The sequence below is a fragment of the Danio rerio genome, chromosome 20, assembly GCF_049306965.1.
Source record: "Danio rerio strain Tuebingen ecotype United States chromosome 20, GRCz12tu, whole genome shotgun sequence".
NCBI lineage: Eukaryota > Metazoa > Chordata > Actinopteri > Cypriniformes > Danionidae > Danio > Danio rerio.
The window spans coordinates 17,531,959-17,676,137 of NC_133195.1; the positions used below are offsets into that span (position 1 = coordinate 17,531,959).

A 144,179-nucleotide genomic window follows, 5' to 3' on the forward strand; every position below is an offset into this window, starting at 1 on the left:
TTCTTACATTTTTAGATAAAAACCTGTACTTTCTACTTACATTTTTAAATCGAGCTTTTTAATTTAGTTTTAGACCTATAATATTACTTGCCATTGCACAAACCATAGTATAACATTCTTCAAGTGAGGGGTAGTGATGGGAAGTTCGGATCATTTTACTGACTCGGATCTTTGAGTCTCGTTCATCAAGATGAATGAATCTTTTTTCGAGTCATTTCGTTCGTTTGGTTTATTTGCCAAAATATTATTAAAATGTTACGAATTGCTTACAAACACATCTACAACTAGCCCAAAAGGTTAACTGCACGACAAATATGTCATAACTAGAATAGTATAAGAAGGAGAAAATAATAATTCAATGTTTACCCGCTCTTTTGTTTATGAAGGCATGTTGTCTCTTTGCTCAGCTCACCTCTTCATGTCTTTAAATGTCAGGGGTTCATTCACGTTACACTGACAGTCACATATAATCTTAATCAATGCACAGTCTGAGCTGATAGGAGCTATGATCGTTCGTTGTTTACGTGACAGAGTGATTCAAACCGGAGGAGTCGAGAGGCGAGCGGTTCAATTCTTTTTCCTGCTCTAAACGTGTATGATTGGCCCGTGAGGAACGAGTGACTCAGACCCGATAGAGGACTCGAGAGGTGAGCGGATCAATTCTTTTTCCGGCTCTAAACGTGTATGATTGCCCCGTGATGAACGAGTAGTGACTCAGACCCGATAGAAGACTTGAGAGGTGAGCGAGCGATTCTTTTTCCAGCTCTAAACACATATGATTGGCTTCTGCCAATGTGATGAAGACTTGAAATTAATGATATTACCTGCACAAATGTGCGCACGCGTGGATGAACGAATCACTCCCTGAGAGGACTCGTAGTTCCCGAGTCATATTGAAGATTCGTTCAAAATGAACAAATCATTCATGAACGACCCATCACTAGTGAGGGGGTCTAAAACAACATTGGGAACCCATCTGCTGTGGGAATTCCTGACAAATGACACTACTTCTGTGGGTCAGAGATACCTTAACTTTCAAGTGTTTTCTTGGATTATGCATATTTCTGTGAGAATGAGACCATTGTACTAGTCACACTTTTCAGACATTTCAAATGATATCAAACAGGATGGAAAAAGTCACTTGCATTGATACAGAACATTCATAGTTTCATATGACCATTCTTTGTCTTTGTTCTTTAAGTTGAGTGAAGAAGAGTGAATGAAGGGAGTGAGGGAGAACAAGCTTTCCCTTATTCTCTCTATATAGGGTGTAGACAATTGTCTCTGTGTTTATACCAATTGTTTGTATTGTCCACATGTGAAAGCATTAAAGTATCAGATATGTCTTAAATCTTAGAAGACCAAATGAGACCCAAAGAGAGGTAAAGACAAGAGATGACACCAATACAAATACAAGAGAAAAAATAAGGAAAAAAGAAGACAAGTTGATTAGAGTATGACACAAGTAACAAGAGAAATGATGAGAAGAGAAATAGATATGAGAGACAAGTAACAATGCGAGAAGCAAGAGGAGCCAAAATGAGATGGAATAGGACAAATGATATGAACAGAAAAGACAATACCGGACTACAAGGAAGAGAGGAGACAAGATGAAAAAGAGGAGACAGAATAAGAGATGAGATGAGACACGACAATGAAGACAGAAGATGACACAGGAAGAGTAAAGAGAAAAGAATTGGAGATGGGAGGAGGCAAGGAAGAGACAAGATGGAACCAGATTATGACAAATTATGACAACCGGAGACAAAATGAGACAAGAGGGAGAAGAAATGAGAAAAGGTAGGGAAGACAATAGATGTGACAGAGAATGGGATAATAGAAATGATACAGTACTTCATAAAAATGATGAGAGGAGAAACAATGACAAAGACAAGAGGTGTAATGACACAAGAAAGAGAGGAGAGCAGAGTCTTAGTGACTCAGCTAGGGAAATTCTGCAGAGCTTTATGCATGATGGACAGAGCGTGACGGACACACCTCCGCAGGCAGAAAATCGATCCAGCAAATGTGAAATCTGACAGACTGTACAGTCCTGTGCTACTGCAAGTACAGCAAGACCTGCAGCACTGCCTCTAGTCCCAACGCTGCCATTCAAATCAAAAGTTTAAAATAAGTAAATAAAGGCAGGAAGTTAAATCAATATTACTTCCTAAACTATGTGCTACAAGCTGAGCCAAACAACCCTAAAATCAGCTACTTTCTGCAAACAAATCTTATTTTCTACTGATTCAATTCTACTGAGCCTTCAGCCACACTTTAATATTAGTTATTGTCACATTTTTACAGTAGATGAGAAACTTTGAAACTCGGTTTCAAAACCTAGTGAACTTTGAGTAGAATGCATCTATACTCTCAGAAAAAAATGTTTAAAAAAAGTGTACCTGCCCCAGTGACATCATTTTTTTGGTATCTTAAGATTCTAGTATGACTCACTCACTCTCTCTCCTTTGGGTTGTATCCCTTTTTTCAGGGGATGCCAAAGCTAAATAAACTACCAATTACTTTGAAACATTTTACTGGTGGATGCTCTTTCTTCTACATCCCAGGCAAGAGAGTGAACTAAAGCTTCTGCATGTTCACCGTACCCCATGGTGCATACCATGCATGTAGCCAATGCCATTTGGAGCATTTATACTTCTGCATACTGTCTGTGCTGCTCTGGCAGTAATACTCCCCAAACACTAGTAGGCAGTGGGGTTTCTATGTTTGATTGTGTCAAGTTATTGTGTCAAGTTATTCGCTGATCTTACTCTCTCTGCATCATTAACTACGTTTACATGAACATCAGTAATTGAATTATTTGCCTTAATCTAATTAAGAAAATAATAAGATTAAGAAGTTTACATGAGTTGCTTTTTGAATGTTTCTTTCATGATCGCGTATTACATGTTGTAGCACATACTTAGATTAACGTCATTGCGTCACCGCGCTATCCGCATTTCCTCCCAAGTTTTATTAATTGCGGGTGTTTCATTAATAATTTGTCAACTTTACTGCGGTTTGGCACTTTTACTTTCATTTGGGCATGCCTCCCCCCTGTGACAAACGAGACATTGGATGCAACTATAAACTGCTGGAAGACTTGTTTTAAAAGAAGTTCATACCTCATGCTGAATGGAAGAAACAAAAACCTCCGCATTTCACAAGGCAGGTGTCTGTGGTCTGCACTGACTCTGTAGGTGCAAAGAGTGTCAAACAGCCGTGTGTGTGTGGACTATCCTGTTGCAAAACGCGGCGAAAAGCCCTACATGACGGTAATAGTTCGATTAAGGTGTTTACCTGTCTGTAATGCACTTTAAAAATGCGACTAAAATCGGCATACTCCACACGTCTTAATTCGATTTCTCTTTAGTTCGATTATGACCTGAATCTGATTAAATTAATCAAAAATCGCTGTTTACATGGTCGGCTCTTAATCAGAGTATTGTCTTAATCGAATTAAAATCGAATTATTTGTGTCCATGTAAACGTAGTCACTGTGACGTGTAGTTACACCTTTTGAGAAGAGTGTATCATGGTACGGCGAAGGATATGCAAATAAGCAAAGGCAATGCTGGACCTACCATGTGCACTTAATACAGAAGTATAAACTGGCCTTAACTTGTGCAACCCCTAGTGCTGAGAAGCACCCGCATACTCCCCTGTTTACACACACACTCTCTTCCAACAGACAATTTTCTTTACCCAATTTACCTATACCACGTCTTATGAAGAAAGCCATGTCTTATGAAGAAAGAAATGGGAAGAAACCCACTTGAAGATGGGTAGAACATGCAAACTCCTCACAGAAAATGAGGCTAGGTGGTACTTGAACCAGCAACCTTCTATAGCAAGGATATCAAACTCAGTTCCCGGAGGGCCACAGCTCTGCACAGTTTAGTTCCGACCCTGCTCCAACAAACATACCTATAGGTTTCAAACAAGCCTGACTTAATTAGTTTGATCAGGTGTGTTTAATTAGGGTTGGAACTAAACTGTGCAGAGCTGCAGCCCTCAAGGAACTGAGTTTGACGCTCATTCTATAGTATGATTACTGTTGGGCTAAATAATGCACCAATTACCATTCTAAGTGTACTGCTACTGCGATAAGCTGTTGTACTCATATATGTAAAATTTTGGTACTGTTTTTCTTAGTATGATCTATATTTAAGCCAGGGGTGTCCAAACTTGGTCCTGGAAGGTGTCCTGCATATTTTAGTTTCAACACAAATCAAACACACCAGCTAACTAATACTAGAAACTTCCAGGCAGGTGTGTTGAAGGAAGTTGGAGCTGAACTCTGCAGGACACTGGCCCTCCAGGATAGTTTGCATACCCCTGGTCGAGGGAGTTCATCAAGTTATGAGAGTTGTCTTCCTACGTTGAATATCAGCCTTCCAACAGTAAGTGTTCTGCCAGCAAGACGACGAATAATCAAACAGAATAGGATTTGTTTGCAAGTGCACAAACTTCTCACGTTAAGTATAAAATTAGGAAATTCTGGTGTCATTAACAATTTGTTCAGCTTATTAAATCAAGTTTACCTAGGACCCACGGCAATTCTATTGGCTAAGAAAACTTTTAATGGGTACCTACTCTCACAAATGTATAAGAATAATGCAGAATCAATTTGTTTATGTAGTGTGATGTAGCATGGTGGCTCAGCGGTTAGCACTGTTGCCACACAGCAAGAAGGTCACTGGTTTGAGCCCTGGCTGGGTCAATTGGCAATTCTGTGTGGAGTTTGCCTGTTCTCTCTGTGTTTGCGTGGGTTTCCTCCGGGTGCTCCGGGTACCCCTACAGTCCAAAGACATGCAGTATAAGTTAACTGAATAAGCTAAATTGTCCATTGTATGTTGTGAATGTTAGAGTGTATGGCTGTTCTCAGTACTGGGCTGCAGCTGGAAGGGCATCAGCTGTGTAAAACATAAGTGGACTTCAGATTAAAAAAGGGACTTAAATGAATAGTGTGATGCACTGTTAAATTCAGTATAAGCAGTGCCCTAAACTGAAAATCTAAACAACATTTACAATATAGGGGACATAGTTGTATGCTATAACAATAAACCTTACTAATTAGCATTTTTAATTGGTGTAGATAAGGTATAAACTTGTCACTTTAAGAATATTGCCCAAGTGATTTGATGAGTAATTTTTGACAGAGATGGTGGATGAAGATTACTTATCATTTCTTTTTTTAATAAGCTTAAGATTTGTCTGCCACTCACCGAACCAGATTAGCATAGCCTGCTTAGCCCACGCAAATCCCCAACTCCCAGAGGACCTCAATGTACAGCGACACCTTTCAACTTTCCACAACACATTCATTTCAGCCGCTAATAAGCATGAGCAATAAAAGCCAATGACCATTGTGGGGCTTATGCTGCATCTGTTTGGAAAGGTTTGCTGCTTCCTGCATAGACTTCAGCCTCTGTTATTCATACTCCGTTTTACTGCCAACAGCTGCAGTTGCGTTTGTGGATTCACAAAGATATAGCCGGAGTTGAACTCAGCGCTGCTGGTTCATTAGCGTTCAGCTGGGTATATGTGTGCGAGTATTTCTACAGATCTTCCTGACACAGGCCACCCCTGCTGCATTGCTGATGGTGCTTGCGGTGTTGCAGCCAAGAAGACTGCAGTGTTGTGGCAGTGTTAATGCCTGGAGACTCAGATAAAGTCCTGCTCTGATGCTGAACTCGATCGGATAGCGCTAGCCCCCTGTTATATTACACATTAATATTCATAGAGGAATAAAATACCAATACAGCCCCTCCCCAATTTTTATCTTCTTCTAAAGGGCGATGACATAGCCACGCATGACCACTCTCAGAGTTCACAGCAGGTGAAAGCGCATGAACTGCATCATGTCTCTATGAAGTTTACCACCTCTTGTCCATCCTTACATTGCTAAGATGTTGACATCAGCATGATCCATTCGACCTCTACAGTATATTCACGTCGAAACATTTCCAGCTGTATTTCTCTTTCTTTTTTAAAGTGTCTCAAGGTATTTCTCGCCTCAGCTGTACACATAATCCTGTACCCTGTGGTATTATTAGTCTGTCTCAGGGGTTAACACTTTGGAAATAATGCTGACATAGTGACATCCCACTGTAATCTGAAACAGCCCACTGTCTATCAGGCGAGAGAGAGGTCAGAATGAGAGAGAGAGAGACACAATGAATGAGGGGTTGAGGAGGTGGTGGAATAGTTTAACCCCTACCCCACCACATGCACACAAGTCTGATTTGCTATCCTTATGGGGACTTCGCAATAAGCTATACTTTGTAAAAATACTGTAATGACTATATTCTGTCCTCTTCCCCCAGCCTTACCTCTCAACCCAGCCCCCATAGAAAACATTCTGCATTTTATTTTGTCAAAATACTTCTGTAATAATTCGGTGTGATTTATAAGCATGTTTATCTGGGACCTCAATTTAGTTCCCCAACGTAACACAAGTCCCTCATTCATGTTTAATTCCCCATTGGGATCCAAAAACAAGATCACACACAAACAAACAATCAATTGAGGGTCACGACTTGAAGTTGAGATTCTTTCCGGCTAAGTAGACCAGCTTGTTGGGTGTTGGATGTACAGTCTTCCTAACTTAAATCCAAATTTCAACAGGGTTTAGTGGGTATGTGCCATTTTACTGACACAGTGCACAAGTACATTCTGAACCATTAGCAACAGAATATGTTAGAGTTGAGATATGGTATGTCGTTTTTTGAACGTCTCATTTGAATGTTCATTTCTGTCACTTCTCTCCAATCACATATTCTTACTTCCAGCACCAAACTAGTTTGCAGTTTGGTTGTTTTAACAGTGGTCGATCATAGAAGTATTGACCAATTTTGGGATGGAACTGTCAGATGGGTATGAAAGGTCTAAAGCAGGGGTATCGAATTCCTGCTCCTAAAGGGCCACTTTGAAGTCGTCAATTTAAAGTGTGTATAAATGTTTCAAAATGATCCACCACAGAAACATTGGGTCAACCAATGATAACATTTTTGAACAGAACTAACTGTATAACTGAGCAATGGAGTATGGTATCGAGTAGGGCTGGGCGATATGGCAAAAATGCAATCTCGATAGTTCTTTCTATATTGAATAATAAAGGTATATAGTTTCATGTAGGTTGTTAATGCTTCCAGTTTTAAAAGAGTACCTCAACAACGACTGAAGCCACAAAAATTAGAGGGTCCATTAAATAGCATAACATTTTAAGCCAATACATTTTTAGTGACCAAATATTTGGTACATCTCTAACACATTCAGATTTCCACTATTGCATTTTCTGCTGTGTGATTTGCTCTTAGATCAATATAGAGTAAAAAGTCCGGAGCTTATCATTGTTATTGAATTTTATTGTGATGCGATATAATATCATTTATCGTCCTAGCCCTAGTATGGAATGCTACAGAATTTATGACACTGCAGAAAAGCTTCCCTCAGAAGTAGGATTGGAAACCACTGGCCCTTAAGGGAAATGGTGATGAAAAAAAAAAAAAAATATATATATATATACATATATATATATATATATATATATATATATATATATATATATATATATATATATATATATATATATATATATATATATATATATATATTTAAAATAAGTATTTCCAAAGTAAAATTGCACTCTCTCTATGTATGCCCAAGAAACTTTGTTGTTTATGGTCGCTTCTGAAAAAACTAAAATAGTTTTTTTTTCTCACTTCCTGTTAATCTCATCAGGAAAGATTATTGGGAAAATACAGAAGTTTTATGAAAGCATTGAAATATAACTTCATGAAACTTCACTTGGAAATTACATTTGTTGCCAGTAGTTGGGCAGAAATTACCTGCAACAGCTTTAATCAAAATGGAGACCTAGGAGTCAACATAATTTTAGTTAAGTTTCTTGGGGAAATATAGATGTCTAATCAAAAGCACTGAAATATGACATCTTCCTATGACTGTCTGGGAAACCTGTTTGGAAACAGGCAAATTTGTATTTGGTGTCAGTAGTTGGGCAAAAATTAGCCGCAGCAGCTTTAAACAAAATGAAGGTCTAGAAGTCAATATAATATTAGTTAAGCTTCTTGGAAAAAATGCAGAACTTTTATGAAAGCACTGAAATATAACTTCTTCCTATGACTGTCAAGGAAAGCTGTTTGGAAATAGACAATTTTACATTTAGTGTCAGTAGTTGGGCAAAAATTAGCCGCAGCAGCTTTAAACAAAATGGAGACCTAGAAGTAAAAATAATATTAGCCAAGCTTTTTGGGGAAACGCAGAAGTTTTATGAAAGAACTAAAATATAACATCTTCCTATGACTGTCTGTGAAACCTGTTTGGAAACAGGCTTACATACATTTTAGCTAGTAGTTGGGCAGAAATTAACTGCAGCAGCTTTAAACAAATGGAGATATAGAAGTCAACATATTTTTAGCTAAGCTTCTTGGGGAAATGCAAAAGTTTTATCATAAGCACTTAAATCTAACTTCTTCTTATGACTGTCTGGGAAACCGGTTTGAAAACAGACAAATTTGTATTTAGTGCCGGTAGTTGGGCAGAAATCACCCAGAGCAGCTTTAAAGGAAAGGGAGACCTAGAGGTCAACATAATATTAGCTATAGATTTATAAAAGCAGCAGCGGAGATATTTTTGAGAGCGATTCAGGCCATGAACATGATCCCCTAAAGCTCTTTACCCGTTACAGATGGATTTAGCAACCCTCAATCACATAACACCCAAAAACCAGCTTTCTCTCTCCACTAAAGACCAGAGAATGGATGTGATTCCTCCACATATATCTTTCAGAGGTCAACTGATTGGTTAACTTCTTAAAGAGTACCTCTTGTGGTAATTTAAGAGTAAAACATGAGTTTTATTTCTTGCTAACCAACAACTCTCTAGTTGCGGCAGGCGCTAATGTGTTGGTAAAGTGGCTAGAGTTAAAAATCTGCTATTTGGTGCCTGCGGAAACCAATTTTGTTCAAACAAGATGTTTATGTTCCTAGTGATCGTGGCAGCCTTAAATCAGCCAAGGATGGTCAAATAAGGAAGATCAGCAATAAATCCTGATGCGAACATTGTCAGCATTTTTAGGGCCAATTCAGGTGTTGCTTTAGAATGCTGTATAGTAAGGTATGTCAGATCATAGAAATCCTAACCTAGAGCTGGCCTGCAATTTTAAGGACCAGTTTTTGGATGGGTTTGTGCCATTATCATATAATATATATATATATATATATATATATATATATATATATATATATATATATATATATATATATATATATATATATATATATATATATATATATAAATATATATATATATATATATATATATATATATATTTATATATTTATATATTTATATATTTTTTTATTTTTTTAGGTGGAACAGTGTTAAACAACTCAAACGCACACTAAAATAACACTCTCAGTGGGTGCAATTCCCTCCTGTGTGCTGACGGTGCAAAGTAAGGAAAGGGGTCGCTCAGCTCTGCCCTTCAGTGGCATGCGGTAGCAACGGGAGGAATCGCATTTGATTTTACAAAATTAAAGCCTTGCCAGAAATTACAGAATGCTGACATACTTTATTCTTCCTCACCTAGAGCAGTTCTGCTGCGGCGAGCCACACACACACACACTCACACACACACACACACACACACACACACAAACACAATCACACATTTCCCTCTATTGCTCTCAGTATCACCTGGAGGTGTTATTGCTGGACTGGTTACATCTCGTGTGTAAGGCTTTTCGGTGCAGTGCATACAGGCTTACTGAGATCAATAATGTCCCATCTAATACAGGGCTCAACAATAAAGATGGTCCAATGGCTCAGGGCCAGGAAGAGAGAGTTTCAGGCCAGTTTGCTCGACGTATTGGGCCAACTCTGTGCTGCCGTAATGGCCTGCAATCATTAATCATGTACGTGTTTTTATGTCTTGCTAACTTGTTTATCGAACTAGCTAATGGTGTCTGCATTCAATTGAATTCACAATTTTAAAAACATAGGGTTGAGTTAATGCACTTTATACTACATTTAAAAAATAAGTAAGCATACAAAAGTTTATTACATTTTAAATAACTCAAAACTTTCTAGCTGACAATTGAGTAAAAACTATAAAAACGGATTACATTTGTTTAATACTTTAGGGCTGCACTGATCCTTAGGTTTAGGGCGTACTCACTATGCTATCTGAACCTTGCCCAGGCCTGTTTCCTGGATTGATTGAGAAGTATGAGTGCTCTGAATCGGGCTCAGGCATGGTTCAGCTGGCCAGCCCTGGCCCAGTTGGAAGAGGTGTGCCAGAGCGTGGTTAACTTGGGCTTAGTGAATTGCCTGGGCCCAAAACCGAAGACGAAATGTGACCTTTATGGGATTTATTATGTAAGGATTTCTTAATCATTCTTACTGTTTAATGAACGCAAACTGTCGTAGATTATTAAAGAAATAATCCCCTTACTGCACAACAGCTGCACCTTCAGCAAACCTCATAATTCCTGCAGCACGAAGACTTTATGATTGCTTATGAGCATCAAAAGTGGCTGATCTGTTCGGCGAAATATTTGACTGCGTGTCACCGCATCCCAAATGACTAAAACAATATAACTTAAGAAATCTACATTGTGTTGAGCGGAAGTGCTTACTGAACAGCCAATCATCGATGATCAAAGCATGCCCAGGCCTGAATGTAATGTGAGTGTGGGCCGTCGGGGGAGACAGGAAGCGGGGACAAGCGTGCTTCGGCCCTGTTCGAGGCAACTGTACATAGTGTGAGTATGCCCTTCTGCCCAATCCCAATTCTACCCCTTAGCCCTTACCCCTTTTTCTAGTTTTGTGCATTCATGTGAAGGGGTAGGGGTGTCTCAATTACTTTTAGCTTGATGGCGTAGGCCTAAAGGAAAGGGCTAGATACCCCTTGAAACAGAGATTTTTCAGGACCACGCTCAAAACCGAGGGGTATGAAAATCACCCAGAATACACTATCTACAATGGCAGCGTGACAGTACATGAGGTAAGGCGATGCAAAAATTAGTGTTTTTAGGCATTGTTATGAATTTTTATGACAAACAAGCATATATTTTATTAAATTCATAACCGGCTCATGTTTTTCTGTCATGCTTTAAAAAAACGCTAACATAAAAAACCCTAAATTTCGCGATCAAAAATCCATAATAATAACACCCTTAGAGTAGTCCCTCAACATTCTGACACTCGATGACTCTTAAATCCCCTGTCAGAGAAGTCTAGTGGCCAGGAATAGCTTTTTACAGCGGCTGGTATACTGTTAAATGTTGTTTTTGTGTGTTTACGTAGATAAATATGGCCGCGGTGTAAATGCACAATACAGTTATAATCTTTTTGCCACATTATATTGGTATGATAACAAGCTATCGTTGCCTTCAGTGATATCCTGAAAAAAAAAACCAAACAATAACACAACTGGAAGAACTACAGCAGTCGTGATCGTCAATCTCATATGAAGCAAGAGATCACGACGACATATGATGACGTGTGCAGGTGCTGTAAGTGCTGTCTCATTTCTCAGTGGTAAATTTTGAAGCTTTTCCCCTTTACACTCTGTTTCAAGGGCCAAGGGGTAGGGATATAAAAATAGAATTGGGATTGGGCCTTAGAGAAAATGAACTCTTGTTTTAGAAATATCTGTCAATACATGGTTGATATGTAAACCCCTATTTGTCTATGACCCATATATATACTGTTACTTTTGCTGACCTAACCAAAGCATAAAACCCTTACACAAACAATCATTGACCCCAATTTTTAACAGTAATATGTGTGTATGTGAGTATTTAATTAGCAATTACTAATTGTCGAGGGTTAAGAAATCGACTGGCGTTCTTGTTGAACAGTGAACAATCTCTATTGTTAAGCCCTGTAATATAATGTTTTCAATCCATCGTTTGGGCACTCAGTCTGTGACCCCTTAAAAAAAGCATTTCCAGCCTTCCATGGAGTTGTGCAGACAGTTCAGAAGAGCCTTTCATCTTCCGTTTGTTCATTTCACACTGCATGAGTCTGGAGAGACTGCCTTGTATATCTTCCATATATACTCCTCTCTTTGCAAATAAAAGCTGAGATAGGTTACCGGATTAGCCTCTCTACCTATCTATCTTTTTCTTGTCTCACGGCTCTCGATTAAGTGTGAAATACAGTGCTGTCACCCTGCCCCAATTACATTACTAACACTAGGGGAGAGCGTTGTGTGTGTGAGCATTACTTCTACGCATTTATCCAAGACTAACCTCTAGATCTGTCAGAAACACACACATCTCACTGAACTCGGTATCTTTCTCTGTCTGTGTCCAGCTATGACAACAGAAGTGAGCCTAATCTGCCTGTCCTGCCCGTCTCTTAATCTAAAACTAATGTTGACACATTCTATAAAAGTGCACTTAAAACCTCTTTTTAGAAAAGAAAACTCCTTTGCCGCTGTGTCCACAGCGCGCTGTCTGTTCCTCAGAGATTTCCCAGCATCCCTCTGTCCTCTGGTCACACCTGCATGCCTGGTTTGTTCAGATCCCCATTCCCGTGATTCCCTCCACCACCTCCAGGCCCTCGGGTGACTGTTTCCTCCTCATCGTCGCTGTCCAGCTCCTCGCTCTTCCTCTTGCTGTACCGCTCGTACAGGACCATGAGGACACCCATGACCCAGGCCGACACTGTCCCGGCACTGAAAATGACGAAGCCGATTGCAATGAAGAACAGGTAGTCCCAGTAGCCCAGGCCTTGGTGGCACTCAGACCGCAGCTGCATGCCCACCTCTGCTAGACGCTGTCCCAGCATGTCTGGAGGCCCCTGGCACACTGTCTGGCCCTCATCTAGGAAGGAAGAGAGAGATTGAGGAGAAGTGTGAGTAATAGGGATACACGATTCATTGATAATGAAGTTGAGATCACGATACAGGAAAAGCTGTGATTCTCAAGCACATCTTGTCAGGGAACACTGTGAAAAATGCAGGGTTTCACAAAATTCAAATTCCATAAAAATCGATTAATTTTATGTAAAAATGTAAGTGGATTGAACATAAAACAATTAAGTTGTACCAAAAAGAAATCAAAAGAATTGTGTTGTTTCAGCTCATGGTAGACAAGTAGATTGAACAAGTAGCAAAAATCTTTTTGAGTAAAATTGAAATCAATAGTTAATTATTTACAAAATAAAACAATTTAAATAAAATAAAACAAATGGTAACACTTTATTTTTTGGTCCATTTGAGTATTAGTAGACTGTCTGCTTAATATCTGTTGATACAGCTCCTTCAACATACTTAAGATTTAACTGACGATAAGAAACTTTGCAACTACATAGCAACTTACACTAACCCTGAAAAACAACCCCTAACTTCATGCACACCAGGATGCTTTTTTTTATTTGCGTTTATCGTCAGCGGTTTTCCGAGACGTTTTTCCGGATTCAAACCCAAATGTTTTTCACTGGCGTTGAGCAGAAGAGTATGCAAAATCACTCTTTGACGTTAGATGGCGCTACACAACTTCAAGCTTCTGATACCCGCTAGTAACACAGAAGATTCAGACAGACAGTTGACAAACTTGTTGTTATGGATGGTTCAAGTAACAGCTTCAGCTCTAGTGATAAAGAAACAATCATTGTTCACCAGTGCAATAAGCAGCTCCACGTTTATGTCGCCTCTGGGCATCTTCTTCAATGTGCGCTCGCATTAACAGTTTTGCGGTTGAGTGCCTCAAAGTGCTTTACAGCAGCTCCGTGCATGTGAACAAAAGTGGCAATCTGATTGGTGGAGAAGGTTTTGATGAGGCATGTGGCGTTTATTTAAATAAACGTGGCGTTTATTTAAAAATGACGCACTTGAATTTGCGTGTTCATTTGCATGATCACACTGTCGCCCTTTATTTAGTCACAAGGTGTTAAATGTCGACTGAAAACACGAGCAAAAAGCATCCCAGTTTGCACGGGCCTTAACAGTCTACTTATAATCTAATAAGAATTAGCTGCAATGTAACTTAAAATTAACAAACGGACCGTCAAAAAAAGTGTGGCCAAGTAAATTTCCTTTAAAAGACAGAGGGTGCTCTTAAACAGAAATTGCAAAAATGCAACAAGTAAGAGGCACAGGGATTCAAACAGAGCAAAGGATTTAACTGCTTTCCTTAATTCAACGTGACTAATAAAAACACGACTAGGAAATCGTCTCAGAAAAGTATCTATTTCAAACATTCGAGTGAACTTATGAGGCGAATAATTAATACATTTTTTATTAAATGTTATATTGTTACACGATTTCAGGTAAATAGGCTGTGTTTTACATATTTGTCAATGAATTATGGCTCTGTGTAGTAACAATCTTCATCTAAAAGCAGGTTCTGAAGATTTACTACTGATTACAGAATCGATGTCACTGCCAAATAGAGCATTATCTTTGATAAATCGCACAGTCCAATGAGCAATTTCACAATCTTAGTCATGTAATATGTAAAGAGAAATTGACGGACTGTTAAAATATCAGAAAATAATGCATTCGTGGAGCATAAGTTATGATGCAGCTACAAAGTGTGCATTATTTTCTAATAATACAACAGACCGGAATAAGTTATTCTGCTTCTAATATGGTTATCACACTTAAGGTTGTATTTCAATACATTTGTCAGGTTGTGTGCTTAAACTGTTCCTGTGTGTAGTACTAGTGTCTTACCATTCTCATCTAAATCTTTCAGTTTTTTATATTTGAAAGTGAAATAACTGAATTTATATGGAACAACAACAACAACAACAACAACAACAACAACAACAACAACAACAACAACAACAAACAACAAAAACTCTAGCACTCTAACTCTAAAATTAAATTCTCTGAGCAAACAAGTTCCTTTGTATAACTAACACTTCTTGTGTGTATTGCCTCTTCTTGTTGAATCGCTGAATTCCTCCTTAATTGTAAGTTTCTTTGGACAAAAGCATCAGCTGAATGACTAAATGTGCAACTTTAATGGGGTCTAGAACTACTTTAAAACACAAATCTTAATGCAAACCCACTTAACAAACTCAAGATCTTTCCATACATCCCATCTTTTACCCTGATACATTTTTAGTTGGTTTATAAGTACACTGTTAGAAATAAAAGTACAGGAGCTGTCACTGGGGCAGTACCTTTTCAAAAGATAGTAATTTGCAGCTAAAGAGACCACAGTTGTACTTTAAAGGTAAATATTAGTACCTAAATGCACCTTAAACGTACCAGTATGTTCCATCAAGGTACCAATATGGTCCACTGAGGTACCAATGTGGTCTCTTCAGGTACAAATATGTACCTTTTGAAAAGGTACTGTCCCAGTGACAACTCCTGTACTCTGAGAGTGTACTCTCCATGGGCTTAATGTATATATATATTGTAAGAACACTTATAATACAACCTTCCCAATCCTTGTGACAAATTTTGAAAGTCAAAAGACCCTGTTTAGTATGACTTTTAAATGTTTTTAATTACGAGAAAACAGCAAATGTCCTCATAAACCACCTTAACATTATAATACATAGGTCATAACCATGTCATGATACAAATGTTTGCCCTCATAAACCACCAAAACCAGTAAACACACCACACACACTTGTAGAACTATCTTTATGAAGTCTTCTCATAGATGTAATGATTTTCATACTGTATATTCTATCCCCCTACCACTAAACCCAACCTTTACAGGTAAACAATGTGCATTTTTACATTTTCAAAATACTTCATTCTGTGTTTTCATTATGGGGACCGACAAAAATAAAATGTTCCCATAAGATCAACATTTATTGGTATTGCTCTACTTGTGGTCCCCACAACATAAGGAATACTCTCCGACACACGCACACATACACAGTCTTGAAGCCTCTGGCAGTGGCCCTGAGAAAGAAACAGGTCAGTAACCATCATCCCCATCTCAAAGCCTGAGCATCAGCCTGTCAGCTCAACATATCAGACTGACAGAGTGATCCTCAGACACACTCGCACCGAGACTTCAGTCGCTTCTCATTACACACGGTGGAAACTACTCAAACCAATGGCATGAGCACTTTTTTCTTCATTTTACTGTCACCTTTTTGACATTCTATAAATGAATACCTTTTGTCCTCAAAGACATTATCGAACGCCAGGTAATTTGGGCGGAAGAAATTATATCACTTCACCTTTAATCAAAAAGCAATATCTCTTCCAAGACAAAGAATAGAAGAGAATACGGGCAGGAATAAGTTGCCTCTGGGTAAGACTGTCCTGGAAAGATTTCTGTGTTCCTTCATTCATTCAGAGGTTTAACGGCCACGGACAATTGTACCTCAAAACTCTGTGATCGGTCATTATACAACTTTGAACGGTCATTAGAAGATGACACCACACTTCATTATGTTTAATTAAAAATAGTGACAAAAAATAATAATAATTGGCACACACAAGTGGGAAATTGTCAGAAACTTTAATGTTTGCACTAGTTCTACTAGGAAAACATAATGTCATGTCACTCGTCACAATCAGTTCCAATCAATAGCCAGGAGACACAAGGAATACCTAATGTCACATCAATTATCACAATCAGTTCCAAGCAATAGCCACAAGACGCAAGAAATATATAAGCTGTCCATTCATTTTATTCGATTGCACATACTGATTTACACATTTACCCACATTGACATACACATTTACCCACCATCTTAAGCCTAGTTTATACTTCTACGCTAAGTGATCAGCGTGACCCACGGTGCATGCAACGCACATAGCTGTGCATTCATACTTCTGCACACTGTTTTTGTTGCTCTGCAATAACACTTCCAAAAGCGGGCAGATAGGTGTTTGTTTCTCTGTCGAGTTTCTTCGCTGGTGTTTATTTTTTTCTAAATGCTTCCTTAATGTACAAGTGGTTCAATTTCACTGATTTTGAGGCAGGAAACAGCAGACAATGCAACAACTTTAACCACGAGGTAAATACAAAAACAAATCTTTCCATCTGGAGCTCTTTCACAGGATTTCACACTTGTAAACAATCACTGTATCAGGCTCGTGTTGCTCTCGGCCCTGCCCACACTCATCAGTGACACCGAGTCGACCAATCATAGAGCTTGCGCTTTGCGTTGTTGTGACGTGTAGTTACATTTTTTGAGAGTGCGCGTCAGGGCTATGCATCCACGTGTAGGCCGTGCAAAAGCATGCGACCACATGTGCTTAGTTGTAAACTATATCTATAAAGTGTTTTTTTAAATAATTGTTGTATACACATTAAGCCATTAAACATTGTTCTTAAGACATTTTTTGACAGGAGGTTGACGCAAAAGTAGGAGTATAAATCAGCCTTTACCCACCACCACCACCACCACCACCACCAGGTTGGCCCTGTTTAGAGGGGTAAGCTCTGCCCCTGCCTTCATCCTTGGAAGCCATAGCTGGATCAACAAACTTTCGATTCAAGCTACGAACGGGGCCTCCACCAAAAAAAAATCCAATGTGTTAATTAATCATACTTTTTGTCAAACAATACTCATCAAATAAATGTAAGTCAATATCATATTTATCTCCCTGGTCTTTCTGGTAGAACCTAAATGATTTAGATATTGTGAATGCATTTACACCAAGCAGCAACCTCCCGCTCTCCCTCGTGAAGTCAATATGGAAGTAACTGAAACTGAAATTTATTGACTCGCCTTTGGGGGCTGGCTCCAGGAAGTCCAGATGTTTACAGCCTGCACAAAAGATGGCTTTGGTTTATATACATTTTTTATAACTCTGTTTTCATTTCGTTTTTATTAAGTTATAATAGGTCTGAAACGTTGTCATACAGTGTTATGCCTGGATTTCATAAATAGCCTTGCATTTACTAACACTATTTTAGAAGTCATTTGCGTTTTCCTCCTGTAGAAAAAAATGTCATAAGAACAATGTTTAGTGGCTCAATGTGTATACAACAGTGATTTAAAAAAAAAAACCCTTTATGGTTTACAACCAAGCATATGTGGTCAGAACACAAACAAGTCGCAGGTAATGAAGTATTAAGTGTTTCTCCCAAAGAAAAAGCAATGTGATGTGTTGCGCAAACAAAATGACGACGGTTAGCCACGCCTACTTGTAGCCTCATTTGCGCTCTTTAGAAAGAGTGGGTGATGTCATGGACAATTTTTTTTTCATAGATATCCAGTCCTTTGTAACGGTGGTCACACAAAAAATGTAAATAAAATATGTAAACCTACATAAGTGACCCAAACAGTATTATATGTTTTAACACTGTCACTAGTCACTAAAAATGAAAAAAAAAAAAAAAAAAAATTATATATACATATATATATATATATATATATATATATATATATATATATATATATATATATATATATATATATATATATATATATATATACTGTATATATATATATACTGTATATATATATATATATATATATATATATATATATATATATATATATATATATATATATATATATATATATATATATATATATATATATATATATAAATAATAATAATAATAATTACTCAGGTCGGGTTCAAACTCGGGTCGGCAGTGTTGTAACTCCATGTGCTGACCACTGGAGCACAATGGCGCTGTAATGCCAGTGCGTTTGGACAGTAAGTATTGCACTATTCTCTGCAAGATTCTTAACCACAGTATTACCTTCTCTTGATGGCTTAATCTTTTTCTCTCCTTTTTAGATTTCTGATCAAGTTATGTCAGATTTATTAATGTAGTAAAACATCTGATTTTCGTTGAGCAGGTGTAATATTTATTAATATTAATTATTCAAATTCTCATATTCACTAAGGTGCTACTGTTTGCGGTCGAATGATATTTACATCATCATTAACCAGCAGGCTGCATTTTGCTCACGGGGCTGCGAGAAAATAAAATAAAAAGACCAAAGCTGTGGCAAAATAATGAATAAAAAGAGTGAGGCTATGGTCAAATAAATAAATCAATGAAAAAAAGTGCAACAGCTGAGAGAGCTAGCAGGTAGGGACACCGACCTTCGCGGCCGAAAAATGGACCGGGCTTTTTAGTTTTTTTTTTTTTTTTTTAAGTTTTATTGAGATGGATTGTTGGTGATTGGATGGATGTTGGCCTGATTGGGTAGCTTTACTTAGAAAGAGAAAAATTGTTTCAAATTATTTAAGACCTACAAGACAATATTTTAGTGAATTTAGTAACTTTTTTTGGCCTAAAATTAAATTTTTAAAGTTTAAGTTATGTTAAGACTTTTAAAGACCCAGCGGGGACCCTAATAATGCTACTGATAAAACCCTAATGGACCAACTTGGAATTACTTTTTATAAAATAAAACTATTTCCCATCAATATTATAAAAAAAGCCTTCCCAACAGAATGAGCTTACAATTGATTGCAAATTACAAAAGCATTTGAATTCTGCATACATTCCATTAGGTTTGCTTAGGAATACCTTCACTCTAAATCTCAGCATTTTTAGAGTGTATGTACTTACTCAAATCCCAACATTTGACCTGCGTTTCATAGAGAAGCTTTGGAAAAGACCACCTGGTGCTAAATAAAGGGATTACCAGTAACTAATCTACTCTCAAACAGGTGAACTGTGCAGGCATTATGCAAGTCATTAAGATGATTAGTGTGCCCCATAGCCTGTGAACTGGACCAGAAACAACCACCTGCCCCAGCAGAGACAGTGTGACCTCTGGGCTTCATCTGCTGTCAGGTTGGTCTCCTACTGCACCAATATGAGCCATGAGGTCATTTTAGGACAAATCCGGACAACGTGGAGCTATCACAAGATCTCTGTACTTTTATATCAGCCACACAAAACCTCAAAGCTATGTAGATGTATTGACTGCATCGCTTTTGAAAGTTTTGAAAGGTATTACAAAAAACCTGGTCTAAATGACTGAACAATATTTACAACATCATTACGAGACTAGGAATTGGGTTGTAAACAAACTCAAGTAGTATATAATAGGATGACCATAGGTAATCTTTATCCCAGACATGTCCTCTTTCGATTTCCAAATCTCCAAAAATATCCAGGATTTACCTTTTGCTTTTTACAGTTCCTTTTTCCCACAGTTCCTTTCACCTTCCACTTTAGTCAATGCCTTAATGCATACTACCATTCATGTACCATGACATGTATGTACACAAACATTAGCAAGAGTGTCTCAATCCATCAGCTCTAACACAACAGCCAAGATAATAAGCAGCAGCTTTTACCTCTCATTGTGTGGCACATAACTCCTAAATAGCGTAAAAGTAAAATAGTGGATTTGTTTATTTATTTTACTTCAACATATTGAAAAGATACAGTGTTGTTTCAAATGTATGAAATGGTATTTTATAAAATGAGTTTATTATTCTATTGCTGAGGATCAAATGTTGGTTGGAAATTAATGCTATCACTTTTTAATTACAAGGCTATGGTGACATTCCAAGGTATGCTATCTCGAGATAACAACTGTTGAAACTAAAACCACCAGTTCATCCTGGTACTTCAAGTCTTCTTGACTGTCAGTGAATTCATATTTACATGCCTGTCAATCTGTTTTTGATTGTAGAAATAAAAATTTGCATATGCATTTGTTTATATGACAAAACATGTATTTTTCCCAAAAGAAGGCCCTTACTCACTCCAAAGGCAGATACTGATAAAATCAGGGCCTGGTGTGTGGACTTTGGGGGTTTTACGATGTGGTCACATGTTGATTGGTCAGTTTGTATGTCTCAGTATTTGGGCTTTGGTCAAAAGTCAAAGAAAAATACAAAATAGTTGATAAACTTTGCTCTGCCTCTTTTCCTGCCCTGCACTTTCCTGCTCTGCTCCTGATCTGGAGTCTATCTTCTCTGCCTCTTTGAGGCCTGCTTACTCTCTTTGTCTCTCCCTCCCCCTGTCTTTCCTTCTGCCTCTGGTTACTTTATTTTTACATTTAAGCTGAGTACAACTATTATCATGTTTTTTTTTTATAATCATATACAGTTATTTTTATTTAATTCAGTTATAGAGATTTATTGTCATTAAATCATTTCATTAACAAGTATTTGTGAATTACTTTTGATTTAACATCAACACTAAATTGCTCCATATTGCAATACAACACAGTCACATAATAGCAATGCTCTCCCACAATTTTAGCAATTAATTCTGCCCTTATTTAGTTTTTTGTATGAGATTGCAGAAGAATGGTTTGACTAAAATGTACAGTTTTTTACCATCATGCTGATAACTTTTTAGTCAATTGGCAGAACTACAGTTCGCCTCGCTGTGGTTAAAACCCATCCTTACATGATTGTTTGGCACCGTCTTTTGACCGAATAATATGGAGGTTAGTGTATGCTTTATTCAGCTGTTTTCATTTCTGAAAGTTTTACCTTTAATTAATGAGCCCCTATTATGGGATTTTGAAAATGAACTTCCATGCATGTGAGCAACACAGCTCTAAAATAATGAAAACAGCCAGCTGAGGTTTAAATCTGAAAGTGCACCTTATTTAAAAATATAGATTTTTTTAATAAAAGAGTCGATTTAGAGTCATTTAAATGATTCGTCGTTGATCCGAATCAACACGATTGGTTTAAGCTGGACATAGCTGGTTTTGGCTGGGCTCCCAGCCTGGTTAGGCTGGTCAAGCTGGTTTTAGCTGGTCATCTACCAGCCTGACCAGCTAGGACGAGGCTGGAAATGGCTGGAAACCTGCCAGGAAATGGCCAAAACCCCTTTAAAACCAGACTGGTCAACCAGCTAAAACCAGCCAACCAGTCTAGACTGGTTTAAGCTGTTTTTATTTCTTTTTTTTTTCACCAGGCTAATTAGCAAATTACTTAAATATCTACTACATATTATGATGCAATATGTTTTAGAAGAGGCAAAAATTTACACTCAGCACCTTTAAAGTACCGATAAGTAATAAAAAATTACAACTTAGTTGCTACGCCTGCATGTAGTTTCATAACAGAACTTTGTATAAATGCCTTCCATATTAAAATTATGAAATCCTTCAGGCCATAACATTTCCCAATTAGCTACATAACATAACTGTCTTGCTATTAGCACATGGCGAATGACGGGCTTGTACTGCATTTCTATTCTGTCACGCACATCCATGCGTTGATTCGAGCGTTCATAGGATTATACGAGTTCACACTGACAGGATATTAGGCTGCACAAGCGTACACACAAACGAGCTAGCCTATATTTGGCTGTGTTTCAGGCACATGTACTAGGGCTGATATGGTCTGGTCTGACAGGAATCACAGTGGCGACAAAAATTAATGTGTTTCTTAGTGCGCTGCATGGATTGGAGATTAAAAAGAAAGCATTTGCAGTAAACGAACCAAGAAGCAAAGGGAATGTGACAAGGAGCGGACCTTTGAGCCCTCAAATCATTCTTTCTCATACACAATGGTTTGTCAAACCTTGCCCAATGCATGACCTTACATTACATCCCAGACTAGAGGGGTTTGTGTGTGTGAGGACACATCTCATTACCGAAAGTCCCATAACCTTAACTCTGTCATTTATGTGTAATCTGTCCTCCTCCCTCTATGATTAGCCTTTCTTTCTTCTTATTTTTTTGCTCTGTCGATCTCTCCTTCTATCCTTGAGGGCATATTAGCCCAGCTTGCGTCAGTCGTCGTCATCATCTGTGACACACACAAGGTAAAAGAGGGCGATTACTCATTAAGTTGCTTAAAATGTGTCATTACAGAGATAGTCTCACTGTGCCCACTGTCAAATTACCCACAAGTCATTTCTATCTCTCACCTCAAAAGTATAGCATTTTTTCTTGTTGTTTTGAGACATTTACAGTTGTAAATATCAAACTTCTGTGTCATCCATGGCTCGTTATTATATGCATATAGTATTACGGCGTAATGTCTCGGCTGTGTATTTAAAACATGGCGGTTCCTTTGATTTCATTCTTGCTAGCTCTATGAGCTCGTGACTTATCGCTGTAACCAAACAGCTTTTAGCTGCGCATGTAGTTCCACCTTTTGGTACCCTTTCTCGTGTTTGGTACCCTTTCGAAAGGGTGCAGAAAAAGTGGTACGGTACGGCTTGGTTCGGCACGCTTTCATGGCCATTTCCACTGTTAAACGGCATACCGTACACTGTAAAAAATTGCTGTTAAAAAACGGTCAGATTCTACAGTAAAATAATGTTTTTTCACTAAAACAGTAATATTCTGTTAAAAAAAAAAATTTTGAGAAAATAACCAACAGCAGAAAACTGAGCTAACAGAGTTCAGATTCGACATTTTGAAGTCTGTGTTTAAAATCACACTTTGTGCCCTTGTTCACTATTCCATCAACTAGTTCACCAATATAGTTCACCTGACAGAGTTAATGAACACTAATGAGTGAATTCAGACACTGATGAACACCTGCTGTTAATAATCACAATTACTGAAGGAAAGAGAAACAAGAAACACAAACAACACTTGAGTTACAACATTAAATAAAATCAAGCAAAATAAAACACTTTTAGTCTCAGCAGAGGATCATTAAACAACTCCACAAACAACAGCAGACACACACTTATTACTGACTGATTTGACTTCCATACTATTCCCATTGAGATCCAACAGAAATTAAGGTGTTTTTTGTGTCACCGTAATGGAGTGAGGGGCTGGTTTAGTTGGGCTCTTCACCCTTGAACTCTTTTAAGAAGACTTTCCAATTACTATAATAAAGAGTTAACAAAATGCTTGTGTTATAGTAATCAAGTTAGAAAGTCAATAAATAGAGAAATCTATTTGTCTGAAATTAGTTCTGATAAATGTTTTGTTATAAATCTGGAAGGAGGGTCTCATGCAATAGATTATATGCTTAGTTGCAGGTATTAATTTAATTAATAAGAAGTGGAAAAAGAAAAGATACCTCCGTAATTACTTAACAGTTAAGAAATAACATACAAAAACAGTTCAGTTATGACAAATACACACTCAGACCTCATGAATCTGACCTTGTATCTCAACAATGGTAACATCTCAAATGTTTCATGCTGCAATGCATGCTGGGAGTGGCACGGTACAAATATCCCAGCATGCATTGCGGTATAAATGTTGTATAATGGTCTAACAGTTTTCTTTATTTGTGTTTGATTCTGCTTTTGTTTGTTTCGACTTTCAGTTGCCTGTTTGTGAGTTAAACTGTTAATTTTGTTAGTTGTCACCATTATTGAGGTTCATACGCTGATTATTGATGTCTCTTTGAGTGCGATTTACACCATAGAGCAGTGTTATTGTTCAAGATATACTTAAAAACGTCCAGAAATTATTGCCATATATATATATACATATAATGTAAAACAATAGATTTAACATTGAACAGGAGCAATAAATTATACTATACTAAATGAGAACAGACTCTGCCATTTAATAGCAACATGAACATCACCAGATCTTATTTAGGTTTTTGGCTGGCTTGCCACAACAAAGGAGCTTTTTAAACAAAGTTCTTAACAATTGCAGCAGCATAGATATATAAATGTTAAAAATGACAGGGCTAAGAGCCCAACTAAAGCAAACTCTGTTCTCCATGATGGTGACGTAAAACTTTAACTTTTTCTTAAGAAGAACTTTAGTAGATGTTATACAAAAATACATGTATTAAGTAATAAGTGTAGCTGGTGATGATGTTTGTAGAGTTGTTTAATCATCCGCTGATCATTTAAATGATTTAATCATTTGTTGTTCTTCAGGTTATTTCATTATAAAGCTGTGACTAAAGTTTTGTATGTTCTGTTCTTGTTTTTTCCCTTCAGTATTTCTTCATTTGTTTATTGTTAATCCTCAATTATCATTTAATTAGTCAGTTAATTAATTAATTTACTTCAGCTTTGCTCCATGTTTCTTGAACACTCAGTAGTGTGGACACTTCAATTAAAACTGAAGTATATGCTCTGGGGTTTAAAGGGTTAAAGGTGTGAGAGGTAAAAACACAGTGTAAAAATGTATTTTAACAGTAATATACTGTTAATTTACACAACGGAAGTAGACTGTAAAAAAACAGTATATTGCTGGCAACCACAGCTGCCAGTAGATTACTGTTAAATCAAGGAAAAAACAGTATTTTACTGTAAAACCTGAAGCTAATTTCTTCTGTGTGTCACCATTGTGGAGGAGAGTAGAGCCAGTGTATGAGTTAAAGATGAACAATGAGCTGCTGATGTTATTCTGCATGTTTCTCTATTTAAAAACATCAGCTGTTTAGTTGCTGATGCAGTAAGAATCTCTCTGGTGATTCCAGATTTACATGTATGTGTGCTGTTGTGAAAAATAAGACATTAGAGTTAAACCAAACTATTCTAATTAACTAAAATAAGTTATCATTATAATTATGCTTCTAAGCATATATAGCACATTACTTCATAAACTCATTCAGCAGTTGACCAAGTTGAGGCAGTTGCTTTCAGTGAGCAAAATGAGTTCACTTGAGTATTGTGTAAATCAATGTAGTCCATGTATTTTTACAGTAACATACTGTAAAATAACAGTACATTGCTGGCAACTGCAGCTGCCAGTATTTTACTGTTTTTTAACGGGACAATTTTTAACAGTGTACCGTCGGTGGAATTGAGCCATTAGATTCACAAAAATCCAAAAGTGAAGAATTGGTGTGTTTTATTACTTGATTGTTCAAGCTACGTCACAGAAGTGCTCTGTTTGTTGACAGAGTTGTTGAATGTTAAAATAAGGTGAATTAAATAAAAATTAAGGAACATCCTGGATCTGTTTCTTTGCTCTTACTTATTTTTTTATGTATTACAGAAGTTTCGGATTGAGTTTCAGTATTAGTAAATACTCAAAATCAGTGTAACCGCAGCTTTAAGCTAAAGTACATCAAATGAAAAGTAAATGAGAAGCGTCTTAAAGGGGGCAGGGCTTGTCAAATACTAAAGAGCATTTGATTGGTCAAGACGTTGATATATAGATGTGAAGAGCAACTGGAGTATGGTCTGATGTGAAAAAAAAATTGTTGATCTATTTAGGCGGAAGTGAAACTGCAAGCTTTTGATGTTTAAATCAGTTTTATTTACATTTTCTTAATGCAATTTTTTTGATGTACTTGAAAACTAACTGAAAATAACATCTAAAAATGTTTTATTTTTATTTCATGGGACCTTTAAAGGCGATGCGGTGATGCAGTAGGTAGCACGATCGTCTCACAGCAAGAAGGTTGCTGGTTTAAGCCTCGTCTGGGTCAGTTGGCTTTTATGTGTGGGGTTTGCATGTTCTCCCGCGGGTTTCCTCCGGGTGCTCCGGTTTCCCCCACAGTTCAAAAACATGTGGTACCGGTGAATTGGGTATGCTGAAATTGACCGTTGTGTATGACTGTGTGGATGTTTCCCAGTGATGGATTGCGGCTGGAAGGGCATCTGCTGCGTAAAAAAATATGCTGCATAAGTTGGCAGTTCATTCCGCTGTGGTAATAAATAGATAGACAAAGCTGAAAAGAATGAATGAATAAATAAATGTGACCTTTAAAAATGTTAACAACTTTGTTTAAATAAAATCCATATAACTTCAGTATCGTGACATTTTTTTTACAAAAATTACAAAACACAAAGATAACTGAGTATTTCTATCTTAAATGACCATCAAGGTCAAATTAACTACATGGATTTCAGTGTCTGCTGCCTTTACCAGTGATTTTAAGTATGTGTTTCCTATTTAAAAACCTTCTGCAAACAAAACATATATTTCTGATAGCAAAAAACAACTTTACTTTTTACATTACTTTGTTGTGTAAAAGGCTTAAATTTAAAGTGGGAGTGGCTTTGTTGCATATATATATATATATATATATATATATATATATATATATATATATATATATATATATATATATATATATATATATATATAGTGGGGCAATTGGTCATTATGTCACCATGTTTCCATGTGTTTTCTCAGAAAACATATTTTTAAAGGTGCTGTTGACTTGACATTTTCACCTGATGTTGATAACAACCAAAGAACTCCATATACAAAGAAATTAATTGAAGTAGGTTACAATTTATGTTATGTGAAATAATATGAAATGATGAAAGGGGAAAAGTATTGAACACATGAAAAAATGTAGGTGTAGAAAGGCAGTGAAAGATCAGACAGCAACAGAAATCTCTCAGTAGTTATTCAGCAACCCTCTGCCCTCCATTATTGTAAATGAATATTCACTGCTTCAATCTAACATCTACATTATCAGGATGATGAAGATGAAACCAGGGTGGACATTTCAGCGAGACAATGATCCAAAACACACCCCAGGAAACTGTCAAATGCTTTCAGAGAAAGAAAATCAAGCTGTAGAATGCCTAGCCAATCACCTGACTTGAATCCAATAGAGAATACAAAATAAAATTCAGTTTTGATAGACGAGATCCACAAAACCTTCAAGACTGTTACACTCTGTTAAAGTAAGTGAAAACATTTCACACCTGAGCAATGCATGTGAGTTCATTCTCCCAATGAGAGTTGTCCTTTAGCTACTATCACCAAAAAAAAGCACTTTACTCACAGCTGATTGGTCCAGTTTGGATTCACAATATCTAAACCATGAAAAAACTGCTCTTGAACAGGTTAGTTATGTAGCGTGGTGACAAAACTCAATCAAAACCAGCCCACCTCCTTGAGCTCAGAAACTCTCAAACTTACTTTGCTAAAACCCAGCTTTGAGCAACAGATCCAGTCCCTTTGCAGATGATACTCAAATGCCATCTGCATTTGTGGGGAAGGGATTACTGTCTAGCAACCACCACAAACACCCTAGCAACTTTAAAAAAAAAAAAAGAAAAAGTCATTAGTTGTGTCCTGAATGCACAATATGCACCTATACACATGCACTGAGCTGTCTAGTTTATGAACTTCATAAGGTTATTTTGTTGCATCAGCTAAGTGCATGAAGATTCAACACTTTGTTTTCAAAGTTAAAGAAGTACTTCATCAGGTTAATGATATAATTGGGATGCATCAATAGACTTTAACATTCCAGCATCATGGCAGATATACTTCCAGTGCCAAACACTCATATGTGATTTTAAAAGATGACTATTTATAAATCTATTTTGAAAATAACTTGCAATAAGTAGAATCAGCAGCATGCTGTGTTTACCTAGAAGCCTGTTCTTTAACGCCTCACCAGGTTCTTGGAGCAAAAAGCGAACAGGAAAGCGAAAAAGCACCGCTCTACTGAGTGAGAGTCAGTGTGACGCCCGAGCAGAAGGGGAACTATTTGAGTGGAACACCCTGCATGGGTCTAATAGCAGCCAGATAAGCTGAACAGAGACTGACATCCAGCCTCGCCGTGTACAGCTTCAGTCGGCTGCAGTAATTATGGGCTTGGAAAGGGGTCACTCCTGGCAATGCCATCGGGGACATCCTGTCAGATATGCCTCCTTCAGATGACCTGCACACTGCAAGGGTAAATAGAGCTGCAAATTGGAGTTTGAACATGGTGTCTGCCAATCATAGAGATACATACTCACATGTACAGTACATGCATATTTGATAGAATTTGCTCATAGACCTAGTTCTCAGTTGTTTATCAGATCAAAATAAACCGCATGTGATCTAAAATGTGAAATAATAATAATAATAATATTTTAAGGACTGGAAAAACAGCTGGCGTGCACGGCGCATGGTCAAAAATTGTCCTAATTTCTTTCAGTGTGAGAGAATTAGAGTCTCATCTCCCATTCTCTTTAAGAGTCAGTTGCGTGACATCCAGTGCCTAATTTGTGAATTGTGAAGTCACGGAACAGATCAGGCAAACGGATCCGGCATGTTATCCGAGGAAGGAGCGGACGAAAGTGAAGAGGGTTGGGGAGCTGTGGAAAGAAAGTGAAAGCGAACAGCGGATGGGGTAGGAAAGCGGTTGAGGAGGGGGATCGGTAAAATGAGGATCAGATTTCAGTGCACAAATTAAGCCCCGGTGACACCATATTTGCTTGTCTACAGGGCAGACTTTTTAAGAAGAAAACTGAATGCTTCAAAAGCTAGGAAACGGATCTGCCCATGTGCAAGGTTAAAGCAAGCAGACCTTCTACAGAATGAGCTGAAGTCCACCAAAGTCCCCTGAGGTGAAGAAGGCATAGGAGAAGGTAGTATTTTTTCGATTTACGTAGACAATGATAATCTTTTACATTATAATCCTTTACTTTTTCATATTTAAAGATATGTATGTGCTGCTGCACATCCCTGTGTGTAATAAGCAATCTGTACACACATTTTTGAACCTGCTAATATGCTCTTTAAATAACACAAAACAAAGGTGACTTTAGCCCATGCAGCTTTCAGTTGGTCAATGTGCCTTAACACAACTCCTTTCAGGCACTTCTTTATCAGCTGAATAAGTGCGTCATCCAAGTATTTAAACTGCATTTATTCTTTTTAGAATTTCAGTGTCAATGACCTTCTTACACTTTTCATACTACAAAATTGGTGTAAAAAAGTGCATATACAGTATGCACCACAAATCTATTATTTAAATAATCATATCTGTATACATACAAATAAATAAACTGAAGTTTATTTATAAACAAATTTTGAAAGGATCACATGCTTATGATTGTCCACAGCCTGTCCCACATTAGCTAACACATGATTTACCAATCAGACCATTCCTAACTCACTGTACATAACCAGAGATTGTTACCTCGGTGTCTTCATCTTGAAGCACAACCCAACTGAATCAAGATGTTTATTGAAGAAAATATTGACAATACATGATGCAAAACCTCTTTGGAAGCTAACATACATAATTCATGGAGGAACACAAAAACTTTTGCAAGCAAACTCAAACTCAAAAATATATTTTTGGCAAAAATATATGTTTTTATTAAAACTTTTTTAAAAGTTTTTTTTTCAAGAATGGTAAAACTTTTACATGTAAATGCAAATTTTTCCAAAGTTTGGAAAAACTTGAGTGATAGCAAGGTCTTTTGGGTAAGAGAAAAGCTCTATGACTTATGCTAAAGTTTCTACACTGTATGAAGAATGCAGAACTTTTGCAAGGAATTGCACTTTTTTGGAGAAAAAAAAAGTTTTGTTTTTTTTGTTTTTTTGGGAACACTAACTTAAAGGAATAAGCAAAGATTCTTCAATTACAAAGTTTGTCTTGGAAATTTTGGTCAGAGTTTATTTTAAGGTGCAATTTGCACAATTATTAAACCACAAACTATGACTTTTGCCTCAAGTCAGGAGGTACCAGGAGGTTAAGAAGTTGGTTGTCTGGTGCAGTCATAACAACTTAGAGCTGAACACGCTCAAAACAATGGAGATGATAGTGGACATCAGGACCCCCAGCCAAGCCCCTCACCATCACCCCACCCCCGCGCTACCCCCCAATGAACATCATGGACAGCATTGTGGCAGCAGTGGAGTCATTCAGGTTCCTGGGCACCACCATCTCTCAAGACCTGAAGTGGGACACTCACATTGACTCCATTATCTAAAAAGCTCAACAAAGACTGTACTTCTTTCATCACCTAAGGAAGTTCAACCTTCCAAAAGAACTGCTTAGTCGTCTGCAGTCATCTGCATGTCAATAACTGTCTGGTTTAACTCAGCAACTCCCCAAAGTTTCTATCATCTTTGTGTCGCCGTTGATGCTCCATATTGATGCAACAGATCATTAATTTGTATTTACAGCAGCCTTTACTTAACTTGACTTCCTACTTCACTAATTAGGCTTGTAGCATCTGAACAAATGTAGTACTTTTCATACCATCTCACTTTTTAAAACATGCACGCATACAAAAAAAAAAAAAGGAATAAGAAAATAATAAAAGTATCCTCTGGGTACTGGAACTGTTAATTGGCACGTCCATAAAGCGCACCCTCAGCCTAATTAGATCATTAGTACTTCATTATTACTACCAGAGGGATGTAGTGATGCTAATGTTCCAGTCAAAGCTGTCACACACCTACACACACACATACACACACACACACACACACACACACACACACACACACTGTATCAGAGCGAGATCTGCTGTATCTGTTTTGTACAGGAAACAGTTCACAGATGGCGTGCTGTCTAAAAGAAGCTTTCATCATCGCAATATTTTCAATATTCTTATTCTCCAGAAACTCCTGCTATGACAGAAGCAGCACAATCCAACAGCTGCAGCTATTTCCAAATTCCTGATTAAGTGTGTCAGGCAAACGCTTGTTTTATCATTAGCGGCCCTTTCAAAGACTTTAATTATTTGAGGCTCTGGAGGTATTTATTGGACACTGAGTACCAGAATGATGCAGATCTTGCTTTCAGTAGCATACAACGATCTACACTAACAATGGCACTCTTGGCAAAGAGGGGCAAAGATGTCTGTCAAAATTTCTTTTATTTGTTTAACCTTATGATTAAATTCAAAGCTAAAGACGCTTGACCTTTTAGATGAGAGAAGTGGCTTTAATTTCTTGAAACCCCTCAAAACAGGCTGATGTACTGTAGGATTACAGGTTAGACAGGGCTTACTGAAAGTTCATGCCTCAGCCTATATATTTGTGAAACGTAAAAAAAAAAGTTGAATTTGAATTTATTTAGTACAATGTAAAATACAACATAGGCTCATTCTGAAAACATCACCCTTTATACCTTCCTGGAGATCGCAAATTATGTAGCCAGATGTATGTATGGCTGCATTTCGACTTTAAAACGAACACTACCAGCAAACCGCTTCCGTATAGACATCATTCCTGCTGTTACCAATTGGTCCAGTTAGCTCACCATGTATGCAAGAATGGTTCCAGAAAGCAGGTAAGACAAAAACTAAAGCCAAAAAATCAGTCAGTCAGTCTGTTATTCAGTAAGTTAGTGAGTCAGTCGACAGCAGCCTCTGGTGCATTTAAACGAGAACAGCAGGTGTTAATGGCACTCGCGAGAGTAATTTGAGACCAAAAAAGCATACACAGCGGCCTCTAGTAGATTAATGAAAACAAAAACTGCAAAAAATGTTGCTCCTGGGACATATTTGGCGCTGTCCAGAAATGTACATAGGGGTTCATTTTCAGAATGAGCCTGGGTTGGTAAAAATGCAGGGTTCCACACAAATCATTTATGTTGTCTTAACATAAAATCAATTAAGTTAACTTAACAAACTGAAGTGGATTACATAAGACAATTAAGCGGTCCCAATAATAACCCCAAAAATTGTGTTATTTTAGCTAATTTTAAAAAAGTAGTTTGAACAAGCAGTGGAATATATATTTGTTGAATGTGGAATAAACCCCTTGAGATGCACCATCTCATTGACAAGAGTGTCCTATCTCATTTTCAAGAGGGTCCCAAAATGCATCACAATCTCATACAAATAACACAAGAAAATAAAACAAAACACAAATTATATAACATCCAATTTATAAAGCATCACAAGATTATCAAAGCAACATCCTCAAGAAAAACAAGTACAATCAAAAGTGAAATATGACAGCAAAGTTTGCTTAAAAGATGCAATGGATTGAATATTGGCGATAAAAAATTATTCCAATCTATTGGAGAATGATGGGTAGGCTTTCATGGGAATGCCTTCGACAGAGATTGTCATTTCGAATTTAATGTAACCACAGCCATATCACCCTGCAGCCCAAGACCAGTTACTCTCTGAAACTAAGCAGGGCTGAGCCTGGTCAGTACCTGGATGGGAGACCACTAGGGAACACTAGGTTGCTGTTGAAAGTGGTGTTAGTGAGGCCAGCAGGGGGGCGCTCAACCTGTGGTCTGTGTGAGTCCTAATGCCCCAGTAAAAGTGAAGGGGACACTACACTGTCAGTGGGCGCCGCCTTTCGGATGAGACGTTAAACCGAGGTCCTGACTCTCTATGATCATTAAAAATCCCATCTTTCTCGTGAAAGAGCAGGGGTGTAACCTCAGTGTCCTGGCCAAAGTCCCTCTATCGGCCGTTACGATCATGGCCTCCCTATCATCCCCTTCCACCGAATTGGCTCTATCACTGTCTCTCAACTCTAGTGGTGAGCGCACTGGCGCCATTGTCCTTTGGCTGCTGTCGCATCATCCAAGTGGATGCTGCACACTAGTGGTGGTGTGAAGCGCTTTGGGTGTATGACTATACACAATAAATGCGCTATATAAATAAACATTACATTACATTACAAACATTTGTTTGTATTGTTGAGATAAAATGAATAAAATGAATAAAATGTTGTAAAATGTTTTAAGAGTTTGTAATATCCAAATACTGTCACCTGGCAGATAAAAAACGATGCACAAAACATCGGTTAGCAAATCAAGGTTAAGGCAGGTGCTCGGTTGAATATGGTGTATTTAGGCTCAAACTCCATTAGATTTTTTTTTTTAATGTTTCATTATCATAAGTTTATCATATTTTTTCAATTATTATATTATATTATATTATATTATATTATATTATATTATATTATATTATATTATATTATATTATATTATATTATATTATATTATATAGGAAATTACCCATGGCAAAATTTATGTAATATAGTCTGGTATATAGACCACAGACCTCACTAAAGTTTGTTTTTTGTCTTTTTATAAGAAAAAGTTTGGACACCTCTGCACAAGAGCGCTGTCTACATTTTTCTGCGAACCTGAAATACATTACTTTCATTACTCTTACTTCTTATACACAATATTCAGTCTTCTCGCAAGGCTTGTCGCACAGATCAGATAAAATAATGTCTCCCAACATTGTTGGAGGCACACTACTGCATATTTGTAAACTCTTTAAAACCAAAATATCTGAACCATAACTTTAGAAAAGAATAAAAAAACTTAAATTAATGGGTCATATAAGGGAGACGTCCAAAATATGTACTGTTGGTGTACCTCCAGGAACAGGTCTGGGAAATACTGATCTAGATCAGCGAATCACCAATCTAAACCCAACCAATAGTGTTTTAAAAAGAAACGTAAGAGATAAGTGTTAATTAAATAATCTGTTTAAAAACTTACACCAACAGAATTTCACTGTGGATGCAAAAATTCATTAGGCATACAAACTCTTACAGTGCATTATAGGTATTCTCTAGCTGATGAGCGTACTTTGGTTGTACACTTGTATTTGTGGTGCAATCATTCATTCATTCATTTTTTGTCGGCTTATTAATCTGGGATTGCCACAGCAGAATGAACCGCCAACTTATCCAGAAAGTTTTACGCAGCGTATGCCCTTCCAGCCGCAACCCATCTCTGGGAAATAGCTGCTGATAGTTTTTTTTTTTTTTTTTTTGAGTATAGGGGATGACAGCCTAGGACTTTATTACATCTTTTTAATACCTAGTTACGTTTCATCCACCCTGTATATATATTGCTTTTAGTGAGATAGTATTTTGAGGAGAAGATCAAAAGGTTAAACAATAAAGACATTTCTTTCCACAGTCAATATTTATCAAGGGTGCCAATATTAGTAAAGGGAACTGTAAATGTTACAGCAAATTACATTTTGAAAGATATATGACAGACAGTTGACGAGCAGACAGAGAGAAATGATACCAATAACAATCCGTCTGACAGAAAATCCGTCAAGTGCTTCCCAATTTTTTATCAGGGGACTTGCAATAATAAAAGCTCAGAAAGGTCTCACGTATGTCCTTTTACACAACCAAAAAATCACATCAAAATGAAAAATCTGTCATTTACTGTCCTTCATGGTGTTTTTTTCCACTCTATGTGGAACATAATATAAGTGGACATACGCCCTAGAGTTAAATAGTAACTATTGGTCACACTTTACAATAAGGTTCATTAGTTAATGTTAATTAATGTATTTATAAACATGACAAACAATGAACAATACATTTACTACTCTATTTGTTCATGTTAGTTAGCGTTAGTTAATATAAATACAGTAGTTCATTGTTAGTTCATGTTAACTCATAGTGCATTAACTAATGTTAACAAGCTTGGACTTGGATGTTAATAATGCATTAGTAAATGTTCAATTATGATTAATAAATGCTGTACATGTGTTGTTCATGATTAGTTCATGTTGGTAAATGCATTAACTAATGAACCTTATTGTAAAGTGTTACCTAACCATTTTTAAATCCATTCAGCTGATCTCCGGGTCTGGCTTGAGCACTTTTAGCTTAGCACAAATCGTTGAATCAGATTAGACCATTAGCATCTCGTTAAAAAAGTTTTGATAAATTTTAATAAAGGAACAAAGGAAACTTTAAAAAAAAATAATCATAACAATATTTATCAATACATGGCCCTTCTTGGACTCTCGGAAGCTAAAGAAATTAAAAATGTAAAACAGGAAATAAGATGGGACCATGTTTTTGTTTACATCCCTCAAAATGGTCTTTACTCTCATTCTGGTGTAATAATCAAAGAACTTGTTGATATTATGCAGCGCCTGAAAATAGTCGCTAGCTAGGTAACTAAATACCTTATGGCCGAATGCATAAAAAGTTTCTAAACATATCGGCCTAAAAAATAACTATTCATTTTCCGTTGGTCCCATAACTTTGGTTATTTGTGAGTGAGATACTAACGGTCTAATCTAATTCAATGATTTAAGCTAAGCTAAGCTAAAAGTGCTCCTCCCACACCTGTAGACTGGCTAAATGGATTCAAAAATGGTAAAACCATATTCAGGTTATTTTTAGTCTCTCTTAATCTGCATTTGCTGATTGCAGTATGACATAAATACAAAACAATTTAGGTAATGTTAGGGAGCGATAGGGTTCTGACCTGGGATGCATTTCCCAAACAATGACATAACTCATGGCTAAACTATAATAGTACGATGCATCCATTGGGAAAAGAACAATGTAGTGATGAGTGTTTCCCAAAACCGTAGTTGCTTTTTTGGAAATCTATCATTTGAATCACATTAGATAGAATGTAAAAATCCCCATAATGACTTTCTAAACGGGGTGGAGTAACAACTTCTTTAAAAAAAAACAAAACATAATTCTATATTCAATTCTAAAACATAAAACACTTACATAAAGCTAACATGTATTGGATTAAAAAATAACATAACATTTATTATCTGTTGGCCAAGTAACTCATTTTTGAGTGAGAAGCTAATGGTCTAATCTATTTCAATGATTTAAGCTAAGCTGAGCTAAAAAGTGCTCCTTCCAGACCTGTAGATTGGCTGAATGGATTTAAACATGGTAAAACTCAATTGTTATCTCTAGGGAAGTTGTAAAATGAGCTAATTCCAAAAAAAGTGGAGTGCTTCCTTAACTGAAGAGCCACTGTGGTGTTCATTCCAATCCTTCTTCAGTTAACAATTGTGTTTGCTGTGCCATTTCAGCTCAAGGTTAGTGTCAATACAGCAGAATGTGCAGTGTAAACTATGTCCTGTTACTCTCAATGAAAAAAAACCAAGAGGCCTCACCATTATAGTCCCGCTTAAGGTGTTAGAATATTTACACAAAGCTTTCAAAACGCAGAGGTTTTTGCTATGGATTCTTGTTATTTTTAACTCATCTAAGAAAAGAAGTGGATTGTTTTTAAGTGTAGAAAAGTAAAACTCTTGACAACTGCCAAAAATACGACAATGAAAAAAATTTTCAGTCTCTCTTAAACTGCATTTGCTGATTGCAGTATGATATAAATGCAAAACAATTAAGGGAATGATAGGGAGATATAGGGATCTAACCTGGCAAGCGTTTCCCAAACAACAATGTAACTATCGTAGTACGATGCTTCGTTTGGGAAAAGAACAATGTAGTGACGAGTGTTTCCCAAAACCGTAGTTGCTTTGTCGCAGATCCATCATTTGAATGACGTTAGATAGAATGCTAAACCTCCATAATGACTCTCTAAATGGGGTGGAGCAACTACTTCTTCTAAAAACATAATTCCATATTCTATTCTAAATAAAACCCCTTACATAAAGCTAACACGTATTCCTATCTCATGTTTGGTGTCATTTTAAATGTCTCTATGTGATTGGTAGAGTGGTCTTAATTTCACTCTAATATTTTACAATCTCCCTTATAACAGTTAATTTGGGTTTTGACTTTGATAAGATCTTTGCCAGATGCTCCACTCCAGGTAAAATGGTCTTGCATCAACTCATGACCAGGCAAGGCTCTTGGTGAAGCTTTTATTGTCTTGAATTTATAGTGATTTAAGTATTTAGGCAAAAGGTGCAAAAGTGTATGTGGGATTCTGTAGCCAGGATACCCCGTTGCAGTGTATAAGTTTGAGCTCTGCATCAGGATTTATAAGGTACAACGTATTTCTACACGGTGAGGTATTATTCTCTAAAGGCTCCTACACACCGGGACGCTTTACGTTTGCATTTATCGTCAGCGTTTTACGAGACGTTTTTCCGTATTCAAAGCCATGCAATTTTCACTGTCGTCGAGCAGAAGAGCATGCAAAATCACTCCTTGACGTTAGATGGCGCTACACAACTTTAAGCTTCTGACCGCTTATAACACAGAAGAAAAGGAAGAGAGGACGTTCACATGCTTGTTGTTAAAGTTACTGGTGACTCGAACAAGCATTAATAGTTCAAGCAGCAGCTCCAGCTCTAGTGATGAAGAAATGATTATTGTTCACAACAGCAATAAGCAGCTTAACGTTCATATCGCCTCTGGGCATCTTCTTTAATGTGCGCTCGCATTGACAGTTTTGCGCTTGAGCGCCTCCAAGTGCTGTTTACTGTAACTTCAGCAACTCCGTGCATGTGAACAAAAGTGCCGATCTAATTGGTGGAGAAGCATGCAGCGTTTTTTTTTTAAATGACGCTTTTGCGCTTGGCGTGTTGCGCGATGGTGTGCATGATCACATTGACGCCCGTTATTTAGTCGAGAGGCGTTAAACGTCGACGGAAATGCGAGTAAAAAACGTCTCGGTGTGCACTGGCCTTAACTCTTAAATGTATCTTTGAATAATGGATGTTGTACAATCTGAATTGGCTTGTTTTGTTTAATTATGTAAATTGGAATTGAATATCTTTGCCTGACAAATAAACGTAAAAATCTTGTTTAACTCTAATATCTCCTGCAATCTTTTAAATCTAGTAAATTGTTTAGGCTGATGTTTCCGCAGGATTAATCATACATTCAGGCTCAATGAATGGAGCATAGGCACAGCGTTAGAGACCTGTTGATTTCTGACAATCACGAACTTAGTATGATATAATCTTAGTATGATATGATCCATTTCTCAGTAAATGTATTTTGGTACATTTAAACAAAACAGATTTATTAAACAGATACATTTACTAAAATAATATTTTAGTCACAAAACATATTGAGAAATTGAAAGATAATACAATCACATTCAAGATAAATATCGAAGAAATAAATTACAACCTACAAAATTTCGCAACTAAATTATTTAATCTTTTTGCTTTTCTTGATTTTTGCTCTTTTATAAATTTGTATTTAATATTTTTCTATAACATATACATTTGGGTGTACTAGTTTTTGGACTGTTATCATAAGTTATTTTGGTAGATAAGCTCTAGATTTGGTTTCAGTACTGACTAATCTAATGTATATGCACAAATATAATATTGTATAGCTTCCTATTGAAAATATGAATTTAAATGATGGGCTTGTAAGAGGTGTACTTCTATATGCTGATCACTGTATATATTTGGATAATAGATTTTTTACCTAAAATAACTTCATTACATAAGACAGTTGTAAGCCCTTGCACTGCAAAAAATGCTTTTATTACTTACATTTTTTTTGTCTTGTTTCTAGTCCAAATATCTACAAATTCTTAAATCAAGAAGCATTTTCTACACAAGCAAAACATCTTGCAAAATAATCTTGTTTTTTGATTTGTGATAAGATTATTTTGCTTACCCCATTGGCAGATTATTTAGCTTGATTTGAGGAAAAACTCACTTCATTTTATCATATAATTTCTTAAAACAAGACAATATATTTTGCTTGTCTTGAAAATACTTCTTGATTTAAGAACTTTTAGATATTTGGACTAGAAACAAGACAATAAAATCTAAATAAGAGAAGCATTTTTTGCAGTGTGATGTTTATTTAAAAATCTAAATAAAATAGTTAAAAATACAAAACATTGCAAACAAAATCATTTTAATAAGTCATGAAATTAATCAATAGATTGAAAATAACATTGCTCCATTTCTCAGATATATGCTCAACATCAATTAGCAAGAGAAGAGCTTTGGAACAAGCGTTTTCTAACGGGCGTGTTCGTCGGGGATGTCAGAATCAGTGGAAAACACACACAGTTCAATGCTAATTACAATTAGCCTTAGGACAAGTGACATCATCAAAAACATGAATCACGCATTTCTTGCTATTTCCGTGGCTTTCACAACCAAATCCTTGTAAACAGAAAATCCACATCCTATCCTTCCCCAGACTTTTTGCTCGTTTGGTGCTGCTTTTCCCCTTTTTTTCATGCAGCTCATCAACAAAAACAACAACAAAAGAGGGCATTTATAGTTCAAAAGCACGGTCGAGACGCCAGCAGCAACACAACATGTGCTCTTCTCCCCAACAAGACCTTATGGCTGTCAAATATCACATGAATGAGTCATTTCCTGGCAAGCACTCCATGGCACACAGACAGATGTTATAACTCTTCATGCTGCAGCACCTGTACTCATACTGTAAACCCTCACATATTTTTAGCCGTTCAAAAGAATATCTCCAGCTTTTTTTATTTTTTAGACTTGTTTCAGTCAATATAATATATAGACTAAGGGTGCTTTCACACCTACACTTTTGTTTCGGAACGTTTCTCGTTTGCCCAGTTAGCGCGGTTCGATTGGCATATGTGAACAGGGCAATCGCACTCTGTTCCGCGCCAAAGTAATCGCTCCGAGATCGCTTGAATGAGGTGGTCTCAGCTCGATTGAAACGAACCCTGGAGCGGTTCGATTGCAGTGAGAAAGCGATCCGATTCGAGCGCGGTTATATCACAGTGTTTTATGCATATGTAATAGGCTTACTGCTATATGAAGAGAGAGTTATGAGTAGGGCGGGAAGTTTCGCGAGTCTCCGGATGCCCGCAAACGAGTGATGATCTCCCGGTAATCTTGCGTCTCCCTCCCTCAAATAGGCATCGTCGCGCACCCTTCTCACCCCTCCCCACCGCGTCTCTCCTCCTCAGACATGTCGCGCGCGCGAACCCTGTCAATCACCATCAAACCACCACCTCTCCTGACAGCTTGGCGGGACGCTGCAAAATAAACCCTGACAGTCTGACCAATGTAAGGAGAGTTTACTTGCACGTGACTTGTTTTAGCTCTTTTGGTCCGTTTAGAAACTTTGCAGTGTGAAAGCGAACCGCTCCAAGAGCAAATAGCAACAATGTAACAATTGTAATCTCTGTTTCGAAACAACTGAATCGATTCACAGGTGTGAAAGCACCCTAAGAATTCAAGCAGGTTGTTAGCACACTGAAAATATGAGGGAATAACACACACCAGTCAATAGAACAGCTTAGAACATACCTGCCAACACTCCCGTTTTTCCTGTGAGTTTCCCGTATTTCAGACCCATCTGCCGTTTTGTTCTGTCTCCCAGAAAACTCCCGGAATTTAACCCCCCTCCTCCCCCAACACCCATTCTCCTGGATTTTCAGATACAAATGTTGGCAGGTATGGCTAAGAAGTCAATTGTCCCATTACTTTTGGTCCTTTCACAAGTGGGAGGCACATATGCGAACTGTCGTAATTCCGACAGCATTCACCTAATGTGGAAGTAAATACCCTCAAATTAAAGCTGACGGTCTCGATTCATGTTAAATCAATTGTATTGATGTATAGAGCCAAAAATGTGTTAATGTCCTAATATTTATGAACCTGACTGTATGACATTTTAAATGTAATTATGAACTAGTTTGACGTGTCTTTGTGACAACTTGACATTACCAAGACAACATAATTTGTCATAAATCCGTCATAAACATGATTATCATAAGGCCATTATTATTGTGTCATGAACAGTGTTATACATTTTCTTGACCCCAACTATAGGTGCAAATTATATTTGTTATTAAATTGTCATCAATTATTAAGGATGCGCAAATGAAGATATCAGCTAGTGTTAGTGTAAAGTTTTACTGCTACTGTAAACTTTATTGTCCTCTTTAGGGGTGATTTGTTCTGTGGTGTCATAGATTTACAACACATATATCACACCAAACACTTAGGACAAACATTAAACAACATTAATAGTACTAGAAAACAGCAACTACCTCTTCCCAATACAATTCAGCAAATTGGAACAAATGAAAATTTAAATCTGTTGTACTTCTGAAAAGTTCTTCTGTTTTACTTTTTGATTTTATATGGATCGTAAAAATGCCACCATCAGAGACCTTTCAATATTAAACTTTGCTAATTTTTGCATATTTAAGATGAAAAACAAGAGCTCCCACATTCTGCGTAGAACAGAGACATTTAAACAAACAAAATATAAATTGTTGAAAAGTTGAAAGGGTGTGTAACTAATAACAGAATAAAAATTTTTGTTTGTGTGTAAATTAACCTTTTAATATGAACCCTTCATGCAGAAAAGAATTATATATTAAAAGTACTTATTTGTTTTCACTTCCGAGAGTTTGAGAAACACCTAAATATTGAAAAATGACCTTTAAATTACCTTTTTTAAATTCCCATATCCTAAATGTCAGCACACAAACATTTTTTAAACATGAAGATGTTGAGCAGGAGTGCAGTTATTAGCCTTACATGGCCGAGTTCAGATGTATTCAGGAAAAACTGCCTGCTATTTTTACAGCCCACTAATGATGTAATTGCATATGTTAATCTTTAAGAGGATGAAGTGCCGGGTGGTGGGAGTCTCTTTTCCCACTCTCTTGCTCTGAATCTCAATGAGGACGGACGTCCCGATAAGCACACTGAGGGGATGAAAATTACTTTATTTGCTCAGGCAGCAGGGCTTTATAATGTATATCTTTTTGTGGTGTCTTTTACAGTTATTTATGTGTATCCATCCATAAGGGTGCCATTTACACTATTGCGTTCTTGCTTTAAAATATGTGTGTAAAATATGTTAAAACGAAAATGATTCTTATCCAGAGTGCTGTTTTTATTGCGTTTCAGAAAAGCTATCCACACTTTAGGGTTAGCCCAAACCCTAAACCTAAAATGCACATTTTTTATGTTTATTTACCCAGCATCTTTACTTGCTGTATATTCTAAAGTATACTGCATATGTCATGGTAATATGTGAGAAGCTTGACGAATTAGGGAACAACATGCAATAATCCAGATGACCAGTCAGAAAGTGATTGTAGATAGCCCCAACAGTTAATGAGAGATGAGCAAATTTAACTAAATTGCACGAATTAGCCACTAAATCAAAAAGTTATGAATTGCCATCAGAGAGTGATTGTGGATAGCCAGTCTGATCTCACGAGAAAACGGAACTATTTTACGTATTTTTTAGTTTAGTGGCTAATTCACACAAAAAACATTTAAAAAGGAGTCGTGGCACCAAACCCTACCCATAAACTCAACTTTCAATGAGGGATGAGCAAATAGTACTAAGTTGTACGAATGAGATTGTACAAATTCAAACAAATTAGCCACTAAATCAACAAGTTACCAATTGCTGTCAGAGATTGATTGTGAATATAGCCAGTCTGATCTCATAAGGAAATGTAACTATTTTACTGTACATATTGTCAGTTTAGTGGCTAATTTGTCAAAAAATATACAATTTTAAAAAGGAGGCGTGGCACCTAACCCCACCCCTAAACCCAGCTGTCATTGAGGGATAAGCAAACTGCACTAAATTGCACGAATTAGCCACTAAACCAAAAAGTTATGAATTGCCGTCAGAGAGTGACATCTGTAAGATCCCAGCAGGCACAGGATGTTAACATGAGGTCAGATTGACGTTGTATCCCAATGTCGTAAGACATTGCATTATGTTTAAAAATGAAAATAGGGTTGACGTCAAAACCCAACTTCAGGCTGACATCAATGTTCAACATTGGACAGACATTGCATTTTAGTGACTTTTCAACGCAACCTAAAAAAAAAAAAAAAAAAAAAAATATATATATATATATATATATATATATATATATATATATATATATATATATATATATATATATATATATATATATATATATCAACGTCTAATGATGTTACAGCTTAATGTTGTGTGAAAGTTAGTAATATGACTATCTATCAAATTTTAATTGTCTTACCTGATGAATAAATATCAGTATTTGACATCAATATGACGCTGGTTTAAAATGTTGGCTCGATGTTAGATTGTGGTCACACAACCTAAAATGAACCAAATATCACTTTCATTTCTCGTCATTATTGGATGTCAAAATAACATTGTTTGTTAGATGCTGCTGACCTAAATCCAAAATATTATTAAAGTTTTATGATGACATTGTGTGTCAGCTGGGATTAGTTGCTAACATTAGTGTCTTTACTTTTGACTAGTTTGAATGAGTTTAAATTTGAATGAGTTTTTGGCAAATAAAAAAAGCAGTGTATATTGTATAATTAAATATATAATAGACTAATCAAAAACATAACCACATTCAAAGATATCAAGTCACAATCCAAAAGTGCTGCAAAATTATGTGTAATATCAACCTTTCAGTCTTAATTCCACTGTAAACAATGCAGGGTTCCACACATTGCAACACAAATAAAGGTAACTTAAATTTATGTGGATGGAACATAAAACTATTAAGTTGTTCCCAAAAAATCCCAAGAATTGTGTATAATACTCGTAGAATTAAGAATTTTGAGTGTAATAAACATAACACAAACACACTGAATCTGAGATGCAAATGTTTATGCAGTGGCACCATTGTTCAATTTTTTTAGCATCATCTAATGATTTGGAAAAAAGATTTGGGATTTTCTGCTCAGCAACAGCAGCATAAAACCAAAACGTCAACCACAGGTATCAATAAATAAAAGAGCAGAGAAAGCCCTTGAGAACGTGTGTAATATTATTCTCCTAGTGAAGGAGGATTATATTGAGCGTCTGTCCGATGACCTTCCTCTGAGTCTGTAGAGCTCGAGCGGCGTACACTGAGATTATCATTAAACACGACACACACAACGTCACGTCTGAAAACTACATCAGCACCATGACGGCGAGTCACGTCTCAGTCACTGCGCACTAATGATGACCGCAACTGTTGTGGCTGGAAAACGGAGACGCTTTAACCCTAAGGTTGACTTACAGGTCAAAAATGACATGTGACCGTTTTAGCAGCAGAAAATAAACCTAAATGTGACCCAGGACCACAAAAACGGTCATAAGTGTAAATGTTTTAAAATTGAGATGTATATTCTGCATGAAAAGGGCATAATAAATAAATAAGCTTTCAATTTACACTACCTGACAAATGTATCTGAGTTTTAGCAACAGCAAATAATAACTTGACTTGTAGTTGATCATTTGGTATCAGAAGTGGCTTATATGAAAGGAAAAGGCCTCTGGGTTACGTTTATTTTTCCAAAATAGAATATGATCATGCCTTGATTTTTAATTAATTAGTTAGGACAGTAAAGTCTGGCTTTGTTAAGACAAAAGTCTTGTCACTGAACAGAAATAATGTCTAGAACAGGGATATTCAATTAGTTTGTCATGGGGGCCAGTTCATGAAAAGCATCCTAAACGAAGGGCCGGAGAGATATGACTTGCTATATGAGTTAATATATTGTATTTTGAAACTACATAATTCTGCATTGTACAATAGACTTTTTTTTTTTTTTTTTTACAAACATTCAAATGTTGTATTTCAGAGCACAACAAAAGCAGTGCATTGCTGAAGTAGGCTTTATCGACATTCAGACATTGTTTATCGCATAACAATTAGGGAAGCAAAAATTATAGATTTGGTTGTACGATTATATAGTCTGAAGAATAATCCTGGTTTCACTGTTATTACGTCTAATATAAATTTAAGCTTTATATGAGGTAAGTAGCTATTTAGATTAACTGTTGTCATCTGCATTCATGCATACATAATCATTTTAATGTTAATCTTTTAACATATCTTTTGTTTACATTTTACTGAAAGGCACGCACAACTCTCACCGTGAGATGTTTTCTACTGCGTGTGCCCAGAAAGACGCAAGCAAGTCGCTTCACTGGCGCCCACATATTGTCAGTTATTCTTACATTAGAAATAACAAACTTGCAAGCGGAAAAGACGTGATATGGGAACGGCCGCTGCTATGGTTAATCCTGTGTGCGTGCGTATTAGTCTCGGTGTACTTCAAACTTAAAACTAGCGCACAGGCAACTTGACATTTTGCAGCGGTTTCGTTTCGTTCCGTGCAACAGAAATGCGGCTTAGAGAAGACTATACGATTAATAAACTGTGACGAATTAAAGCGCAGTTAATAGTGAAATCGGCTAATCGTTGCATCCCTATTAACGATATCAGTGCATTGTACAAATAGCCTTTTCTACAAACATGTTTTCGGTTGCCCGCACCACTCGCTCATGATGACTCACGCTCTGTGCAGCCTTTAACTGCAGCTCGTGCTGTTATTAAACAGACGCACATAACTTTAAAACCATAGCGCCCGTTTGTCTACTGAACTAAACTTATTTTTGATGTATTGATCACACTGTTTGAAGGGCCGGAACAAAGTGCCTCGGGGGCCGGATTCAGCCCGCGGGTCGCCAATTGAATAGCCCTGGTATAGAATATAAAGTCATAGTGCAGTGGAAAATAAATAAATATTGTGTATGACTCCTTCGTGTCACGATCACCAGCGATCATAACTTCATAGATTGCTAAATCTCACACACAAGAACTTATGGACTATAAATCTGCCATTAATGGACTACATTTTCATACATGCACTCCGCTCACACACACACATGCTTCCTTATTCTGTCTGATTACACTCGCACCACCGGAGGATTGTCAAAGACTGATTACACACTATTTTAGCAGCACACATACTCACTCCAATCGCCAAGTCTTGTTTACGTAAGTGACATCACAACACATTTTTCCTGTCTTGTTTTCTCGTGTGTTTATTCTAGCCTTGTTATCTAGTTATCCCTGTCTGCCGCCTTCCAATCTCTTGCCTGTTATTATACTACGATTCTGGACTGCCTTTATACATCTGTTTGCACCCTTGTTGACCACTGCTCGCCTGAAATTCTTATTAAACCTGCATGTGGATCCGAACCCAGTTGTCTGTGTCACTCCCTTAGTTACACCATGAGCTTGGAGGACTGCATCCATACATCTCTGCAATGATATAAATAACTTAATAATAAAGTCATCTGGAATGGCAAAGAAAGCGTTCTTGCAGGACTCCCAGGGTTTATCAAGACTCTTTCTTACTCCAGAAATGCTATATAATGTTCATGTCTGGTGACTGAGCTGGCTAATTCTTGAACATCTTTAACTTTATTGTAGAGGCTGAAGTATGAGTAGGAGTGCTATCCTGCTAAAGAATTTGCCCTCTCCTGTGGTATGTAATGTCACAAATGTCTTGATACTTCAGGCTGTTGATGTTGCCATCCCCTCTGCAGTTCTCTCGCACGCCACTAAACTGAATGTAACCCCAAACCATGATTTTTCCTTCTCCAAACTTGACTGATTTTTGTGAGAATCTTGGGTCCAATAGGTCTTCTGCAGTATTTGTGATGCTTGGGATGCAGTTCAACAGATGATTCATCTGAAAAATCAACCTTCTGCCACTTTTCCAAATGATTATCTAAAAGTAAAGTTATTATTTGTTGGTCTTTCAACTGGAATCGATGTCAAGACATTTGTCAGGTAGTGTATGTTTGTTTGTTAGAATAGGACAATAATTGATTGGCATAAAACTATTAGAACATATGAAATCTGAAGGTTTAAAATGCACTACTAAACAAAATGAAGTTTTGATATATTTACAGTAGAATATTTACAAAATATCTTCACAGAATTTGATCTTTACCTAGCATTTTAACAATTTTAGCGCAAAAGAAATCTGCAGGAGGGGGGCAGATCAGTTCTGCAACTAGAACTCAAAGATTAGAGTTAACGGAACAATTTTGTATGAAGTAAAATAAACTTTTTATATTTGATTGAATTTTTTTTTTCATTTAGTCATTGTCACTGTTAATTTTCACTTTAGTAGTCTCTACATTATGATTTTTTTTAAATAAATCACAGAGCACAAAGATTATTAAGGTCAAAACAGGTTTCCACTGTAGAACTTCACAAGAATTGCTAATTTTATCACACATATTAAGAGAAAAACTGTTGCATTTTAGAAAAAAAAAACAGACAATATTCTATAGTATTCTACTTGTAAAAGATTACATTTGTGATGTTTTAAGTGCACCTCAGGGAACATTATGAGTGTAAAAGAATTCGGTTTATGACCCCTTTAAGCATCTGGCCTCCTGTAGGCGTCGATTTCAAATGTCGTGACCCTTTTATGAATCATTTGAATGTGATTTTGGCTCACTTGTTCAGAATCAAACCCTGAGGTGTTTACAGTTTCCCACATGTAGGCTACCAAACAATTACAATATTTGCAATACACTGTTCAATGGCAGAAGGCATCGCTTAATGAACACTCCGAAAACATTCAAGAATACAGCTCACAATTTACATATGTAAGCAAATTTACAGTGTAAATGGGCAGCATGGTGGCTTGGTGGTTAGCACTGTCGGCTCACTGCAAGAAGGTCGCTGTTTTGAGTCCCTGCTAGGTCAGTTGGCATATCTGTTTGGAGTTTGCATGTTCTCGTCGTATCCAAAGATATGTATCATAGGTGAATTGAATAACTAAATTGTGTGTGTGAATGAGAGTGTATATTGGAGTTCCCCTTCGGTTGGGGAACTTCAGTGCCATGAATGGGAGGATTCGGATCAGAAGCCGCTTATCTGGAGAGTATTGAACGGGCCAATGAATGAAATTAATTGGCAGCGTAAGCTTGCGCAGGTGTGCGACATCTGCAATTATCTCAGCATATAAGCACACCTGAAGCCAGCAGACGCCATCCTTTTCGCTTCAGATCCTTTCTGAGTGAGTCGATGAGGGTTCCTCTTGCTGATCAGCACTTCAGAGCGAACGAGTGTGTCTCCCGGTCCAGAGTGGGTCTTCGCGGTGGCAGACGGTCGAGCTGGGTTACTCCCTTGCCTGCGGTTCTTTGGGTCCGGTCCTCCAGAGCGGTGCGTATAGTTGCAACTTTCCTAAAAGAGCAACACAGTCGTGCAGCACGTCCTTTTCAGGATGGCGCTCCGACTGTGCGTTTCTGGATGCGGGGGTTTCCTGTCTCCGGATGATGGACACGATCACTGCATTGCATGTTTGGGGGTCCAGCATGTTAATGCGGTGCTCGCGGGCGGTTCATGTCGTCATTGCGATGCCATGACCGTTGCACAGCTAAGATCGCGGCTAACTTTCGCAAGAGAGCGAGCCACCCCAGTTGCCTCCTGTTCTAAAAAAGCAGCGGGCGCTCGGGCAGATCTGAGGGTTTCAGCGGGAGCTAATCCGCCGCCCACGGGCTCGCGGACCTCTCGCTCCTCACGGCGCTCCATCCAAGCTTCGGGTGGTGAGAGTGATCCGTCTAACCAGATGGTAGCTCTCACACTCGCTGACACCGGAGATCAGATGTCCTCCGCGGCATCGGAGGGTGGGCTTTCACTGTCCGACGAAGATCCGGACCCGCTCGCCCCCTCCGGGCAGGTGAGCGCTGTCAAATCGGATCCTGAAGCGGACATGTTAGCCGTGCTTTCCCGGGCTGCTTCGGCCGTGGGGTTGGAGATGGTTTATCCCCCAGCTCCGCGGCCGGACCGACTAGATGGGTGCTACGTAGAGGACCAGAAGGCGAAGCCTTCGAAGCCTCTCGTCCCCTTCTTCCCGGAAGTGCACAGTAGGCTCACGCAGTCCTGGAGGGCACCTTTCTCTGCCCGTGCTGCGAGTGCCTCCGCCCTCACCGCCCTTGACGGCGGAGCTGCCAGGGGGTATGAGGCGATCCCGTCAGTGGAGCGCGCTATCGCGGTCAATCTTTGTCCGCGCGGCGCCTCTACGTGGCGGGGTTTGCCCCGCCTCCCGTCCAAAGCCTGTAGGTTGTCTGCCTCCCTCGGAGCCAGAGCTTATAAGGCTGCGGGCCAGGCTGCTTCTGCTTTGCACGCGATGGCCACCTACCAGCGCTACCAAGCGCAGGCGCTGGCCGAGCTGCACGAGGGCGGGTCCAACCCAAGCTTATTACATGAGCTGCGCACCGCGACCGACTATGCTCTTCGGACTACTAAGTCCGCCGCGTGTGCGCTGGGGAGGACGATGTCCACACTTGTGGTTCAGGAACGCCACCTCTGGCTAAACCTGGCCGATATGCGCGACGTTGACAAAGTTCGCTTTCTTGACTCGCCCATATCCCAGGCTGGCCTGTTCGGCGACACCGTCGGTGAATTCACCCAGGAATTCAAGGCGGTGAAAGAGCAGTCGGATGCGATGGGCAATGTCATCTATCGGCGTGGCCGTAAGCCCGCTCCGCCCGCCGAGCCATCCACCTCCGCTGTTCCTCGCCGAGGGCGCCCGCCAACGAGTGCTGCCCCGCCCCCGCCTGCGCCTCCGGCCAAGCGGGCGCGGCGTTCACCTCGAAAGCAGGCAGCCCCTCCTGCCCAGGGCGCCGTTAAGTCCGGTAAACGGACCGCGAAGCGTCCCTGAGACAGGCCATCCGGAGAAGAGGAAACTTGCTCTTTCCCCGCTGGAGGGCGGGGCCCCGATAACAACGGTACTTTTCAGTGCCACCAAAACATCAGTAAAAGAGCACTTTTTCCCTTCCCCGGATGTGACTGCACGAGTTCTGCCAGTCCGGGACGCGCTGCCTTCCGGCTCGCAGACTCTACGTGCTTCGCCAGTGGCTCACGAGCGCTGGGGGGACGGTCTCCCTTCCCTCAGCCCTCCAGCCCCCTCTCCGGAGTCAGGGTGCGGAGCCAGAGCGAATCGCTCTCCTCCAGCTTTTCCGCGGGACCCTCGTGCTTCCCGGATCAGCACACCCACTCCGCGCTGCCCCACCGCTGGTACGTCAGCGATTGTAGCGATGACTCCATTAGCGAGGGCTCTGCCTGCCTGGTTAGCGCGGGCCAGCCCCTCGCGGTGGCTCATACGCACAATCAGACTCGGTTACGCGATTCAGTTCACGAAACGGCCCCCCAAGTTTACGGGCGTGTATTTCTCCAGGGTCAACCCCCTGTCCGCCCCTGTCTTGCGAGAGGAGATTGCTGCCCTCCTGGCGAAGGGTGCAATCGAGCCGGTTCCTCCAGCCGAGATGGAGAGTGGGTTTTACAGCCCATACTTCATCGTACCCAAAAAGAGCGGTGGGTCACGGCCAATCCTAGATCTGCGCGTTTTGAACCGCTGTCTGCACAAGCTGCCGTTCAGAATGCTCACGCAGAGGCGCATTCTCCAATGCGTTCGTCCTCGGGATTGGTTTGCAGCCATAGACCTGAAGGACGCGTATTTCCATGTCTCCATTCTTCCACGCCACCGCCAATTTCTGCGGTTTGCGTTCGAGGGTCGAGCGTGGCAGTACAAGGTCCTCCCCTTCGGGCTCTCTCTGTCTCCGCGGGTCTTCACCAAACTCGCGGAGGGTGCCCTAGCGCCCCTTCGGCTCGCGGGCATTCGCATACTCGGTTATCTCGACGACTGGCTGATTTTAGCCCACTCGCGGGAGCAATTGATTATGCACAGGGACGAGGTGCTTCGGCATCTCCGCCTACTGGGGCTTCAGGTCAACCGAGAAAAGAGCAAACTCGCCCCCGTGCAGAGGATTTCTTTTCTCGGGATGGAGCTGGACTCGATCACCATGGTAGCGCACCTCTCCGAGGAACGCGCTCGCCTGTTGCTGAACTGTCTGAGGGAGCTCGACAGCAAACTAGTGGTCCCACTGAAGTTCTTTCAGAGGCTCCTGGGGCATATGGCATCCGCAGCCGCCGTCACGCCGCTCGGGTTGCTCCATATGAGACCACTTCAGCACTGGCTTCACGATCGGGTCCCCAGACGCGCATGGCACGCGGGCACACACCGGGTCTCGGTTACTGCGCTGTGTCGCCGCGCCCTCAGCCCTTGGAACGACCCCTCGTTCCTACAGGCCGGTGTGCCTCTAGGACAGGCGTCCAGCCATGTTGTTGTTTCAACAGACGCTTCCAACACAGGTTGGGGGGCCGTGTGTCGCGGGCATGCGGCTGCGGGCCTCTGGAAGGGTGCCCAGCTGCATTGGCATATCAATCGCCTAGAGCTGTTGGCAGTGTTCCTCGCTCTCCACCGCTTTTTACCGGTGCTGGAGCGGCAACAGGTGCTGGTCAGGACGGACAGTATGGCGGCGGCGGCGTATATCAACCGCATGGGGGGTATGCGCTCTCGCCGCATGTCTCAGCTCGCCCGCCGTCTGCTCCTCTGGAGTCACCCGCGGCTGAAATCGCTGCGCGCCATTCACGTCCCAGGCACGCTCAATCGTGCAGCCGATGCGCTCTCACGACAGCTGTTACGCCCTGGAGAATGGAGACTCCACCCCGAGTCTGTTCAGCTGATATGGGCGCGATTCGGGGAGGCCCAGATCGATCTGTTTGCTTCCCCCGAGAACGCTCACTGCCAGTTGTTTTTTTCCCTGACCGAGGGCTCTCTCGGCACGGATGCACTGGCCCACAGCTGGCCTCGGGGCATGCGCAAGTATGCGTTTCCCCCAGTGAGCCTGCTCGCGCAGTTTCTGTGCAAGGTCAGGGAGGACGAGGAACAGGTTCTGCTAGTTGCGCCCCTTTGGCCCAACCGGACCTGGATATCAGAGCTCTCACTCCTCGCGACGGCCCTCCCCTGGCGGATCCCTTTGAGAGAGGACCTACTCTCTCAGGGACAGGGCACCATCTGGCACCCTCGCCCCGATCTTTGGAACCTCCACGTGTGGTCCCTAGACGCGAGGAAGACTTAGGTAACCTACCGACTGCGGTGGTTAATACCATCACTCAGGCTAGAGCCCCCTCCACGAGGCGCGCCTACGCCCTGAAGTGGAGTCTATTCACTGAATGGTGCGTCTCTCGCAGAGAAGACCCCCGAAATTGCCAGATTAGTGTTGTGCTCTCTTTCCTTCAAGAGAAGTTGGACAGCAGGCTGTCGCCCTCCACTCTCAAGGTTTACGTGGCCGCCATCTCCGCTTATCATAGCGCGGTAGCTGGCGGCACCGTGGGAAAGCATAACCTGGTCATCCAGTTCCTTAGGGGTGCTAGGCGAATTAATCCATCTCGCCCCCCTCTCATGCCCTCTTGGGATCTCGCCCTCGTTCTCACGAGTCTGCGATCCGATCCCTTTGAGCCACTCGAATCAGTATCTCTAAGATTTCTGTCCCTGAAGACAGCTCTGCTGGTTGCGTTGGCCTCCATCAAGAGGGTCGGGGACCTGGAGGCATTTTCGGTCAGTGACTCGTGCCTGGAATTCGGGCCGGATTACTCTCACGTTATCCTGAGACCCCGCCCCGGTTATGTGCCCAAGGTTCCTACCACCCCCTTTAGAGATCAGGTAGTGAACCTGCAAGCGCTGCCCCCGGAGGAGGCAGACCCAGCCCTTTCTTTACTTTGTCCAGTTCGCGCTCTGCGCATTTATGTGGACCGTACTCAGAATTTTAGATCATCTGAGCAGCTCTTTGTCTGTTATGGCGGTCGGCAGCAGGGAAGTGCCGTATCGAAACAAAGATTATCCCACTGGATTGTGGATGCCATTTCACTCGCTTATTCGAGTCGAGGTCAGCCGTGTCCCCCGGGAGTACGTGCACACTCCACTCGGAGCGTTGCATCCTCTTGGGCGCGTGCACGCGGCGCCTCTCTAACAGACATCTGTAGAGCTGCGGGCTGGGCGACACCCAACACATTTGCAAGGTTTTACAATCTGCGAGTGGAGCCGGTTTCCTCAAGGGTATTAGGTAACCCTTTGGTGATTGAGGAGACAACTCGGTAGGGTGTTGAAACACGCTTGCTGCGCCATTCTCCCTAACACGGAGGTACGTGCGCCTTTTTTATCTGTCAGTAAAGTTCCCCGTCAGGTGAGCCCTGCAGATTCCTCCGTGGCCCCCAGCACTGACTCAGCGGAGGAGTCACTTGCTGGCCCACTACGTTGTAGGTCTGCCCGCTGGTCAGCCCGCGTTTTGGGTATAGGTGCCTGCTATGCGTGATCCCCACTAGGCGATCCCATATGCTTATTCCGCCACGGTTAAGTCCCCCCCCTGGGCGGACCCGTGTCTTCCCTCTCCGCTAACCACTCTTTGCTATGCGTACTCCCCCTTTTTAGGGCTAGTCCATAGGTAAATTCTGCCATCTATCCCCCCCTTGGGTAACGGATGGCCTCCGCAGCGTCCTCCCTATCGGGATTGCACGCTTCCCAACGTACTGTCGTATTTCCTAGAATTATCTAGATGCTCACGACTTCCCAAAAAAATATATCTAAATCCGTAAAACTTCTGTTGAAGTAGGATAAATTAGGGCCAGGGACACGTTGGAGGACCGCGCCCCCCATGATGTAGGTGCGTCACGCTTGCTTGACTATCTCCTCATCGGGGGTGTTGGTAAGGTGCAGTCATTATGGCGCTTTCCATATTCTCCCATTCATGGCACTGAAGTTCCCCAACCGAAGGGGAACGTTCGAGGTTACAGAAGTAACCCTTCGTTCCCCGAGGAGGGGAACGGAAGTGCCATATTCCGTCGCCATAATGACTGTCCCTTAGCTGTTTGAAAGTCTCTTCAGCTTAAAAGGATGGCGTCTGCTGGCTTCAGGTGTGCTTATATGCTGAGATAATTGCAGATGTCGCACACCTGCGCAAGCTTACGCTGCCAATTAATTTCATTCATTGGCCCGTTCAATACTCTCCAGATAAGCGGCTTCTGATCCGAATCCTCCCATTCATGGCACTTCCGTTCCCCTCCTCGGGGAACGAAGGGTTACTTCTGTAACCTCGAACGTTTCCCACCACTGGGTTGCAGCTAGAAGGGCAGTTTATTCTGCTGTGGTGACCCATGATAAATAAGGGACTAATTCGAAGCAAAATTAATGAATGAATAATGCTGTTGTCTGTTGTTACTGTTGTTTTTTTATTGGCTCCAGAACTAACAACTGTTACCACTCTAATGATTTACATAATTAATTGACCTAATTACCCTTTAAGGCAATTTCATATATATATATATATATATATATAATTTTCACGATTCCTCTTCCCGATAAACAGTTGCTTACATTCATGTATTTCAGAAGAAAATTATGAATAAATATGATGTAAATCCAGCAACTCAGATCTCTCCTGCGTTTGTTGCTTGAAGGGATACAGCTGTGATCAGAAGTTAACAAGAAGTATTTATATTATTTATTGAATTATACATTAATTGTATTTTATTAGCATCTAACTCTACCTTAATAACCCTTAACCCTTAAGACAGTCAGACAGTTGCAGCTCATCCAGAACGCTGCAGCCAGAATTCTAACCAGAAGCAGGAAATCAGAGCACATCACACCTGTCCTCAGGTCTTTACACTGGCTCCCAGTTACATTTAGAATAGATTTTAAAGTATTATTACTGGTCTATAAATCACTAAATGGCCTAGTACCTAAATACATCACAGATATGCTCACTGAATACAAACCTAACAAATCACTCAGATCATTAGGATCATATAAACTAGAAGTTCCAAGAGTTCAGTCAAAGCAGGGTGAATCGGCTTTTAGCCACTATGCCCCTCGCTGCTGGAATCAGCTTCCAGAAATGATCAGATGTGCTCCGACATTAGGCTCATTCAAATCAAGACTGAAAACACATCTGTTTAGCTGTGCCTTTACTGAATGAGCACTGTGCTGCGTCCGACAGATTGCACTATCATGTTTTTCTCTTCTTCTTCATTCTTTTATATCACATTTTACCTGTTTTTATGTTTTGTTTTGTTTTTACGCATTTTTATTATTTGTTTTTATTTTTATTTTACTTGTTTCTTTTATTCTTGTTTATGTAAAGCACTTTGAATTGCCATTGTGTATGAAATGTGCTATATAAATAAACTTGCCTTGCCTTGCCTTGCCTTAACCCAACCCTTAAGGTAAGGTAAAAATATTTGTTGCACAAAGTCACAGATATTATGGTATATTAATGTGAGTATCGGCGAGGCAGTGGCGCAGTAGGTAGTGCTGTCGCCTCACAGTAAGAAGGTTGCTGGTTCGAACCTTGGCTCAATTAGCGTTTCTGAGTGGAGTTTGCATGTTCTGCTCCGGTTTCCCCCAGAGTCCAAAGACATGTGGTACAGGATGAATTGTGTATTTTGTGTGTGTGTGTGTGTGTGTGTGTGTGTGTGTGTGTGTGTGTGTGTGTGTCCCAGAGATGGGTTGTGGCTTGAAGGTCATCCGATACGTAAAAACTTGCTGGATAAGTTGGCGGTTCATTCCGCTATGGCGACCCCGGATTAAAAAAAAGAACTAAGCCGACAAGAAAATGAATGAATGCGAGTATACTCAGCTAACTCAAATAGACCTCACCAAGCAAATTTCTTAAATATCATATTATTTATCATATTTAGAAATACAGATATTTGAGAAACATGCTAAAATATCATTAAAAAAATATGAAACAACATTTTTAAACCCAACAACTGGGTTAAAATAATCCAAAAATTACTTCAAAACAACTCATCATTAAAAAATCTACCAGCAAACAGCCCTATAATGTTCCACTTGAGCGCGTCTGTTTTTCTCTCACTCGGTTATTCTCCTTGTGCCGTGATCCCTCTCTTCATGAATATTTAACGCTCATCCTGAACCCGCCCACTCCATTGGCTCTGTGCCATCCTGTACCCTTCAGCCAACCAGTGCACTTCATCGGGGCGAGACGGAGCGGACAACAGGGCAGAAATCAAGGGATCGGGACACAGTCAAAGCAGTACTGCGCTGCAGAGAGAAGCATTCAGTTGTCTTTAAACAGCTCTTGCTGGAGGGCACAATGCAGCTCACTGCTGCAGATATGAATCTCATGCTCTCTCCAGATCAGCCCCCTCAAAAAAACTCACACGTACACAAGCGTACAAACAATTACTTCAGATATCAGAGGACACGTGAGGCTGAGGGCATTCAGTCACTTTCACAGTACGAGTAGAGGTCATGGGACTATAATCTATTGTCCAAGTGGATCGATGTGTGGTGAAAATAACAGTTTTTTCGCCCCTCTGAGGTTAGGAACATGTTGATATTTCGGCTATATGATGTAGACCTGGGATGTCAAACTCAATTCCTTTCATTCCAATCCTAATTAAACACACCTGATCAAACTAATTGAGTCCTTCAGGCTTGTTTGAAACCTACAGGTAAGTGTGTTGGACAGCCTGATTTCACGAGAAAACGCAAGTATATTACGTTTTGCCAGTTAAGTGGCTAATTCGTACGAATTCATACGATTTCAGTCGTACGAAATGATACGATTTTAAAAAGGAGGCGTGGCACCTAACCCCACCCCTAACCCCTAACTAAATTGTACTAATTAGATCGTACAAATTCATACGAATTAGCCACTAAATGAAAAAGTTACGAATTGCCGTGAGATTGTGTTGGTGTTGGAGCAGGGTTGGAACTAAACTCTGCAGGGCTGTGGCCCTCCAGGAATTGAGTTTGACATCCCTGATGTAGACGGTGTTATTTTAAGACATTATAAATAAATACTGTAATAAAGGTCAAAAAAGCAGATTTGTACGATATTACCTTCTTCTCAGGCAACTCATCATTGGAAAATAAAGTGTTTTAGATGAGTTTAGATGCTAAAAAAAAAAGAGCTGTCTGAAATGAGCATTTCCTCTAAAGCTCCTGTGTGTAGGTTCAGTAATTTCTCTTTTTATGGCAAACAATAGGTTCTTTATAATGTATTTAATTATACATGAACATATGAGGCTGAGAAAAAGCTTATTTTGGAATAAAATTTCAGATGACACATCATCTGAATTATCTGCTGATAAAGTTCTTCAATTTCCACCAGAAGAAAACAATACATGATTTACTTTCATGAATACTTTTACATAAATTTTTCAACTAAATAACCTTTTTAAAGAGGCGACGTGGTGGCGCAGCTGTGGTGCTGTCGCCTCACAGCAAAAAGATCGCTGATTCGAGCCTCGGCTGGGTCAGTTGGCGTTTCTTTGTGGAGTTTGCATGTTCTCCCCGCATATGCATGGCTTTCCTCCACAAAATGAGACACAAACCGTGAGGAGACGCATAACTTTATAGTTTACAAAGTTAAAATGCAAAGAAATAAACTGTAATTTAATGCCCTGCTACATTTGTCATTTGTAATTTTATACACAGATAACCACAATATATATAATTTTAAAGATAATCGTGTTCATATAAACACTATAAATGAAGACTTTTCCCTCAATCCCCGGGTCTGAATGCAGACTCAGTGCAGCAGGTCTCTTGCCCTGTGTATTTTAACCCTTTGCCCTTTTGGTAATCTGGAGGATTTAGGCGAACACAGCAGCACGAAGATGTGTCTAAATGTGAACGAACTCCTGATAAAAGACAACGTCCGCCTTTCTCCATTTCTCGTACAGCTCTCACAACAAAAATACTTGCAGCACACACACAGCTTTGCTGTATCGGCCCTGACAGGATTGCGGGGAAAAACATGCAACAAACCCCCGTGGATAATGGAAATAAACACATACAACCCTTCATGAACGACTAAATACTGTGTGCCATGGGTCCGTGGATGCTTCTCACCCAGTCATCAACGTAGGATCTCACAGCTTGGCACTGGCAGCCAGCTCTACTTTGCCTTCGGAAAGCATGTGCTCTAGAATCCAATTTAAAAAGAAAACTCCGCTGTGAATAATAATGAGAAACCGAAGCGTCATCTTTGCACTTGCAGTTCTGCGTGACGTCAGCGATTTTGATTCTGCCCAAAAAATCATTTTAAAACCAGAAGATGAAAGTAGCTGACAAAAGCTCAAAATTATCCAGTTTTCCCAACAATTAACAATGACAAGTGCTGACATTGTCTTAACTGATATTCAACATACACAAATCTGTTAACATCTCAAAAAAAGTACTCAAGGGTTTCGTGAAGCTTTAAATATTATGTGACTTAGATGACATGAGGTTGAAATTAAGCTTTAAATATTATGTGACTTAGATGACATGAGGTTGAAATTAAGCTTTAAATATTATGTGACTTAGATGACATGAGGTTGAAATTAAGTTTGTGTATGTGTGTCAGTCAGAATAACACTGCTCTCGCTTGCTCGATCTCTCTTTCTCTCTCTTAGTTGGTCAGCGCAGTAAAAGTGCTGACAGTGAGAAGAACCGTCACATCTTCAGCAGCTCATACAGAAACTATTTAGCCTCTGAGAAACATCGCCATGCCTTCTGACACTCTACTGTACATCGCAATTAAATTGGATTCAATTACCTGAACTACTTTATTATGAGCTGCAGTAAATGATGAGCCAGCAGTAATCTTTCTCATCCTGATGAGACCCTTGGTAACAAGTTAAGCTCTTGGTAGACTGAGTCTCTAAGAGGAATACAATGAGTTTAATTGTCAAAAAATCCATAGCAAAATTTGATAATGTACATAGAATAGTCTTGCTCACTTTGACTAAAAGCACGAGAACTGTTCCACATTGCAGCTGTTCTGACCACTTATGCCACTTATTTTTTTCAGACAGATTGGCAGAATGAACTGCTAATTATTTCTGCATATGTTTTGCATAGCAAATGCCTATATAGCTGCAACCCATTACTGGGAAACACCAATACACTCTCTCATTCACAGATGCACTCATACACTCCAGCTAATTTAGTTAATCCAATTCACCAACACGCATGTAACCGTAGCACCTGGAGGAAACCCATATCAACATGGGGAGAACATGCAAACTCCACACAGAAATGCCAACTGGCCCAACCGGGACATGGACTAGCAACTTTCTTGCTGTGAGGCAACAGTGCTAACCACTGAGCACTGAAAAACTTCATATTTATAGAAAACCTTGTGCAATTATGAGTTGGCTTTACACAGATGAGAGGGCTGGACAAACCACCTGCAGTTGACACATTATTTGCCTCTCCATTTGCACCAACAACTTTGCTACTCAATAAGGACTCAATAATAATAATAATAAAACTGCTAAACTAACTTATGTTCATTTCCCTGCCACTGTTTTTTTAAGTGCTTTGGTTAAGTCACATGACATGCAGTGTTTTTCTGTAGCGCAATTTCTGACAGACTGGCGTTTATTGTGAGTGGTTGCTAAATGCAAACGTAAACGTCAATAAAAACAAAGGAATAAATTATGTCAGATCCACAAAAAAATCTGAAACATCACCTCCAGTAAGTTCATTCATTCATTCATTTTCTTGTCGGCTTAGTCCCTTTATTAATCCGGGGTCGCCACAGCAGAATGAACCACCAACTTATCCAGCAAGTTTTTACACAGCGGATGCCCTTCCAGCCGCAACCCATCTCTGGGAAACATTCTCACACACATTCATACAATATGGGCAATTTAGCATACCCAATTCACCTGTACCGCATGTCTTTGGACTGTGGGGGAAACCGGAGCACCCGGAGGAAACCCACGCGAAGGCAGGGAGAACATGCAAACTCCACACAGAAACGCCAATTGAGCCGAGGTTCGAACCAGCGACCCAGCGACCTTCTTGCTGTGAGGCAACAGCCCTACCTACTGCCCCACTGCCTTGCCATCTCCGGTAAGTTATGATGACATATTCACAACTCAAAGTTTTTAGCAAACTCGTTTTTTGTAAATCAATAAAATGGCAACACTGTGCAATGTGGAATGTTCAATATTGCATTAGGTTAGCTAGCTAGCAAGGTCAGCTGAGAACTTTTAAGTTGTAATAATAAAAACATGAAAGCTAGAAATATAATGTTGATTAGTCATATAATGGCATTTGTATTGTATTATAAAAATGTATAATAATATAATATAATGGCATTTGTATTGTATTATAAAAAAAAATACAATTTTAATGGCAATACTTCTGAATAGATATGAATACAGGGAACAGTGTATTAGCGAGTGCCAACACAGTCTGTGAAAGAAGAACAGAACTGGCTTTTCCTGCAGACGAAAATGAGGATGAGATGGGTTTTAGTGACCATGAGAATGATGCAGACTGGACATTTGATAAGAGCAGTGATGGAAACAGTTCAGGTAAGTTAAGCTGCCTTTCCACTGCACATGACATTTGGACACAACTGTTGGAATACGACCTCTTGTGGCAGTTGAACAGTATTTTCAGTTTTGACGTGCACCATGGGAGAGAAGCTGTTCTCGCAGTGTCCGAAATAAAGGAGTGCAAAAACAAGAGCCTTTATTCTCCGTGCGTTCACCATGGTTGAATGAATGAATAAATACTAGAAACTCATAGGCCGCTAAAAATACTGGAGGGAATGTGGAGACAACAATAATCATTATATTTGTATTACTTTATTACTTAAATTATAGAAATGTTTTTTTTAACAGACTTTTTTCTGATTCAAAAAATAGTCAAACAAACTCTTATTTCTCATCTTGCGCACACAGACCTGCTTGTACAACCTCTTTAATCCCATCGGCCAGTCGCATACGGTCTAATCGCAAGAGTTCAAATATTTCAACATATCCGCAGCTCAATTAGGATCCGAATTTTTCGCATACGGAGATGATCGGAACTCCACGCAGCTCCAGGACTACTCTTCATTGGAAATGAATGACTTCCGGTCTGTCGCTTGTCATTTGTCATGTGCAGTGGAAAGGAGGCTTTAGCAAAGAGGCAGATAAGACAGGCATAGTAGCACAGTGGTTCTCAAACTGTGGTATGTGTACCACTAGTGGCATGCAGACTTCCTTCTAGTGGTACACGGAGGAATAGTTAAAGTAAAAAAAGAACACACTTTTAACCTTTTGCCGCGCACAATAACACTGTTGTGAACAGTAAATTGATTTTAATAAGCTAAACCTTTAATTTTATTTAAATTTTCTAATGTTTGTTATGTATTCTATTATTTAAAGCTAAGTTCCTCATCATGTTTGTAACGGTTGTTAGGGGCGTATCTCGTATTTTTATATCCCAATGTTGACAGGTATAATCACTTGCTTTTCTAACACAAATAGCCTACTCTAACGTGCAGTAGGCAGATCTAATTTCTAATTTAAATATGTAAATCCAATTCATATATCTAAAAACATGTTAATGTTTAGATTTCAAAGAAATACAAATATGTTATATATACATGCAACATATTTCAAAATTTATCAAAATGAGTTTATATATGAATATGATGACATATAGCTTATATTTATGAGCTCCAAGGAACATTTCCAAGGTTTTGATGAATAGGCTACTTTATGATAATACTTTACATTTAAGTACAGCAGTTTTCTTTTTACTTTTTAAGAACATTTTACAATAACTTTAAAAAGCACATTTTAATTTAAACGTTGACGTTTTATAAATTTTTCACCTCTACGCAAAGTGCAGTGTTAATGTTCAAACTATTTATAATGTTTAAAGTGGCTGACAATAATAAATATACATAATAATAAGAATTAACTTGTCTCGTTTTTGAACGGTGCAGAGCTGTAGCTGCTTAATTAGGCCAGCTATGCTACTGTATTTTATTACTGGTCATTATAGTGGTTATTGGAGAGACGATTTTTTCTGAGGTGGTACTTGATGAAAAAAGTTTGAGAACCACTGGTATAATATATAAACATTGTTAGCTAGTAGCTACATTATTCTGATCTATTTGAATATATCAGACTTGTTATTTATTTGTTTTTGTAATATTTATATTTACTGTATGTTGTATACATGATAATACAATATTATGTTTCTTATCAATAATATTCAGCAAAAAAGAATGTAATGAATGAAAGCTGGTGAAATATGAGTTGTTGGAAAGTATGTATAAAGTGACATTTTTAAGTTCAGTGCTAAAGCTTATAATACTGCAACACCAATTAAATCATTTCAAACAACAAAATTATGAATTATAAGGAAAGATTTAAATTTGAAGTTTCTAAGTAAGATCCACTATTGGACATTGTTGTCACATGGCAACATTTAAAAACCTTTTAAAAAAAAGCCCTCTAGTTAAGCCATTCTAAGAAAAAAAAAAATAAAAAAACAGTCAAATATTTGTACCATAATGCGTGCAGTAGAGGGTTAAGAATTGAATTGGCATACATATAGACCTGCTCTCTGTTGATTTAAAGTGGTTCTTTTACCCTCATTTATCAATCACTTTGGATAAAAGTATCTGCTATGGAAAACTGTAGACAAAAGGTGAACCAGCCTGGACTTCTTTACATACTCATAAGGTCAGGTTAAACTTGCAGAACCTTGTCTTATTTGAAGACCTTTTCATCTGATTGCTCGATGATCAAATAAAACGGCAACAAAATGTTATTAATATATACTGAAGAAAATCTGTTAATGGATGTTTTCCATTTATTTATGCTTCCAAATTTAATTATGGGACCTTGATCTCTGCTACACCAAATTGTCATGCTGAAAAGTTTAAAAAAGGGACTTTTATTAAGATTTTTTGTTGTTCAAAAAGATATGTCGTTACTCAGGTAATGAGCAGCCAGAATGTTTTCTATACAGATATATATGTTACTTCCTAATCAATACAGCTTTTCAAACTACTAATAAAGTCAAGGTAATGATGGAATATTTTTACACTGTACACTCTCTAAGGAATGGCTGCTGTTTCATAAACAGTATTTGCAATCGTCACATACAGTACTTAACAGAGTAGGCACAGTGTGAATAAATGTACTACACAGAATTGTCGCATTCATTTTTCATGTGCTTTGTGCCCACAGAATGAGGCGGCACTTAGCAAACTTACTGTGCGCCTGAGGCTTGCCTTTAAATCAGACCCTATTAGCAGAAGCATCTGGCGTCGCCACATGCCTCTGCATCCACTCAGTATGCAACACCCACACTCCCATACGCTGCATTTACTATGCGAGGACTCACAGTTACCTCTAACATCTGATCATCCAAACACACGCGTCCATGTATCAACACTTAAGCACGTTACCCAACAGAAACGCCACTGTGGAGAGTAGCAGGAAACTTTATCTGCTCAACGTGAACAATGTGGCTGTGCAATTGAAGTACAACTTGCTGAAGTAAAAGTGGGTGAAACAAGATGTCTCATTGAAAGACACTTCACACTAGCACTCACTAAACGAGAGTGGAGGTCTCCTCAAAGGAAAATGTTTTCAATGAGCAAGGTAATGAAACTGCTGGCTTTCGAGGCCCAGGACTACGGTGGCCCAGTAGTGCAAAGCACAGCAAAATTTAAAAGTCTGCAAAAAGGGACTAAGCCGAAAAGAAAATGAATGAATATAAGTTTACAACACAATAGAATGAAGCCACAACAATGAAATTGCCAAAACACAACAGAATAATGTAAAAACATTACAGAGTTGTGTCAAAAGACAACAGAATGCAAAAAGCAAGTGTACGAAACTCAAAGAAATTAAGTAAAAACACAACAGAATAATAGCCAAAACACAATAGAATCAAATACACAAGAGAAACTGTCCAATCACGCTGGAAAGTAAAAAGCCTGCAACAGAATTCCCAAAACACAACAGAATTAAGTTAAAACAACAAAGTAATGTCAAAACAACAGAATTTGAAAGCAAAGATAAGCTTGCAACACAACTAAATACCTAAAACACAACAGAATTACCAAAACACAATGAAATCAAGTCAACACACAATAGAACGGTGTCAATAACACTGGAGTTTAAAAAGGAAAAATAGGAGTGCAACACGATAGAATTGCCAGAACACAATAGAATCAATTCAAAGCACAAAAGAATGATGTCAAAACACAATTTTATTTATAAAGCAAACATAAGTTCACAACAGGGTCACAATAACACAATGGAATCATGTGAAAACACAACAAAATTAAGTCAAACCAACCATTTAAAAAGTAAGTAATCAAGCTCGCAACACAATGAGTTGTGAAAACAATTATAAACTTGCAACACAACAAAATCACCAAAATGACAGAATCAAGTCAAAAAAACAGAACTATGTCAAAACACAAGAGAATTTAAAAGCAAAGATAAGCTTGCATGTTAAGCAAAGATAAGCTTGTAACACAACATAATCACCAAAACACAACAGAAACACCAAAACACAATGGTGTCTGGTCTAAACACAACACAACAGAATGGTGTAAAAAAAAGACGAATTTTAAAAGAAAAAATAAGTTTGCAACACAACGGAATCACCAAAACACAGCAAAATCAAGCCAAAACAGCGAAGCTAAACTGCGGTGATTGGACCGATGATCCAGTCTTTTGTGATTGGTCGACTGCGTTCAGTGCGAGACAAAGTGAAATGCCCACCATGGCTATGAAGTAGCAGAGAGCATGTGAGAGCCCAATGCAGGAATGCAATAGAGCAATGCAGTTAAACGGTCGCGAAAAACAGATTTTTTGAGCTGTTGACAGTCAAATATGTGTCCCACACTGCTATAAACACTATTAGGACACATATATTTCACTTAAAAGTAAAAATTGGTTGTTTTTGCGTTATTTCAAGCAAATTCGTTCTTCCGGTTTGAAACTAATTTTTGAAGCTTTGTTTATTCAGATGGCAGTTCGTATCGTCAGCAGTAACTTTTTTCAGTTTTTAAAGACAGACCTTAGTCAAAAAAATCATTTCTAAGTTGCTAAAGTTTACAGTACGTTAATATCACTAAAACATTATAGACTGAAAAATCCACTGTGAATGCTGTTCTCTGAGTGTAAACATGTAAACACCGCAATCAACCTATTACGGTCATTTAGAATTTTCGCCGCATTTTGTGACAGGAATAACACACACGGCTTTCTGACGCTACCTACCAAGTGCATCTAAGTTACCGAGAAATGCGGTGGGTTATTTTCTCTCATTCGCTGTGCGGTAACAAACATTGTATTAAAAATACACACTTCCTTCAGTTCCTCAAATCAAATATCTCGTTTGTCACAAGGGGCATGAATGAAATTCCTGAATGAAAGTGCCAAAGTGAAGTTAAAGTCCACCATTTAATATTTTGGCAAATAATTTGAGTACTGATGTCCATGTAAACACAGTCACTGTCTAGACACACCCTCTGTACTGACTTTTTCCAAGCTAGAGGTGTGAAAACCATAACTATTTTGAAAATTGACCGCGTCGCGTGTGTGAGGAACAGCTGATGGTGGCCATAGCAAATGCAAACGGCAGAGGATCAGAAATGCATTTAAATCAGTAAAGGAAGAAGCAGGCATCACATTTTCAACATGGTTTTGGACTCTAGTTCTGCTCTTCCTTTCTTTAATAGCAAACGGAAAGCAAATCTTGCGTTGCAGGATTGGTTATTGTATCAAAATCAGTAAAAAAACTAGAAAGCAACAAACACATCACTAGGTTTCTATACTGTGGTGTTGTTGTGAAAATGAACTTTAACCCTTTATTGCCCACAGCTAAATCTCCGTCTGTCAGTCATCGTCATCTTCATGTCATGATCAGTCCTGTGGTCCCCTGCGCCTCCGCTAGTGTATGAAGTGAAAGCGCGTTCACATTTTACCAGAACTGGAAGTACATATTTGGTGAAGAACCGTATCGATGTTGATACGTTCAAGCAAAAGATCTAAACCCAACTTGATTCATTTATTTGAATCAACTATTTCGTTAAAGAATCAATAGTTTTAAACGGTGCACTTTCAGATTTAAAACTCAGCTGGACGTTTTCATTCACTAAGAGCTGTGTTACACACTGCATGGAAGCTCATTTTCAAAAACCCATAATAGGGGCTCTTTAAGTCAAGACCAACAATATAGAGAACATATAAGTTCTCAAAAATGTAATCGCCAAAACACAACAAAATTTACAAAAGCCAACGTAAGTTGACAACACAACAGAATCACCAAAACAGAATGTAAACTGCCAAGACAGCAGAATAATATGAAACCCTAAAGATGCCATAGAATAAAAATGTGGATACACCAACCTGAATTATTAGATGGAAAAACATACCATGAGCCTTAAAGACATGTTCTCATGTAAATCTTGTGTCTACAATTCCTTTGCACTTGTGAGTGAAAGGAGAGAGCAGAGCTGCATCATAGCAAAGCTCATTAATATTCATGACTGTTCCAAATATGGTCAAAACTTTACAAAAGAGCATATAAAACCATTTCTGGAGAATTGATGAACTTATCTAAACCACATACCTACTATCTAGATATCAGAGAACAATTTAACACATTCAATCAATTCACTTTATGGCACCTTTAAAAAGAATTTAAAAAGCAAACATAAGCTCACAACACACTAGAAATTGAAACACACTTTACATAAGCACGCACTAAAAAAATGAGAGCACAGGTATCCTCAAAGGAGGAAGTTTTCGATGTGCGAGTTAATAAAACCAATGGCTCTCGAGACCTAGCACAAGTAGAGAACTGAGAAGTGAACACACACACACACACACACCTACAAAACACGAAATGAAAGTAATCAAGCCAGAAAACATAAAACATCGAGCGGCGCTATAGGCCTGTGTTTGTTGTCAGTGTTGAAATAATGTAATGAGACTGAGCCCAGATGGAATTTTCAGACTTTATATAGCCAGAAAAATTATGTCCCCCACCATACCAAACCCTTGAGACAATTCAGACAGTATCTTACAATGTGATGTAGAGGCCCTTTTCTGTCTCATAATAAAGAAAAAACAAATAAAAGTAGAAAATGAGTGACACATTTTAAAATTGCATTTGTGTATAGACGTAATTATGCTAAATAAAGTTCTGCTTTGTTAAAAGCCTATTGAAGAAAGTAAAGCTCCTGTAATCTGGATATATAATATGACACAGAGAGATAGAAATCTTATTCTAAAGTTTGTAAGTCACATCGTGGGACACTGAGACAAATAAGGTCACATTATAATATATAAATCTTTCACATATGCTCAATTAAGAGATACATTGACACTGACAAAAAAATCTAAAGTCATGTCAAGGGACATAAAAAGTCACACAGAGGAAAATGAAAGCCCATTCCATTTTTTAACCCTTGTGCATGTTCAAATTTACCCTTTTGTTATGTTCGAGATGAAAACATCTACTGAATTAAACTGCTGTAAAAATGCATCAGATTATTATTTATATATTTTTTTGCACATTTTCTTTGCATGGATCTGTTAATCAACCTCAGTTCTGGTCAAAACAACTAAATTGCTTACAATATTACAGGAGTTTAACTTTTTAATTGCCAAATTTATAAATGATGTCACTGATTTGGTGAAAAAGCACACAAATTGAAGTATTTTTTATATAAAAAGTAATTGTGGATTGGATTTTTGTTCCTTTTATCACAGTCTTGGACATGTGAACGATTAGTAATAATATTGGCTTCGATGCATGGTTAGATTTTCATTTTTTTCTCCCTGATTTACTGTTGGTTTTGCCCCATTGACTTCCATTATAAGCACATTTGATGGTGCATAAAGAGTCTTTGTTTTTGTTTACTCCATGTAGTTCTGAGAGCTGAGATGCATATTTAGATTTTCTCAGACACATCAAGGTAAGTACGTAAAGACACACTCATAGACACACATGCACACACTTTTATTTGCTGCTATACTCCACATAAAATCCAAAAACTAAGCTTTTGCACAGGCCTCAATAGGGTTAATGGTGCCAACTGATGATCAACAGTAAAAATGACAAATTTTATCTCTTCCTAACAGGGCAAACCCACAACAATCAGAAATGCATGTATATGGTGTCATTAAATGTGGTTATAATGGAAGTCAATTGGGCAAAAACAGCCACCAACAGTAAATTGTAACACTCATCCCTTTTATTTACACTCTTAAATCCATATCTAAAAAGAAACAAAATACAAAAACACATAATAAAATGAATGAATGTACATACTAAAACACAATTACCCTTATGTACTGTTGGGGATGTTTTCATGCACGCTGGGGTGAGTTTGAGTCTCAACTTTACACATTTTTTGAGAAAATGCTTTGAATTAAAAAAAAAAAAAAAAAAATCTATACAATCTAGGCAAATTTACTTATCTTTCGTTATGTTCAGGCTGAAAACATTTACTGAATTAAACTGCTGTAAAAATGCATCAGATTCATTTTATTTAATTTTTTTGTTTTTTGTTTTTGTTGTTGTCCTGATCAAAACTACTAAATTGTTTAGAAATCTCAGTATCTGAATTGCCAAATTTATAAATGATGTCACTGATTTGGTGAAAAACACAAAATTTGGAATTTTCTGAGCAGCTGCTGCGGTGGTCATGGAGGAGTGGAGAGGAGGAGTGGAGAGCATGAGACTGATTCCAGTGACGCTCCAGGGACAGACGAGTGTTCGCTAAGGCCAGCTTCCAGCCTCCGCTGCTGAGACTGCAGCTCTGCACAAGACGTTTGGCCAGCGGAGAAATTGAAATGGTCGTGCCCAACTGAGTCTGGCTTCTCTCAAGGTTTTTTTTCTTCACTTTCGCCAATTGGTGAAGTTTTTTTTCCCTCTCCGCTGTCGCCTATAGCTTGCATGGTTTGGGATCGGTAAAGCTACGCACCAATGAATTTGCTCTTCACTGTTTGGACTCAGTAGTGATTTTTAAATCACACTGAACTGAGCTAAAGCTAGAACTTAAACGCTAAAAAACTCAACTACACTGTTCCAATTTACTATGACCATTTATGTGAAGATGCTTTGACACAATCTACATTGTAAAAGCGCTATACAAATAAAGGTGAATTGAACTGAATAAAGAGTAACTGGGGACTGGATTTTTTTAACCGTTTATCAAAGTCTTGATAAATTTTGGACATGTGAAACAACATTGCCTTTGATGTTTTTGATTCATTTAAACCACCCCCTGCCTCCTAATTTACTGCTGATGGCTGTTTTTGCCCCATTGACTTCCATTATAACCACAATTCTTTGAATACAAAACCGTGACAGCATATAATCATGCATTTTTGATTGTTGGTGGTTTTCAATTGGAAAGAGCTAAAATTTGTCAGTTTTACTGTTGATCATCAGTTGACATCAATAACCCTTTAGATGCAAAACAAGTTTAGTTTCTGGATTTCATTTGGAGTATAACAGCAAATTAAAGTGTGTGTGTTTGTGTGTCTGTGAGTGTGAGAGTTATCTTTGTGCACTTACTTTGATGTGTCTGAGAAAATCAAAATATGCATCTCAGAACTACATGGAGTAAACAAAAACAAAGACTGCGTTTATGCGCCATCAAATGTGCTTTAATGGAAGTTACTGGGGCAAAAACAGCCACCAACAGTGAATTAGGGAGAAAAAATGAAAATCTAACAATGCATCAAAGCCAATATTGTTACTAATCGTTCAAGTGTCCGAGACTGTGATAAAAGGAACAAAATACTGAAAAACCTTATATTGAAAATACGTCAATTTGTGTGTTTTTTTTCACCAAATAAGAGACATCATTAATGAATTCTGCAATTAAAGAGTTAAAATCCTATAATTTTCTAAACAATTTAGTAGTTTTGATCAGAACTGAGGTTGATTAACAAATTCATGCGAAAAAATATGCAAAAAAAAATTTAATCTGATGTATTTTTACAGCAATTTTATTCAGTGGATGTTTTCATCCTGAACATAACAAAACAGGAGTAAATTTGAGCAGTGCACAAGGGTTAATAAAACATACAAGCATTTATTTCAATCATCTATTTAATTAAAATAAAATCATTGTAGTTTTCATCAGATCTTCCTCATTTTTGATTGATTTTTTTTTTGTTTTTTTGTGGCTCCTGATTATATAGTTATATTGGGCTGTGGTAAACATCAAACTAACAAGTTTCCTGAGCTCTGACGTAGGCTTAAAGCTTAGTAAAAAGGATAAACCCTTCAACACATCCCTGTGATTCAGTGGTACACTCTGAAAAGCAATAGTTCAATATAGAACCAGACATAATCAACTGCTTCATAAATGGAACGCCAAAAAAGTTCTATACAGACCCAATAGAATTTATACTAATTTGAACTTTTTTTAAGAGTGTATGTCAACAAAGTAAGGAAATTACATTCATATATTAATTTAATTTATTTTAGTACAGCACAAGTCAAGAGTAAAAATTAGTGTGAGTCTGAAACCAAAGATACGGCTTTACATAATGTCTCTGTCTGCATATGAACTGCAGGACATCTTTAAAGATCAATAATATCCAAAGCAGACGGTGATGGATCAGAATTTCATCCTGCATTTATAAATTAGGCTGACGTCAATTCTACAGTATTGGTTTTTTTCTTAAGACCCAAGAATCACAATTATCATACTGCACCAGAGTAAGCATTGATTTATATAGAAGCATTTTAAAGACCTGTTTGCGAATATTTCTGACTGAGAAAGAGAGAAAGAGGGAGAGAGAAAGAGAAAGAAAAAGAGGCAGAGATCAAAGAAATGACTCATGGTGGTGTGATAAAGTGGTGTGAATCACACAGAGTGCTCACTCAATCTGCACCAAATACACACTCTACACACTCTCACACACATACACAAAAGTGTATTATTACAATCTTCAGCTTTTTTTTAGAAACAAGTAGACATATGAAAATGCACTAAAAGTGTAAATCCACAGGAAAAAAACTAATGCTGGTTTAGAATGAGAGGACAGTAAGGCCCAATCCCAATACTATTTTTACCCCTTCCCCTTGGCCTTACAACCGAGGGTTAAGGGGAAGAGCTTCAAAATTAACCCCTAAGAATTGGGACTGCGCTACAGCATCTCCACACATCATCAAATGTCATCGGGATCTCTTGCTTCATATGAGATCAGACAATCGTGACTGCTATAGTTATTTCAGTTGTGTTATCTTTTGGTATTTATTCTCAGGAAATCCCTGAAAGCATATATTATGTTATCATTAGGATCTAATGTGGCAATAAGATCTTAACTGTTCTGTTCACTTACACAGTGTCCTTGTTTATCAATGTAAACACACCAAAAAAAAACATTAACTTTATAGCAAACACTGTAAAAAGCTAATTCCCAGCCACTAGACTTCTCTGACAGGGGATTCAAGTGTCGATGAGTGTCAGAATGTTGTGGGACTGCTGTACAGGAGTTTTAGCATTTTTGTTTTAAAGCATGATTGTAAAACTGAATATATTAAAACGTGTTTGTTTGTCATAAACATCGTACATGATGAATAAATGTCCGTATTTAATGTTGGATTTTGGTCTGTTTCTAATACAAGCTAAAATCAACCAAATGTCAACATCATTTGACATCGTTATTGGAAATCAAAACAAAGATGTCCTTGGACGCCGGCAAGACATTGAATTTTGGTCATCTGACATCACAACTTAAATCTAACCTAATATTAGCATCTTACGATTTTGTGTGCCTGCTGGACAATAACTAAATGCACTACAAAATGTTGCCTTTACACACACATGCACAAATGACATTTAAATGAATCAGCTTTCTACAGTGTAATACTGACTACTCATTACTCATGAGTACTTTTGAAAGGTCTACTTTTTACTCATACTTTGAGTAATATTTACAACAGACACTTTTACTCGCACTACATTTTTAGGCAAGCAATGGTATTTTTACTTGATTATGGTTTTCAGTACCCTTTCCATCAGTGATTATTGATTGAAATTACATGCATAGTGTCTAGCGTTGATAGTATGTGTAGCAAGGACGTAAACAAGGAAGTAAACAACGGGAAATGCTGTTTGGCACCGCTAAAATTTAGCTACAAATTCATATTTATCCGTCAAATCCCTGTAAACACCCACAATCTTTACCAGTGCTATGCGGCTGCTTTCCCTGCATTTTATATCTCAAATTACAAACTCACAAAAGAAATGTGCACGTTTTATTTAACTTACACATGCTTATAACCTAAAATATATGTAAAAGACACTTGTCAGATTCTATTTTAGGCAAACTATTCTATTCATGCAAACTGATACGACTAACAGCTACTCTGATTATTTACACAGGGCAAAAACGTTTGCTTTTCGTGGTGACGTAGAGGCGAACCGTGAATTACAGCACATAATGCTAGCTGACCAATCAGATCCTCTTGAGGGTGGGCCTTTCAGAGGAGGAAACAAGTCGTTTTTATGACCACCTCTTTAAATGAGAGAGATTTCTAAAATATGCAGAACAGTGGGTCACGAGGACCAGATTGAGAAGCGTTGGTATAGAAAGACTGAATTGCAAACTTTTGAAAACGGAGGTGTGGCTATCCAAAGTCACTCTCTGATTGGTGTTCTGGACTATTGTGTATCGCTCTCTGATTCACTTTTATATATGACCATTAAACAAGCAAACTGCAAGTGCAGATGCCAGCAAAATATTTGGATCTCCAGTGAGTGTGAATAGGCAGATGTCATGCAGTTTAGGCTGTATAGTGTAACCATAGATTGGTTTTAAAATTGGCAGTCTAAAATGCTGATTTAAAAACAAAAATGCACTAGCGTAAACATTACCTAAATGTCTTCGACATAATTCCTGTGCCTTCCAAGTGTTCAAAAATCACATCTCTTTCAGTAAGAAACAAAATAAAAACTATAAAGAACAACGTTATCCATTTTCAACTAGAAAACACACAGCCCATACTGCAATATTTCATCCTCCAGTTTTGGCGTCATTGAACGCTGTGCTAAAATGAAGTTGCTGTCGGCCCGCTTAAATTATCTTAGAGCTCCTGCTGGCAGTGTGACTGCAATAATTGGTTCTCGGTGGACATCCTAGTGGCTAGTTCCTTTAACTAAGTTCCTTTAACTAACAAAACGCCCTAAAGTAAACGGGCTCCCTTCACCAATTTATCTTACAGCTAAGTTGGCAAGCAACAAGGGCCTTTCAAAACTGTGCTGCATTCCTAAATGGGTTAATCCACCATCAAAGTAAAAGAAAAAACCCATGGCTACTTCAAAGAGCCCTTCAAACTTCGAAGAGTACAAGTAATGGACAAAATGGTGCAAAATGATAAAGATTGTGTTCCAAGCAAACCCCACACCCTGCGTCCCTTTGTAGATCTCAATCTAGAGGGTAAACCCTTCAAAGGGATTAGGACATTAAGTTGAATCTCTCAGTATGCTCTACTTGACTTTTTTAGACACGCACTCACAAACTTGCCTAATATTTCCCCCCAGCATTTTAAATTTTAATTTTTCAGATTTAATGCCTCGTTACCACTGACTGGTACAGTACGGCAGGGATTCCCAAACTTTTTTAGCCTGCGACTCCCAAAATGACCATGACAGTGACTCGCGACCCCCAATATAATACAGAAACCTTGCATGCAATGGCGAACACACAAACCAATAGACCCAAGTCTGTTCTTCGCTTATTTTTTTTATGTATGTGAGTGCTGTAAACGGGCCAAAAAAGCTTAACCTGGTGTTATAAAATCAATCTGCTGCATCTGACGCTATTGCTCTTTATTCTAGTCTGTAATATAATATAATTCATCACAATCCAATAGAACTATAAGCTACTATAGTGACTATTTAGTATATGGTAGCTATAAACGACAATTTTTTTTTCTTTACAGTAGGTTATGGGTAAAATATGGTATTTCTTATGGTTTAATAAAAATAAATCGATTTTTGGAAATCACCAGGCGACCCCCCCTTCTTTGTCCCGCGACCCCTCTGGGGGTCCCGACCCCCACTTTGAGAACCATTGCAGTACGGTACGGTTCGGGTCGGTACGGGTCACCTTTATCAGGATTGCGTTTCCACCACAAAGGGTACCCTTTTGGTGGGCGTGGTGTTTGACAAAGTTTAAGTCGACGTCATGCTCCCTCTAATAAATGTCTACAGTAAAGCTGTACAGGTCGTTTACATATCATAATGAGCAGCACTTTTCACAAAAGAGATGCTTCATACACATAAATACTTTTCTATGGACATGATTTGATTATAACTGCAGATCAATGACAGTGGGAAATAGGCTACTGTACCATCTGTTATTATATAAAATAAATGCATAAATGCTACATATATGAACACATACCGCCCCTTACAGTATCGATATATTATTAATTACAGAAAAATTACACACATCATACATTTAATGCTTATTTGAGTTCAAAAACACACGCAATATAGCCCACCTCTCATCTGTGTCTGTAATCTTCAGCAGCACATGTAAGCTCTGTTAGAGAGTAAATTTGTCATTCCCAGTTCATAATAGTTCAAAAGGCGAAGATAAACATGGCAGTTTGTTCATGATTCAGGTTGCTAAAACAATTTTGCTCCTGAGTTTTGACGGCTTCTCCTTTTTTTTCCCGCGTTTCACTCCCGCTTCACTCTCGCGCTTGTCCTTTTTTCCTGAATGGATCAGATGATGGAGACACTTCAATAATCACACACACGTTTTTATCATGAGCTCAAGAAGTTCGTAATATCAAATATAGACGCGTTTGCGAGCTTCTGGAAGAAAGCGAATACCGCTCACACTTTTAGACGGGCTCATAAAGCAACAACAGGACACGGCAGATTTTTCTTCTTGGCATTGTGTCTGTTCATCGAGACGACGTCAAGGTTTGTTTGAGCCCTGGTCATCCATGGCTCGTTATTAAATGCATGTAGTATTTCCATGTAATCTCTCGGCTTTGTATATAAAAAGCATGGCGGATCCTTTGTTTATGTTCTGTGTCCACAAGCTCGTGACGTATCTCTGTAACCAATCAGCGTTCAGCTGCACGTGTAGCTCCACCTTTTGTTACCCTTTACTGTTTGGTACCCTTTCGAAAGGGTGCCGAAAAGTGGTACGGTACGGTTTGGTTCCGTACACTTTTTGACAGTGGAAACGGCCATAAAAGTGTACCAAACCGAACCGTACCGTACCGTACCACTGAGTGAAAATGGGCCATATTAAGTCTTTTGCGTCTCTAGAATGTGTATGTAAAGTTTCACCGCAAAACACCCATCAGATTTTTCATGATCCCTTTTATCGTTAAGATCCTGTTTTATACATTTTTTCACCAGGGGGTGGTTTTGTCGTACTGCGCCTTTAAGGCGAGTCCTCCCCGCCTACTGTTTCTACGTGCCTTCCCACGTGCCTTAATCTCCTCCCTTGGCTGTGTCACACAACAGACAGACTTAAGGTCTCACGTAGCGTTTGTGAGAAATACTACAGTTAGAACTTTACCAATCAGTATTCGTTGTGCAGTTGCATTGATGAGTCACACGCAAACAAATCGCTGTAATTAATTACACACGTGCACTGTTTTAAAACATTTTAAACATGTGAAACTTACTCTTGATCACATTTGATGATGATTGCTGATCTTAGGGAACTGAACAGACTTTTTATTCCCGATTCCTTTTGCGCACGTCTGGTCTTGTTGACATATACACGTAACTACCGGGACATGTTAATGCGCGCAGCTGTCAATCAATTCGGTGGGCGGGGGGAACCACACTCCTACGTCAAGTTGCGGTCGGTCTGAAAACCGCTCCAATTGGTCCACCGTTATTTTGTTGTTAAATTTAAAAAAAAAGAACTGGGTGTGTTTATATCACCCCGATATGATGGTCTATACGCTATATATACACATTTGTCTGTCCAAATAGCTTGAAAAGTAGATTTTTCACCATAGGTGTTCTTTAAAGTGCTTTCCACTTCATCAAGTGCACGATGGAAGCTTATATGGACACCAATGATCTTTTGATTTGGACAGTGGGAGCGAGTTTGCTTAACTATGTCCACTCCAGCACCTATATGTCCCAAAATGCAACAGGATTGTGATGTCACAATTAACAGTATAGTTTTCAAGAGTTCAAAGGTTTATGGCAGGGGTATCCAAACCGGTCCTGGAGGTCCAATGTCCTGGAGAGTTTAGCTCCAAGCCTAATCAGACACAACAGAAGCAGACAATTAAGCTCTTACTAGATAAACTATAAACTACCTGTCAGGTGTGTTGAAGCAAGTTGGAACTAAACTTTGCAAGACCCCGGCCCTCCAGGACCGAGTTTGGACACCCCTGGTTTAGGGCATAGATTTCAAACTCAATTCCTGGAGGGCCACAGCTCTGCACAGTTTTGCTCCAATCCTAATCAAACACAGCTGATTTAGTAGTGTCTAGTAGTCTTAAAGACCTTGATTATTTGAATCACCTGTGTTTGATTAGGGTTGGAGCAAAACTGTGCAGAGCTGCGGCCCTCCAGGAATTGAGTTTGAGACCTATGGTTTAGGGTATTCCATTTAAACCCATTCAGATGTTTCACCAGTAGTGGACACTTTTATAACGCAATCATCAATGACATACATCCAAGTCAATAAGATGGAGGGAAGTCAGAGACTAAAAGGCATATCAAATTTAGACTGGAACACAGCCAGAGTCTAATCAACAGAAGGGTGGTGCCAAAAATCTAAATTGCATTATGGGTTTTGAAGTCTGGCAAAGAGGACATTTTCTCCAGTCATGCAGCACTGATTTCAAAATAATATTTTCTCATTTCTACCACAAAGGCAGCCAAGTTTGATCAAAAGCCCATCCTGTCTGGTGCATTCCCTCTATAACTGTTGTGACCGGATCATTGAGTAGAAAATAGAATGCATTAGTGCCCACCTTTTCAGCAGCACTGGTTACCTCAAGTGTTTTTTCCTTGGAGATTTGTTAAAAAAAGTATTTACCTTTGAATCAAACCAACCAGCTCTGGGGTCTGTTCTTCATACCTCGCTTAAATGATCTAAGATTATTTGGCAGATCCCGGATCTTTTAATCTTGATAACTGATCTCTCGCCAGTTTGGTTCTTCAAACGAGTTCGCGAATCAGATTAGAATGTCTGGATAAACTGATCTGAGATCGCTGCGTGTGTTGTGAAGGACAGATCTATCGATCCTCGAAATCATGATCAGCAATGCAACGATTGGCTGACAGCACAGCAGCGTAATGACATCAATTGATTAATATTCAATTATCCATGTGAGCAAAATTACATCAAATTAGCAGTAAACGGCTTGTTAAATATGACACGCAATAACCTTCCACATTTGTTGTGAGCTGCAGGCTTTACACTTTCATGTGTCAAGTGTATTTATCATGTATTTCAATGCAAATCAATGTATTTAGTTCCACATTTAGAAAATATTTTCTTTATTATAGTAGCCGTTTTTAATCAGTGTAAAGAATAACTGGTTGTTTACAAAAGCATTTTCATATTGGTAAAGGCGTCTGCAACTTTTGTGAAGCATCAAATCACCGGCATATTAACTATCAAAACATGTTTATGACTGCTGAAATGTATTATTGCTTTAAAAAAAAGTCACACATTGTGCATTTCTATTATACACAATTTGTACTAAAGCTATCTAAAAAATTCATATCAATACGTTTTCTCTTTGAACCACCAGGTGGCAATCTTTGTACTTTCATTTCGAGGGTGCAGATTGCATATGTTTTATTAATATGTATAACTTAATTTATTTTATTAAGGACTATAACTTTATATATATATAGTTAAAAAATATGTTCCATTTTCCCAAGTGTATGTGTAACGCCGGGGAGTGACACTGACAACAGAAGGTAGGATCCAATGTGCAGGTTTATTCACAGTCAGGCAAGCAGTGGTCAATACGGAAGCAAACAGGTGTGTGAGGACAATCCAGAATCATAGTCAATTTAACAAGCAAGAGGTCGAAAGGCAGGCGGCAGACATGGAAAACTAAATAAACAAGGCTAGGTTCAAAACACAGAGAAACAAGACCAGGCTAACGCGTTGTAATGTCACCTTACAGATAAACAAGACTCGGCAACATGTGTGTGGAACAAAGGGGTATAAATAGTCCAAACAATCATTGTGTGAGTGGCTTCAGCTGTGAGAGTGCAATCAGTGTTGATCTGGAACTGGTTGTGTGTGTGTGTGTGTGTGGCATGACTGGGTGTTGTAGTCAATAACATGGCAGATATGTAGTTCAATGAGTGTGAATGTTTGCGTGTGAATGTTTACCAGCGACATCTGGTGGTTGTTCGCTGGTGAACATGACAGTATGTAAACTACTACTGTAAGAAAATATCAGAATTCGGAACATACTTTCTGTATTATCTTTGCTTAAACTAAGCCGATCTAATCCTGTTTATATGAATTGAACCTGCTCCCGATCAGGTTTGAGCTAGCAGAACTGTTGCTATGACAACTACTCTCGGATCAGCTTTGAAGAACAAAACGATCGTGGATTGTGTCAAATCGTCAATATCCAAATCCAGCTAACTGAGTAATCCACGTTCGAAGAACGGACCCCTGATTTGAAGTATAAACACACACACACACACACAAACACACCTTAAACCATATTTAATTTAAATGATGTATTTAAAAGAATATTATGGAATTGATCAACAACCTCATGAGCTCAGGTAAAACAGGTAAAAAATCCATTTTTAAGAGTTCACACTTAGCTGATGATTGGTTATAAAGCGTGTTTGGCATGCTGTCCCAGGAGAGAGCTCTGAGTTCATAAGATTCTCAAGCCTGGAGCTCCCTCCCATTTGCAGGGCAAGAGGGGTACACCAGGGGAAACCCTCTCAAGCACATGGAGAACATGTAAACACATACAGAAATGTTGACTGGCTTGTTAAGAACTAGAACCAGTAAAGTTCTTGCTTTGAGGTAATAGTGCTAACCACTGGGTCACTGCGCCCATTTAGGAAAGGTGGAGGCGTAAGGGTGGAAGGGGGGATCCTTCAAAACAAAGATGACTGTGGAATGGATCTCTGGTTATTTATGGAGACTTAGGAATCGTCTGATTGGTGAATCATATATTGGCTGATGCAAGACCAGCTGTGTTCAATCATAAGCATGTGATCCTCTTGAAATTACTTTATAAATAATCTTCACAAACGGTTATCAGTTGTTGTTAAAAATCTAATTGCCTAAGGACTAAAAGAAAAGAGTTTTTTTTCTGGAGCCAAAATGATTACCGTTAAATCTCATTCAATCTTTAAATAATATTGTTAAGTTTTATTATGATTCTGAGCCATAATAAAGTGTGAAAGCTCATATTCCTGTCCTTCAAAATTGCTCCAAGTCATGCAGGTTTGTAAGAACACGAGGGTTGGTAAATGCAGACAATTTTCAATTTTTACAATTTTTTTAAAGCAGACTATTAATTTTACATATCGCTCACACACAAATTTCAAGCTGGTGATATTTGGTGATTAAGTGAGAGACATCAGTGCTCTTGTAAGCCGGTTCAGGCGTAGCACTCGGACGGGATTATATAATGGGACAAGAATTCTCATAACCACTTTAAAAAAAGACACAATTAGCCATCTGCTCTCAGTGGACGTAGCAACACCAAAACGTCAGAGAGTCTAATCAGGAGAGAGACAATGAGCAGACAGACAGGGCGTCTTTGAATAGACCCACAAAAATGAGGTTTCTGCATTCTCGAGGTTTTGCTCCAGGATAACAGGCTTACGTTCAATCTCAGCGTCTGGAAAAAAACTCTGCTTTGTCAATTAAGTTCTGAGACTACATCAACTTATTTCTGGAAAGATGGTCCAGGCAGATTGCATGCATTGTTATTCCTGCTATACTTTCCATGCTCTATCTTTAACAGCTTCATTATGGTTTAACAGCTGATAAAGCTCCACCAAATTGCTCTGAAAGAAAAAAGGGCTTTGTCACCTAATTCAAATCAGAATTATTTTGCACACCCAAATCAAATCCATTTATGTCTGAATAGCAATATCAGCCATAAAATAAAATGTTTTTTTTTTTTATTAAGTTTTTTGGCCTCGGCAAACTTCTAGGGGGCCCAATAGGTTACTTACATTGAGATAATCCTAATTAAACTAATATTGTCTTTGACCAAGGGGAGCAAAAGCAGGACTTGAATATATTGTCCCAGAAAGGTTCAGGTTAAACATGTTTTTATCAATCAATATCAGTAAAGATGAAGGTAGATTTTTTCTCCTGTATAGAAGAAGCTATATTCATATTGTTATTCATTAATTAATTTTCCTTTGGCGTATTTAACTATGCCAGCATATGTTTTACACAGCAAATGCCCTTCCAGCTTCTTCCAGACCTTCCACTCATACACTACAGCCAATTCACCTCATCCAATTCACCTATAGTGCATGTTTTTAGAGTGTGGGGGAAACTGGAGCACCCTGAGGAAGCTTATATGGACACGAGAAAAACATGCAAACTCCACACAGAAATGCCACCTGACCTAGTGTAACAGGATTAATTCGGGCATATTGATTTTACTATTTTCTTCCTGTTTACTTACTGTTCATATAAAATTGTTTTGCGTTCACAATATACATGTAAAAAGAGTCTGTAAAAAGTGGCAGTGGTTTCACCTTTTCTCTCCCCCCTTGGGTTAACGTCAAGGTGGTATAGTCCAAGCAGCCATACCTGTTGCACTATTGTTTGAGCGGTCATTTCCACCTTTACCTTGAACTAAGGAGGCATGCTCTACCTGTTCCTTATTGAACTTGGCTCTGGTCATAATTAACACACACACACAAATACATATTTAAGTTTAATTTTAATCATTTGTTGTATTTACTGATGTAAAAACAGTTTGTTATATTGTAGAATGTTATTTTTGTTGACAGTGTACATTTAATGTAATGAGCTGAAGCTGCCGATCTGTCATAATAACATTCTCTGTGCAGGTATGCATTTATGATTTTTATTTTGACTTGTGGATATGTCATAATACGTGGATTATCACGGTTCACATGCTGATTTTTGCAATTGTGAGAGCTAGTTTTCTCTTTCCCTTTCCTGTCTTAGCATCCTTCCGCGGCGCCTCTCGCTCGTTTCCTCCATCTTTCATTCGCCTTTTCTTCTTTTCCACCTTTACCTTGAACTAAGGAGTATACATTTAATGTGATGAGCTGAAGCTGCCGATCTGTCATAATAACATTCTCTGTGGAGACTCAAAATGGTATCCTCTCGTCATTAACTACACAACGCAGAGCAAAAGAGAGTACGGTTGCACTAGGTGGGACTTTAACCAAAGACCTTCTTCCTGTGAGGTAACAGTGCTAATCACTGAGCCACTAGGCCGCCCACCAGACTGTTAATAAATCTATCTATCTATCTATCTATCTATCTATCTATCTATCTATCTATCTATCTATCTATCTATCTATCTATCTATCTATCTATCTATCTATCTATCTATCTATCTATCTATCTATCTATCTATCTATCTATCTATCTATCTATCTATCATCTATCTATCTATCTATCTATCTATTCATCCATCCATCCATCCATCCACCCATCCATGAGAAAACATGCCATGACATCAGCACGCAGGGATCATGCAAAGCTCACAAATGTAAAGTTCAATTACTGCTGCTTGACTAAAATAACTATGAGCAATCAGCTCCGAAAATGTCACATTTGTGTCGGGATTAACATTTAAGGGCATTTGCCCTCAGACTAAACTGGCATTAAGTGGTTTAATTTAGCCTAGCTGGTCTCCAAGCTTGGTCTAAATAGTGTTTAACTGGTCGGGCCAGCTAATCTTCCACTTTGAAGCACCCAAATCAGCAAACATATGCTTCTAGTCCACATCCTTCACGTCTTTGCTCATGTTGCTATAAACTGGGTCCGTTTGCCCTCCAAAGCTGCAGCGTTCACACAGGGTCTGCCTTTGCCCTGCCCTCTGTTACACCGAGACGGAGCCTTCAGATCAAATTAACAGCCTGAATAACTCGATAACGCAAACCCGAGTGATAAGACTGATAAAGACCTCCTCGCTCTAGAGGTCTAATGGTGGAGATAATTAGCTGGTCTTTCATTCCTTTCCCCTTCTCTTTGCTTCAGTCTAAGGTCATTGGCTGGCCATGGAAATGCACTGAACAGGCTGTTGAATTATTAGAGAATAAGCTTACACTTTATTTTAATGTACAATTCATGTTATTAACTAAAGCATTAGCTAAGACTTTTAGCAATAAACTACTAATTACCTGCTTATTAATACTTAGTATGGTAGAAGTTGGGTTCAGGTTTGGGTAGGTTTATGGCTGTGGAATAAGATCAAATTTTATAACTATTAATGAACAGTTAAATGGTGTTTATTTTTACTAAAGTGTTGCTGAGAATAATGCACATCTGACTTGGTGAGGCTGATTCCACATTGGTGTACATCATTTTTTGATAATTTGACAGATTGGAATCAATTATTTCCAATTATGTACTTTAAAAACCATTAGCTGACTCAAATTGACACCAGAGAAGGACCACTCCAAACGAAGAAGTAAATGGCTGTATTACCAGGATATTTGTGGATTAACTTGCATGGAACATCCTAGAGTAAAAATGTCAAACCAGGCTCATTATTGATACGCACCCCTATATACATTTCTGGAGAATGCGTAATGCATTCGGCAAGGTACGTTTTTTTTTTTTTTTTTTTTTGCATTTTTTGTTTTCTCGAATCCACCAAAGGTGTAAATTACTTTCGCTAGTGCCATTCATGTCTGCTGTTTTCGCATAAATCCACCAGAGGCTTCTGTTGACTGACTGACCAACCGACCGAACCCCTAACCACCCTTTCCTTAAACTAAATGATAGTGTTTTCAAAAGCACCGATTGACCTTATTACCCAGTTCCTGAAACCCAACCAATAGTGTTTTTAAAAGCAATCCAGAAAAAGCCCTCATGGCCACCTGATTTTTAACACGTTTTCAGATTTTACCACATTCTCACCCTGTTATTTACTTGTTTATTTTATTTTTTGGCTACTATTCACCCTCGGACTTGAACCCCGTCATCACGGTCAACTCCTCTCTGTGTCTCAAGTACGCCAATGTACAAGGCGAACGACTGGGCAAGCTGGTAACAGCAGAAAAGCTGTCCACATTGAGGTAAGTGATCAGCTAGTAGCATTGATACATTTCTGTAGCATTCATTTTAAAGATGAAATACAGCCATACATTGCTCTGGCTACACAAATTCAGGCTCACCAGAAATGTATATAGGCTACGTTTTCACAATGAGCCTTTGTTAAAAAATGGGAACTAGCATTTGTCAGTTTTTTGTCCTCAAACCAATGCTGTGTGCAGGACTAGTTTCTTACGCATCTCATCCAAAGCATTCAGTTTCATTTTGTTCAATTTTTGACAGACTGTGAAAAAACTGAGGTCATTCTGTGTAGTGATATGGAACTGTAATGCGGTAAAGACCTGCCGGAACTACTTCAGCTGTCATTTATCAAAAAAACAAAAAAACAAAAAAAACAATAAGCTTTTAATTTTAAAAGAATGTTTAATTATAATTTTTATTATTATTACTCCTTGTTAAAATTACTTGTTTAAAAAAAAAGAACAAATCTTGAGATTTTTTGTGGACCACTTTATTATTTTTTTTTGTTCAGTTAACTTAATTATTAATATTTAACTTAATTGATTTGTGTTGGGACAACATGAATTGTGTGGAGCCCTTCATTATTTACATTGTATAAACTCTTATTTTACTGACAGATTAGCTGTTGCACTGTAAAAAGTGATTAATTGACTTTACTTAAAAAGTGAGAGTAGTCATTAGTAAAATATTTCAGCATATGTTTTACTCAGTGGATGCCTTTTCAGCTGCAACCCAGTACTGGGAAACACCCATACAGTCTCACTGTCACACACTCACTTATACACTATAGCCAATTTAGTACATCCAATTCACCCAGAGGAAACCCACACAAACATGGGGAGAGCATGCAAGCTCAGAAATGCCAACTGGCCCAGCTGTGACTTGAACCAGCGACAGCGCTATTCGATATGAGTGCTAAGCACTGAGCCACCGTTTTACCCTAAAAGTCTTAATTTTTTAAGTAAAATCAACTTGTTTCTTTCAGGGGGAACAGGTTTACTCTCTTTTTTAAAGTAAAGTAACTACTTTTCTTACAGTGCTGCTTGAAGCAACAGGAAAAAGCCTTGGTAATGTATCCCATTGATCCAAATTTAGAAACCTCTAGAAGTCTGTGGTTCAATGCTGGATTCAATTAAAATATCTGAATCGTAAATGATCCTAATAGCATCAAGGCTTAAAAATGTGGTTGCCTGTTTAGTGGTGACACACCGTGCCCTTGAATGAGACACTTAACTCCAAATTACTCCAGGGAGACTTTGTAATACGTGTAGGATACTGGGACACTTTGTATGAAAGCATCCGCTAAATGACTAATTAATAATTAGCACTTCCATTACGTTCAATTATGACGCCTGGAGGAAAGGCAATAACATTTGTTAATGCAGCAGAGAGTAAAGACGTTGGTTCCTAACTGATGATCATGAACTGCTCCCTTGTTGTCTGCGCAATAGTTGCGCTGTAATTATCTGCTTATTAATTTTGGATAGAAACAAATCACTTATTGGCGTTTTCGTTATCACGCTGTATAACTGGTATTGAACGCTGTGATTATTCTATATTATGGCGTGTAACATATTAGGTAGCCACTATATAGTTTTGAAAATCTAAAACTTGATTTATGGGTGCAGATTTGTTTTTAGGTGTTTTTGCTTATGTGATATCACTGGTTTTTATCCATTTAGGTGGATTTATTTCGATTTTTTTAAGGTGGATTTATTTTTTAATAATGGCATGACTGTTAAGAAGAGAGTTCACCTTAAACTGATCATTTCAAAAATCATTATATACTATATATAAGAAAGCTGGAAAACTTGTAATCATTGCAGTTCAGCAGTTTCTGAAATACTTAGACCAGCTGGTCTTACACCAACTACCATGCCACATTAAAAGTCACTTAAATCCCCTTTTTTCCCTCATTCTGATGCTTGGTTTGAACTGCAGCAGATCATTTTAACTATGCCTACCTGCCTAGATGTATGGAGTTTCTGCCATGTGACTGGATGATTGGAAATTTGCTTTAAAAACAGTTGGACAGGTGTACCTAATAAAGTGGCCGATTAGTGCATAAAGAAAGGAAATGAAATTATGGATAAAAATATATTTATTTTAAACTTATACAATTTTTAAAACAGAATAAATTAAAGGAAATTGAATCGGTGAGGGAGGCTGCACTTTGATAGTGTGTGCAATGATAAAGTACAGTAAAATAAGGTAATATACAAAGGTCAAGGTTAGCCATTGAGTCAAGGTTAGCAACCTGCTTATTACCTAATGATGATAATAAATCGTGTATACCTGCAGAACTGTATTGTAAAATAAAGTGCTGCCCAATGTTCAATTTAACTTTTAATATAGAAATGCTAAATTTAAATCTTTAAAATATTTTAGAAGCAAACGTTTTGAAAAACAGCAATTTAGGCCTAAATTTCCATATATCTTTTTTTTATTTGAACATGTAATAAAACGCAGAATTCACACAAACCATCAAATTTGTAATTGGAATTGAAAATATATTTTTGCAATGTACTACAAAATTATTTCAGACAATCCTATTTTAAAGGCTCACTTAAATTATTATTATTATTAAATTATTAAGTATTATTATAATATATTTTGTGTGCTGAATGGTTCCATGGTGTTCTTCAAAAGGTTACAAAAGTTCTTCATGGAACCACTGATGCCAATAAAATTGTACTGACATCAAATACGCATGAAGAACCTTTACGTTTCATTCTAGTGCCAACGGAAGAAGGTTACTTATAATACAATTTTTTTTTCATTTTCATTTTTTCATTGAAGAATTCTTTGGGAAACCAAAACGGCAAATATGTCATCACGTGAAGAAAAACCCTTTGGAATCTTTATTTTGTTAGACTGTATAACTAATAATGTCAGCTGCCAAAATGCATGCAGGTATTCCTACAGGAAAATGAGCTGAAAATCCTGTAGGATACCTGTATGAAATTCCTGCAGGATTCCTGTAGGCTATTTTTGTAAGGGCAGTCCGTTATTATAACATCTGTACCACATCTAGCTGTTTGCACAACAGTAAATTGAGCTTGGAAAGTTTGCAGCTCACTTAAAGACAAAATGCGCGTCTCACCTTGAAACTTGAAGCCCTCAATCTGGATCCAGAGGCACAGGTCCTCCGTGTCGCAGTCGCACCTCCAGGGGTTCCCGCTGAGCCCCAGAGAGCGCAAGGCCGGCAGCGCGATCAGCGAGCTGATGTTGAGCGCCGTCAGGTTGTTGCGGCTCACGTCAAGCACCTGCAGCGCCGCGTTCTCCGCGAACGCGTCCGGATGGATCTCCGACAGCCCCGGGTTATCCGTCATCCTCAGCATCACCAGGCTGGCCAGCGGCCCAAACGTCCGGTCCTCGATCTGCGCCAGGCTGTTGAAAGACAGATCCAGGTAGGCGAGCTTGCGCAGGTTCCCAAAAGTCGACTCGGAGATCTCAGTCAGCGAGTTGTTGCTGCAGTCCAGGTAGACCAGGTCCGACAGGTAGTTGAGCTGCAGCGCCGGCAGGTCACCGATCCGGTTATTGGAGATGATCAGCTGCCGGGTGGCCAGCGGGAGGTCCACGGGAAAGTCGCTTAACTGTTGCCCGGCGCACTGGACCACCAGCTGGTCGTCACACACGCAGCGGTCCGGGCAGCCGGCGGTCAGAGCCGGGGACGGGGCTACATCCATGACGAAGACGAGCAGGAAGACCAGCCGCAGTGACTGCGCGCTCGGCTCGGGCAGAACACGCATGATCCCGCAGCCGGCTTCATCGACTGTGCGTGCGCTCGCGCATCCTTCATTGATCTGCGGGATCCGGTTCACTCGTCGCTGCTGGCCAGGAACGACTGGGGATCCACTCGCAATAAGTCTCCTCAACAGCGGATGTGAGCGTGCGTGGCGCGTGTTTGGTCCGTCCTGTGGAGATCACCATGAGCTCCGTCGTTGCGTAGTTGAATTACTCTTCTGCACATAGTTTGTTGTCCATTTTGCTTAGTTCATGAATTAACACATGAACGGACTTGCTTTAAAAGTCCCCAAGTTTGACTGCGTGTTGAAACGCTGTTGAGTGGCGAGACGCGGTCCTGAGGCGCACCATCGCGTTATGCTGCTGAGCGGTGGAGTCACTCTGGTGTTTGTTGCGCTACTTCACTCTGCAGCTGTGAGTGAGAGAGAGAGAGAGAGGGAGAGGGAGAGAGAGAGAGAGAGAGAGAGAGAGAGAGAGAGAGAGGGAGAGAGAGAGAGGCTTGTTGCACTATGGGAGTCTGACACAATGCCTGAATGTCCCGCTCATTTACAGAAAGAAGACACCTGCGTATACCTCTAAATGTATTTTTTAAAGCACACATATGGGAGGCTCATCATTTAAAACTCATAATGTGGTATAAATAGCATATTTATGATAGTTCTTGTTTTTAAAAAAAAAAAAAAAAAAAAAAAACAGGCTGTGGTTTTGTTAATTAGCTTTCAATTTGTCAAAGTATTTTAAAATACAATCTGTGATGTCTTCTGGTCTGAAAATGAGAGAAATATTCATTTTGATATCTACACTAAAAAACATCATTGGATCATTGGATGAACTCAATTTAATTGAGGGCAGGTTTTCCATCCAATAAATGTGTTCAGTGTCAACTAAAAACTATTTATACAATTCAATGCAATTGAGTTGCTCCGACATGATTTCATCAAATAAAAGTTTAAATACATTTGTATTTTTATTTAACTAAAACTCAAAGGTCTGATAATATCATGTCTATGTCTATTATCAAAGGCTCTTAATTTTATTTGAAGTTATTCTAAATGAGCCATTTTTAAGCATAGTTTAAGAGTCACATGGAGTTGATTGAAACTGATCTCAGATCTAGTTTTAGGTTATTGCTCACTAAGCAAAGCAACAAACTGCATTTTTACTAATTAAGCTGCCAACACAAATCATGGATGCTTCTGCAAGGTGGCAATCTCAAAACTCCTAATATTACTTAGTTAAAACTCCTAAGATTAATATTATTGTCAACATTTCCGTCTCTTAATTCAATTCCACACAAAGCATGCTGGGAACTACACATCCCCTAACCAACAACAACAAAAAAAGCTTAAGTTAACTTAATGTTTCACAAATTTAAGAGGATTGAACACAAAACTAACAAATTAGCCTAAGAAATGACAAGAATAGTGTTGTTTTTAGCTAATTTTAAATAGGTAGTTTAAACAAGCAGTAATCCTTCTTTGGATGTACACTGTAAAAAATGCAGGGTTACACACAATTCTTTCATTTTCTCCTAACACAAATCAATTAAGTTAACTATAATTTTTACAAAAATTTTCTCCCCCCCCCCAAACTTAAGAATTGTGTTGCTTTAACTCATTTTACATAATTAGTTTGAACCAGCAGCAAAATAAAAGTGTATTTTTGGAAAACCAAAAACCACATTTGCCCATCATTCATTTACCAAATAATTATATTTCATAAATAAAGACTACCTTTAAGGCTTATGTTAAGATTCAATGTTTGATGTGCAAAATTAAAAGCAATAATCACCTTCTCTATGTTTTCATCCACGAATTTCTGCATTTTTTGGTGTGTTCCACAGAACATATCACACTCAGAAGGCAAAACAGTCATGGGCGGCCATAATGAAGTGTCATACCAAACCCAAGGGCTCAAAACTGGACACTTTGAAGGGGCCTTCTGAATGAAGGTTACAACTGATGGTCCCATGATCCTTTGCACAAAATATTACACACTACATTCTATTCCGAAAGGGCTCATGCCTATATTCCCAAAATCAGTTAAAGGGTCAGATAAACCCTTTGAAGGGATTAGGGCATAGGGATGAAGCCTTCCAAATGGAATACAGCGTTTGAATGTTTCACTTTCCACTCTTGCACACTCAGTTCAGGTCTACTAAAGAGCTGATGAGTTGAATGAGGTGTGAAGAACATATACAAGTCTGAAAACCTCTGTGTGAGTAATGAAAATTACAAACTATGATTTTCTCACAAAAGGAGTTATCTGGGGTTATCTGCTTTTTTTGCAACATACAAACTGGGAACAATTTGATTTATACACTGTAAAAAAATTCTGGTTGCCTTAAATTTTATGTTAAATCAAATTAATCTTACAAGTCCATTGAACTTATATTATTTTAAGTGAAGTTTCACAAACTAGTTTCAATATGATTGATCGCAGCTGGTCCTTCATCTATAATCATTAGTAAACAAATAGGATTAATTCAAACTCACTATAAGTAGCCTTATAACTACCTGATCTTGTACCCCCCTTACATCAAGCTCAGGGTTCTCTTCCAGGACAGCATGCCAAACCTGCTATTATCAAGCAATATCTAAGTGCGAACTCTTGAAACTGACTTAAAACAGTTTGCATAACTTATAAAATTAAGTTAGAACATGATTAACTTAGTTTAATAAGTTACAATGAACTAAAAATGTTTGCTTGTCATGATTAATTGATCATTATTAACATTATTAGTGTGTATTGGAACTCATTTCAGAGGTACTAAATTAGCTCCTACTTCGAAGTAGCGTCTAACCAGCACAATATGAAGTACCAGTAATGTAGGGGTGTGCTGACTAGGTGAATGCATGTCATATAGAGACCAAGATGATGTTTCGAAGCTTAAAAGGACATACACATACAAAAAACTAATGCATTTGTCACTGTTGCTTACTGTGTTTTTAACTCAGCCTCGAAAATATGTAGCTCTTCAAGCTGTTGTAGGTGATTCAATCCTCTTATCTGCTGTTTGAATAGCATAACTTGTACATTTACATTTCATCTTCATTGTCAAAAAACCCACAGTATCCTCTCCAGATGCTGGTTTTGTTTAAAGTCATGATTAAAGTTCAGTCAGATGGCTTATGTCATTTCAGAGTTCTCAGTGACTGTATCTGTTCAATCAAGAAACGCGCAGAGTCAGTGACTAGTTCTTATGATTGAACTCATTTATAATTATTGGCTGTTTACATTTTTATAACTGGTCAATAAATAAGATTCTAATTCTCTTGAAGAAATCAATTCATCCATGATTTCACGATTCTGTAATTGTGTACTTTAAATCAAAATTTAAATGCAATTTTTCCACATTTTTGACTGCCTTTTAGTTATTTACCTTAGGCATACTAAATATGTCACCAAAATGAAAAAAATCATGGCCACCATATAGAAGTGCCGTTCAAAATTAAAGTGCTCAAAATTGGCCACTTTTAAGAGCCCTTTGGGATGAAGGGTAAATTTCGATGGGTAAAGCTGATACTCATTGAGGCACAGACAGGACTAACTAGGCCAACTTACAGTATAATCAATTAGTAAACAGTCCTGTTTCCCAACAAGTAGGCTAATGTTATGACATTAGCCTACTTGTTGAGGCACAGGACTGTTAACTAATTGATAGGTAGTCTGTTATGACATTATTTAATACCTTTGTAAAGGTGATACCTTTGCAAATCATTAGGTGATGATTATTTAAAGAAGTATTTACGTTTTTAAAAATATTTCCCAAATGATGTTTAACTGAGCAAGGGACTTTTCACAGTATGTCTGATAATATTTTTTTTTCTTCTGGATAAAGTCTTATTTGTTTTATTTCTGCTAGAATGAAAACAGTTTTTAATTTTTAAAAAAACATTTTAAGCACAAAATTATTAGCCCCTTTAAGTCATATTTTTTTTGATAGTCTACAGAACAAATGTAATTACCTAATTATTCCAACCTAATCAGTTATTAGAGATGGGTTGTAATCATTATGTTTAGAAATGTGTTGAAAAAATCTTCTCTCTGTTAAACAGAAATTAAAAAATAAACAGGGGAACTAATAATTCAGAGGGGCTAATAATTGTGACTTTAACAGTAATTAGTTAATATAATATGTTTGTAGGGAATCAGTACATTGTGGCTCATTTATTTATGAATATTTTGTTGACTACACAATGAATCAAATAGAACTTTCATTTGTTGCTCATGCAGCAATCATTAAAATGATAAAGCTCTTTATGATTTATCCATCAACTCAAGATTATCTTTGCATGATTGAAGCATTATATTAGTCTTGCACAACACTATTGTATTGTGTTACTGAAATTTTCCTCAGTATTCAGATGACAGAATTCCAAATGGCTGTATCTCAGCCAACCATCGTCCAGTCACAACAAAGCTACAAACTAATGGACGAGTATTTACTGTAGAAAACAAATTGTCTAATTTGAGGTAAAAAGAAAAATATTTGAGGTTGCAGGAATTTTACTGTAATATCTAAAATTTATAGTAAACTACAATATTTCATTTTTATTTTTTGAAGTTACAATATATACACAACATAACTTTGTTACACAGACAAAGTGGAGGAGAAAGGCAAATCACAAACAACTTGTCCCACAAACAGAAAAGAAACACTAATAAAAATGTTTAGTGTCATTCACACAACTAAGCATCATCATGGTAACACAAATAAAATTAAGGTAATGAAACAAACATTATTTATCAACATTTGTGTACTTTCTTTTCGGCTTTGTCCCTTTATTAATCTGGGGTCACCACAGTAGAATAACCCGCCAACTTATTCAGCATATGTTTTACACTTCCAGCCACAAATGTCCATACACTCATTCACACAAATATACACTACAGACAATTTAGCCTACCCAGTTCACCTATACCACATGAGTTTGGACTTGTGGGGGAAAGCGGAGCACCTGTAGGAAACCCACGTAAACAAGGGGAGAACATACAAACTTCACACAGAAATGCCAGCTGACCCAGCCAAGGCTTGAACCAGCGACCTCTTTGCTGTGAGGCGATCACGCTACTCACTGCGCCACCATGACACCCTCTATTTTTCAACATGCATCATAAAACTCTAATTTGCAAAAATCAAGAGAAAAAAAGAACCATAGTAATGTCAACAAAAAAGTAGTGTCATTTTATGTCAATTTAGGGTTATTAACTACATGTATTAAGGAAATGTAGTTAACTAGGTCATGGATTTTTACTGTGGCATTTTTAACATTTAAAAAAAAAAGATGTATACAGTTTAAGTCAAAATTATTTGCCATAGTATTTCCTATAATATTTTTTCTTCAATAGAAAGTCTTATTGGTTTTATTTCTTTCATTCATTTTCATCCGCTTTTCTGGTGCCGGGTCGAGAGGGCAGCAGTCTCAGGAGAGAACCCGAGACTTTCCTCTTTCCAGATTCTCTGTAGGGATCCTAAGGCGTTTCCATGCAGGCCAGCTGAGAGACATTGTTCCTCCAGTATGTCTTGGTTCTTCCCAGAGGCCTCCTCCTGGTGGGACATGTCTGGAACACCTCCCTAGGTAGGCATTCAGGAGGCATTAGATGCCAGGGCCTCTCTCAATGTGGAGGAGCAGCTGCTCTACTCCAAGCTTCTCCCAGGGGACAGAGGTCCTCACCCCATCTATAAAGGTGCACCCTTCGAAGGAAACTCATTTTGGCCGATTGGATCTGAGTCTAAGTTCTTGTCCTTTTGGTCATGACCCAAAGCTCATGACCATAGTTGAGAGTAGGACCATAGATTGACTGGTAATTTGAGAGCTTTGCCTTTCAGCTTCTTTACCACAATAGACCAGTACATCAACCGCATTACTGCTGCCACTACACCAATCTGCCTGTCAATCAGAATCAGAAAGAGCTTTATTGCCAGGTATGTTTGCACATACAATGAATTTGTTTTCGTGACAGAGCTTCTACAGTGCAGCAAAACTACAGAGACAGGGCAAAACACAGATAATAAATGTATTTTAAAAATAAAAGTAAGTAGTGAATGCAAATGTACATAATGACAAGTGTATGTAGAGCTGTATTACTATATATAATGTTATATGTGTGGCTGTTATGTGCAAACCGGCATGTAAAGTGTGTTGTTAAATAAGTGTATATGTGTATAAAAGTGTACAGCAAGTAGTGATGTTGGTTCCACAATTATTATTATCAAGTGTTCATGAGATAGATTGCCTGAGGGAAGAAACGATTTCTCTGTCGGGCTGTTCTGGTGTGCAGGGCTCTGTAGCGTCGACCAGAAGATAAAAGTTCAAAGAGGCAGTGTGCTGGGTGTGAGGGATCTCATGCTCCATCCTTCCCTTACTCGTAAACAAAACCCCAAGATACCTTAACTCCTCCACCTGGTGATGTAAGGTCCTTATTCCAACCTGAAGATGGCAAACCACCTTTTTCTGGTCGAGCACCAAGACCTCCTGTTTTATTTCAGCTAGAATAAAAGCCGCTTTTAGTTTTTTTTAAAAACATTTAAAGGTCAAAATTATTAGTCCCTTTAAGCTTTATTTGTTTTGATAGTCTACAGAACAAACCATTGTTATACAATGACTCGCCTAATTACCCGAACATGCCTAGTTAACCTAGTTAAGCTGAATACTAGCATCTTGATAAATATCTGGTAAAATATAATGTACGGTCATCATGGCAAAGAGAAAATAAATCAGTTATTAGAAATGAGTTATTAAAATTATTATGTTTAGAAATGTACTGAAAAAATCTTTTCATTAAACTCAAAATGGGGGAAAAACATACAAGGCATCTATTAATTCAATAGGGCTAACAATTCTGACTGTATATCCTAATTTTCAAAACCTGACCCTTATGACTGCTTTTGTGGTCCAGGGTCACAATAATGCATGTTCGATGGCAGTGGTGAAACTGAGTATGTTGTTTTGAACACAAGCACACAAAGAGTAAATGTGCGCTTGTGTCTGTCTGTGTTTTCTTCAGCAGCACCTCGGGCAGCATATGTGTGTGTGTTCAGTGATGTCATACGACTTCACCCCTGACGTCGCAGAAACAGAGGAGGGACAGAGTGTTCAGCCATTGACTTTGACCGTCTTGACTGTCTGTGTCTGTGAGGCGAGACAGATGGAGAGAGAGAGAGAGAGAGAGAGAGAGAGAGAGAAACAAAGCTGACGCAGGTGCAAAAGAAACACGATATGTGCGTCTACAACACACACAGCCTGTTCTATTATTATAGCGGAAGGAATCTTCGAATCCTTCAGTATCAACAAAGAGGGCAAATCATTGTCAAGTGAAACTATTTTTCATCTGAAGATCTCGCCTTGCACTATCAATGCCTACATGTGAGAATCATGATTCATTGGATTGTGTAACTTGCGTTGTGGTGGAGAGTAACACTTGCCTTTAGCTGTTCAGGCCTCCCACAGGTAAATCAACTCACTATGTAGAGCCGTTGTGCTTGACTGGGGCACTTTACTCCATACTGGATGCGTGGGACTGTAAAATGTAATTGCAAATGAGGTGTAGTCTACAATATGATAGGTGCCTCTAAAGATGCTCACTGGTTTCAGCTAAAACCAATACAATTTTTTGATGTCTTCATATGTGTCGGCAATACTCAAGGTTATTTGGGAATATGCAACTGTAAATTTAAAAAATCTTAGACATTTAGGTCACGTGGGAATCTTATCTCATTTTCATCCACTTTTCTAGGACCGGGTTACAGGGGCAGCAGTCTTGGGAGAGAACTCCAGACTTCCCTCTCACCAGACACTTCCTCCAGCTCCTCTGAGGGGGATCTCGAGGTGTTCCCAGGCCAGCCGACAGACATAGTCCCTCCAGCGTGTACTGAGTCTTTCCTGAGGCCTCCTCCCGGTGGGACATGCCTGGAACACCTCCTAGGTAGGCGTCTTTGAAACAGATGCCTGAGCCACCTCAGCTGAATTCTCTCGATGTGGAGAAGCAGCAGCTCTACTCGGAGCTTCTCCAAGGGGACAGAGCTCCTCACCCTATCTATAAAGGTGCACCCTGCCACCATGCGAAGGAAACTCATTTCGGCCGCTTGTATCCAAGATCTTGTCCTTTCGGTCATGACCCGAAGCTCATAACCATAAGTGAGAGCAGGAATTTACTGGTAAATTGAGAGCTTTGCCTTTTGGCTCAGCTCATTCTTTACCACATTGGACTGATACATTGACCGCATTACTGCTGCTGCACCAATCTGGTTGTCAATCTCATGTTCCATCCTACCCTCACTCATAAACAAAACCCCAAGTTACTAGAACACCTCCTCTTGGGGAAAGGATTTTTCTCCAACCCGGAGATGGCAAACCACCTTTTTTCGGTGGAGCACCATGGCCCTGGACTTGGAGGTACTGAAGATCCATGTTCGGTGAAGCTAACAGAACAATATCATCTGCTAATAATAGAAACAAAATCCTCTGGTCCCTGAACCGGACCCCCTCAAGCCCAAGGCTGTACTTTGAAATTCTTTCCATAAAAATTTTGAATAGATATGATGACAAAGGGCAGCCTTGCCAGTGTCCAACATGCACTGGAAACAACGGCCTTTAACAGAGAACCTCTGATCCAATACTCCCAGAGCAACCTCCACAGAAAGAGGACACAGTTGAATGCCTTCTCCAAGTCCACAAAACACATGTGGACTGGTTTGGCATACTCCCATGAACCCTCAAGCACCCTGGTGAGGGTATAGAGCTGGTCCAGTCTACCAGAGTAATCTTTAATGTTTATTTTGTATAACATTAACTTTATTTGCCACAATTGAGTTCATATCTTATTTTATTAGGTCTTACAGTCCGATAGTTATTTACACAGTTTGAAAACGATTGATTTAAAGTGGACCTATTACGCCAAAACCACTTTTATAATGTTTAAACACAGTTGTGTGGCAACAGTGTGTAAATATAGCCAGCCTCTAATGGTAAAAATATATTACTTTTATTTATTTTTTCTAATCACACTTGATAAAAACAGTCTGCAGAAACACTTTGATTAACATTCTACATTTGTACATGTCATCAGAGGAGGAAAGCCCCACCCGTTTGTGATGATCTCTAACTCATTTGCACAGACCTGTTTTTGAATCCGTCACTATGCTGAAACATAAGCTGCGTCCCAAATCGCATACTTATGCACTATTCTACGCCATTTTGTAGTATAAATAGTGTAAGTAGTGTGTTCACACTGAAAACTCTAAAAATAATAAGTGCACTTTAATTACCCGGATGATGCACTCATTCAGCCGCTAAAATGAAGTGTGTAAAGATGGACACTTCATGCACTCAACGACCGCAGGTTTGCTTACGTAGCGGAAGGGGCAGAGCTATCGGATGCACATGTTGAATAACTTTATTTATTTTGGATGGTGAGAGCAAAATTCTTCTACGAGAGTGATTATAGCGCCTCCCGATGGTGAATGCAGCAATACTCACGGCAGGTATTATTTGATAATTCGGTTGTTTATTTCACTGATTTGGCGACCGTTAAACGTCATCAGGGAAATGGTTTGAATTTTCGCTTAGTAAAAAACATTAGTGTGCCATTTGGGACGCCACTACATACATGTACTATCCTGTTGAGTGTGTAATTGCATAAGTACATAGTGCATGAGTGCATAGTGTATAGTGTGCCATTTGGGACGCAGCTATAGTCATTTGTAGCCCCACCCTCTTTTGAAAAGAACACAATCTCACTTGAATTTAAAGCGACAGTCACCAAAATGGCACAATGAGGATCAAAGCCTTGAAGTGGCCAATTTAACGAGTTATAAAACATTATTTGTATTTTAAGCTGAAACTTCAAATGCACATTCTGGGAACATTAGAGACTTGTTTGACATCTTTTAAAAAGGTGCATGATAGGTCCCCTTTAAAAAGTAGTTAATGTGAATCCATTGTCATTTTGACTTGATCCAGGATTTGATTTTACATATTCATTGTTAGTTTTTAAAGATTGTTATTCATAAATGACAAATGACTGTCGGGATGCAATATTCAAATGTTTGTTTTTGTGTAGTGTGCCATAGTGGATGACACACCATATCTACCATGTTTAATTTTTACATGGCTGACATTGATCAATAGGAGCAAATCATTCCATTTGTACAGAGCATTTAAAATGCCAAAATGAAAGAGAGAGGACTGATTCCACTAAATGAAAGAAAGCTTTGTGTAGTTATGACAACAGTATGCTTGTATTACATCTCATCAAGAAACTATCATGACAAAATAAAAAGATAAATGTTGGTGATCGATGGCCTGGTGAGCAAGTACTGGAATTATGTAAACATTTACAGAGAGATTTATAATTTAGTTGGTTGATTGATCATGAAGCAATCTCGGTACCCATGGCACCCTACATTTTAGACACAATAACATAATGTGGCACAGTGACTGTTGTTACTGACAATAAAATTGTGTAATCTGAAACTGAATCGTGGCCTAAATTGCACAGTGTGAGCTTAAGAGAGTTTGTCATGGAGCTGTCTGTCGCCATCAGTCACCCATCTATTAATCAACTAAATGTGGATTAAGCAGTTAATGTTTCCTACCTGTGGTATATTTACCTGTTCATTGATCTCTTGGATTGGAAGCTGGAAAAAAGACCTGTGCGTCAAGTTTACTCACCACTGTTGATACTTACCGGTATCCTTAATCTCTTATGAGGATAATATTCCAGAGGAAGGTCATTTACCTCATACTTTACTTAACTTTTCTTCTAAGGTGTCAATCTCAGTTTGTGGAGAATTGCAGTTCTGCAGAGTTTAGTTCCAACCCTAATTAAACACACTTGATCAACCTACTTGAGTCCTCCAGGTTTGTTCGAAACCTATAGGTAAGTGTGTTGGAGCAGGGTTGGAACTAAACTGTGCAAAGCTGCGGCCCTCAGGAACCGAGTTTGACACCTCTGTTCTAAGATATCCTTTTGGTGTTATCAAGACTGATTGTCTTTTGCGAATAACACTTACAGAATCTCTCAGAAAACTAGCAGTACAAAAATTTTGACTAGGCTTGTACCCTTTCAAATGGGTCACAGTTGTACCTAATTTACTCCTAAAGTGTGCAAATCAGCATCTTAAAAAGATAGTTCACCAATTTACTCACATTAGTTAGAGGTGGTTGTAAACCTTTATAAATGTCTTTCTTATCCTAACGTAACACAGGGGCTGACACAGAGGGATCCATTTGCAGTAAATTTATTAAACACAAGCACACAGATGTAATGCGTGTGCGAACTCACATCAAACACAATAGTGTTACGTTGAAGGATCAACGGCAGGTAATCACAGTATGAATGTTCAGGCATGGGTCTGAGGCAGACGGCAAATATCAACGTCTGTATCCAGGCTAGAGTTCAGGGCAGACAGCTAGGATCAAAGTCGGTAATCAGGCTGAGGTACAAGGCAGGCGGCTGGCAGGACGAGGAACAAGGCAAGGTAAGCAACGGGAAAGCAGGCAGTGTAGAGAAATGCTCAGTAGTGTTAGCCGGGGCAGAACAAGACTTCGCAATGACTGAGTGTGTGTGTGTGCTACTTATAAGCGTGGGCGTGGGTGATCAAGTGGATGCGCTTCAGGTGTGCAGGCTATCAGTGTAAGTGGATGACGTATTGGTTAATAGTCTGGGGATGGTGACCTCTGCTGGCCAGCGAGGGGAATGACTGAGATCGAGTCGGTGACACCTAAACACAAAACAAGTTATTCTGAAAAATGTCGGGAAAAGCATCCATTGGCATCCATTATTGGAACCAAAAATACTACTGAGGTCAATGGCTGCCTTTCCCCCCCAAACAATGTATTCAGTATATCTTCATTTGTGTTCAAGAGAACAAACTAAACAGTTTTTGAACAAGAGGGTGAATAAATGATGGCACATTTTTCATTTTTGGGTGAAGCTACATTATAGTTCATACATATTAGCACATAAATGGTACATATTAGCACAAATAGAAATGGTACCACTCCAATGGCAACTTTTTATTCTAATAGTGCTTTTAGTGAGCTTTGACCTGTGATGTCACATCTTGCAAAGGTATGTGACCAACAGATAGAGCTGATGCTCATGGTTCAACCTCTTGTGTGTATTTCAAAATGCAAAATTGTAGGATTGCAGTGTTGCAATAAACTGGAGTGGAAAGTCTTTGTAGTGTGTGATGTGATGTAACCTGTACAAATTTTGTGGTCTCAGGGTCTAGAGCAGGGGTACCCAAACTTTTTTTTTTTACGAAGGGCTAAAAACCAAACTAGATTGAGGCTATTGGTCGAAGGTAAATATAGTTGCCATGGGTGCTTCCTAATTTATTTAATAAGATTTAAACATAATTAGAAAACATTGCTTTATATTAACTAATGCAGTAAAAGCAATCTTATTTATAACAGAATGGTGTTACACTAGTCAAGCTGCACCTGATTTTGCCTTGATTTGCTCGCAGATGTCTTCTGCACTGTCCTCTATCTGTCGATGCAGTTTTTACATTTTTACAAAGTATTTATGTATTCATAATCAACATTTAAATGAAACATTTATTTTCAGTTGGCTTTTTTTCTTGTTTGGCAATAAAACAATCAAAGAAGTTTTTTTTAAACTAGTAATGACAATCTGTTAAAATCATTCGCCCCAACCCTGCCCATCATTATCACTCTCTTCTCAGATGGGATGGGGGGTTAAATCAAAGCTTACAATGGGGCAACATTGGCCCACGTGCCATAGTTTGGGCATCTCTGGTATAGAGGGACCAGGGAAGCTTGCATGAAGACCTATTCAGTTCCCATACTACTTGCTATTGGAAATTATGAATGACTTCCAGTTTGTCAGGAGGCCTAAAAATGTTCAGTTTTTAAAAAAAAATTTATATTGTGTAAAATGGCTCTCTTTGACATAATGATGACATTTACATTAACCATATTTAATTTTAGTTGGAAAGAAACCATTACAATTGCTGCTTGCATGCAAGTGTATTTCCTTTGAAAAGGGGATTTTGTAGGCAATTAAAAAATGTTTTTTTCAAAAATTATTATAAGGAAGAAATGTGTGTTGTTCAATAGTTTTAGGACAACTTTGATGGAACCATTTGGTCCGCTTTAAATGCTGACTACTCTAAACCTACCAACATCCATCATAATGATTTTTAGAAAGACTTGACCGACTTGATGATTTACTGAGATTGGTTAAAAGACTTTTGCAAAGAATGATTTGAGGAAAAACAATATATTTTATTTGTGTGTCATCGGTTTATGGGAAGCCAATTTTTTTTTAAAGTTTTGCACAAATCATTAATAATACCCATGAAGCAATCCATTCTGGCCCAGATTTGCCATAAAGCTGTCACAGCAGGCATTCATCCGCCAATGGCATACAGCATGTGGGCCAAACATGGCCTGGGTTTAGCAGAGGTTGCACCGTCTTTAAGACGACACACGAGATTTGGGCCATATGTAAAATTTAGTATTTGGCTTAGATTTTAAAAGTTGATATGTGGGTCACAGAAGGTTGGCCTGTCTTGACCCAAATTTAAAATACATCAATTCTTGAGTTTCAAGAGTTCACACTTAGCTGATGATAGATTATAAAGCATGTTTGGCATGCTGCCCAGGAGAAAGCCCTGAGCTCATAAGATCTTCGAGCCCAGGGCTCCCTCCTGTTGCAGGGCGAGTGGGGAGTTTGAGCTCAGGTAGATTGCGAAACTCCCCTGCTTTAGTAGCTAATGAACAGATAGTGATTGCTCTCAAGAGATAACTACTTACTAAGAGCATGTCTATGATGCAGATTTGGATTAGTTAATTAGTGCAAGTTGCCTATTTTTGAACGGTGGAAGGAAAACCGGGGGACCTGGGGAAACCCACATGAGCACAGGGAGAATGTGTAAACTCTGCACAGTTACGTCGGCTGGCTTGTTAAGGACAAGAGACAGTGACGTTCTTGCTGTGAGGCAACAGTGCTAACCACTGGGCCACCATGTCATCCATCTAGGAAAGGAGAAGCAATAGGGGTGGAAGGGGCATTCTTCAAAACGAAGATAGCTGTGAAATGGAACTTAGAATATTTACAGTGGCTTAGGAATCATCTGATTGGTGAATCATGAATTAACTAATGCGGTACCAGCTGTGTTCCATCATAAGCACATGATTCTCCCAAAATTAGTTTATAAATAATCTTTACAAAGTAAAAAAATTCTACCAATCAGGTCGCTTCACCCATAGTGTGCCCCAAAGGAAAATGCTTTATCGGTTAATCAATTTAATTGAAATCGTGACACACCAACCTATCAGGCCCAGTTCAGTCCTAGTTATGAGTCATTAACTTGGTTGTGACTTGACCCAGATATGGTCCAGGTTTGGCCCTTGTCTGAAAGCCAGACTTGGTCCAGTCATGTACCAGATTGTCAAAACCTGATTGTGTGGGCCAGATAAATTTTGCTATTTGGGAGGGCTATTGCAAACTCCCAGAATGTGGAAGGAGTGTTTAAAATAACACGTCATTTTATGTTTATCGATACCATTTTTGTGTGGCATACATCATTATACTGAAGGGCTGTTGAATTCCTAATTTTTAAACCATATATAAATCACCTTTATACTCAGAATGTAATTGTAATCCAGTTGGGCAAATTGAATCTAACAGTTTTATTCTATTTATTTTTTTTTGTAGCTTTTTTTCCAGATTGGGCTACTAGTCTGGTTATTAATGGATTACATGGGAAACCTTCAGTGCGTCAGAACAGAATAACAGTCGCATGCTGGTGGCACGATGGTGGACCTGAAAGCTAAGCTGGCATTCTGGGGTAAACGTCAGCGTAAACCGAACGATTGAGCTCATTAGTGTAACTTTCATCTTTGGATCATCTCCAGCGTGTCAGTTTGCAGACGGCAGAGTGTCAGGTGAAGTTGAGGAGGGAGACTTTGTTACTATTTAATGGACGGTTCATCTGTCAGAGGCTCTGATGCGTGGAGAAACTTGGTGATCAAGATCAACACATGCCATCAGAACGAAAATTTGGGGTTTATGAGCTATTTGTGCCACAATACACTTTATTTGCTTAATTACCCTGTAAAGATATCCAGAAATGAACAGTTTATTTTTTTGATTTATGCTTTTTTTCCATTTATGCTTTTGAATTACATCATGGGATCTTTCCTCCAACACCTTTTGAAATTGAAAAGTTTCTAAAAGTAACTTTTAGTGACATTTTTGACTAAACAACATTAAAAAAAAAACATGTCGGAAATTGGTTACAGGACAAGACATTTTCGACACCTATTTTAGAAGTCAATTTGATGTTATTTTGACATCAAGATAGTTTACATGCATTTTAGGGATTATAACAAACACTCTTAATTTGTCATCTGGAACATAAACGTTCAGATTAATAAAACTTTTATAATATTTTTTTATGCCGTTATGTTGGTGGTCAGAAGGCCATCGATGTAAAATAGACGTCAAGGTTTTGACATCAAATTGATTTGCATTGTTTAGTTTTTGGTGATGTTTTGACAATAACAAGTCAAAAACACATAAAAAAATGCAGATCGACACACCTTGACAGCATTATTCCTATATAAGTAATTTCTTATAATATTTCTAAAATACAGAGTACAGGCTGCGTAGGGCCTCAACTCGGGGTCACATCAACTGCTCAAAATTTTTTTTTATATTTATTTACTAATATCAACATAAACTGCGTGTAGATAAAACATTCATTGATAATATGTTGTTAAACACATTTAAAAATCATTTTAAGGCGGACGCATAAACAAACATGTGACGTAATTTTTCGTGCACGCGCATAGCCGCGTGCGCGTAGCGCGGCCCGGTCCACTAATCTTTGCGGTTGCGAGCTGCATATAATTATATTAGATGCAAGTTGCAGCTTTATGCACGGAAAAAGACAACAGCAGTCTGGAGCCGAAAATAGGAAGAAAGTACAAGATGAATCGTGTGCATCACCTTCAGGTAACTTCCATGAATCTGGAAAACATATTTTTGGTTGTTCAAGTAAACTAGTGAGGCTAACGTTTAAACTTCACCACAACTGCTATGCATTGTGCTTTAGACAGGACATGTTCTATGACTTTTCGCGTTTGCCCCTCTTCCCCATGTTGCTGCTAATTACACAAACTCAATTAGTGTTAATTGTGCAATACTTTACAATTCTGTTTGCACACTAGCTAGATACACATGCACTGCACAATTCTTTGCAGACAGCAGTTATCATTGTTTATTGCTTTGTCTATTTCTATACATTTCTTATTGCTGTTATTGCTTGTATCACTGCTATGTCAATAAAGTCTCTTTAGTCTTTTTTGTGCATTACAGTATGAAATAACAAAACCAACTTATTCTGTGATTTCTGGAAGATCAATTATATAAAATGAGTCAAATTAATGTAAATCACGGGCCAGAAACCATTTTTATAGCATGAATTCATTAATGATTATTTTTTCTGAATGTTAACAAAAGTTTTTGTTTAAAAATACACCGATTCATTCTTAAAAACCACAAATGTCTTTGATTTATACTGAAAACAAGGGTCAGCTTTTGTCACCATAGATTACAATGCAAATTAAATCCACATTTTGATTGTAGTTTTGTAAACATTATGAAGAGTGCTTGACTAGCCCATTGTCTTAATAGTATGTCATGAGCTTTTTTCTTTAAATGACTAATTTTTTCTGTATTGTACATGGAGGTCAATGCTTAAATTTGTCACAAAAGAAGATGAGGTGGCCTGACCAGCACTGCTCCAGAGACACCAGCAGCTGCACAGCTACAGGATGCAGCACTGAGGACCGTCCATATCTACAGGTACAGAGAGGGTTTTATTCTTTACCCTTTGTAAATGTTTGAAATGATGTTTCTGCAGAACACATGACAGTGTTTATTTTTATGTAAGCTATTATTTTGTAATGTAAACATTTGAACGTCCAAGTATAATTTGAGAGTTTATATGCATATTTATGCATATAAATAAATAAATAAATAAATACATACCATACATACATACATACATACATACATACATACATACATGTTTAAATGTTTGTGTGATTTTGTTCCTCTGTGGGGGCACCACAGTAAAACTTTGCTTAGGGGACCCTTTTGGCCAGCAGCGGTCCTGGGATAGAGTTAGTTTTTACATGGTTTAAGTGTCTGAAATCCATGGTTAAGTTAGAGACTTCTTTAGAGCAGACGTGAAATTGCTTAAGGTAATAATTCAAGAAGCAAAGTTTCCACACGCTCTCTGTTCAATCTAAACATTGTCTAGGAGATATTAAAGAGATCTAAGGGGATTTAAAAGTGCTGATATCGTTTGGCTTTCTGCGCCACCTGAGAAAGATAAAATCAAACTGTTTCTTTCTTCACGCTCTTTTCTGTGTTTGGTTTTCAGCTAAGTCAGCAGTGTAGTTTGTGTTTGAGCATCTGAGGAGCAGATCCTCAGAATAATTATGCTCAGAAACACACACAAACTCAGTCTCAGTGCACAGATGCAAAAGCACACTATCTCACTGAACAACATGATAAGTTTTTAATGTGAAAAAGGCAGAAATATTCAGGTTTTTGCAGTGTATAAATCCATGTCTCTATCTTACACTTGCAGGATTTCACAGACTTCATTCATTTTCATTTTCTTTTCGGTTTAGTCCCTTTATTAATCCAGGGTTGCCACAGCGGAATGAACCAACAACTTATCCAGCATGTTTTTACGCAGCAGATGCCCTTCCAGCCGCAACCCATCTCTGGGAAACATCCACACACACTCATTTACACTGATACACTACAGACAATTTTAGCCTACCCAATTCACCTGTACCGCATGTCTTTGGACTCAAACCGGAGCACCCGGAGGAAACCCACGCGAACGCAGGGAAAACATACAAATTCCACACAGAAACATTAACTGACCCAGCCGAGGCTCGAACCAGCAATCTTCTTGCTGTGAGGTGACAGCACTACCTACTGCGCCACCCCTTCACAGACTTCGACAGAGCGTAAAAATCTTGATCGTTCTGTTGGTCTTGTCTATCAAATCTCTTCTTTATATTGTATTCTCTATTGGATTCAAGTCAGGTGATTGGCTGGGCTATTCTACAGCTTGATTTTCTTTCTCTGAAAGCATTTGAGAGTTTCCTTGGCTGTGTTTTGGATCATTGTCTTGCTGAAATGTCTTATCTGGTTATATTTTCATCATCCTGTTAATGTAGATGTTGGACTGAATCAGCTACTATTAATTTACACTGATGGAGGGCAGGGGGTTGCTGAATAACTTCTTGAGAGATTTCAGCTGCTGTCTGGGCGTCCACTGCTTTTCTACACCTTTCTTTATTCATGTGTTCAATTCTTTTTCCCTGCATCATTTCATTTTATTACACATAACTTCATTTGTAAACTAATTAGATTTGTTTTCTTTGCATGTGTGGATTTGTTTAGTTGTTACCAACATCTGATGAAAATTTAAAGTCAACAGCACCTTTATATATGTTTTCTGAGAAAAATGGTGACGTATTCAATACTTATTTTCTCTGCTGTATGTACAGAATATACATCTGGTATGTTTAAATTTATCAAACATGTATCTACCACAAGTCATTGTTTTTTGATTTTATATCAGTTTTATTTTTGTCTGCTCTTTAAATAATTTGAAATTGACTTGTGCATATAGCACAGAAGACAAAATGAAATTATCTCACAAATTATTGCAAGTTACCATCTAACAATTGTCACTTTTCCCCATAGTTTTTACATCTTTATCTTTCATGTTTTACCCCAGACAATGAACAATTTACGTTTATCTTGCAATCATTTATAAACTTATGAGCTGAAATCTTGCATTATTTTTTTCTCCGCATAACTGATTTTGTATTTTGCAGTTTTGAGTTTTAAACGTGCAGCTTTAAAAAATTACAATTAAGATATTAAGAATTAAGCCGGGTTTATAGTTCTGCGTCAAGTGATAGTCATGACCCATGGTGCATACAATGCGTGTAGCCGTGCATTTATAATTGACCCTTTGCTAAGTTCCGCCCTCCATAGTTACTGTTGCTACGCCTGTCAAGCTTTCGCGCCTGGCTTATCTATTACAGTGTGTATGCGCCGGTGTCAGACATTACCAGGTATATAATTAGTCATTTTTGAGATTTAAAAATAATCTATTAATAACAAATGAAACCGTGATTTTTTTTTTAGCCAAAAAGCCTGATAGAGTAATTGTTGTGCAATGATATATTGCGTTACAATCCGACGAGGAAACGTGCATGGACAGTGCTTCAACATTATTCAGTCATAGAAAGAACAGCCAGAAAGGAGAAATTGATGGATTCGTGGGGAATATTTGCATAATTGACCCATAACAATGCACAGTACCTTTTACTCTTAGTATGTTTGAGAGCACTTTGTTTTGAACTTGAACTAATTTGCAGTTGAGAGAAAAAAAATAAATACATTGAAATCAAAGTATAAAAAGCAGAAGTGAACATATAGATTTTCCCTACCAGCAAATATTAGTATATATAATAAGTTTAAGCGACGCAGTGGTGCAGTAGGTAATGCTGTCGCCTCACAGCAAGAAGGTCGCTGGTTTGAGCCTCGGCTAGGCCAGTTGGCGTTTCTGTGAGGAGTTTGCATGTTCTCTCTGCGTTCGCGTGGGTTTCCTCCGGATGCTCTGGTTTCCCCCACAGTCCAAAGACATGCGGTACAGGGGAATTGGGTAGGCTAAATTGTCCATAGTGTATGTGTGAATGAGTGTGTATGGATGTTTTCCATAGTAAAGTTGCAGCTGGAAGAGCATCTGCTGCATAAAACATATGCTGGATATGTTGGCAGTTTGTTCCGCTGTGGCAACCCCAGATCAATGAAGGGACTAAGCCAAAAAGAGAATGAATGAATGATAAGTGTATTGACTGCAAGTGCTCAGTTTGTGATCACATCTCTGTTTTGTTCTGTTGATATGTAATTTTGCCTGCTATGTAAAACCTGCTTTGTATTTTTGTATCTTTTTAACGTAATGTAAGAGGCGTATGAGATATTGCCGTCTATCATTGAATGTGAATATCGAAAACAAAACCAACTTGGCTCTGCTCTTTTAGCGCCCTTCACAAAGCTTGATCCATGCTGGCATGTCTCCTCTGGAGTTTCAGGTTTTGGAAAGGGGAGAAAGGTTCACCAACCTGTCCAAACTTTTAGGATACAGAGGTTCTTTTAGGATAGTTAGGTTTTACCTGCACAGCACTTCACTTGCTGGCCTCTGTTACATCAGCAATAACACTGCTGAAACGCTAGATGGCTGTAGGTGTTTATGTTCCTCTATGTTAAGTTTCTTTGCCGATGTTTTTTTTTTCTGAACACTACCTTAATGTACAGGTGGTTCAAACTCATTTCGAGGCAGGAATTGACATGCAACAACTTTAATCAGGTAAACACAAAACAACAGTTTCCATCCGAAGCTCCTTCACATGACTCCACACTTTAAAACACTCGGGCTGCATCCGAAACTGCCTACTACTCAGTAGGAACTGCATTTGAATTTAAACGTATTACTCGACTGATAGAAAAATACGTTTTATACTGTATGAATATGAAAAGTATGAATTGAATTCAGACGTACTACGTCCACCATTTTGTTATGGTCACGTGACCTACCAGCATAAGTTGCGTCGATTTACTCCCATTCATGAATTCCTTCACGGGGCATCACGGCATAGCACAGCATGGATGGGATGCGCACTCCAAAATCTTGCCGGAAGTAGTAAGTCATCCGGGTACTTCTCGCACACTGATTTTCGAATTCGATGAATTCGGACAAACTACTCTGATCGCATACTGGATTTAGCATACTGTATAGTATGGAAGTATGCGGTTTTGGACGCAGCCTTGCTGCTTCGAGCTCGCGTAGCTCTCACCTCCACCAGCACTCGTCAGCGATACCAAGCGGACCAATCACAGAGCTTGTGCTACATGTTGTTGCGACATATAGTTAATTTTTTTTGAAAGGTGCACGTCAGCGTCGCCGACGACCACGGCGAGGGCTTTGTGTCTATGCATAGGCTGCGTCGCAGCGTACATATGCGCTTGACACAGAAGTATAGATCAGCCTTTAGTTATAAAGAATTTAAACTCAGAATTTTAAAAAGTCCGAATTGTGAGATTTAATCTAAGAATTCAGAGACAGTTGAGGGTATATTTATGTTTATGGTATACTTAAACCACATAAAAAGTTATGAAATGAAACCTTACAATCATTGATTATTTTCTGTGGTGAAAATGTTTAAGTTGACTTAGCTTTATTTGTTTGAAACTTACATGTACAAAATGAGTAAAAACATATGCAAAACTCACGTTAAATTGTGCTATTTTGTCCTTTACCTATTTTATAAACAGCAGAGTATGAGTTTCAAAATTGCGAATACCTGTCATGAGTACAGTTTGTCATTGCCTACACTCTCAGAAATAAATGTTTGTGAGCTGTCACTGGGGTTACACATTTGCGCTTAAATTGTCCTTATTAGTACCTCAAAAGTATATATTAGTTGCAAAAAAATTTAAGAGGAACACTTAGGATTAGTATTAGTTATAGTATTTTTTTTAGATACTGTATACCCTTTAAATATTAATATATTAATTAGTAGGTACAAATTTGTATATTTTGAAAAGGTACAACCCAAGTGACAGTTCATGTACCTTTTATTCTGAAAGTGTCCACTGTGAAACAAATATCTGTAAATGATCAGTTTTTCATATTTTGTGATTTCATGTCTATATTTTTCCTCGTTCATTTATGCTTTTGAATTGCATTATAAGACCTTGATCTTTCTTCCATCAATTTTTATCCTTGAAAAGTTAAAAAAATTGACTTTTATTAACATTTGTATCAGTTTAAAGTGATATATTGTCTGGATTTGTGTTATATATAATCGTACACATACCTTGTAATTAACTGCCAGTACATTTTCTTTTATTTTATTGACTTATTTCTCTAAATACAATTTTTAGATATTATTGCAAAAATGTTAATAATAATAATCCACTGTTGTTGAACTGTAGAGTCGAATTTCCAACAGTAGAAGTCGACAGGGCAGAGATCAACATCCCATAATGCAATTCACAACCATGAATAAACAGAAAAAAAAGAAAAAAAACTTGTGAATTACCATTTATGGAAACAGGTAATTTACAGATTTTTTTTTTTTTTTTTGAAGTGTAGGTAGGGGGTCACTTAGTAGTTTGTTTAAAGAAATATGCATGCATGCTTCAGTGAACCAAATTCATATATTTAATTTAAATACATCTCATTGGTTATCAAACTTATTTACTGTAGGTTTTCTGTATTTTGAGGAATAATGAGCTGATTCACAATTTATTGTGATGTTTTGGATGACAAAAATAAAAGGAAACTGAAAGGAAAGGGATTCTGACCTATACGATAACCTCTGATTGTTTTTTTTTTTTTACTTTTCAAGCACTTTTTAGATGCATTTTAAAGTAGATATGAGTTTAGGCTACATTCAGATTAAAACACCTATTTTTTCAAGAAAAGTGCCTTACACTTGTGGCATTTATCTGTAGGTTAGATCTGCTGGTGTTCAGATTCTAGATTCTGACCGCTGACTGAGTATTATTCTGCAGAATGAGGCTGCTGGCCGTGATCGTGCATTCACAATAGTGTGAACCATTATAGGGGTGGTCAAATGTATATTTATATATTTATTTTTTTATTGTTAATGTTATTATTTAAGACAAAGGTCAGTGCAAGCTATTTTCCACTGTTTGAAGCGTTGATCCCCCCACACTTGTTGTTTTGGTGTCCTTCAAGGGGTATCAAGGGTTAGGGGTCAGACTTCACCAATCCCCCTGTAATTCGCACCCTGGCATCTCCCCTTCTGCTATCTGAGTAGTGACCGTTGAGTGCATGGTGTTTTATTGGTTAAATAAATGCATCAGCCAGGTATTTTAAGTGCACTCATAATTTTTTAGGATCTTCAGTGTGAATCTATTACCACACATACAAAAAATGGCGTACAATAGTGCATAAGTAGGCCTATATGATGTAGGGATGCCCCTATTGACATAATATTTAAAAAAAAAACACGGCAGAATTCAATGGCTGCTGCATTCCAACATTCTTCTTTTGTATTCAACAGTAAGAAACTCAGTTTTGAAATGAAACAAGTGAAGGGAGAACTTTTTTGGGAACTATTCCTTTAAAAAGGAAGATCATTACCGATAGGTGTCGCTAAAGAGTAGTGTTGCCAAGTCTGCAGTGAAATTTTAACCACTGTTTTTTTTTTTAGTCTGCTAATTGTTTCTATAGATTAGCAGGACTCTCAATATTAGGTGCTAAATAATACAAAAGTATATGTAATCCATTGATAAACACACTAGATATCACACACGGACCTTGAGCATGCGTCAATAGCACCGTCACATTTGTACAGTCCCAGCAAACAATGAGTTGGCGGACCGTCGGCGTTTTTTGGTCGGCACAAATTCAGCGGCTTGATATGGGCGGACCGCCGTCGGCTTACCAGCGGCAAGCCGCCCATTCTAAAAGTTATGTCGGCCCACCGGCGTTTTTTGGGTGGCACGCCACCAGCGGATTACCGTGGGTGGACCGCCGTCTGGACAACAGTGGCTAACCGATGGCCCACCCGGTGATGTTTTTAATGTTGTTGGCTGTTCTGTACCTGATATAAGTACTTGTGTTTAACACTTTTTACATTTTAAACGAATGAGGCACTAAATAAAAATATAGTTATTAATAAAAGCAAAGTTTAGTAAATAAAACTACAAGAGGTTTTAAATATAACAGGTTATTATTAAAACAAAACAAAATTAAGTTTAAAAATCAAGATTTAATATTAAATGTCATTATTTAATATGTTTATGAATTGTTTAAATGTTTATGTAAACGCTGCGTGACTTTAAAGTGTCCATTACCGAGCCCCATTCAAGCACTGCAGCAGAGAGCGTTGTCATGGAAACGGAGCTACGACACGACACCTGACCGTCAACATCACTTTTCTCATGCGGCAGTTTTCACTAATTTCAGGTAAGTTTAGTCGCTAAAATCACGCAAATGTTACATACAACTGTTTCTGACACTTTTCTTACTGGTAATTGACATATTTCTGTTGAACATGTTTTTTATAGAGACTGTTGTGACTTTGGAAAAAGTCCGTTAGAGTTTTAGCAGAGGTAACGTTAGCATTAGGCTAACGTTAGCTATTGTTTATAAAAGTGTTGGCTTTTAATTACATTTTATGTGTAGATGAGAGGTTTGACAATGTTTTATTGAAGGTAGTCTACTTTATTAAGCCTAAAATAAGCACTGTAACTGTCAACAAGAGCGAATTAAAATGTTAAAGTTAGTACATATGTGTTACTTTGATATTTCACAGTAATGTAACTTAAACTAATATTAATTTTAAAAAGTGCTCTGTGGTTTCAGGAGTGACAAAATTACCCCTACAACAGAAGAAAAGAGCCAAGATGAAGGGAGCTAATCACAGAGCTGGAGGAAACAGGTAAGACTATAATTAACTGTTAAATAGATTCATGTGCATTTTTATAAGAAATCCCTACATTATCATGCATCTGATACATGTCTTGATTGCAGTTATTTTAGTTTTGACATCCAAACATAAGTGAGTGGTTTTAAACAATTTTTTACATTGCTTTTCTCAAAGCTGAATTTACAGCGTCAGTGCTTCAGTCCAAAATGTAATATTGAATTCATAATTTGCTGCTGATCAAGCAAGATTTCTTATTTTTATCATGTTTTGTTATTTCAGGATTCATTGTTGAATAGAAAGTTTAAATTGAAAAGTATTTGAATCAGAAATCTTAACTCTCTTCTGATCTGTTTTATGCACCCTTGTTTAATACAAGTATCCATTTCTTAAAATGTGTTAGTAATATATAAATTTTTTATTACTTCTTTCTAGATTTTGGATCGTCCTCCACTCACTCTACCACTTTGTTTTTCATTGCCAGACTTCATTCAAGGTAAGTAATATTAGTGTCACGTAAAAGTGTTCCCAATGATTACTTTTATTAATGTTAATATTAATATCAACTGCATCAAACAAATTAGCCTATTAGAATGATTTCTGAAGGATCATCTGACACTAAAGTAATGATGCTAACAAATCAGCTTTTTTAAAAATCATTATTTTAAACTGTAAAAATATTTCAGTGTTACTTTTAAACTGTAAATTAATGTTATCGATCAAATCAATGCAGTCTTGATGTCCAATAAAAAGACAATAAAAAATACAAACATTAATGTCCATAATGACCTAGTTACTGATGATGGACAAAAATAATGACTGATTCTGTTATTTCAGGATAAGAAAGAAGCCTGCTACAAGAGAGACAGCGGAAGGGAGCCTCCAAGACATTTTTATTAGGATCTGCTAATCATGAGGGGGCAGACAAAAGAACCTGCATTTTCCTTCAGCTTAATATCAGGGGTCGCCACAGCGTAAGGAACTGGATATTACTTTGGCATATGTTTTACACAACCTTCCAGCTGCAACCCAGCACTGTGAAACACCCATACACTCTCGTATTCACAGACACTTCTACACTATGTTCAAATTCACCTATAGCACAAGTGTTTGGACTGTGGTGGAAACCCACACCAAAACAGGGAGAACATGCAAACTCCACACAGAAATGCCAGCGGACCCAGCCGGGACTCATACCAGCAACCTTTTTGCTGTGAGGTGACAGTCTGAGCCACTGTGCTGCCCCAGTGTAGTTATTAATAACCTCCAGATGTTTTACAGTTTGATTTTGTAATAATAATGCACGTTTAGATTTATTGTAATATGTTAATATTCATTCGCAATGTAATTTATTTTTATGTTATTTATAATAACGTTAAATGTCATAAGAATGTTATAATTTAATATAATATTATACTAAATAATTATAATAATGTTAAAATATAAATAATACAAAATTTTTTAATAGTTTATTTTTATAATGAGAAGTCTTAAAGTTTGTCTTTATTATAGAAAACTCATTGTTGAATGGCTACCACTTTACAATAAGGTTGTATGTATTAGTTAATGTATTTACTAACATAATAAACAATACATTTATTACAGTATTTATTCATCTTTGCTAATGTTGGTAAATGGTAAAAAGTTGTTAATTGTTTATTCATGTTAACTCGCAATGTATTAACTAATGTTAACAAGCATGACTGATTTTATTAGTGCATTAGTAAATGCTGTACATAAATTATGCTGTACAGGTATTGTTCATATTAGTTAATATTTAAACCATTAACATTACTTATAAAACTACTATAAAATGTAACTGTTGTATGTATGTTGTTATATTATATTTGTATGTATTTTATATGTATTTTATATTTATTTTGTTATATTTGTTAACGTATGTGTTTTTGAAACATTTCAATAAGTGTTTAATGTATGTTCGTTATGCAGTATTATAAATAAATGTTATAATGATTAAGTATTTTGTACTTGATTTCATTATTGGACATATTTATATTGAATACAATTGTAAAGGCTAATATAATATTTAAAAATGACATGTGGACCGACCGCGGGCCGCCAGCAGACACTTATTTAAAACCAGCGGTCCGATGGCGGACCACCGTCGGAAAAGCGGCGGGAGCCGATGGTGGGCCGCTGGAATAACGATGAGCAAATTGACGGTGGACCGCGGGCGGCGCCCGCCAGTGGACCGCCGACTTTGCCGCCGGCGGGCCGCCAATGGCCCGCTGGTCTTATGTTAGCTGGGGTGCTCCCAGGACAAATTTCATTCAATCACACATGTCAAGACAGTGTGCTAATGTGAAGATGCTGGACTTTGGGGAAAACTCCAGATCATAGATATATGTGTAGCCTATATATTTCTGTCTCTGAATGGCCACAGTCCTCACTGCACCTTGGTCCCGCATTGATTTCACAGGAGCGCTACCTTAGTACTGATAATAATATGATGGCTCTATTGACGCATTGGCAACAACAGGGTTGGCAACATCTAAAGTAAATATCTATTTATGTAATAAAGCATGTCGACCTTAAGAAAGTATTTTATGATAACAGAATCTTTATAATTAAAGTTACTTTCAGAAAACAAAGAGTATATTAGTGAAGTAAATTGTGTACTTTACATATGGCATTTATTTCGATTATTTTGTTTTGTTTGGGCTTGTTTTTGTGCGAAAATCTGGCAACCATGCCAACCGCGAAAACTACTTCCCTAACAAACGCACGAGATTCTTTCCAAACACATAACTTAACAGCAGTAAATATACTTATTTTTTATTATTTTTAAGGGCAACATATAACCTAGGTTAATGTCACATATTAATGTGACGAGCAGCAGTGTTATCTTTTCCATAACGTCTTGAATGAATGTGCCTGCATTTATACGAGTTCATGGTTTCATTACTACAAGCTGCAGTAGAATTGCCAAAAATGACGTGAGCATTTCGCCAATATCATCATATTTTCTCATAAGCAAGCACTTTCATTTAGATCATCGAGTAAAAGCGTTAATAAACTCCAGTGAAGGTCAGGTTTCACTGAGTCACGGAACGCGGAACTGTATGTAAATGATATCAACCATGACGTACCAGGAAAAGCATATAGTACCCACAATGCATCTCGAGAGGTCGCACTTGTACACAAATTTTTGCTTTTTATTCTTTAGATTCTGGATTTAATTCGGTTTTACTGATATATTACAACATTGTTTAGTTATTGTATTGATGTTGAACTAAAATGAAAGTAGTGTTTTAACAAACCTTAGTGCTACCGTCGTTGTGAATAGTGTTGCGGTTGGTGTGGCTCCTCCGGGTTTCTATCAGAAGACAGTACACTCATGTTTTTCCTCAGATCGTATAAATCTTTCGCCTTTTACTAAAGATTTCCGTGGGGAAGAACACTATGAGTATAAACTAATTTTTTGATGCCCTGCCGAAAGGCGGGGCTTCCTAAAATGGTGAATATTAGACTTGACACGTTAAGTATATGGGTTACTCGAGTGATTTGTCATATTTATTTACAGAAGTCGAACACTAATACCCATGTCATTGTATCATGGTTAAATATAGTACCTATACTTACGTAAAATAATTTTAAAAGTTAAAATATGAAACAAGCACAGATAATAAGATGTTAGTCAAACCTTAAATGCACTTACTATAATTATTAAGTTTAGACTGATCACTTTAGAGTTTAGACCCATGCAGTGCATCAAAGGGTTAAAATGACAATTATTAAATAAAACGTTAGTGGTATAAATAGAGTGTTTGGCTAATAATTCTAACTTTAACTATATATATTCATGGGATGATCTTTTTAAAAAGAACTTTTGCTGCTTGTTCAAACTAAAGTTTCCAAGAAATCAAAACTTAACCATATGAATTTGTTAACTCACATTGTGGTAAACAATTAATAAGAAAAATAAATAGTTTGCCCTTTTAATCTTGAATTAAATTAAGATTTTTTTCAGTTAAATTGTCAGATTTGTACATGTTAGGAACTGGGTGTGGCTGACATATTTAACCACGCTGGTTCACCAGTCAGTTTTGACAACGAACAGAAATGGTGCGCAGGAGGAGTCTGTTAGGTTGTAATAACTCCCCCAAACTATTTTCCCAATCTTTCTGAATGAAACGCCTGAAAACTGAATGAAAACCACTGAAAAAAGTGTTGCATGCAGAACTGTTGCAAACAATTTATTTGTGTTGAATTTAAACAAACAAATTAAATATAATAATGTTTAACTTAATTAGTTTGTTTAAATTCAACCCAAATAAATTGTTTACAACCACTTAACGTAAAAAAAAAAAAGAGTAAATCCAAGGAATCATCTTTGAATTATTTTTTTCATTGTACATCCATTCAGCTCGCAGTACAAAAAACAAACCATGCCAAAAGCTTCTGGTTCATGGAGACTTTAAAATGAGTTGAAACAACACGATTCTTTTTTTTTTTTTTTTTGTTTTTTCAATTCATTTTTTTTTCGGCGGGGGGAGAACTTAACTGTTTTATGTTTAATCCTCTTAAATTTGTAAAAACAAATCGATTTGTGTTGGAACAACATGAAGGGTATAATTGGGACTCAGCATTTTTTACAGTCTGCATTAGTTTAATTTTTAATTTTAGCATTCCTTGGGATATGATTAAGGAAACCTTTAAAATGATTATCAAACCCTTAGTAATCTCCACCCTGTTAGTCTAATATCCACTGAACTGTCACATCCATTAACTACAACACGCTTGCATATAGTTACAAGCCACTAAACTGAACAGAACTCATCATTGATTTGTAAGAGTTCTTCATAAGCTGGTAATATGACAGATAACAGCAGCTGCAAGCAGTGAACAGTCAACGGCCACAAAAACTGTTTCCTACAGCAGCACACTGGGAAACAGTCACCAGTTTACAGACCCCTGCAGACAGAGCTGTGAACTGCAGGTGGGGGTTGGTGAGCGTCGGGAGCTTCCCCTTTGTGTTTCCTCCCCCTGTGGTTCCCGAAGCTTAATTTATTCTTTGTTTAATCCTGAATCTGTTTCTGCTCTGCTTTGAAGTTTTACTCTTTCAGAGCTTCTTCCCAGCTAACAATGTCAGCCTGCTTCGCAAAATGGTAACTGAATTATTACCTGGCAATTGTTAAGATTTTAACTGTTTATTAGCATGGTGGTGCGGTGGCACAGTAAATAGGAGAAAGAAGGTCGCTGGTTTGAGCCTTTTCACTTTAAGATGAAAACAAGAAGATTTTTTTGTGTGAAAAAAAACTGCAGATTTAAAAACTAGACATTAAACGGTTTTCATGGAACTATTGCTGCAGATAAAGAATATTTCCTTAATGGTTCCCGTTTGGCTTTATTATTCATTAATTTTCCTTAGACTCTTTATTATTATCATCATTATTTATAATTATTATTATTATTATTATTATTATGGTCACACTTTATCTTAATGAGCAATTCAAATTATTAACAAACCATTGACTAAGATTAATAAACTACCAATTAGCTGCTTATTTATACTTAGTAATGTAGTTTGAGAGTGACATGGTGGCACAGTGGTTAGCACTGTGCCACCATATCACCATGAGGCTTTAACCTGCGCGTATTAACATGTCTCAGGAGTAACGGCCAGGGCTTAATTTGTGCCGGAACATGCCAGAAAATCTAATCCGGCACCTCATTTTACCGACCCACCCCCCAAACGCCCTTCTTCCACTCAACCGCCCTCCTCTCTGTCCGCTGTTCACTTTCACTACTTCCGTGACTCCCCAACCCTCTTCACTTTCATTCGTGACAACCAAAGGAGTCCCAGTTTGTGAATATTGGTTTGACCCTAGTGATCTTGTCTATTTGATCCAGTATCCACTAGATGGTGGTGTTCTGTGATCTGGTGTTTTTTCTAGAGTGTTTTGAACCGGTTCTATGTTTTGTCATGATTGTGTTTGTACTAGGTGTGGGGTTTTGCTTGTGATGTGCATTTAGATAAACACCCTTACATCCGTTTTCTTCAGCTTTGGAATTTTTGATTTGTTTCTTTACATTTATGTATCATTTTAAAAAAAAAAAGATTAAATATATTTTAATTGATTTTCTGGTTTTATTATCTTAAATTTTGTTATTTTACTCTTGAGCCAAGAAGTTGTAACAATATCCATATAGCGGTGTATTAACTTGTATCCTGTCACATTTGCTGCAAGTAAACATGCAAAAACAGTGCAAAGTTAAACGTGTGCATGTGTGTTTACTCTAAACTTTGTAACAGCCTTTGTATGTGACTCATCATTGCAGAAAGGCTTGAATAAACTCCACCACAAACACATTAAATTACATCACTTGGTGTTTTTGACTGATAAACTGAATCTCTGCTTCATTCATGTCTGTCTCTGTCACTGACTGCTGTTTATCTGACCTGACGCAGGAAAAACATGTCATATTATTGGGCGGGGAGAACCAGCTCATTTGTATTTAAAGGCACAGGCTACAAAAACAGCTACCCTTTTACAAAATGTCAATTTTTAGCATTGTATAACAACAATTGGATGAGCATTTTTGAGCTGAAAATTTACATACACATTTTGGAGACACCAAAGACTCTTACATCTTGTAAAAGGGGTAAACTAGGAGCTCATTTAAGCCACAGTTCACCCTAAAAAATGGAACATTTGTAATCGTTTGCTCACCCTTGACTTGATTGCGTTTTGTTGTTGCTTAACAAAAGAAGGTAAACTGAAGAAAACTGAAAACCATTAACCAATGACTTCCATACTATTAGTGATTCCTAGATCAGTGTTTCTCAACCACATTCCTGAAGGCACACCAGCATTGCACATTTTCCATATCTCCTTAACTAAACACACCTGATTCAGATCATCAGCTCATTAGCAGAGACTTAAAGACCTGATATGTGTGTGACAGACAAAGGAGACAGGAACGTGGTTGAGAAACTCTGTCCTGGATGTCAATATTCACAGGTTTCCAAAATTATTTTCGTGTTTAACAGAACAACAACAAAAAAACTGGTTTAGAACCACATGAAGATGAGTAAATGATGACAGGATAATATCCCTTGGAGAGTAATTAAATGAATGGGGACAATGCATTCTTACATTCAAACACCAAAACCCTAGAATTTCTAATTATTAAAAAATATAATGACTAATGTAGCATCCTTAATTTATATTGTAGGTTTGCTCTTATTTTTGACATGCTTATTTTGTCATTCAGAGGAAATTGTGTCGTTCATATTCATCTAAATACCCCTCACAACATTGAGATGTGCAGTAACAGGTATTCCAGACTTCTTTTTGTTCACTCTTATGCAAAGAGTGAGTCTACTGGGGTTATAAATGATTAATAAATGATGACTGGTGTGGAAATATAAATTTCTATCAACTAATTCCAAATGAACAATAATCTACGTATAACTAAAAAGTTATATTCTCTGGTTTTTAATTATATAATTTCATTAACATCCCAGCTAGGAGGGACATTAACCTTTTGTCTTTTGATTACAGGCTAAGCCAAAGTAATGCAAATTGTCAGTTTCACAACATGGGGTGTCTATTGTTTTCTCTTTTCGATCAAATGGTCAGGCGGTTTCTGTCTCCAGAACATGATGAGATTAGACCTGAGAAGCAGTTTACCCTGCCGACCACAACTCTTGATTTGCATACTTTGTTTAGCTATGCCCCCTCCTCCTAACTGGACAATATAGACAGGACATCTTTGTCTTAATTCAGACTAATTCAGACTTGTGTGAGACTTGTGAAAGAACTTGCAGACTGCGGACCTCTAGTAGGCTTTTGCAGACACATTTGACACCTTGAAGACGCTGTATGACTGCAGATTAACCAACACGTCTCAATAAAGGAATTCTGCTTGTTTCGAGTCTCCTGGACTGGGTTCTCTCTCTTCTTCTTTTTCATTCATTGATTTTTTTACAACACTGGATAGTTATAATTATACATCACTTTGGCACAAAGTGGTGTAATCTTTCTGTAGAGGCACTGCCCTTGTCATACGAGTGTGTTTACATAGCATGTGCACGTTCCAGCATATCGCCTTGCTCTTTCCCATCTCGAATGTTGCAGTCGAGCCTGCGATACATGCATACATTCATGTGTGCGAGTGTGCGGCGGTCTGTCTGGCCACATATCGTATTGGTTGGACCGTCTGATGTCAGTTTCTCCTCGTCTCGTCTCTCCCAATCTGAAGCAACACGTCTCTTTTGGGTTTATAAATTCAAGATCCGTTGAACCCTGCTCTGTGTCACTCCATCTAAGGCCATTAAAGCCGCAAGGTCACTGACCAGCGTACGAGCCAAGGCTGATCTTACTGTTAGCACCTGAAATAGACGCGCCTATCCCAGCCCATTTAATCCACTACCAGTATTGATGTCCTCTAAGAAGAAACAAGAGAGTGGTCAAGTGCACTTTAGATGAAATTCGGCACACGGTTTCTGTCTTACAGTACTGCCAGCGGTCTTGCTCCCCGCTATCTGCAATCTTCCATCAAACTACACCACATCTCAGCCACTTGTGGTTATATCAGTCCCTTATCACTCTGAAGTCTGTAGCGTGAAAGATTTTTCGGCCCATTATTTACGGTGGCCGGGAAGTGCAAAACAACATTACAAAGTTTGAAACACTTTTACAAAGCTTGAGACAAATTTACATTTTGAAAAACATTTTTACCTATCATCAGACACAATTACATAGGAAAAACAATTTTACAAAGGACAAAACAAATTAACATTTTTGAAAACAAATTAACAAGAAGTAAAACACTTTTACAAATCCCGGAACAAATTTACAATTACAGATTCCCTGCGGAAAGGGAATGTACCACACCCCGGAAGTGACGTAGAATGTACCACACACCGGTAGTGAACCGGAATGTAACACACACACTGGAAAATATCAATAATATCCAGCTCATGTGTGTCTTTGTAGACAGGTTTCCACAAGTCTACAGCTATAAAAATCATGGTTCGACTAACTGGGATAAAACATATTAGAGCTATTCTGAGAAAATATCAGCGTGAGAGCGCATAAAAACATGTAAATGCAAGTACATGGAAATAATTGAAGCACGGCACATGTTGACTGATAAAATACCAAAACCGATTTTAACCTGTACACTGGAGTAGCTCAGTTGGATAAGTCGGTTGATACTCAAGAAGAACCTTTTGACTTGGGTTCGAATCCCGTTGATGAGATGTCAATTATAATTGTTTCTTTAGATTAATATTGGTTTATGCTGTTCTGCCACACAAATATTAAATCAACAATGTTTACACTGACACCAAGTAATAAGAATCTTTATTTGGTATGGCCATGTTATTGTAAAAAAGTGACGAATCTGCCAATCTGCAAACGTGAATAGTTTGTACATCTGAAAAGGGGCCTCAGTTAACATGGACACCAGTTAAACCACAACACAGACTTCCTTCAGTTTACTGTTGAGTCCTCAAGCAGAGGTTTACACCGTGTAGACTTGACATCATGTTCACGATTACAGCGTACGAGTGGATCTCGTAAAAATATTGAACACATTGATGCAGCATGTCTGGCGTTTCCGTCTGGTCCGCGTCCTTTATAAACTCTAAACACCGACCACACGCAAAGCAGAACCGTGTTAAGCTGCTCATGTGTTTGCAACAAAACGGGCAAAACAACCTTAGACCACTGTCCATGTTTGGTCACCATAAACTTTGTTTACGCCATGTACTTCACAGTGCAAATTTACCGCGCTCACCAGCAACAACAACAACTTTCCCCGCATCACTACCGGTGTGTGGTACATTCTACATCACTTCCGGGGTGTGGTACATTCCCTTTCCGCAGGGAATCTGTAATTGTAAATTTGTTTCGGGATTTGTAAAAGTGTTTTACTTCTTGTTAATTTGTTTTCTAAAATGTCAATTTGTTTCGTCCTTTGTAAAATTGTTTTTCCTATGTAATTGTGTCTGATGATAAGTAAAAAGGTTTTTCAAAATGTAAATTTGCCTCGAGCTTTGTAAAAGTGTTTTAAACTTTGTAATGTTGTTTTGCACTTCCCGGCCACCGTACATTCTTAACTCAGATCTGAGGATCAATTCAAGTCACTTCTTGTTGATGTTTATACACTACCTGACAAAAGTCTTGTCGCTTATTCAAGTTTTAGTAACAACAAATAATAACCTGACTTCTTGTAGATCATTTGGTATCAGAAGTGCCTTATATGAAAGGCAAAGGCCTCTAGATTAAGCTTATTTTACCAAAATAATATATGATCATGCCTCCATACATCTTTGCAATGACTCATCACTTATTAAAAATGTCATCTGGAATGGGAAAGAAAGCATTCCTGCAGGACTTCCAGAGTTCATCAAGGTTTTTGGGATTCATCTTCAATGCCTCAATCTCAGTCCAGACATGCTCAATAATGTTCATGTCTGGTGACTGGGTTTGCCCTCTCCTGTGGTTTGTAATGTAATGGGCAGCACAAATCTCTTGATGTCTCAGGCCGTTGATGTTGCCATCTCTCGCATGCCCCCATAATGAACATAACCCCAAACCATGACTTTTTTCTTCTCCAAACTTGACTGATTTCTCTGAGAATCTTGGGTCCATGCAGGTTCTGCAGTATTTGTGATGATTGGGATGCAGTTCAACACATGATTCACTAGAAAAATCTACCTTCTGCCACTTTTCCAAGTTATCAACTAGAAGTCAAGTTATTATTTCTTGCTTTTACAACTAGTATCAACAACAAGACTTTTGTAAGGTGGTGTGAATCGCACTGGGCAACTTCATTCCAGAATTGGGGCCAAAAGTTCGCAAGTAAAGGCACACTAAAGTTTCTGTGCACTACTAAATATATTTGTGCTTCACAATCTCGAAAATTATTTACAATTTGAAAAAAGGCAGCTGTTGTTGCCAGTATTTTACATAATAAAAATAATAATCTGTCAATGGGGTAAGCAAAATAATCTTGTTTTTCGATTTGTGAAAAGATTATTTTGCTTACCCCATTGGCAGATTATTTAGCTTGATTTAGGGAAAAACTAATTTCATTTTGGCTTATTATTTCTTAAAACAAGACAATATGTTTTGCTTGTTTAGAAAATGCTTCTTGATTTAAGAACTTTTAGATATTTTGACTAGAAACAAAACAAAAAACTACCCTGCTGAAAAATCCAGCTTAAACCAGCCTAGGCTGGTGGGCTGGTTTTAGCTGGTTGACCAGCCTGGTTTTAGAGGGGTTTTGGCCATTTGCAGGCTGGTTTCCAGCCATTTCCAGCCTGGTCTTAGCTGGTCAGGCTGAAAAATGACCAGCTAAATCCAGCTAAAACCAGCTTGACCAGCCTGGTTTAAGCTGGATATACCTGGTTTGGGCTTGGCTCCCATCTCCCAGCCTGACCAGCTAAGACCAGGCTGGAAATGGCTGGAAACCAGCCTGGAAATGACCAAAACCCTTCTAAAACCAGCCTGGTCTACCAGCTTAAACCAGCCAACCAGCCTAGGCTGGTTTAATCTGTTTTTTTTAGTAGGGTTAAGTAAGAAAAACATTTTTTGCATCGTGTTTACAGAAAAAATACACTAAATATCCAATAAATGTAGCTACATCTACAATTATAAAACCCAAACTAAAGAATCACTGCAGTATTGAATCTTGAATAACACCTTTTTGACTATTGTCTCTCTAGCTTGAATCATCTCATTGCATAAGCCTACTGTTATATGCGTGTTAATACCTTACTCTAGGACCGGACTCTTTGGACGTTCATGTGGAAAAACACACTTCAACACGAACACACACCGCTCTCTGTACAGTAGCTACATGTGAACAACCTGCCGAGGAGTCAGGGGACGCTGAAGAGCTGCAAAGTGGGTGTCGATAGTGATAAATATAAAAAGCTCAGAGCTACTGCTGTACTTTCTGCAAACACACACCGAACCTATTTTAAAGAGAGTGGGAGACATTATAATCCGCCACTGTTGTTGTAGGCGTTAAATTCGTATGAAACCAAAGCATCAACACAGCTGTCTTCTCCATTACACGCCTAATGGAGTGTGTGCGTGTGAAGATTGATGAGGCACATGGAGCCAGATGGTGAATATACAATCACTGCGTGCCATCGTGACCTCAGAAGAAAGGAGTGTTTAGGTAATAGGACGTGGTTCCCATATTGGAAATGTGAGGTAGAAAGTCACAGAGATAAAGTGATGGACTCATGGGAAGGGAGAGAGACATGAGCTGATATGGTGCTCAATCAACACTGTCGACCTGCAGCAGAAAAAAGTGCTGACTCAGGAGAAGCGGGAGTGGAACTCGATCGAGGGAGTTTTTACTGCAGATGAAGCATTTGTGTTGTGCCTGCGAAACAAGGTAACACAGGTAGGAGATGGCACAGAGAAGTACCATAGTGTTTATCGGTACACCCTTGATGGTTCTTGGATTTTAGCCCACTTTTGGCCCGTCATCAACACTGCTGCAGTCTCCAAACAGGGCATCAATCTCTCGTCTGTGTAAATATAAGTATGATTTCAGCCATTGTTATGGGGAATACCGCCACCTTGTGGACTACTGTTGTAAGGAACATAAATAATTGACTCGGGTAATTTTTGGTTGTAGATGTAACACAAACTCAACTGAAACAAATAAGCACAGTACCAACAACTTTCGCTTCTAGACATTTTTTTTGTCAAATATCAACGATTGGTGATTTGAAGGGGTGGAAAAACGTGTGCATACGTTTTTAGGTTATTGAGGAACAGGAAACCTGTAACAGCGTTATTTACCACATTAAAACGTCATTTAGTGCAATAACAGCAAATATACCATAAACTTTAATCTGCGTAAAGAGTATTTTGGTGCTACACTGTGGTTATTAAATACTCCATTACACTCCTTTTATATTTCCCAGTACTGGGTTGTGGCTGGAAGGGGATCCGCTGTGTAAAACATATGCTGGAATAGTTGGCAGTTCATTCCACTGTGACGACACCTGCTGAATAAGGAACTATTCGTTCTTTAATTTCCCTCAGCTTAGTCCCTTTATTAATCAGGGTTGCCAGAGCAGAATAAATCGCTGACTTATCCAGCATGTTTTATGCAGCGGATGCCCTGCCATTCTTTCATCCATTTTCTTTTCAGCTTAGTCCCTTTATTAATGATGTCACCACAGCGGAATGAATCAACAACTTATCCAGCATATTTTTTTACACAGTGGATGCCCTACCAGCCACTACCAATTACTTGGGAAAGTAAGAAACTGAACTGAAGGAAAATTAATGAATGTCCTTTTGAAATATTCATATAATAAATGTGTAACTATTTACAACAGGATTTGGTACGTCTTATTTTTAAAGCTTATTAAACTTTAATGTGATCACTTTCTTATATTTTAAAAGTGCAGGTCAGAATCAGCTTACCATTTCATGTTCAGAAATTACTCAAAGCACAATAGATTTAGGACATTATTCGGCCAGTCCCCCAAATTGGGAATCTCCTCAAATGTGGTTTCAGAACTTGATGGGTTCTCGCCTCGGCCAGGTCAGTAGGCATTTCTGTGTTGAGTTTTCATGTTCTTCCCGTGTTCGGGTTTGTTTTTTTCAGGGTGCTCCGGTTTTCTTCACATGAATGAATGAATGATTTTACATGTAGCACTGTATACCAAGTGACCTGGGGACTATTTGGAGACACTGTGTAGCGTCATTTTGACAGCTATAGACATGGTTTGGCAGCAAAGTTTTGATTATTTTACCAGAATGAGACTTTAGCTTCTAGCTATATCAACCTAGAAAATAGCAACTTTTAACTTTGTCTTAGTACACAATGTAAAAAAAATAATAAAATAAAAAATAAATAAAGCTTTAAAAAAATGAATAATATAAAAAAAATTAAATAATAAAATTAATAAAAAAATTCTGGGGCGAGATGCTAATGGTCTAATCCAATTCAATGATTTATGCTAAGCTAAGCTAAAAGTGCTCCCGTCAGACCCAGAGATCAGATGAAGGGATTCAAGGTTGGTAAAACAACGGTGTAGTTCATTGTTCTACCGAAAAAAGCAAGTTGGTATCACTGCAGCCCGGAGACTTTTAATCGGAAAGCATAACACCGCAAGTAGGTTGTGTGACCTTTAAGAGGGAGGGACTTGCACTACAAGTAGGTTGGGTATAGGTATTGTAGATGGACATTATTAAAACAGGTTACTGTGAGGTTGGGGTATGTGTAGATTTTCATAAAGCACAATATTGGACTCTGTGTCATGTACAAGTCATTAAATAAGTAAAAACTCTAGGTTTGTACAGCCCACTTGGAGCTGGCTCTGACCTTTGTTTATACCATATATATATATATATATATATATATATATATATATATATATATATATATATATATATATATATATATATATAAATAAATGCATTATACTCATATATTCTATGGAATTATACTCTCATTTTAGCATAATAAACAAGGAACTTTGCTGCTGCAGTGGGTGTACAGTCCACAGCTTGATATCTAGGTATTTTACTCAAAGGGAGTTGTAAAATTTGCTTGTTTTCCAAAAGTGGAGTGCTCCTTTAAATACATAGTTTTTTTTAGTAGTCATATCAAAGCAGTAAATAAATCAGCATACTATCATCTCAAAAACATTGCAAGAATTAGGTGTTTTGTTTCCAGTGAGGACTTAGAGAAACTTGTTCAAGCTTTTATCAGCAGCAGGATGGATTACTGTAATGGACTCCTCACTGTCCTTCCCAAAAAGACAGGGGGGTGGGGGGTTGTTGTTGCTTTTGTTTTCTCTCACTTACTTTTGTCTTACCTGTTGGTAATTAAGTGGCTGGGACATGCGGCAGTAGATAACAAAGATAGACTGTACCAAACACTAGCAGGTTATGGCTGGTTAAAAATCTTAATGTTAATGAACAATATAGTGAAAATTTGACTTTAAATTTTTGGTTTTGTTTCAACTTTTTGGAGAAGTACTGGAATGTATGTCACTTTTTGTTTGATATTTATTTTTCTCCTGTTTCTGGTAGAGAGGGAGCAAGGTAAGAGCTTTGTTTTTTCTTTTTAATTTTATTTTGGAGAGTTTATTAAGTTGCTTCATTAATCAGTTAAGAGATTTTGTTTGTTGTTTTGGCATTATCCCATCCTAAGTATTTATAAAAACCTGCCATTACCCTTGGTAATTTATTATTTGTTAATCTCTACATGTACTTTTTTTTGGACATTGTATTTGCTGTGTTATTGTTGGAGTGCTAGGATAGGAGAAGGGTGATGATTGTGGGCTGCCCTGCCCTTTAGTTGTTTTTATTATTTGGTTAGATTTTCTATCATTAAAATTGGCCTTTAATTTTTTTTATTAGGCTAAATTTAATACCTTTTATTTAATTCATCGCCTTTATAATAAAATAATGGGGATATTATAATAAATATATAATATATTATAATAAAACTAGTTTAACTGCATCCAAACCTCTCTTGGGCTATTATTTTCAATAAACCTCATGGGTTAAACAAAGTCCTTTGGATGAAATAAAAATCAATGTAACGAAGAATCATTCATAGTGGTTCTTCAGTCAGGTCCACTACCAACACACAACTAAAGAAAAACAAAGCATACAAAACCTCAAGGCAACATTCAAGATGAGTCGCAAGATGAACCTCAAAAATGAAGAGAGTCAATTTTAATAGTGCTTTAATAAAGTTCAGCAAAGGCAAAATAAAAATAAAACTAGATTCAACAAAAAAATGCTAACGATCTCTACTTACATGAACACAACCTTCAAAGTAGACGAGAATCAGTTTGATTGGTAAAACAGTATATGAACACACGCCATCGTCTCTCATGTGACCCAGACAGTAGCTCTGAAGTACTTGCCATTAGAAAAGCAAAGCGAAATGTACAGTTTTTTTAGGATTTGTTAAAGGCTCTCTCTCCCCTTTAGACAAAAGACCTGATATCTAAAATAAATCTGAAAGGCACAAACAAGGAGCAATGAATTACACCAAACGAACAAAGCCCCAAACCATGTCGTAGAACATTCTTGAAGCATTTTCCTCAGACACAGAACATTACGAATTTCAAACTGTATGAGGGCACGGCTTTAAAAAGTCAGACTACGCAAGATAAAACAAGTACGGAGGGACTAAAACAAACCCTAGGGTAACTCCACAATGCACAGAACCACATGCGGAAATCCTCCTCAGGGCCAAAAAGGAGCACTTCTTTCATTAAGAGCACAGTTCGGTGTCTTTTCCCCCCCGAAATATGAACGCTGCCTGAGCTTCGGGAATAAATACGAACGACTAGAAATGCGTAAAATAAGCCTGACTGGGAGGAAAGTAGGAAGGGCGGCCTGATGGAGCACTTCATAGACACCAAACGCAGAAGATTGCACACAAAACACACCAAAGCACCCTGTGATGCATCAACTCCCAAAAACATGCATCAGACTGACAGAGCAGAGTTAGAAAAACCCATGACAGACATAAACACGCAAACAGCTTTGTGAGATCGACAACTTGCGCTCAACTTGCCTGCTTTCATTGGTATCTCTTTTGCTGAACATACAAAGGTCTAAAAACATGGCATCTATTAATGGGAATTGTTGGAACGCAGCTCTTGCTGGATTGTTTTAGTGTTTGTATGAGGCGACCAATAGTGATTCGCTTTACACAGGATTCAGATTTACGGAAATCACCAAACACGTACGATTGCTGTGAAAAGGCTGTTGACAAATCTGTTTACTTAAGATGGCGTCTGACGCTAAAATCGGCTCCCTGCGCCTAACATTTTCATCTGAGGGGGCGTAGATGTTTTTGGAAAGGAGATATTATGGACTGAGTTTTTTTTTTTTTTTTACAGGTAAAAGAGTAGTCTTTTTAAAAAAGAAGGGGAAAAGAAAAAGAAATCTCATGGATGGCACAAGTTATTTGTGTGCAGAAATCACTCAAACAGCACAGTAGCATTGGGACGTTACTCTTCAGCACCCCAAGTGGGGAATCTCCTGAAATGTACAGTTTCAGGTCTCGATGTGTCTTGCCTTAAAAAGTAGGCAGTTTTTGGGTTTTTTGTTCTCTTGTCTTTCCCGCTTTTTACCACTCGGCGTCTCCGATGGCTTTGGAGAACACAAAATCCCGTCCGTTCAGATTCATGATGCCATCCTTCAGGTGAAATTTCCACTTGTTCTTACTTCTGTGAATCTGAAGCATAGATTAAGAAAAACAAAAATAAATTTCAGGGACTTTTGGACAGTGATTTCAACCCTTTCATGCGTATGATCACACCGGTGTGACTGCTAAAATTTAAATCTGATGGCGGGTGCTATAGCACTGGAAAAGGAGCGCAGCACTAATTATAAATCACAATTTACCTGTGCTTTCAAACAAATAACATTTCTTTTAGGTTTCAGACATTCAAATACACATAATTACAAGCAAAACAAACCAAGTAAAGTTTGTAAAATAGACGTGGATGTCTATGAAGACGGCAATAATAATTATATTTCAATATAACTGGACGATGTGCTTTATTCACCTAAGATACAAACTGTTTACATTACTAGAATATTTTCTTGGCAGAAAATTATTAATAAACATGACAAATCCAGCAGCGATCGGAAGTTAACGAGAAGTGTTAATATTATTTATCAAATCACACAATGTATTAATTGTATTTTATTAGCGTCTACCCCTCTCAACCCTAGACCCAAACCTCAAAGTTTGTAAAGTTAATGTAAAATAGTATTTGTTGTACAGTGTCAAAATTAAGCTATATTGAAACAAGTTTACACAGCTGAATCCCATCTAGACTTCACCCTCTCCTGCAGCATGGTGAAGTCTAGATGGGATACAGCAGAGGATACTCAATATAGCATAATCTAATAAAATACAATTGTATTAGATTACGCTATATTGATGAGTATACTCAGCTGTATCCCATCTAGCTAATAAACTGCACTCAATGCGGAATTTAATAAATATAAATACTTCTCGTTAACGTCCGATCGCAGCAGTATCCTTTCTAGCAACAACAGCAGCACCATTCTATCTCATATTTGACAATCGGAGGATCAGAAATTTGTCAATATTTACAGAAAAGGGCAAAAAGACTTTTCACTGTGCAATGACTAATCTTGCTAATAAAATCATGCAATCCAAAAGTTTGTCAATTGAACATTTTCAATAATGTAATATGCCATAGTGTTGACAGCGATAATTCACTCAAAAAAAAAAAAAAAAAAACTTAACTCACTTTAAAGTGGCTCTACACCTTTCGAGTTTCTTGTGTTGAACACAAAAGATGACATTGAAGAAAGCTGAAAACCTATAACCATTGACCATAAAAAAAAAAAAAACATAGAAATCAAGGGTTACAGGTTTCCAGCTTTTTTTAAACGATCCTCTGTTTTTAACAGAAAAATGAAAGTCAAAGAGATTTAAAACATGTTAAACAGGTCCTGAAAATGGAAAATCTTCCCCTGCTCTGCACGTTTCCTAATGCTGGTTTTCTGTGTGCGCAATCTGTCACTTACACAGAAACTCACATGCTCAGCAGACCCACTGAGACGCGCCTTTTCCGTCAAAATGCATCCGACCATAGTTTAAGTCTCGTAAAATGTCCAGGATTCAGGTTTTACTTTCGCATTTTAAAGTTGTCATTATTTGTATGCGTTTTTGCATTACCATTTCGCAGCTGAATGAATGTGCGCGCACAGCCGCGAGAGAAACATTAAATGATTATTCACATAATAAATGTCTCAGATAAACTTTATACTCGGAGAGAACAAAATGCCATCTATAATGGCTGCAAAATATTTGTACACCACTAGAAATGGTTAATCAAGTAATTTGCCTTATTTAAATAATCTACACTTTTTATTCTAGTAGTTATTATAATTTTTTGCAATAATGTCTATTTTATTTATTTAAATTAATTTCTCATTTGCTGCATGTTTTATTAATTTAATAACTTTAACCCACTGAAAAGAAAAGGTGTATGACAGTGTCATTCTAAATAAAAATCAAGGTAAAAAGCACATTATTTTTTGTTTGTCACATGATGTTGACCATTTATGTGCTGTGGGGAAAAGGGTTTTTTCCAATCAGGCTACCACTGCAAGTATATTTTAAACCTGTGGGAAGCCCTGCACAGAGCTGATCTTACGAGGAAATGTAACTATTTCACATTTTGTAAGTTTAGTTCTGTATAAGTTCAGTCGTATGAAAATGTACTATTTGTAAAAGGAGGCCCCCCCCAGGGGTCCGGCACACTTGAAAACTGATCTAAAATGAGTTTGACACCCCTGCTTTAAGGACTTAGGGTTATAATTTCTATATAAACATATATGCCAAATATTTGATAGATTTTCTAATAGTTTTTGCACTTAAATTAATTAATGTAAGAATATAAATGTGTGCAAGCTATCAAAACAGATTAAAGATATGTGATAAGCAAACACTCACTTTGTCATACTGGCAAACCACTACGTTCTCTGTGTCGAAGAGCTCCTGATCTTCCTCATCACTGACATCATCACCACTGTTTAACGGCTCCTGAAATAAAGACAGATTATTTAAAGACAAATTATGACTGGACTAAACCAGATGAGTTCAGGTTTAGATCCAGAGGCTCTGTGCCCAGCAATTGTGTTACTTCAGCATCACAGTAATATTGCAATATGGTTTAATAAAGAATTCTGAATGTTTTTATCTTTGCATTGTCCTTTTATTCGGTTAACCTTATACTTAATTTTAGTTATGTACATTTTTGGTATTTCAAAAAAATAAATACATTTTAATTATTTAAGAATTGCTGTATACCAGCAGTCTGAACGTCTCAGTTTTAGATTAGTTGAGGGAAATTTGTTATGTAGTGTTATGTGGCTACGCCATGGGTTTCCTGAAATAAAATCTGATAAGGTCGACTAGATACTCTGTGCAGTGTACGGGATAAACATAATTTGCCACTTTTTTGCCTTGAAGAGAACAGAGCACTACTGCTTGAATGGTCTTAGAAAGGTTTTGCGTTTTCTTTACACTAGATTTATTAGCATCTGACCTAGGGGCCGTTCTCACAGATTGCGTTTTTCCTGTCCAACGTACTACTTTTCTATTGTCACAATTTTTAGACGCCATGTAAAATTGAAAGATTTACGTGCATCATACCATTAGAAAAGAAAAGCGAAATGTATCGTTTTTGTGTGTTTTTACAAGTTGTTAAAGGCTCTTTAAAGAGAGCGACATATCTTGCGTTATTATTTAGGTTTGAATGAGCCCTCTTTTCTCTCTGTCTCGTGTTGAACGCAGTTGACCAAACGCAACAGACTGGGTCATCGGGTCAATCACCGCAGATTAGCTTCGCGCTAAGGAGGGGTTTGGAAACAAATGAATTGCTGAACGATTCATATGGGAGTCGCTGGGATTATTAGGTAAAAAATAAATGCATATTATAAGACAATGAAAGTGTTTTTTGACCTTGCACGCATATCAGCCTGTAGTTGGAGACCCCAAATCCAAAATGTGACCTTTAGTGATGCAAAATAGGGGATCTTTAACTTCACACATTGCACACTAAGGCTGCATTTACACTGCAGATCTTGGTTAATTCCGATTTTGTGACCTCTCCGATTTTTTTGATGGACCCGCTTAAGTCATCTTTTAAAAAAGGGATTCGTATTCGATTGTCTGCATTTACACTGTACACAATGACAAGACGCAATGACCAGGAGGAAAGGAAAAAAAAAAACGAGCACTGACTGACAGCTGATAATGAAAGAGCACCCCTTTCTCCATTCCTTTATTTGATCTGTTCGCGGGGTATATATTTTTTTCCTTTAATTATTTTTGTCAATTTGTTAAAATCTAAAATCTAAAGTTCTAATTTGGCCATTTTCTTTTAACCTAGGCTTTTTTTTTTAAAATCATTTGGCATTTTAATGTAATGTCCATGTCATAATTTATGCATGTGATGTTTGCAGTAGTTTTTATATATCATTTATGTGGCGGATGTTGCGCCTGTGCTCTCTCTTTGCTGAAGTCTGTTCTGAAATAAGAGCACCAGAGATAACCTCATTCACTGTGGCTATTAATGATGCACCGATCGCATTGACAAGTGAAAATCCAACGGGTCTCCGATTCATATTGGATAAATTTCCACATATGGAAGAGGCCTGAATCTGATTTAAGTAAATCAGAATCCATGTGATTATGTCTTGCTTACGTGTACATGGGCCAAATCTGATCTGTGCCCCATGGGAGAAAGAGAAAAAATAAAAATAAAAATCGCAACTAGGTCACTTAAACCATGCAGTGTAAATGCAGCCTAAAAGGCATCTAAAAGCAGATTTACTAAGCCTTCATTAGCCGCGTTTCCACTATCGCGCCTAAAGCGAGCGAGCCAGGGCGAGCCAAGGCCAGTGGCGTTTCCACTGTCACTTCCGGGGCCTAATCGGGCCACAGCGGGGCTTTCTTGGGGCCAGCGGCCGGCCTTTTTCGGCCCGCCGAATACTTTGGGCCAAGGAGGGCCAGCTGGGGCTTCGGGGCGGAGTGAAAGGAGAGGCAGGCAGTTTTGTGATCGCACATGAGTACATGCGCCAAAGAAATAAGGAAAAGAAAACATCTAGCCTTATAGTCTGGGGTCATTTTGCGTATGATAACCCTTATGTTTCCCTTTTAAACGTAAGGCTGCTGCATAAAATAATAAAGTAGTTTTAATTTATAGTGACGTTTTTTGCTGCGTCCTCCTTTATGTTTCAATACCGCATAATAATCATTACACCATATTAAAGACACAGCAGACAATAAATGTTTTCGAGAGTTTTTGTCAAATTTAAAATGTTTGTTTGTGCGCGTTTAATGCCTGTATGTGTGTGTGAGACCGGGCTAAAGCGCTCCTTCACAGCTCTGTTATGCCGCGAGCGGCTTTTTTCTTTATTTATTTTGGTGATAATACACAATATATATACAACATAAGGAAAACTTAAGAAAATACGTGCCCACTTTCGTAGACTTTAAACAATATAGTGTCATATCGTGATAAAATAGCCTAAGCTTTAATGAAATATAATTTAAAGAATTACAAATATCGGATAAATATGAAATCACATTAAATAAATAAACCAATATAAAATAAACAAAAGCTAGCTATATGTAGGTAGCCTATATACAATACATAAATCGAACCGTTTTAAAGCCACATATATAGCCTATAACTTTTATTTTACAAAGACCTGTCTGAAAAAAAAAAGATTTTCGATATTTTATAAGAACAATTAACACCGGAGAAGGTTTGAAATATTATTTATAAAGTATTTGGATACAATGATATTAATCAAATCGCGCAAACAGAGCTTTATTTGGGTGAGTGAAAGCAGTAGCCTATACCTTTTTTTTCTGTCACCCAGTCGTGCGCAGCGCTCGCTGCTTTAAACGCATATGGGGGAAAGTCCAAACACAAAATGTGTTCTATATCCTCAAACAGCTGTTTATGTTTTTATATGACGTGCTTAAATTTATAAATGAAACTTTAAATGAAGAGCTTTAGTGAATAGCTGCCGAGCGCAACAAATATGGCTATATTTTTTAAGGCTACTCGCTCTTATGCTGAAACACTTAACACGACTTCTATAAAAACGAGGATGTTATAAAATACATGCAATATCGAGCTATAAAGGAGAATTTCTGTGGCTTTATATTATGGATGTGTGCGCTCTCTGTGATGGGTCCCTGCGTTCGGCGAGAGCAGTCGATGCACAATGCCAGTCGGTCGGCGAGTAAACAAATGTAATGAATGGAAATACACAGGTCTGTGCGTATAGACATTTCATGTACTGCTGTGCAGTAACGTGTCATTTGTTTGTTTCGGTTGTCTTCATTTTAATGGTTTCGTTTCGTGATGATTCTATTGTGTGCTTTATCTGAAGTGGGCGGGTTGTGTGACGTTTGATTCGGGGACGTTCTGTGGGCGGTGTTTGCGTGACGCGCTGTGAGCTATTAGCCCGTCAGTGGAAACGCGACATGATTTCGGCCTCATTTCTCAACCTCGCGGGCTATTGGCCCGCCCCGGCCCGATTAAAGCCCTGGCTCGCACTGGCCCGATAGTGGAAATGCGGCTATTCACACCTCCTCCACTTGGCCGTCCTCTCCGCCGTCTTTCTCCTTGTCTTCATCCTCATCTTCATCATACTCGTCCTCCTCCTCTTCATCCTCCTCTGAGGACGTGTCTCCTGCGCCGTCTACCTGGAGCATCATAGGAGGTTGTTGCGAGGCCTGCTGCTGCTGTTGTTGTTGTTGCTGCTGCGCTTGTGGTTGAGTTTGCACCTGTGCATCTCCCGGTCCCGACTGCACTGCCATCGCTGCCGCCTGCATGACCTAAACAAGCACACACGATTCAATTCAAATTGAAGTTGATTTGTATAGCGACATTCACAATAATATTTTTTCAAAGCAGCTTCGCAAAAGGTGTACATTACTGCATTACAGTCAGAAAAATAAAGGTTATTAGTTACCTTATAAGTTACTAATCACTAATTGATTAGTAACTAAAAGCTTTTAACAGTGAAACTTATTATATTATAAACCTGTTAATTATTATATATCTAAACCGCAGTTATATAGGATATAGGTGATGCCTGTGTACATGTTCAATGAAATGTATTTGTGAGACATCAATTTCACAGACATCACAGAGATTTTAGTTTAAGGTGAGAGCTTGTGCTGACCTGAGTGTTCTGCGGTACTTTATTCCCCGTGAGGACGATCTGCTGCGGCTGGATGATGACTCCGGTTTGCTGAGGAAGACCTCCTTGAAGAGGAGTCAACACCTGCATCAATACACAGAGAGAGAGACACTTAATACACTCCTGTTCTCATAAACCGAGGTGTAGGAGAACAAGTCTAATCATTTAAACTAAAAGACCACTTGAAATACTTTGTTTCTCTGATTTATGCCTTTAAACGGACAGTTCACTCAAAAATGTAACTTTGCTCAATATTTACTAATACACAAGTGGTTCCAAACCTTTGAGTTTCGGCTGATATTTTGAAGAATGATGAAAAACTGACTTCCATAGTAGGAAAAACATTCTATTGAAGTCGATGGTTACAGGTTTTCAGCATTCTTCAAAATATCTTCTTTTGTGTTTTAACAGAAGAAAGAAGCTCATGAACAAGCAGAGGGTGAATAAATTGATCATTTACATTTTGGTAAAAATATAGCTTTAAGTTTTGTTTAAATATGGAGTATTTCTTTTTTAATTCTTTAAACTACTGATGGCATTTCGTACAGATTTAAAATAATGTTCTTTACTGCATACCCCACCCTAATAAATAAAACATGCAGTGTTTTCAGAAGTTATATACATTAATCATTTTTAAACAACATATTTTGCTATCATATTTGGTGGAAAAACCCCCAAGTTTCAAGCATAACAAATAAAAGCATTTGTTATTGACTAATTGTCATCGTCTAAAGCAAGGGTGCCCAAACCTTTTTCTAATGTAGGGCAAAAAAGGCTAATTTGAGTGAGGCTAGTGCACAGGTGTCAAACTCAGTTCCAAAAGGGCCGCAGCTCTGCACAGTTTAGTTCCAACCCTAATTAAACACACCTGATCAAACTAATTGAGTCCTTCAGGCTTGTTTGAAACCTACAGGTAAGCGTGTTGTAACAGGGTTGGAACTAAACTGTGCAGGGCTTCGGCCTTCCAGGAATTGAGTTTGACACCTCTGGGCTAGTGGGTCGAAGGTAAATATAGTTGTCATGAGTAAATTCCTAATTTATTTATTAATATTTAAAAATGACTAGAAAACATTGCTTTTTATTAACTAACAGTTTATTGTTAGAATTTATAAAAAATTTATTAGAATGTTGTATCAATAGTGAATAGTGTATCAGATCTTTATTAAACAAAGTAAGACTAGTTGTCTCTTCTCTACATCGGTTCTCCTCCTGCGAAGCATTCACTATTATTTCTGTTATTTCCTTTTTCAAACCGACTAAGAGAGCTGACAGGCATATAACATTGGCTAGCTAAAGACCACTGCTGACACGGGGAAACAAAACCCCACTGGTCACATGCTGTCACAGTAAACCCTGCAGCCTCCAGTGACTGAACTAGAAGTGAGTACAGCACAGGCTCATTAGAAATATGTGCCTTAGCCTACATTCCTGCCAAACAAACGTTGTTGCTCTGCATACATTTCATTGCACGTTTCAGATGACAAATACACTAGAGGGCGCTGTCTACACTTTGGGGAATCAGATAGACATTAATTAGGGCCCGTTTTGTTGTACATTTCAGTTAAACATCTTTCTTAAATAACACTAACCTAAACTCCTCCCTAATCCTAGATAATAGTTTCAAAAGTAAATGTAAGAACAACAAGTGCTGTTTTACCTTGATTTTACATTGCTTTATTCTGTCAAAAGTGTAATAAAAATAAGTGCTGTTTACCTTGATTTTGCATTGCTTTAATCTTTATTTGTCATGTGTAATAACAATAAGTGCTGTTTACCTTGATTTTACATTGCTTTAATCTTTGTCAAAGGTGAAAAAATAAGTGCTATTTATCTTGATTTTATATTACTTTAATCTTTTATTTGTCAAAAGTAGAGCAATAAGTGATGTTTACCTTGATTTTACATTGCTTTATTCTTTTACAAAAGTGTAATAAAAATAAGTGCTGGTTACCTTGATTTTGCATTGCTTTAATATTTTTTTGTCAAAAGTGTAATAACAATAAGTGATGCTTACCTTAATTTTACATTGTTTTAATCTTTTATTTGTCAAAAGCAGAGCAATAAGAGATGTTTACCTTGATTTTACATTGCTTTAATCCTTTATTTGTCAAAAGTAAATGTAAGAATAAGTGCCGTTTGCCTTGATTTTACATCGCTCTAATCTTTTTTGTGAAACAGTGCTTTACAGAACTCCTTGCATACACTACTGTACAAAGTGAGTTTCCAAGCAAACTGACCACACCAGAAAAGTTTTATACATATAGTTAAACAGGCGAGGCAAACATTTTTGATTATTAAAATCATAGACATTAAGTGGCTTTGTGGTATTTATTTGGTGTGTGCAAAAAATGCATACAAGTAATCCTTTATTCACTGACAATCGGTCCATAAATACCATTAGGGTGAAAAGGAAGTAAAGTTTTTGCAGTCTTACTGCCCTGTAGTGATCTTGTCACCAAGAATTTTTGATCAAACGGATGTTTGAGGACATTTTTGTGGTTTCTCAAAAATGAAGGATAAAACTTTCATTTCCAAGGAGCCTGTGTTGAGCAAGTCAAAGATTGATGAGAAAGTGAGTGTAGTGTTTGTGCAGAATAAAGCACAGACCTGCTGTATGACGGGGGCCTGAACACCCCCAGGCTGCATCTGCGGCAGAACCTGCTGCTGTAAAAGCATCTGCTGCTGAGGCTGAATGATGTACTGAGCTCCATTGGCAGCTCTGACCACCTGCAGGATCTGACCTGTAAAGCCACCAGACACATGCTTTTGTTAGGACAAATCTGTATTTATAGTGTTAACATGCAGTTAAAGATGGAAGGAAAAGGAAGGCATGTTGGACAGAATGTTGAAGACCTCTATTCATTGACTTCTATAGTATGGAAAACAAAAATACTATGGAAGTCAGTGATTACAGGTTTCCAACATTCTATATATAATTGTGTGTGTTCAACAGAAAAAAATAACTCAAACTGGATTAGAATATGTAAAGGGTTAGTAAATGGTTAGCCATTTTTCGTCATGTTTGCTTGAAAGCTGGAATTGTAGTTAAAAGCAGAATAATCATCTTTTCATATTTTTTTTGTGGCTTCAGCATCTATATCTTTGACCTAAACATCAAGTTGAAGAAACAAACATGACTAAAACCTTAGTCAGGCATGTTACTTACACATTGCACTACCAGTGTAATTGCTGAGCTTAAATCATATATTATCATGATACTGGAATTTCAGTAGCAACTGGTAGTGAAATTAAGACGTCAATTTCCCGCTAACATTCAAACTCAGAGTTTTAACAGGTTTCACCAAAAGACTTTTAATTCTTTATATGACCATTATGGGTGATATTTTAGACTTATGGATCAGCTGGTCTATTGCAAAAGATTTTTACCCATCAAAAAAAATGTATTAATTTTTTCTTAGTCACATATTTTGCATATTGTCTTAAACAAGCAAACAACCCAAGTTTTATACACACGTATGTTTTTAACACTACTTATAAGCTCTTTAAAAACTACAATAAGCTAAATTTGTTTTTTAAATTTCAGTACTGATTGGCACCAAAAGCTATAGACAGCATTCTATATGAAGACAGCATTCTATATTATGAAACATATGGAATGAAACTTGTGCCATCCTGTAATGTTCTGTTAAAAGGGCTAGGCGATGTGGTTTAATTAAAGTAAGATGAAGGTAATTTTTTATTTTTTTTCTGGTAAATGTGTAAATGTTTTACCCTGAGGGGTGATGAGTTGCTGAAATGGTGCTACACCTGTGGGTAAAGCCAGAGTTGCTGCCGTGGCCGCTGCACTCTAGAGAAACCAGAGATTGAAACCAGAATTGAATCCATTGAGGACACACACATACATTAATGATCAGAGAAAGAGAGAGAGGTGTGGAGAGAGAGAGAACAATATCCTTGCTGGAATCTGCAGAGTAATCTAATTTGTAGTCTCCAGTTCGAGTTTTCCAGGAAGGCTCGTCCCTCCTCCGCATCTGCTCTCCTGCTGCCATTAAAGCTGATACTAAAGGGCCAAATCCATTTTTTTAATGAAAGTTGCAGATTTCTGAATAGTGAGTAATTGTGGCTGCTAGTGAGATTATATGGAGTTGCTCAAACAATGCTTCATTGAACAGTGAGGTAGCTTTTTCCAACTGAAGCTCCTTTTTCCTCATTGAAGCACTTGAATATGAACTCTGAACTCTTAGAGAAATAGTTTAAGAGGCGGGCTGCGTTATTGGATTTAATTGGAATAAATTATGTTTGTCCAAATCACCATTTTGATATGATTTCTATTAAATCGTACAGCCCTAATTACCAACTGTGCGAGGCGTGTATGGGGGCGGGGTTGTACTCTCTTCTGGCTGTTGTTATCAGTCTCAAACTATTTTTTTCCTTTTTCTGAAGGTCTTAACACTATCGCAGCGGTTTTCTTTTGTTATTTCAGCAAACAGTATTGTAATAAAATGGTATATTGTACTCTCCATTCACTGCGCTCTGAGTTCACCAAACTATGAGCATTTCCACTACTGAGAAACCTGGAAATGTGAAAAAGGGCCCATTCTCAATTCATTACCCTTTTAAAAACAGATTCCAGATTAAAAATCCACCTCTGGAGGACTTCAATGTAAAAAAAAACACAAACAATAAACAAGCTAAGCATTAAAACGTGACTTACCATCCCCGTCGCACTCATGTGCTGCATAATCTTAGCATCCTGAACAATGACCTGCTGCTGAGGAGCTGAGAATAGAGTAAAATCTGCATTAATAACTCATTCGTCACCATCAAGATCATTGTTATTGAAGTCGTGTTTCTGCCTCACTGGTCTGTGCAGGAGGCAGGAGGACTTGCTGCGGTTGGGTTTGTTGCTGTGTCTGCTGAGCCTGAGCCTGCTGCTGTTGAGCATGCAGAACCTGCTGCTCCTCTGTGTGAAAACCATCCACCGCCTTGGACTGCATCAGCTTACTCTCCCACAACTGCTCAGAGACCCATATGAAAATCAAACATCTCTCTGAGAGGCAGGATAACGTCATCTAAAGTTAAATCATTTTACCGTTTTGAGCTCCATCAGGACTTGTTCATCCACTCCCTCGTCCAGAAACAGCTCTCGGACTTCAGCAATGACATCCTCCATCACTGATCTATACAGTTTAGGCTAAAATGAAAGATATAATGCAATCACTTCTTTTAACACAACTACAATATATTATGAATGGATCTTGATAGTATGATTTCATCTTTTTAGTACTCAGGGTTTCTGCTGGTTTCACAGAGTTAAATGTAAGACTTTTTAAGACTCAAAGCACTAAAGTCTAAGGAAATTTTTAAATGGCCCAGATGGAAAAGTTTTTTTATTTGACCTCTCAAAAAAAAAAAAAACTATAATTCAGTACATTTAATAACACAATAATGAACTATTCAAATGTATTATTTTTTTTCTAAGCTAAATATTTTAAATATTGTGTAAAAACAAACAATCTCTTGTATTTTTCCCCAACATAAACCTTCTTTAAATTAAAAAATACACTAAATCTATGGACAACAATCTGTCGGTGTCCTCGGCAGTAAATAGATGAAGAACCTTTAAACAAATGTTATTGTAAGGAAAATATTTAAATCGTTAAGATAGAGTTAAAAATGACCTTTTTATATACAAAGTTTATAGTTTTATTGAGATGGATTGTTGGTGATTGTATGGGTTTTGGCCAGACTGGGTAGGTATACATGAACAAAGGAAAATTAAGACCCGTTTAAAAGATTTAAGACCTACAACAAAATATTTCACTAAATTCAAGACTGTTAAGGCCTAAAATTTGGATTTTGAGAGGCATTTTAAGGCCCTGCAGAAACCCTAAATACCGTATATCAGAATATGATAGATTTGTTCATATTTCTGACATTTCTGACTCCTAAATATCCATTAGCAAGTACATGCATATTTATAAACAATGTGAATACTTCCATGAAGGTTGTATCAAATTATAACAATGTTGTGTTATATATATTATGTAACAACTATTGTGAGATATTAAAAACAAAAACATTTAAATGTTATTTATAAATGCACTTTATTCCTGTCTGTGATGCAAAACTGAATTTCCAGCATCATTACTCCAGTGTCACATGAAACATTAGAAATCAATCACTCTATTTTGACAATTTGCTGTTCTTTTATGATTATTCATGATCAGCTCAATTATTAATTGGAGCAATTTTTACCAAAACACTGAAACTGTTTCTACATTTTTTTGTGTAAGCATTAAGTAAGTATTTTAGAGTACTTTAGAAATGCTCAAATGTCGTTGATGTTTTTAAAACAATTATATTTGATTTAACAAAGTCACATGAGTGGTAATTTCATATATGAGACATCCATAACCAAGCTTTTCCCTCATGAATGCAAAACTATTTAATAAAATAAAGTCAATCTTGCTTGTTCTACAGAGAGCCACCTCTTATCCTTTTGATAAGCATTGTTTCTTTTGGGTTGTGCAATTTAATTCACATAATTTCTACATAGTATGTTTTATACTGTAAACTCACTAACTTTTTTGGTCACATGCATAATGCACGTTTATTTTCCTCAAAACATTTTCACAGATTAATATTTTCCTCATACTATAACTCTGTGGTTAGTTGTTGAAAAATATAAACAGATGTTTCAATATAATGTTAACATATGTGAATTTATATGTTTCTACTGCAAATGCCACATCCAGAATGCTGGAACTGCTTTATGATGGTTCCTATGAATGTTAAGCATTACTTCATTCATTTATTATAAGTATTTCAGCATAAAAGTAGCATTTTACAATGATCTTTGGCAGCTTGAGGAATGCTAAAAAAAACAATGAAATTACATCCTTACACTTGGTTCAAATGTATGAACATTTAAATGTCATTATCATCATTAAGACATTTATTTAGCCAAAATGGACAACTGTTCAAAATATTGAAACAATTTAGGATTTCCTTTAATAAAAATTGAAAATCTATGTGTAAAGTTGCTTTTAGATGATTAATAGAAGATATAAAATTAAGAATCTGACAGAATGGCGATCAATTCCAGCATTATGGATGTGACATTAGCAGCAAAAACCCAAAACTTTAATTTATTAAGAAAGTATATGTTAACATTTAATAACATTTGTTTATATTTTTCAAAACTACCAAACAGAGTTATTGGATCAGATAAAATATCTATCTGTATACATTGTATATATTTTAAATGAGAAAAATAAACGTGTTATGGATGTGACCAAAAAAAGTTAGCGAGTTTACAGTACAAACATACTTTGTAGAAATTCTGTCAATTAAACTGCACAACCCAAGAGAAATAATGGTAATCAAAAGGATAAGAGCTGGCCCACTATAGAATAAACATGATTGATTTTATTTTAATCGACGTTTTAGCATTTATGAGGGAAAGCTTCATTATGGATGTGACATCTCCGTTATGGATAGGACAGATGTGAAATTGGCACTTGTGTAACTGCGCTTAATCAAATAACTCCTTGAAAACAAAGACAAACATTTTTTTTTATTTTTTAGTACTGTAATATTCTTGCTTACACCAAAAATGTAGAAACAGTTTCCCTATTTTGGTTGTAGCTTCATTTTTCATGGCAAGGTTGACATTGCATGGAATTGCTCTGGTATACTTTTGTTATTTTGCTTTTTTAAAAAGTCAAGACATTTCTGAAGAAGAATAAAATTACTCAAACATCACTAAAAATGAAGTCCAGGCAAACTTAGAAATACGAACTTCAGTCATTTTTCCCCATATAGGCAATTATATATCCGTGTATATACACAGCTATATCGACTTGTATCTATACATTATTACTCAAATGTGTGCCTAAAGACTTTTGGTGGTTGACAAATACAAAAAAGGGGGTAATAAACAAATATATTCTACACTTGTCTTTATTGTACAGTTTGTTACAGTAGTGTACTAATTAAAGCACGTCAGGGATTCAAACAACACAATGCATGACGTAACTACGTAACAAAAACACCGATGTGTTTTTGTAGCGATTCTTTGTAATGAATCGTTCAAATGACATCCGCGGACACGAGTCCGACGTCCCGTTCAGCATTTGGACTGCTGGAAGCCCTATAAATACACACATGGGCTTCTTTAACATGTCCAATGCGGTTGCTGACTGTCGGAACGCGAATCATCCGTTTTGAGAGCACAGAAATAGCAGCACCCTTTAAAACTCTGATAAACGCGTGCGACGAAACCGAAAAACAACCCTGAAACGCATGCGCTTCCGGCAGCTGTCGACGCGATATGAGTAAAAAAGGTCCTTCTGTGTCTAATAAACACCATCGTTAATGTTGTATCGCTAAAAGCGAAGAGCAGCTCCCCGCATCACGTCTTGTCCGTACCGCGCGGCCGGTCCGCTCACTATTTAAAGCACAGTCTGGCGTTTATATGCACAGCCCGTGACGTAGCGCCGAGAAGCACCTTCCCATCCCGGGCAGTCTATATTAGAGCGTCGCTATGGCTGTATAAAACCAGCGACGGAAAGAAGGAGGGTCAGAGGCAACGGTAGCCATGATGAAACAGCATCGCCTGCACTGCGGAGGCTTCCGTGAACGTGAAAAACGTCTCGTATGAGGGTTTATAACCAAGGGATTCAGTTTTATATATTTTTTGGGGGGATGAATATTAAGATTCAAATTATGTAGGAAGGTTTTTAACACGCAGGACAAAACTTATATCCTGATATACATACAAAAACGAGCCGTTTTGGCTCAATTTCAGATGCATTTGTCGGGATCAAAGGGTGCTTTAGTAACAAACTAATATCGACGTATACTCGGATGACTGAATGGTCAAACACGGCAACAAAGCAGCAAGTCCGTGTTAGCTCAACAGAAATGCAATTTCTAGCACGTAATACTTAAAGCTGTGGATTCAAGCCACTGTGTTGTTTTCTTTCTCTATATAATCAGCAAACACTCACACACTTCCCTACAAAGCCCTCGACTGGAGCAGACCTGATAGGTGTACGTGTGTCTAAACGCTTTATTGTTGAAATAAACATGTGGGTTTGGTTAAAATGTTCTGCGTATCTCTCTCTATATATATATATATCTACAATGCTTGGACACGTGTGTGATTTCGAGAATGAGTGCCGTTTGTCTGATCCTTACCACTTGGTTCGAGTTAGCCGAGCTCGCCATTATGAGCGCAGTGAGGGGGAAAAACACACCGCGAATATCAAGCAAGGAGCCCCAGAAGCATTA

The 144,179-nt window shown here is 38.0% G+C and overlaps 2 protein-coding genes, 1 long non-coding RNA gene and 1 other non-coding gene across 4 annotated transcripts in view; 2 read left to right on the forward strand and 2 right to left on the reverse strand.

The window, feature by feature from the left end:
- Positions 1-9,393: 9,393 nt before the first annotated feature.
- lrrc52 (leucine rich repeat containing 52) lies at positions 9,394-86,986 on the reverse strand. Its single transcript, XM_068215629.2, has 2 exons — positions 85,977-86,986; positions 9,394-12,860 (listed from the first exon to the last, which is right to left on the reverse strand). The coding sequence occupies exons 1-2, from the start codon at positions 86,623-86,625 to the stop codon at positions 12,532-12,534; spliced, it is 978 nt and encodes a 325-aa protein (XP_068071730.1). The 5' UTR covers positions 86,626-86,986; the 3' UTR covers positions 9,394-12,531.
- Positions 86,987-102,426: 15,440 nt separating this feature from the next.
- Positions 102,427-105,481, forward strand: LOC141379273 (uncharacterized). The gene is made up of 3 exons (XR_012395793.1): positions 102,427-102,616; positions 103,353-103,468; positions 104,262-105,481. It is a non-coding gene; the product is annotated as an uncharacterized lncRNA (long non-coding RNA).
- Positions 105,482-114,517: 9,036 nt separating this feature from the next.
- On the forward strand, positions 114,518-114,633 carry LOC137488747 (U5 spliceosomal RNA). The gene has a single exon (XR_011007930.2). It is a non-coding gene; the product is annotated as a U5 spliceosomal RNA (small nuclear RNA).
- Positions 114,634-126,860: 12,227 nt separating this feature from the next.
- gtf2a1 (general transcription factor IIA, 1) overlaps positions 126,861-144,179 on the reverse strand; it is a 17,436-nt gene continuing 117 nt past the window's right edge. Inside the window, 10 exon segments of the mRNA NM_212657.1 lie at positions 126,861-128,385; positions 130,648-130,737; positions 134,305-134,553; positions 134,904-135,005; positions 137,529-137,662; positions 138,654-138,729; positions 139,597-139,661; positions 139,744-139,897; positions 139,975-140,076; positions 144,087-144,179. The exon segment at positions 144,087-144,179 is cut by the window's right edge and continues 117 nt beyond it. Coding sequence (NP_997822.1) covers positions 128,278-128,385; positions 130,648-130,737; positions 134,305-134,553; positions 134,904-135,005; positions 137,529-137,662; positions 138,654-138,729; positions 139,597-139,661; positions 139,744-139,897; positions 139,975-140,076; positions 144,087-144,116 — 1,110 coding nt within the window. The 5' untranslated portion in view covers positions 144,117-144,179 and the 3' untranslated portion in view covers positions 126,861-128,277.

Bases quoted from the DNA above. Each gene is read 5' to 3' on its own strand.
- lrrc52 (XM_068215629.2), bottom strand. From the start codon at position 86,625: ATGCGTGTTCTGCCCGAGCCGAGCGCGCAGTCACTGCGGCTGGTCTTC. The intron at 12,861-85,976 runs GTGAGACGCGCA...CTTCCTTCCTAG, and splicing joins TGAGGGCTTCAAGTTTCAAG to ATGAGGGCCAGACAGTGTGC.